At 37.5% G+C, this 128879-nt stretch overlaps 4 protein-coding genes, 2 long non-coding RNA genes and 1 other non-coding gene across 15 annotated transcripts; 3 read left to right on the top strand and 4 right to left on the bottom strand.

Annotated features, from left to right (window-relative positions):
- Positions 1-8593: 8593 nt before the first annotated feature.
- Positions 8594-10093, top strand: LOC113718844 (uncharacterized). Its single transcript, XM_027243764.2, has one exon. The coding sequence runs from the start codon at positions 8747-8749 to the stop codon at positions 9956-9958; it is 1212 nt and encodes a 403-aa protein (XP_027099565.1). The 5' UTR covers positions 8594-8746; the 3' UTR covers positions 9959-10093.
- A 14987-nt stretch (positions 10094-25080) lies between these two features.
- On the bottom strand, positions 25081-27967 carry LOC113717622 (uncharacterized). The gene is made up of 3 exons (XR_003454443.2): positions 27368-27967; positions 25974-26030; positions 25081-25318 (listed from the first exon to the last, which is right to left on the bottom strand). It is a non-coding gene; the product is annotated as an uncharacterized lncRNA (long non-coding RNA).
- A 4967-nt stretch (positions 27968-32934) lies between these two features.
- On the bottom strand, positions 32935-36969 carry LOC113722085 (uncharacterized). 3 transcript variants are annotated; one of them, XR_011824973.1, is made up of 3 exons: positions 36370-36969; positions 34976-35032; positions 34083-34320 (listed from the first exon to the last, which is right to left on the bottom strand). XR_011824973.1 is itself a non-coding variant. In XM_072071706.1 (2 exons), the coding sequence occupies exon 2, from the start codon at positions 33831-33833 to the stop codon at positions 33135-33137; it is 699 nt and encodes a 232-aa protein (XP_071927807.1). In that variant the 5' UTR covers positions 33834-33836; positions 36370-36969; the 3' UTR covers positions 32935-33134. The 3 variants fall into 3 exon arrangements, 1 of the variants encoding a protein (XP_071927807.1); XM_072071706.1 differs by lacking the exons at positions 34083-34320; positions 34976-35032 and adding an exon at positions 32935-33836; XR_011824974.1 differs by lacking the exon at positions 34976-35032.
- A 9784-nt stretch (positions 36970-46753) lies between these two features.
- Positions 46754-48012, bottom strand: LOC140021073 (uncharacterized). Its single transcript, XR_011825052.1, has 3 exons — positions 47912-48012; positions 47518-47574; positions 46754-47338 (listed from the first exon to the last, which is right to left on the bottom strand). It is a non-coding gene; the product is annotated as an uncharacterized lncRNA (long non-coding RNA).
- Positions 48013-73023: 25011 nt separating this feature from the next.
- Positions 73024-75731, top strand: LOC113718835 (uncharacterized). The gene is made up of 2 exons (XM_027243755.2): positions 73024-73712; positions 74648-75731. The coding sequence occupies exons 1-2, from the start codon at positions 73212-73214 to the stop codon at positions 75452-75454; spliced, it is 1308 nt and encodes a 435-aa protein (XP_027099556.1). The 5' UTR covers positions 73024-73211; the 3' UTR covers positions 75455-75731.
- A 3508-nt stretch (positions 75732-79239) lies between these two features.
- LOC113717966 (alpha/beta hydrolase domain-containing protein VTE7) lies at positions 79240-91314 on the bottom strand. 7 transcript variants are annotated; one of them, XM_027242832.2, is made up of 11 exons: positions 91124-91314; positions 90836-91037; positions 90390-90490; positions 90127-90224; positions 89959-90008; positions 89727-89822; positions 88792-88881; positions 87961-88053; positions 87726-87821; positions 80657-80722; positions 79240-79878 (listed from the first exon to the last, which is right to left on the bottom strand). In XM_027242832.2, the coding sequence occupies exons 1-11, from the start codon at positions 91231-91233 to the stop codon at positions 79504-79506; spliced, it is 1377 nt and encodes a 458-aa protein (XP_027098633.1). In that variant the 5' UTR covers positions 91234-91314; the 3' UTR covers positions 79240-79503. The 7 variants fall into 7 exon arrangements, with proteins under 7 accessions (XP_027098633.1, XP_027098635.1, XP_027098634.1 ...); XM_027242834.2 differs by having other exon boundaries at positions 79240-79791; positions 91124-91306; XM_027242833.2 differs by having other exon boundaries at positions 90390-90484; positions 91124-91303.
- A 12728-nt stretch (positions 91315-104042) lies between these two features.
- On the top strand, positions 104043-104149 carry LOC140026288 (small nucleolar RNA R71). Its single transcript, XR_011830234.1, has one exon. It is a non-coding gene; the product is annotated as a small nucleolar RNA R71 (small nucleolar RNA).
- Positions 104150-128879: the final 24730 nt, after the last annotated feature.

Genomic DNA, 128879 nt, shown 5'->3' with positions numbered 1-128879 from the left:
TCGGCCAACTAGATTAAGTTTTGGATATTGGGATTAATTTACCGGGGGTTAAGAGATAATTAGAGTTATCAAATGGATGAGAGTTGGAGAGACAAAAGGATAGCTATGCATTAATAAGAGTGACAAGTGTCACTTTGTGATTGGACTTGGAATTTGACCATAACACCATCTTACCACCTTTACCAAATAAATACCAAAAAAATTGACCAAAATTCCTTATTTTCTTCTCTCCTTGGCCGATTCACTTCAAGCAAAAAAAGGAAAAGAAAAGCTCTCCAATTTCTTTGCTCCAACCTTGCTCAATCTTCCACTTCAACCGGTTAAATTTGTAATTGCTCCATAAAACTCCTCCATTTAGTGATTTTGAGGTGATTGGTGAAGTTATTTGGAAAGCTAAGGTGACCAATTGCTCTCTCTCTCTTGTTTTCAAGGTAAGTTGTGAAGAACCACCCTCCTCCTTTAATTGATGCTTAAATCATGCTTAGTGGTAGTATAAGATGCAAGTTTATGGATTAATTCTTGATTTGTGGTTGAAATAATGAAGTTTTATTATTTTTGGGGAATTTTCTGTTTTAAAATAAGCATGATTGTGTGGTCATGTATGATGATTGGAAATGATGTTTAATGACTCTAGGAGGTGGGAAAAGTGATTAATTGCAACCAATTTCTGTTTTGGACCAAAAATTGAAAAGTGAGGGTTTTGTGATGAACATTCTGTCCGAATTTTTAGGTCATAGATAGAGGCTGAATTGGCCTTAACTCAAAACATGAAAGTTTTAGGGAATGACATTTTAGAGGTGCCTACAAAATTTCAGGTCAATCGGAGTAGTGTGGAATGAGAAAAGTCGAAATTACTATTGCTGTTCTGGTTTACCCGAAATTGGGATTTGCGACTGTAATTGGTTGTTTTGGCTGGAATTTCTTCCAAATTGGTTGTTGAGGCCTTTTGATGAAATTTAGCCCTGTTTCTTAGCTTTCAACTGGTTTTGGAATTTCTGGATTTGGACTTGTAGAGCCTGAGTTATGATGTTTCCGCTAGAATGCGTTTTGGTGAATCTGTTTTACATTGTTGATGAAGTATCTTGCATTTTTGACCTGTTTGCACTCAAAACTGGGTTGAGTGACCTTCTGTGACGTTGTAGCCTCTTATGTCCTGAATATGTCTGCAAAATTTTAGGTTAAACGGATCAGTGTAGCCCGAGTTATAGACAAAACACTAGCACCTGTTTTGGTACCCTGGATTGTGTTCCGTTTTGATTTTTGCTTCTGCCCATGTTTTATCCGTTTTGATAACATGCGATCTGGGTGTTGACTCCTTCATAAGAAATATAGATCTTGGTTTTAGTTTCGAAACGGTATAAAGTGCGTCGAAATCCAAGTTCCGTAGCTTCCGTTATGACCAAAACAAGATTGATCGTCAGAACTGCCTTTGATCTAGACAGTTCTGACGGGTACTTTGGCACTCAATTTTTGTTCTGTTCTGAGTGGATTCAGGTCTCGGCCAAAACATGAAAGTTTTAGCCTTATGTCTCAGATTTCTAATGCCTTTAGAATTTCCTGATTTGGATTTGTGAGCTGGGAGTTATGGTCCAGCAAACATACCCTGTTCGTCACTCTAAAGTGCGAATTTCTGGAACGATTTTCCATAATTTTAACCTATTTCTTTTCAGATCCGGACTTAGGTGTCTTCATGAGAATTGTAGCCCTTCCTCTTAGCTTCACAACGGTATCTCATGTACCTTGATCCGACATTCCTAGCCTAACTTTTGATCAAAACGGTTTGAGAAGGCAGATTTGGCCATTTCCGTTTGCCGTTCCGCGCGGGCGCGTGTGCCCATTTTGCCGTTTCCGCACTTACATGTGCCGATTTTGCCGTTTTGCTTGTTTTAAGTATGTTAGCAGCCGTTTGTGATATATTGTGACACAATTTTCAATTTCAGACGTTGGTGAGCTAGGTGGAGCCAGTGGGGTCTACTAGCTACTCCTCGCGGCACGAATTTCGTACTTTTGCTCTTTTGTTCGTTGAGTAAGTATTCAGGCCGCTCTTGTGTGTTAGTTGCTTATGTGTTTCGATATGTATGATGAGGGTACTAGGCGAGGGTGTACTTTATCGCACTCGACCTAAACCCTAACTTGCGCACATATTTGTACATGGCTTGTGTATATGAGCAATTTTGGAACTAAAACCCTTGAGCTCGTGGCTCGGGGTGACTTTTGAATAAATTTTGTGAAGTTTGTGAGTTTGGGGTTGATCTTCCGACCTAGATGGACTATTCGAGTCGGTCAGGGTTTGGTCGAAACCAGTCCAACTTAGTCTGAGGTCACCAAGTTTGTGAATCCGGTTCACCGAGAATGTGGACCAAGTTTGTGACCCGAGCTTGTGACTCAAGCTCAAGTTTGTGATTTCGTTCGCCCGGACAAGTTTGTGAGGTGACTGGCCAGAGAGGGTGATAAGGTGTACGGTGGGAGTACAAGTGAAGTTCTACGGACCATTATTTGAGGTCGACGGAGTGTCGGCAGGAGGTCACACATGGCAAACGATCTGGTTTTGGAGCCACCTGTATCCTTATTATGTGATGTTACTTTTCTGCTTTTGCTTTACTCTTATTGTGTAATTGTTAATATGTGAGATTTACGCTTTTGCCCCTGTTTACTTACTAAGCATATAGCTTACCCCTTTCCTTTTGTTTTCCTTAGCAGGGGCCAACGCGGGGACTTTTGGCACATACACTAGCATAGTTAGGTTTGATTGTAACAGTCGGACAGTTGGGATGTTTGTTTGTTTTTGTTTTGGTAGTTTGTATAAGAACCCTCCTTAGGGTCTATCTTCTGCTGGTTATGGTTATAGTATATTAGAGTGATTGACTTGATACTTTTGAAGATGTAATTAGAACTCTTTTGGCGTTAGATATATTGTGAATAGTACGGTTGTGGGTTTATCTAGTTTTATTGTTTTGAATTTTGAGTCCCGGCGAGAGCTGGGCAGGCGGTCCGCCGAACCCTCTGGTTCGCCTTAGGGGGAGGTGGGGCTGTCACAGGTGGTATCAGAGCCTGCTTCGCGTGGTTTCTGCGCGGAGTGAGCCTGGACTAAGTGGTGAATAGGTATGAAGGAATAAGTGCTCGTTTGAGCCTAAGCTCTGAATTGTGAACGTTATAGGCCTTAAATCTTTCCCGTGGTAATTGAGGACCATAGATAGGTATGTCTGGTAGGAATTTCGATTGTAGATGGTTTACTCTTGGGACTGGCCAGCTCGAGAAGTGAATTGTCTTATTTCGGATTCTTGTGCCCGAGTACTCCAGAGTTGAGGCGGTGTTAAGTATGTGAGATTTGCATTTTGGGAACATGAACAGGTTTTATTTGGTTGGACTGAGTACAAGAGGTTAATGGATAATTCGTTTGAATAGTAAGTGACGTGAGAGACCGGACGGGGTTATTTTAGCAAGGTTTGGGACGATATCGCCTTTATTCTTGATTTGCTTTGATATCGCTATGACATGACATTGGTTTGAGTAATTGTGCATATGATTATTTGTCTAATTTGACATGTATTGATGTATTGGATTGTCTACCATCTTGATACATGGTGTTATATATGTATATGTCTTTGGTGTAATTGGTGTGCTAGAATTCGATTACTTGTGTCGCTTTACTGCATTTATTCGCTGAATTATCCTGGGGGGAAAAAAAGAGAGGAAAAAAAAAATATATATGTAAGAAAGACGGAGACACGGATGTGGTCGTAGCCGTGGAACTAAGCGAGGCCAAGAATCAAGAGAAGAAAAGGGAAACAATAGCTGGACAAGGACCGAGAGTGCCACTCGTACTTAGGAATGTATTATGACCCATTGTTTTGCCGACAGGCTAGCCTTCGAGTTCCAGCAACTCCGTAAGATGACACACTGGGTTGATCCGTATCAAGAAATTGCGGTTCTCCGAGACGAAAGAGAGGTTCAAAGGAGGCTAACCAAGTACTGGGAAGGGCGATGGAAGCAAGAGTATTCGGAGAAACTTGAGCTCTTACACCAAAACATGGAGCTAAAGAGGAAATACGAAGAGATTTCCAAGGCGACCGTAGCAATGGCACAAAGTAATACTTCTATGGGGATTCCAGAGGAAGCTCAAAAGACAGGAATTGCAAGGTCACAACTGAAGATCTTCCATGCAAAGAAAAAGGGTAAAGCTGGTAGATCATTTGCTAAGAAGGGCCGTGGAGTGGGTGGTGTGACAATTTGTGGTTATTGCAGAAAATTCAATCATATTGAAGTGGATTGTTGGAGAAAGGGAAGGAGATGTCTACGCTGTGGGAGTAGCAATCATCAACTTAGCAACTGTCCGAGGAAACAGTCACGGGAAAGTAGTACACCGCAATCGGATGGAGCCAAATTGAAACAAGTAAACAAAAGAGTGAAACGAACAAGTGTATCGGCAAAGACTTATGCATTAGACAACCAACAAGCTCCTGAGCCATCTGAAGGTAAAATTTCGAGGACGAAATTTCCTTAAGGGGGAGAGAGTGTGAGAACCCGTAATTTCCTATTTTCTAGGTTTTCGTATTTTTCATGGCTTGTTTTCTGCATTTTCGTGATTAGAAAAATTTCTAGATATTTTTAAGGAGCAGATATAATTTTTAAATGATTTTTCTCGTATCGAATAGATTTTGAGAAATTAAGAGCGTATACCGGACGTGGGACCCACTAGTGCGAAAAGTTCGGAAAAATTCGGCCAACTAGATTAAGTTTTGGATACTGGGATTAATTTACCGGGGGTTAAGAGATAATTAGAGGTTATCAAATGGATGAGAGTTGGAGAGACAAAAGGATAACTATGCATTAATAAGAGTGACAAGTGTCACTTTGTGATTGGACTTGGAATTTGACCATAAGACCATCTTACCACATTTACCAAATAAATACCAAAAAAATTGACCAAAATTCCTTATTTTCTTCTCTCCTTGGCCGATTCACTTCAAGCAAAAAAAGGAAAAGAAAAGCTCTCCAATTTCTTTGCTCCAACCTTGCTCAATCTTCCACTTCAACCGGTTAAATTTGTAATTGCTCCATAAAACTCCTCCATTTAGTGATTTTGAGGTGATTGGTGAAGTTATTTGGAAAGCTAAGGTGACCAATTGCTCTCTCTCTCTTGTTTTCAAGGTAAGTTGTGAAGAACCACCCTCCTCCTTTAATTGATGCTTAAATCATGCTTAGTGGTAGTATAAGATGCAAGTTTATGGATTAATTCTTGATTTGTGGTTGAAATAATGAAGTTTTATTATTTTTGGGGAATTTTCTGTTTTAAAATAAGCATGATTGTGTGGTCATGTATGATGATTGGAAATGATGTTTAATGACTCTAGGAGGTGGGAAAAGTGATTAATTGCAACCAATTTCTGTTTTGGACCAAAAATTGAAAAGTGAGGGTTTTGTGATGAACATTCTGTCCGAATTTTTAGGTCATAGATAGAGGCTGAATTGGCCTTAACTCAAAACATGAAAGTTTTAGGGAATGACATTTTAGAGGTGCCTACAAAATTTCAGGTCAATCGGAGTAGTGTGGAATGAGAAAAGTCGAAATTACTATTGCTGTTCTGGTTTACCCGAAATTGGGATTTGCGACTGTAATTGGTTGTTTTGGCTGGAATTTCTTCCAAATTGGTTGTTGAGGCCTTTTGATGAAATTTAGCCCTGTTTCTTAGCTTTCAACTGGTTTTGGAATTTCTGGATTTGGACTTGTAGAGCCTGAGTTATGATGTTTCCGCTAGAATACGTTTTGGTGAATCTGTTTTACATTGTTGATGAAGTATCTTGCATTTTTGACCTGTTTGCACTCAAAACTGGGTTGAGTGACCTTCTGTGACGTTGTAGCCTCTTATGTACTGAATATGTCTGCAAAATTTTAGGTTAAACGGATCAGTGTAGCCCGAGTTATAGACAAAACACTAGCACCTGTTTTGGTACCCTGGATTGTGTTCCGTTTTGATTTTTGCTTCTGCCCATGTTTTATCCGTTTTGATAACATGCGATCTGGGTGTTGACTCCTTCATAAGAAATATAGATCTTGGTTTTAGTTTCGAAACGGTATAAAGTGCGTCGAAATCCAAGTTCCGTAGCTTCCGTTATGACCAAAACAAGATTGATCGTCAGAACTGCCTTTGATCTAGACAGTTCTGACGGGTACTTTGGCACTCAATTTTTGTTCTGTTCTGAGTGGATTCAGGTCTCGGCCAAAACATGAAAGTTTTAGCCTTATGTCTCAGATTTCTAATGCCTTTAGAATTTCCTGATTTGGATTTGTGAGCTGGGAGTTATGGTCCAGCAAACATACCCTGTTCGTCACTCTAAAGTGCGAATTTCTGGAACGATTTTCCATAATTTTAACCTATTTCTTTTCAGATCCGGACTTAGGTGTCTTCATGAGAATTGTAGCCCTTCCTCTTAGCTTCACAACGGTATCTCATGTACCTTGATCCGACATTCCTAGCCTAACTTTTGATCAAAACGGTTTGAGAAGGCAGATTTGGCCATTTCCGTTTGCCGTTCCGCGCGGGCGCGTGTGCCCATTTTGCCGTTTCCGCACTTACATGTGCCGATTTTGCCGTTTTGCTTGTTTTAAGTATGTTAGCAGCCGTTTGTGATATATTGTGACACAATTTTCAATTTCAGACGTTGGTGAGCTAGGTGGAGCCAGTGGGGTCTACTAGCTACTCCTCGCGGCACGAATTTCGTACTTTTGCTCTTTTGTTCGTTGAGTAAGTATTCAGGCCGCTCTTGTGTGTTAGTTGCTTATGTGTTTCGATATGTATGATGAGGGTACTAGGCGAGGGTGTACTTTATCGCACTCGACCTAAACCCTAACTTGCGCACATATTTGTACATGGCTTGTGTATATGAGCAATTTTGGAACTAAAACCCTTGAGCTCGTGGCTCGGGGTGACTTTTGAATAAATTTTGTGAAGTTTGTGAGTTTGGGGTTGATCTTCCGACCTAGATGGACTATTCGAGTCGGTCAGGGTTTGGTCGAAACCAGTCCAACTTAGTCTGAGGTCACCAAGTTTGTGAATCCGGTTCACCGAGAATGTGGACCAAGTTTGTGACCCGAGCTTGTGACTCAAGCTCAAGTTTGTGATTTCGTTCGCCCGGACAAGTTTGTGAGGTGACTGGCCAGAGAGGGTGATAAGGTGTACGGTGGGAGTACAAGTGAAGTTCTACGGACCATTATTTGAGGTCGACGGAGTGTCGGCAGGAGGTCACACATGGCAAACGATCTGGTTTTGGAGCCACCTGTATCCTTATTATGTGATGTTACTTTTCTGCTTTTGCTTTACTCTTATTGTGTAATTGTTAATATGTGAGATTTACGCTTTTGCCCCTGTTTACTTACTAAGCATATAACTTACCCCTTTCCTTTTGTTTTCCTTAGCAGGGGCCGACGCGGGGACTTTTGGCACATACACTAGCATAGTTAGGTTTGATTGTAACAGTCGGACAGTTGGGATGTTTGTTTGTTTTTGTTTTGGTAGTTTGTATAAGAACCCTCCTTAGGGTCTATCTTCTGCTGGTTGTGGTTATAGTATATTAGAGTGATTGACTTGATACTTTTGAAGATGTAATTAGAACTCTTTTGGCGTTAGATATATTGTGAATAGTACGCTTGTGGGTTTATCTAGTTTTATTGTTTTGAATTTTGAGTCCCGGCGAGAGTTGGGCAGGCGGTCCGCCGAACCCTCTGATTCGCCTTAGGGGGAGGTGCGGCTGTCACACATTAAAATATTTAGGGGTAGTATTTTTTGTCCGGTTGGTGGGATAAAACCCAAGTCCAACATTGTCATTTTAAATGACGAGGGAGATATATGTAATTTTTAAAATCTCAAGAGAGCTAAATGAAACTGTTAAAAACCTCAAGGGAGGTTTCTGAAATTATCCTTTATTATTTAAAACCTACCATGCAGTTGCGTTGACGTGGATGTTGCTTTTTGATAAATGTCATCCAGACCAGTTCTCAGGAAAGAAGATGTACATGATAGAGTACATATGAGAAGTTTAAAAATATTACCACTTCAGCCTAATACATATCTCTTGAAAAAGAAGAAGATGTACATGATAGAGTACATGAAAAGTTTAAAAATGTTTCCACATCTGCCTGAAAACATATCTCTTGAAAAAGAAGTAAATATGTAGTTAACTTTCCTATATAGGAGTCACAAAACATTACTGTTTCTTAAAAATAATTAACATGTAGCTAACTTTCCATTTAGGAGTCCTGCTATAGACTTTTTTTCCCCCTATCAGGTGAAGGATGAGGATTTGAATCTACCACATCTAATCTATACTTATCAGATAAGCAATTCATAGAATTCAACACAACGTAATTCATATATACAATTCAACGCAACATAATTCAACAGGATATAGTACTATTTCCTAGTGGAACCGTGAGAACGTAAACAATTCATACACGTTTTTCTGGCTCAGTCAATTTCTCCGTCCAGAAATCAAACTTCAACAACTCATATTATTCTTCCTGTGACGGAGATTCAGTATCTCAAACCTTGTCATCAAGTGCCATTGTGGATTTACATTGACAATAATGTAATGCTTTGTGATAAACTACCAATGAGAAGTACAGATAGAAATTGTTGACGTTGAAGGCTTCATTGCCTGTAGCTACTTGTTTCTTTCCCTGCTGTCAAGAAAACTTGGCTCATCTTCCTAGCTATGTTCAGTATCCTATCAGATTAGCGAGTGAATAATGACAAATGTTTCCAGAAAAATGTCGGATTACTGCAAATTAAGCCGCCTAGAACTGCATATCCTCTCAATTGTATTGTTTGCAGTGCTGGTCTTTGTGATTGTCTTAGCTGATAGTCTTGCCTGTGATCTTTTGTTCAATTCGGTTGCCTGTGAAACTAAAGGCGATCGTCTAGGGTTGCAAATACTGGAAGCCAAGCAAAGAGTAGATGGTGCAAACAATGGAAGTTCTATGCCCCCCTTCAATCTTACTTGGCTCAAGAACAAGTTGCCGGATCTTGACATGTTGAAGGCGAGAAGAATTACACAGAAGTTCGATGAAAGAGTTAGAGAAGTCCTATATGATGATCACCAGCAATGTCAAGTTCAGTTCTTCATGATTTGGATATTCCCTGCATCATTATTTGGTAGGCGGGAGTTTTCTGCATTAGAGAGTATCTTCAAAGCACATCCAAAAGCTTGCTTGATCATCTTATCAGAAACTCTGGATTCGATCCAAGGGTTTATGCTCTTAAAGCCTTTGCTGGATCGTGGCTATAGAGTTGCTCCTGTGACACCTGACCTGTTGTATCTATTCAAGAACACATCTGCAGAAGCCTGGTTCAATGATATTCTGAGTGGAAACAGGAATCCAGGTGAAGTTCCATTGGCCCAAAATCTATCTAATTTGATCAGGCTAGTAGTCCTCTACAAGTACGGAGGTGTTTATCTGGATACAGATTTTATAGTTTTGAGAGATTTTTCAAGGTTAAGGAATGTAATTGGAGCTCAAAGCGCGGATTTGAATGGAAATTGGACAAGACTTAACAATGCAGTGCTGGTTTTTGACAAGAATCATCCACTTCTGTACGAGTTCATGGAGGAATTCCAATTGACATTTGATGGAAACAGATGGGGACACAATGGACCATACCTGGTTTCAAGAGTGGTGGAGAGGCTGGCAACCAATATGATGCTGCATAAGTACAACTTTACTGTCTTGCCTCCTATGGCCTTCTACCCGGTGGACTGGAATCGGATAGATGGGCTATTCATGCGAACAAGTAATCCGAAATGGACAAAGGCCAAGCTCCGCCAGATTACTGGTGGTGACACTTATGGGATTCACCTGTGGAATAGGCAAAGTAGCAGAACTAAAATTGAAGAGGGAAGTATTGTAGCCACATTAATCGCTGATCATTGCATCATATGCCAGAATGTCTCTAGTTCTTGAAGAAATCTTTTCTTCAGCTTAATTCAAATGAAGGCAGTTGAGCCAGGTAGATATTTTCCAATGTGAATTTGTTGACAAGGTAAATAGGCAGTTGGCCACAACGTTACTAAATTCAAGCTTTACTTTCACCATCTACTCTAGTCTGGTGCTTGCTTTCCCAGTACTTAATTTCTATACAAGGAATATAATTGTTAAGTGTATATAACTGGATTGGAAAAGTGTTTCATCGAGTCTTTGAGTAGTTCAATCAATGAAGAAGAAAAAGGTAAAAAAATTTCGTTATCAAAACTTTCTACCACAGATGATGACTCTCAATCTTCTCAACCTCAGCCTGAATTTCCAACCTGCAAATTTCCATACCTTGAGTCTAGGTAATCTCCTAAATGACCTTTTTCTGGTCAGCCTCCTTTTGCCAGTTTTTGGCAGCTCATTTTTGACCATGGGGTTCCTTTTCATGTAAATTTCCTCTGAAGCTAACCAACTCTGACCATCACTTTGGCAATGAATCATAGCCGATGTAGCCTCCTTTATTGACATCCAGGGATCATCATGACTTACATCATCTGCATCGCTACCCCACAAGAGAATAGGCTTCATCATGGGGGAGCCACTGTAATCCGTCAAATATGTTTTCAAGCTCGTATGCTCCATGTCAATCAATCTCCTAAGCGATGTGCTTCCTTCCTTCATCAAGTCTAACAAACTACTGCTCTTCCGCGGAGAGGAAAACGAGGAGCAAGAAGCCCCTGTTGAGGAAAATGAAGATGAAGAAGACGAGGAATAATAGAGGGATTTCTGGTACTTTATAATCTGCCTAATGTTTTGTTTTTGAGCTTCTGTGTCAATAACACAAGGGGGCTCCTCATCTTCCTCTTCAGTAATCTCAGATGCCATCAATTCAGTCTAAATTATTCTAACATGTAGAAACATAAATCTATGAAAAGATGAGTGTGATGATGGTAATACATTACTGCATATATAATAAGATAGGACAAGCTTAGGCATGAACTCGGACCAGATGATGCAAAATCCCACATAAAAATCTACACAATGCCGGCTACAAGTAAATATGTACAGACAGTAGCAAAAAACAAAACAAGAATTTAAAGAGTTAAATCTAGACTGCCTAACCAGTATATATATATATAATTGTCACTTATTTATTTATATTTTATTCTATTTTAATTTATCTAAGGAAAGGCTCAATTAGACTTACGAGAGACCGATTGGCACTGAATTATTAGTGGATCAGACGAGTGCACTATACATCCATATAAATTTTTTTAGAAAAATCACTTATTGTGATAATCGATGAGAGGCAAGAATTGAAACCTTAACCTTTTATCCCACCAAGCCAGCAGCCGGTTAGTGGTTCCTAACCAGTATATGGTAACATGAGTCTTCACTAACTTTGATAAGCACGAGGATGGTCTACATTGGCCCAGTCAAGCTCTTGACTTGAAAAAGTGAAGTACTTTCCTAACAATGGATAGGGAACCAGACATTCCATCGACTATGCTTTAATCATATCCCAAGAAGTCATAATTCATTTGTCATGTCTTTACTAATAAGCAAAGGAATGAACAGTTACATTATTATACGCGTAATCAGTCGACTTTTTCATTCTGTCCTCATTCTAATGCCGTTCCTAAGTGCCCAGAACAGAGAAGTACAAAGAGCATCGAGTGTTTATATGTTTGTTCCATTTTCTTTAGCAGTTTGTCTTAAAGTACCCGTTTTTGGTGCCATAAAGCACTAGGACGAAAATGGAAGAGTTGAAGAAGGCCACAGTACATAACTTAGTTTCTTTTCATCCACATTCCATAATGAAGAGTTGAAGACACATATCAGCGGTAACCAAATCCAAACCAACAAAATAGTGTCTTCCAATTCGATCAACTGTTCTTTATTACTACATGACCCTCTAAAGTTTCAAAATGTCGACGTAGCCTCCCTAAAGTTTGTATGTGAAGCGAAAAATCGATGGAAAACACCAATGGTTATGATAGTTAAACTGACCAATCTTCAAAACTGCTTGTGATGAAATCATATATTTCACATAATTCCCTATGGTTTATATGCAAATCCACCTTATCCACAGTATTTTTTTTATTTAGCCACATAATCTCCTTCCGCATGCTTTTGGGTAAGGTGCTCAAGCCGTTGTTCCATTTAGTATTTAAGTAAGGGTAATATTAAAATAGTATTTTAACTAATTACATTATGAAATCTATTTTCTGTCAAGTTACAACTTATATAAAACTACAGGGTGGTGATATGAATATTTTGAAACATTAGGAAGTTATGTATAATTACCCTATTGCAAACAAATTGTGCAGATTAACCACCAGCCTTTGGGCTGGTGGCCACTACCAAGCCTTGGTGGTGGGAGGTAAACCTTGACCTCCCACCAATTGCCATAATAGGTGGTTCCTCTAAAAAATCTATATGGGTGCGTAATGCATCCATCTGATCCGATGGCGATTCAATCCCCATCAAATAGTCATAATTCATTTGTCATATCTTTACTAATAAGCAAAGGAATGAACAGTTACATTATTATACGCGTAATCAGTCGACTTTTTCATTCTGTCCTCATTCTAATGCCGTTCCTAAGTGTCCACAACAGAGATATACAAAGAGTATCGAGTGTTGTTTATATGTTTGTTCCATTTTCTTTAGCAGTTTGTCTTAAAGTACCCGTACTCTGATTCAATTTTTTTGGTGCCATAAAGCGCTAGGACGAAAATGGAAGAGTTGAAGAAGGCCACAGTACATAACTTAGTTTCTTTTCATCCACATTCCATAATGAAGAGTTGAAGACATATATCAGCGGTAACCAAATCCAAACCAACAAAATATGGTCTCCCAATTCGACCAACTGTTCTTTATCACTACATGACCCTTCTAAGGCTTCAAAATATCGATGTAACCTCCCTAAAGTTTGTATGTGAAGCGAAAAATCGATAGAAAACACCAATGGTTATGACAGTTGAGCTGACCAATTTTCAAAAGTATGTGTGATGAAATCATATATCACTTAATCCTCTATCGTTTATATGAACATTCACTTAATCCTCTATAGTAAAGTATATGAAAATTCACTTTACCCGCTGTGTTTTTTTTTTATTTAGGTACATAATCTCCTTCCGCATGCTTTTGGGTAAGGTGCTCAAGCCTTTGTTCTATTCAATATTTAAGTAAGGTTAATATTAATATTTTAACTAATTACGTTACAAAATCTATTTTCTGTCAAGTTAATAACTTACATAAAACTGTAGGGTGGTGATACAAATATTTTGAAACATTAGGGAGTTATGTATAATTACCCCATTGCAAACAAATTGTGCAGATTCCCAAACAGCATGCAATACAAAATGTACAAATCAGCAGGAGGGAATTAATGCAGTCACGCTTTCTAAATTCTCCTCTTCTCTCTAATTTCTCCACTCCTTTCAAACAAAACAACACCCTATCTCCATTGGAGGGGGAAGGCTATTTGGTCTCCTTCCATCCACGCAATGATTTGTTTTTTCGTAGGTAATAAAATCTCTTCCTAAATTTTTAATGAGAGAATTGTTCACTCCTAGGATTTTCTATTGAGAGAATTCTTCTCTTCTAGAATTTTTTTATGAGAGTTTATTCTCTCCTAAGATTTCTTAGTGAGAGTTTTTTTATTAGTTATATGTTTTTCTTTCTCAAATCTCAATTTCTTCAATTCGGATTTGAAAATTCTAAATTTATTTTGTCATATATCAAATTGATATATATATGGATTTGAAAGTAATTAAATAATAGATTTGGTGAGAGAAGACGTGTATATATCATATATGTTTGTTGGACTCAGAGAGATTGATAGTATCATTTAATAGGTTGGAGATTTACTATGTAATATTTGTAATTTGTTCAAATCTGATAGATTTGTAAATCTTCAAATCTATTATTTCTGTCACATGTTTGATAATGTATTTTCTGCTATTATATTATTGCAGAGCTTGTGAACGACGTGTTAATTTCTATAAGAAGAAAAAAGGATGAACTTCTTTCACATATTCCCTATGAACTTCTTTGACCAAAGTCAATATTGTAGTCTTAATTTGACTATTCGATGGACACACTCGTGCGAAATATGTCGAAGTTTTAGATATCTACGAAGCTTGATATCCTTTTCTGTTCCGCTGTGGGTCACAAGTAACATGGACCTAACAACAAAAGTATACGATCCAAACATTAGGAACAAAAACTTTAATCCTACCAATATCTTTAGTTTATATGTACTAGGAGGACAACACCGCGCAATGCGCGGTGTAAATTTTAGACTCGACAAAAATGCCCATTTATTCAAATTTAGATATTAAGTATGAAAGTTACGTAAAGGTATACTAATATCTTTGTGATTTTGTAATTTAATTAAACAGCAAAAATAAGTAATTTGTTGAAAAAACACAAGACAATATAATAAGAAGATTATTGAGATCATTATGGTGTTCCTTGTTTCTACATATAACGTAAGATGTTCCTTGTTTCTGCGTAAAATGTGAGATGCAGCTTGTTTTTGCAAACAATGAAAATAGAACAAACAAAAAAGACAGATATAATCGAGGTGGAGCAAAATTTTCTGAACAAAGATCTAAAATTGATATAGAGTTGAGACCAAACATAGTTCAACCTCTGCCACAAAAGTTGTCTAAGGGATAACAACACACAAATGTACACAGTTCGTAGATATAGCAATAATCCTTTCAAAAAGTTCCAAGCAATCTGTCAAATCTAGAATGGCAAAACAAGAAGGCAAAAACTATCAAGTTCGAGTGGTACAAAAGTTGAATATTATGAATTCAGCTTAATCTTGTTTTCTTGGTGGAGTAGCTGTACGTATTTTAAGAGTTATCTCCTTCCACATTATCTGTATCATCAAACTTTCCAGCAAGTCGAAGGCAAACTTTTGAAGAACCATTGGCTTCTCCTGCAGTCATGAGTTTCCCTACAATTTGCTTTTAGGAAAAGACAAATATGTATTACAAGTTAAATTGAGTGTTCATTTACTTGGAGTCAAGAGCTCCACAATCTCAGCTTGATGGCTAAGTGATAAAGAGTCATTTTTTGCGCTACCTGCTAACTGGACAGAAGTGGCAATGTCATTAGTTTCGGAATACTTTATCACTGTGTAGTGCTGCCTTGCATCTGCTAATTGTGTTTGCACTGATTTGATATGCACCAGAAATGTCTTTGTTTTGAGTCGCTCATGAACAAATTCAAGAGGAATCTCAAAATTCTGTGAGCAATACTAAAATATGTCAGGTAAAAAGTCCTCCAGAGAGAACTTGGACCTTTTTGCAAAACCCCTACAGAGCCTTATCAAGGACAAAAATGCTTCATACCATCCCATCTTTCATTTCAGTTTGTTATCTATTTCTTACTGTTGCTTCTCTAAACACTCATTACATGATTTCTAAATACTATTAGGATGTGGCAGTGCCATGGCTCCTGAAACCTTCTAGCAGAATGTTATGTTAACAGCAAAAAAGGTTGAAACAACATGTATGATACTAACAAAAAGTTACCCATTTCATGTCAAAGTAAATCATATCCACTCTCTAAGTGTATAATACTAATTCAAAATTGCAAACTGACATTCACATGTTCTACTTTGTTGTGTACTTGGGGAGTAATGGAGTGATTTTATCTTAGAAACCTCATTAACTATGACCACAATCCAATCTATAGCTAATATTCCCCCAACTGCTAGTTGGTAACATTTGGTCTAAAAGCAGAAATTATTGTCTATGGAACAAAAATAAAGGGAATGCTACCACTCATATTGCTCAAAGGGGTTACTTTTATTTAACAGCTTAGTATTGCTCAAACCAGTAGTTATTGCAGATACAAGCCTCTCTCACATGGGAATGTCCAATCGGCAGGCATTTAATGGAGTACAAAAGCAACAAAATATTTGTTAATATGCTAATGCTTTGTAACTTTAAACTTAATTGTTTACCTTAAAAGATAAGCAGCTGAACATTACATTTATTATATGGTCAGTTAGAATACATCAGCGATTGTAGTTGATTACACATCCATTTAGGCTGGACTTTTTGCATGATATCTGGCAAAAAAAAAATACTGATTTAGCAACAACCCCTTTACCTAGTCTTTGAGGCTCAAACTAAACAGCAACTAATAGTCAAACAACATAATTAATTGCATGAAACTTTGATTTTTACCTAGCTATATTTCAGTTTAATGAACTTATTTTGGTCTACAAGTTTTCTGATGATTTCATATTGGAACAAACATAGCAAAAACCTAAAATGAAAATTCCTAAGAAGTTCAACTCCCAAAATTTACATCTAAGCATCAAGTAACAAAATATATGCAAAACAACTAAAAAAAAGGGTAGCAGGATAAGAAAAGAATGCTAGAAAAACTAACCTCTACGTATAGAGGAGCAACTAACGGCAGAACTGAAGCACAGCTAAAATTCCCAAAACAAAATGATGCTGCAAAAGTTATTGGCGTTTAAGATATGAGTTCAAAGTTTTACAAAAAGGTAATAAAATTTTAAAGTTGTTTTAAAAGAAAATGTTGACATTGGTACTCTTGAGAACATATAATGTTAGTTTAGACCTCACTGTAAGTTGTTAGTGTTATAGAATCAATACCACTTTATTCCACTTCAAAATTAATTCCTCACAACCATTATTTCATCTGCAATTTTATTCTTTGTACACCAGTGAAAAATATAAAAGCAGAGACATGAACGAAAACCAAGAAATTGATGATTTTCAGTTATTTTGGAAAACTCAAGCAACAACTAAACAGGCGTTAAGAAATTTGAGCATTCATTGTCAAGAAACCGTAAAAATTCTTTGCCTCCCAGTAAGGACCATTCTCAACAAATCTATGATATGTGACAGACTTAACTGAATTCTACAAATTTTTTGAAATTGCTAGCTTTATAAGTATTGAAACATCCTAACAGCATAGAGCTCTAATCAAAGATACCCACAAAAGATACTAAAGTGCATTCAATATCACTAACCTTCTTCCATTTCTACATCCTCAGCCTTATGAAAGCAACATATAACCAAAATCATCACTTTACACAATCAATTTACATGGGTTTTGCAGTAAGACCAGGAGCATAGAGAAACTTAGCAAAACAAATCATCATAGAGAAACTTAGCAGAACAACTAATAGGCACTGACAGAGAGAGAGAAACAATAAGTCTATGATTGGGTAAAACTTATTCAGTTCTTTGCACAATACAATAGCACAAAAATTTGAAGTGTTTTTCAGAACATGATCATAGTGTGTATAAAGAAAAAAAGGGGAAAAAATGTCAGAGCTATTTCAAAAATAAATATCATACATAACTGAGACAATTTAGAGGTAGACAATTCAAAAGGTATCCACCATTCGAAAATAGTGAATGAATGCAAATAATGAAGGACCTAAGGCTGAAATTAAAGAACCACCCTATCCAATAGTGACCATCCTTCAATGTAAAAGGCAAAAGAAAAAGGAAAAATATAACATTTTTAACTTAAAAATTTTACTATTCCATGAACTGGTTTTAGAATGATTGAATCTTGATTTGTTCACGCCTTTAATATAGTAATATATGAAAATAACATAACCAAAAGTACGGAAAACAACATATAATTTAAGAAAATAGGATCTGAATGCAAGTGAATCCTAACATCTTCTTGTTATTTGAGCTGCAAAAAATTAACTATACCTTTTTAACAAATGAAAAAATTGGAAAGACCAACATATCATACCAGATTTTTTATTGCCTACAAAGATTGAAACCATTCTAGGGACCAGTAAATCTGCTATAATTAAGGCAACATTCTCAAAATGTTATCCCCATTACATGATTAGAAGCCAATCATAGCTTCTTAGAACCAAATCAACACGAATTTTATTTAAAAAAAAAATTGACATTTTTGTAAACTAAAATAAAATAAATAAATGATGTTCTCGTAAAAGAAAAAGGAAAGGCAACATCTCTGCAAATACGCAAGGAAGAGGTATTTAAAACAAGTATCTAAATTAATAGGGCTCTATGATCACTTACAGTGCTATTGGACGTTTGTCAAAGAAATCCCAGAAACTTAGAACACACAAAATATTTTCTTGTTAAGGATTCAAATACAGAAAACCTAGAAAATTACAACCAGAACTTAATTTACCAAAATAAAACATTAAATTTATCAACTTTTCCCACCTGCAATCACAAAAAAGGGGTCAAGTTCAAATCAGATAAGTAAAAAGAGAAAACAACATGAACAAAATATTTAATGAAAAAAATCTCAAAATGTTCAGATTCAAAACCTAAAAGGATTTCAAATTTGTCTGTAACACTTGCTCATCACATACATAGATAGGAAAAGGGGGAAAGAAAGAAGAGGATTTTGACCAAAAATAAAAATAAAAAATAAGAGAGAAGAAGAGGAGAGGAAGACAACCAAGCAGAGGCAGAAACATCTAGAGCCCTATTATCCTACAATATAAAAAAAAAATAAACAACATTAGTTTGGTCAAAAAGCTACAACTAAACCCCTCATTTCACTAACCAAAAAAGGGAAAAAATTAAAGGGCTAATTATTTTTGGCAGAGGAAGAAAGAACCTTAGAGCAAATTATTTTTTCTTCTTACCATTCGTTCTCATCAAGATAGATAGAAGATAAGAAGACGAAGATGATGCTGATGATGAAGATGAAAGGATGAGGGGCGTTTCGGTTGAATCAAGTTCGCTCTTTATCTACTTATGTTGAAAACAAGATTTCTTAATTATTTTTAAACATCAGTTGTAAGTACTCATGTTATTCACACATAATTCAAGTTAACCAGAGACATACATGTATATTGAGAAATTTTATGCGCAAATCCTCATGGCTCTCTTATTATTCATATAACCAAAGAAAATAATCATACCAGTCTACTTTCAAGGGCATATATCTAATGTTTTACTCTAGCAGCAGCTGAAAAACCCAAAATTCTCCTCATTTTAAGCAACGGTCCACATGGATACTATTGATGCAGCTAATGCAGATCTGCAAAAAGTCATAATAAAAATTTCTTTGTACTGTCAATCAGAGAGTCATAGAGAATACAATTTATCTGCAATTCTTCAAATTTCAGTCCCAATTAAAGGGCAACATCACTATATTTTGCATGGTAACACTTAGTTATAGATAGCCTTAATTTCTATTGTAAGATCACCATAAATTGGATGAAATTTTCACTTAGACATTTTCTCAAACAACTCAAATGCACTACACAAAATCACTGGATTCTAAGGCCACAACTGAGGGACTACTCTAAGGCCATAACTAAGGTAAATAACAATCTATCAAAAGCTATACAGCACCACTCAATACTACATACATCTACCATCATCAATGTCCTCAAAGAAAAATCTCCAAACACTTTGCAGCCCGAGGCATATCTACTATCACTATCTCAAGCTTTATCACAATTGACGTGCGCGGAGTATACATATACAATTAAGCTCATCCTAATCAAGTTTTACATTTATAAACTCCTAAATACCCCACACGCGATTTATCGCAAGTATACGAATCGTGAGCGAGTATAGGGTATTAAGGGTCGATCCCACAAGGAAGATTGCAATTACCGGTACTACTAAAGCTTCTCTATTATTTAGACTATCAATGAATTATAACAAATTAAAGCCTACTGAAATTATACAAGAAAATAACAAATGAAAGCTCCTTAGGTTGTGGTATCCCTAACTACTCATGCAAGTGTTATATTTGGATCATTGAGTACTACATCTAGGCTAGTTATAGTGTGATTTCCTTATGCATTTGAATCCTACTTTCGTAGTGAATCAATTATACTTATAACTAATCCATACCTATTCTCATGGTTATGAAATTAGCTACAAGTTCATTTTTTCAATGAAATTACATGAAATGAATCACTAAAAACCACATAAGTGCACCTCTACTTTCGTGAGTGTACTCCCTATGTTTAGCACTTCTTGAACTAGTGTTAAATCTCAATTTTCATTGCAGAAACAACACCTTAAATAATCACAATCAATGGTACCAGATTAATCATGATTTAAAGAGCCAAAGTGCTAAATAACTTGCTCAAATCATAGCAGTCAAATAACCAAATAATAAACACTAACAATTATAGAAAGTTCAACCAAACCCAAGGCTTAAACTTTAGAAACACATAATGAACACAAAATCCAGAACTTGTATATTAACTAAAATTGGAATCAAATACAAAAGATAAAGAATTTAGAAGGAATACAACCCTTGTCACATGAGCTTTCTTCCTTGCCTTCTTCATCCTCCATCTTCATCCTAATCTAGATAATAAACAAGAATGGAAAAGCTACACTACTCTATACTAAGCTAAACTAACACTAGGGAGATGAAAGAGCTACATTTCTGCAACTTCAAGCTTCTCCCGTATGTCTCTCTATTTTTCTGCTATGAACTCCCCATCTCCTTTTTTGCAATGAATTTGGCTATTTAATGATGAAAGGTGGTCAAGAAATGAGGATTACATCTCCCTTTTACAGCTGGGAATGTTTCTCACATGTCTAGCATCCAATGTGAGTTGGTGGAGGTGAAATTGAGTTTTACGCGTACAGAGCAGCCTTTTCTGACCAGTGATCCGAGCTGCTACAGTACCTCGGATCCGTATGGATCCGAGCTCGGATCCACTAACCCAGAAACAACCGAGGGTTCGGATGAATAGTGGATCCGAGTGTGGATCACTTGCTCTGTTTTTGGCCCAACTTCAACCAATCTTTTCTTGATGTTAGAGGCTGAACCAGCTCATGTCTAAAACACGAAAGTTGTAGCCTTTTGAGTTATCTTTCTAATGCATCAAGAATCACCTCATTTGGATCTGTGTAGGCTGAGATATGACTGAAATACCCTTGCCTGCTCATTGCCCTGTTCCAGCTTCGACCAGTAGAAATTTGCTATTGTAATTCGGCATTTTGACCTGGAAAACCTTCAAACTGGATTTAGATGTCTTCACCAAAGTTGTAGATCTATCTCTTATCTTCAAATGGGTTCAAGAATCATCCCAATCCGATCATTGTAACTCAAGTTATAGCCGAAATACGAAAAATGTGTCAAAACTGTCAAAATACACAAAATCCAAGTAAAAAGTGATAAAAACCTCATTTAATCACTTAAAAACATTTATTCACCAATTATAGCCAAAATGATTCATATTCTTCCAATAATATAACCAAAGTGACTAAAAATAATATAAAATGTCACACAATTATTACGTAAATTAGTCACTTATCAAACTCCCCCACACTTAAATCATTGCTTGTCCTCAAGCAATTCACACATAATCAAATGCAATGATTCAAGAGGTGAAACAATATATGCACTTTGTCCAATTTAATTCCTCAAGACTTGGAAAATAATTATTATATAATTATTCAATTTACACTAAATACTCATAATATCAAGTAAAGGAAAGATAATTATACCCTAAATTCAACAAGTTAAACTTAATCTCTTACCCTAACCTAATTTCACAAATAAGCAACCCACATAGTCGATTTATAGCCTTCCTCCTCCTATAATCATCCTTTTCTCAAAATTTTACATCTAAGAGGGATTTATTCATACTAATTTTACTTAATTAGTGAGAATGCCTTTTTACGCGAAAATCGACACTTTTAGGTGAAGATTCCCGGTTACTCAACATTTCACTTATTCAAGTTGCAATGCATACTCTTAATTCAAGTACCTTTTTACGCGAAAATCGACATTTGTAGATGCCAACCCCCGGTTACTCGGTACAAAAATCATTGGAGTAGAATAATTTTTTCTTTCTTTTCTTCTCTTTTTTTTTTTTTTTTTTTTTTTTTTTTTTTACTAAAGGACAATAAATAGATATTCCCTCTTAGAAAATATATAAGACTAATCAAAGGAGGAGTATAACCTTTTATCAACTATGTCAATCACTTACTTGCAAAATTAAGTAAAGAGAAGAAATCTCATTAAACATGTAAAATTATAGGCATAATTTTCCTCACTTTACCAAATATACTTTCTAAAATGTAAAAATTCTAATTGCATAATAACTATTTCCAAGTTAAATGAGGACTAAACCTTTCAAAATACACATAAAGTTTCAACAATTGGAAGAATAAAAACATTTAAAGTTGGAACAAATTAGCCCTTTTTGAATGAAAATGCAAAAATTTGAAGAACTTTTGGGCCATAGTGACATATTGGACAAGATGTTAGACAAATTTTGACGGAGTTTCCCCATATAAATGGAAGAAAACTCCCTGCCAACAAACCCAATTTCAGGCAAATTATCCACATGGCAAATAATTCAAACACAATTCCAATATTTCTAAGCATTTAAATCCACAAAATATCATCACATAGCATTAGAATGCAAGTTCACATATTTCCTCCCCCACACTTAAACTTCACATTGTCCTCAATGTGAGAAAAGGAAAATAAAGAAAGAGTAAAAGAAAATACTCCCCTTATGACTTGCGCAATCCGAATCCATGTCCAAGTGATGAATTTCCAACTTTACTTGAAAGAATGGAGACTTCAATTAATGCACCTTGAAAAAAAAACAAAAATACAATTCTTAAGAATAAAAGCTTGCAACCAACAAGAAGAAAAGTGGAGTTGAAGGAGGAAAAAGAGGGAAGAATGAAGAAAAGTGGTCCGAGGCTTCGTTTGGAAAGGATCCGAGGTCGTTTTTTAAAGGATCCGAGGTCGGATCATGATAAGTGAGCTCGGATCAAGAAGCTCAAATTTTTTCTGATTGCAGAAGTGGATCCGAGCTCGGATCAAGAAGCTCGAAGTTTTTCTCTGATTGCAGAAGTGGATCCGAGGCCTTGGATCCATATGGATCCGAGGCCTTGGATCCATTGAATCTGCACTTATTGCAGAATTTTTGCAATATTCAGTTTGACCTCAATTCTTCAAAATACACCCTAGATCATTTCTATGTCAAAATAAATCATTCACGCACATGTAAAATGATCTAAACATGCATTCTAAACCTCTTTAATGCATCAAAATTCACAATTACTGAATTTGAGGTATTGAGATCTTTGATCAAACTTCGCCTTTTTCACCTCATTTGGTCACTTTTGCATCTTTTTCCAAAACCTACAAATGAAAAATAACAAAATAACTCAAACTTATACTTTAAACATAAAATCACTCCAAAGTAACACCAACTTAAACAAGCATTGGGTTGCCTCCCAATAAGCGCTTCTTTAAAGTCAATAGCTTGACTATATCACCTCATTTTTCAAGGAGGCTTAGTTAACGAATAATCCACCATTTTAGGCCTTGGTGGATCATTGTAAGGTGACTTAATAGAAAAAGCCACATGAACTAATGATCTGAGAGATGGAAGTGACTTACATATTCCAAGTGTTCCATAGATATTACCTTGAATATGCACCACTTGAGAACTTACCAAAGGAAATGTCATGAGAGTATCTTGGGCAGGAATACCTTTAGAACCTATACTTTCAATGCACTCCTCAAGAGGGGTGAAAAATGAGTCATTAAAACTCACCTCTTGAGGCTCAAAGTTAGTTCCAAAGATATTATCATGTGAAATGGACATTTGCTCATTGAAACACAATTGAGATTCATCATTTTCATCAAAATGCAACCCATTTTCACATACAACATTCCCATCATTCATGCTAGGATCATTTTGCACATTATTAGAGGAAATAACTTCACACAATGCATTCAATTGCTCATGTATTCGACCAAAGTGAGAAGCTAATTCATCTATTCTTTCCTCAATCCTATCAAAACGATCGGAAGTTGCATTTGCTAGCTTTTCTATTGCTAAATCAAATTGATTAGAAAAATTTTCTACAGCTAGCTCCCAAGATGCATTAGAATCATTAGCTAATGGTTCACTTTCTAACTCCCAAGGTAGAGGTGTATTAGCTAACTTCTCTATTGCCAACTCCCAAGATGGTTTTGATTCATATTGGACACTTTCAGGTTGGTGATCATAAAAATATGAATTATCACTATAAGTACATTGATTATTCCAACCATAAGCAGGAGAATTGCTCCAATTAGCACTATATTGATCAAAACAAGGATTGTAATGCTCTAATTCATCATAATAATCCACATTTTGTGCTTGCATACATGTATTAGTAGCATGATAACCTCCACACAAGTCACAAATCACATGATAAGAATTAAAAGCATTAACATTCCTTCTCTGCTCAATTTCATGCATCATGGTGTCCATTTGAACTTGTAACTTAATTACATCAAATTTTGCCTTTAAGCACCTTAAACTGTAACAGCCCCACTTTCCCCTAAGGCGAACCAAAGGGGTTAGCGGACTGCCTGCCCAGCTCTCGCCAGGACTACGGATCAGATTAGAGCTATCTATTGCGATCCGGAACTTACAAACGAGCGTAAACAGGTCAAAATGGTAAAATAACCCAAAATTAAAAAATGAAATCCGGAGTCGGTCATGAATAGTGACCGACCCGTCAGAACCCAACCGAAATAGCCAACAAACATTCACATCTGAACTTTAGCGTTTTCAAATCAAAATGACATACAAAAGTTTTCAAAAGTTAATATATACACACGGTTTGCCAAATCAAAAGAGAAAACGCCCCAAAAGTACACTTAGGCAGGCACTTCTTACTCACCAATACCTACAACTTTCATGTTTTGAGCAAAGTCCAATTCGGCCTCTAGCTATGACCTAAAATTTCGGACAGAATAGGGGATTTAAGAACCCTAACTTTTCAATTTTCACACCAAATCCAAAATTGATTGCATTTAACCACAATTCACACTCACTAGAGTCATTTCCAACCATTACAATCCATCATACAAGCACCCAACATCAAGATCATATTAAACCAGAAAAATCATCAATAAAATGAAAAACTTCACCAAATCACTTCAAACCAAGATAAAACCAGAAATTTCAGCACTTCAAGCACTACTAAGCATAATTTAAGCTTCATAGGGTGTAAGAGTGTGACGACCCCACCTCTCCCTAAGGCGTACCAAAGGGTTCGGCGGACCGCCTGCCCAGCTCTCGCCAGGACTCACTCACTATCTCAATCGAATCATATATACACAACCATGCACCATAAATAATATTCACGATTCAAACTTATAGTTTACATCGATAGGAATCAGGTACAAAGTCTTAATACACCAACTAGTACCAAAACGTATACAATCCAAGTACAACATGTTTCGTTCGGGGAATAGCGCGAGTACAAAACCAAAATTCAAAAGTCAAAACAAAAGGCTACACTAGTCTTTATCAAGTCTCTCGCGTTACTCGTACCCCTGTAAGGAAAACAAACTAACGGGGTGAGCCAAAGCTCAGTGAAGTTCCCAAATATCAAATTGGGCAACAACCAAGTTATAGCAAAATAAAAGTGAAATGACGAGCAAACAAGTCAAATCAAGGAAATAGTACTTCAGCTAGTCAAGTAGTATTAGATGCACATTCACATATAAGGATACGGTATTCATGTTACGGCTCCATTCCAGCTTGGTCAAGTGGTAGTTGACACTCCGTCAACTTTCAAGTAATTTCAAGTCCAAATAAACTCCACTACACGCCAATTTCCGTCCACCGATTCACCCCCTATTCCGAGCCCGCACGCCATATAAACATGGGTGGTAATACTCGAGTATACCGTTAGTCGAGGAGATAACACTCCACTCGACATTACAAGTGACCCAGGGTTTGTTATCTAATCGACCAGGCCCTTGCCGGCTCGACTCGATTAACTAGCCACAGGGTTTCTGGAATTCCAGGCAAGATACAATTCAAGTACATGTACAACAAGTCAAGTATGATCAATAGCAAGAACAGGTCATATTAGGGCAAGTGCGATAAAGTACACCCTTGCCTTTTCATTCATTGTCATGTAATCACACAAGTCAAGTAGGGAGTACACATATCAAGTACAATCGGATATTTGGAAGCACTCACCACAATAGTGCTTCTAGTTTTCGCGTCGAGGTGGTACTCCGGGTTGGGAGTCCAAATCTGCGATAAAATTTTACTTGAGAACTTTGAAATCAACCAAGGTTCAAAACTTAAGCGTTTCGTTCGATAAGAATCAAGAAATTGAAATTCACTTGAGAAGAGTCGTGAAATAGTTGCTCGCTCTTTAAACTGGAAAATTTGATAACATTTTTGCTTGAATATGACTCTTGAGTCAAAAGTGCAAGTAAAACGGTTTCGTAGTGATTCATATCATTTTCCTAAGGGTACAAGTTCGGCCAAGTCCTAAACAAGTGGCAAAGGTCCTCAATAGTTCAAGTGATAATCACTTAACCTTCACTCAAGTCGCAAAGATAGTTTTCTAGACCTCGAGTAAAAATTTGGGCAGCATGCCCTTTGTGTTTACCTAATTTCCAGCCATTTAGGCTTCATTATTTTTCTTCAACAACATCCCAACATCATACAAACAAGCAATTTATGTCAAGAGCCGTTCCATAGGCTCACAATATCATAACAACAAGAATCGCATCAAGTACAAGTGCAGAAACGCAATTTAGTTCAAGACAGATTTGACGTACAAATGCGGTAATACCATACCCTAGGCTACGCTTATCAGATTAAAACGAAACCTACGCCGTTTCGAAGCTAAGACACAGAGCTACAACATTCATGAAGGTCACGTAGTCCAGTTCCTAATGTAACTTAGTCAAAATCTCAGATTACTAAACCAGAAACCAGTTCGTCGGTTGTTTAAACGCAGAACACTGTAATGAACCTAACTCAGTGTACACAAGTCCGAATCAGGTTTTCTTTGAGGCGTTTTAAAGCTACTTCAGAGCACTACAACTTTTATGTTTTGGCCCAGAGCTAAATCAGAAGGGATCCTAGTCAAAAATCGTGATAAACTGGACTGAACTGAAGAAACGGACTGCTGGGGAATTCTTAAAACAGTAGGGGTATTTTGGACTTTTCACGTTCTGCGTTGCTCCGATTGAGCTGAAATTTTATAGGCACCTATAAAACACCATTCTCTACAACTTTCCTTCTTTGACCAAAGGCCAATTCGGCCTCTAACATATAGGTACAATTTCGGACAGAATGCTTGGGCAATTTTCCAGAAATCTGGAATTTTTAGCTCTAAGTGTAAATTCCTCAAATTTCTGGTTCTATTCACCACTAAACAACCTTATATAACCTTAATTACAACATTCATGCATCATACATCACATTGAGCAGAAAATCAGAAACCCTAGTTCATCAAATAAATTGGGGAAAACCTCTAAATCATGCTAATCATCCATAATCTCACCACTATAATCACCTACTAAACTTAATTTAACAAGATTAGATGTAAAACTTGGAGAGATAAACTCTCTTACCTTGAATAAAAGTCACCAAGAGTAGCACAAGCTCTCCCCTTCAAGAATCACACCACCACTCACTAGCTAGTCACTAGAAAGCAAGTTTAATCGGTTTACTTCGCTCGATTCCTCACTTATTTGTTGGATTTGGAGATGAAATGAAAGATTTCCCTTGGAGTTTTTCCTCCTTGATGCTCTCGGCCAGCTCCAGCAGAAATGAGGAAGAATTGGCTAAGTGTTAAGGTTATATGGTTGGTAATGGTCTTGGGTAAGAAGCCATGAGGTGGTGACACTTGTCACCACCACCACCCTTTCTTTTTCTCTTTCTTTCTTGCCTTTCTTAGCCACCAATTTTCGGTCAACATGCTGCCAAGAGAGAAGATATTATGTGCAAAAGTCAACAAACTTGTTGGGTAAGAAAAATGGTGGTCAAGTGGTGCGTTCAATCGGTAATGCGCGGGACCCGCCGGTTCGCGCCGTTTCTTAAAAACTCACGTACTAGGGTTTTTACTTCCCATTCACTAACCTTATATCATTGCTACTACTCACATATTATTTCTCACTTAAGAGTCACTTTTAATCATCAAATTGATCCTTGGCCAGTACCGAAAATTCATCCGGCGGAAAAAAAATCGCAAAAACCCTAATTTTGCTCAAAACTTGAAACCAAAGCGTAAAACCTTATTTTCTAGGTTTATTTACACTTAGTGTGATATAATGAGGTAGGGGGCCTTAATAAATAATAATTTTCAAATAAAAGGCATTTTTGAGGAAAAATGTAGGAAATTTGCGGGTCCTCACATCCTCTCCCCCTTAAAAGAATTTCGACCTCGAAATTCATACCTTTTGTCGCGAACAGGCCAGGATACTTTTCTTGCATATCCGTTTCTAGCTCCCAAGTTGCTTCTTCCACTTCATGATGCTTCCATAGTACCTTTACTAAAGGAATTTGCTTGTTTCTCAAGTCCTTCACCTTTCGATCCAGTATTTGAATAGGTCGTTCTTCATAGGTTAAAGACTCGTCAAGTTCAACATCTTCGGGTGGCAAAATGTGAGTCGGATCCGGATGGTATTTCTTAAGCAAAGAGACGTGAAAGACATCGTGGATCCTAGACAAGCTAGCTGGTAACTCAAGTCGATAAGCCACCTTTCCTATTCGTTGTAGCACCTTGAAAGGTCCTATATATCGTGGTTGCAACTTTTTCCCTTTTCCGGATCTAATCTTTCCCTTCAATGGTGTGATCCGAAGAAACACCTTATCTCCTATTTCAAACTCCAAGTCTTTCCTCCTATGATCGGCATAGCTTTTCTGACGGCTTTGGGCTGTCTGAAGTCTCTGGCGGATCACTTTCACCTTTTCATAGGCTTCCTCAACCCATGGTATAGTAGCTGGATCTATTACTTTTCTCTCTCCTACTTCATCCCAATGGATTGGGGATCGACACCGTCGTCCATACAAGGCTTCATATGGAGCCATTTGAATAGAGGAATGGTAACTATTGTTATACGCGAATTCAACCAAAGTCAAGTATTGGCTCCAACTTCCTTTAAAATCCACAATACAGGCTCTCAACATATCCTCAAGAGTTTGGATAGTTCTCTCAGATTGTCCATCAGTTTGTGGATGATATGCTGTACTATAACTCAACTTAGTTCCTAGAGCCTCTTGTAACCTCTGCCAAAATCGAGATACAAACCTGGGGTCTCTATCCGATACAATACTCACTGGTACCCCATGTAATCTTACTACCTCATCCATATAAATTTTAGCAAGTTTCTCCAAAGGATATTTCATGTTCACTGGCAGAAAATGTGCAGTCTTAGTCAATCGATCCACTATCACCCAAATTGCATCATGCCCCTTTTGTGTGCGTGGCAACCCTGACACAAAATCCATCGTTATGTGCTCCCACTTCCACTCAGGGATCTCTAAAGGCTGTAACAAACCTGACGGCTTTTGATGCTCAGCTTTTACCTGTTGGCACGTAAGACATTTTTGCACAAACTGGGCAATCTCCGCCTTCATTTTCTCCCACCAATACAGATTCCTAAGATCTTGGTACATTTTATTATTCCCTGGGTGCACCGTATACCTAGAGCAATGTGATTCCTCTAAAATCTCCCTTTTCAATTCCTCATCCCTAGGTACCACGACACGATTTCGAAACTTTAAAATTCCATCAGGGCTTAGATTGAAATTAGGTAACTCCCCTCTCTTCACTCTCTCTACCCACTTCTGCACTATTGGATCCTTCACTTGGCCCTCTTTGATTCGTTCCATCAATGCCGATTTCGCCTCAATATTTCCAAAAATCACCTTTTCCGGTTCCAAACGAGGTTTCCACTCACATACATCTTCCAATAGGCTCCACTCTCTCACTATAGAACTTGCCAATTGAGCCTTCCGGCTTAAAGCATCTGCTACAACGTTGGCCTTTCCAGGATGATAGTTAATTGTACAATCATAATCCTCTAAGAACTCTACCCACCGACGTTGTCTTAGATTTAACTCCTTCTGAGAAAACAGATACTTAAGGCTCTTATGATCCGTATAAACCTCGAAAGTTACACCATAGAGATAATGTCGCCATTTCTTCAAAGCGAACACTACAGCTGCAAGTTCCAAGTCATGGGTCGGGTAATTTTGCTCATGAGTTTTTAACTTTCGGGATGCGTAGGCAATCACATTCCTATTCTGCATCAACACACATCCTAGCCCTTCTTTCGAAGCATCAGTATAAACCGTATAACTATCCTTTCCACTGGGCAAAGCTAAAATTGGAGCCATAGTCAATTGTTTCTTAAGCTCTTGAAAGCTACTTTCACACTTAACATCCCAAATATATTTTCCTTGTTTCTTGGTCAGGTTAGTCAAGGGTCCTGCAATCCTCGAGAAATTCTTTATAAATCTGCGGTAGTATCCTGCTAAGCCTAGAAAACTTCGAACCTCTGTGGGATTTTCTGGCCGTTTCCATTTAGCCACAGCTTCCACTTTCGCCGGGTCTACAGCAAGGCCATCTTTCGAAATTATATGACCTAAAAACGCCACCTCTTCCAACCAAAATTCACACTTACTGAACTTAGCAAACAGTTGGTGCTCTCTCAGGGTTTGCAATACTATCCGCAAATGTTGTTCATGCTCCTCCCTTGACCTCGAATACACCAAGATGTCATCAATGAACACCACTACAAACCTATCCAAGTAAGGTTTGAACACTCGATGCATCAGATCCATGAATGCTGCTGGGGCATTGGTTAAACCAAAAGGCATCACTGCGAACTCAAAATGCCCATATCGAGTATTAAACGCCGTTTTTGGCACATCCTCCTTCTTAACTCTCAATTGATAATACCCTTGTCGCAGATCCAACTTGGAAAACACTACAGCCCCTTGTAACTGATCAAATAACTCATCTATGTGGGGCAAAGGATATTTATTCTTAATGGTTACTGCATTCAATCCTCGATAGTCAATGCACAACCTTAAACTCCCGTCCTTTTTCTTAACAAATAGAACTGGAGCTCCCCACGGCGACTCGCTCTCATGTATGAACCCCCGTTCTAGCAAGTCCTGTAATTGCACCTTTAATTCCTTAAGCTCAGCAGGTGCCATACGATAAGGAGTTTTAGAAATGGGAGTGGTTCCGGGTACTAAATCAACCTTAAATTCAATCTCCCTTTCGGGTGGCAAAGACCCCAATTCTTCCGGAAATACGTCCGGGTATTCACTGATTACTGGCATGTCTTCCAACTTAGTCTTTTCACCCGGAGTGTTAATTAGGAAAGCTAAGTAACCACGAGCCCCACGACTAAGCAACTTCCTAGCCCTCATACCCGAAATAAGTGCAGAAGAGGCTATCATACCCCTCACATCAAGCTTTAGGGTTGCCTCTCCTGGTATACCAAATTCGACCACTTTCATCTTACAATCTACCCGAGCATGATAGTGAGCTAGCCAATCCATACCTAGGATAACATCATACCCCTTAATGGCTAGACTAATAAGGTCCACTACCAATTTCCGTTCGCCAATCCAAATATCACAATTCCTATACACCTCATTCGCAAGCAAGATTTGATTACCTGTAGGTGTTCTTACCTCTAAGTCATAAGGTAACCTTTCAACTTTCGAGTCAATGCCAAGCATAAATGCAGGATTAACAAAAGAGTGAGTAGCACCGGGATCTATCAAAATTCTAGCTAACCGGTGAAAAACAGGGATTGTACCTTCTATCACCCTGGTTGGTTCAGGCACAGTTGTTTGATCTAGCGAGTACACTCTGGCCGGTACCCTCGACCTAGCCCCTCCAGCAGTAGTCGGCTTCGGGTTTGACCTGGCAGTCGACTGAGTGTCATTGATTAGCGGACAATTGACCATCTGATGATCCGCACTTCCGCACCTCAAGCACTTCCGAGCCTTTCTCCAGCACTCGTCCTCAGTGTGGTTCAATTTTCCACAATACCCACATGTCACTCGGGGAGTGGAGGTTTGACCTCCCTGAGTAAAACCTCTACCTTGACTTCTACCGCCCTGGCCTCCCCTCTGGGCATTCCCTCTCGGAGCACTGCCCCTAAACGTGTTCGAAAATCGTCCACTTCCAGCTCCACGACCGGATTTAGCGGGTGGCATGCTTCGCTCGCCTCGTACCGACCCTTGGGCTCCACTAGGTGCCCCTTTCCGCTTAGCGTGGAAATTCCTTACTTGCGTCCTAGCAGTTTCTATCCTCGTGGCCTTCTCCAGAACCTCCGTAAAAGTATTGATTTGGACCGCTGCTAAGGCTTCTTGTAATTCCACATTTAATCCTTGTATAAACCTCCGTACTTTTCTCGGCTCCGTAGCTATCAGTTCGGGAGCAAATTTGGACAACTTGGTAAACTGAGTCTCATACTCAGTTACACTCATCAACCCCTGACGGAGTTTAATGAATTCGTCCTCTCTCTTCTCCTGGACGATGGGTGGAAGGTATTTTTCGTTGAAGTCCCGTACAAAGTTTAGCCAAGTCCAGGCAGTTTCCTCTCTCTCCCACTTGGCCCTCACTACATTCCACCAAGCCCTAGCTGGCCCTTCAAATTGGAATACGGCAAATTGGACTTGTCTCTCCTCAGTGTAGTTTAGGGCAGCAAAGATATTTACCATGGCCTCCAGCCATTTCTCAGCTTCATACGGGTCTGGTCCTCCTAAAAATTTGGGTGGAGAGAACTTCTGGAATCTCTCCAAGGCTCTATCTTGCCCCGAATCAGGGTCTCTAGGTTGATTTACAGACCCTTGACCCTGTTGCTCCACTAACCGAGTCAAAATATTAGTCATCTGTTGGATGGCAGTGGCCACCTGATCTCCCCCGGCAGTCTGGGGTTCAGGTTGCTGTTCAACCGCTGCCTCCCTCTCCTCTATCGGTTCAGGCACCGGTTCCTGTACTTTCTCACCCTCACGGCCTCGCCTGGAACCGCGTTCTCGATTAGTTTTCTTGGTCCGACTCCTTTTATCTTCCATGTTTGAGAGTCAACCAACTAGAACATATAAACGGGGTAAGGTACGACTCATATATCGCGTTGCAACAACATAACTAGAGGCAAATAAACACGTAAGAAACAAGCACTTTATTTACATATCAAACAAGTCGTATATACAGGCCAACAAGTCACGTAGTCAAAGGCTATAACAGCCGAGGAACATAGAACAAAAGATATTTACATCCACCAGGACACGTCTAAAACAAAAACAAAAGAAGACATGTCGTCCCACTATGTTCCTAACTAGCCCACAAAACCTCCTAAAACCCCGATCCTAACAAGTGGTCTGGCTAGACGCCGACCCAACTGACTCCGAGGACGCGCTCGGCTCCTCCTCCATGTCCTCCTCAGGATCCTCCTCTGGATCCTCCTCAGGGCCACCGGGAGCGGCAGGAGCTACAGGGGCTTGGCCCTCCTCGGCCAAGTCCTGCATCACATCCTCTACAAGTGCCTCGCACTCAGTCAGGATGTGGTCGGTCCGGTCTCGTATGTGTCCAACTATGTGCATCAAACGTCCAGTCACCGCATGAGCCTGATCACGGTAAGCATCAGACTGCTGCTGCTCCGCCAGAACTGCGGCCTCCAACTCGCGTATCCGAGCTCCCTGATCTCGGAGAGTAGCCTGGAGACGCTCTATCTCCGCAAAGCACCTACGATTGGTGCTACCCAATCGTCTCCGATCGTCATCTATAGCAAGCACTACTCGGTCAGGGTAAGAGTAGGTCTTCCAGCAATCGCAGCGCCGGATCTTGCGCGCTGGGGACCACCGCTGCACTGGCCCGCCGGGAACCTCCTGGTATGTGATCACGCGACATACAGGGCCCACTAGATATGGCTCGACCACGGAAGCGTCAGTAGGTGCGTCAGTAGGCACCTCAGGCACCTCAGGCACCTCAGTAGGTATCTCGGTCGGTATGTCAATAGGTGCAGGCTGGGACGGTCCAGCACCCCCAGAAGAGTCAGTGTCTGCCATCACCTAAGTTTGCAAATAACATTGCAAAGGTAAGTACACATCAAGCGCAAAACAAGGCTAAGGCTAAACGCAATAATAAAACCCTAGCCGATAATAAAACCCTAGCCTATCAAGTCAAGCACTCAAACTATCCCGATCAATTCAAACCTAGGCTCTGATACCACCTGTGACGACCCCACCTCTCCCTAAGGCGTACCAAAGGGTTCGGCGGACCGCCTGCCCAGCTCTCGCCAGGACTCACTCACTATCTCAATCGAATCATATATACACAACCATGCACCATAAATAATATTCACGATTCAAACTTATAGTTTACATCGATAGGAATCAGGTACAAAGTCTTAATACACCAACTAGTACCAAAACGTATACAATCCAAGTACAACATGTTTCGTTCGGGGAATAGCGCGAGTACAAAACCAAAATTCAAAAGTCAAAACAAAAGGCTACACTAGTCTTTATCAAGTCTCTCGCGTTACTCGTACCCCTGTAAGGAAAACAAACTAACGGGGTGAGCCAAAGCTCAGTGAAGTTCCCAAATATCAAATTGGGCAACAACCAAGTTATAGCAAAATAAAAGTGAAATGACGAGCAAACAAGTCAAATCAAGGAAATAGTACTTCAGCTAGTCAAGTAGTATTAGATGCACATTCACATATAAGGATACGGTATTCATGTTACGGCTCCATTCCAGCTTGGTCAAGTGGTAGTTGACACTCCGTCAACTTTCAAGTAATTTCAAGTCCAAATAAACTCCACTACACGCCAATTTCCGTCCACCGATTCACCCCCTATTCCGGGCCCGCACGCCATATAAACATGGGTGGTAATACTCGAGTATACCGTTAGTCGAGGAGATAACACTCCACTCGACATTACAAGTGACCCAGGGTTTGTTATCTAATCGACCAGGCCCTTGCCGGCTCGACTCGATTAACTAGCCACAGGGTTTCTGGAATTCCAGGCAAGATACAATTCAAGTACATGTACAACAAGTCAAGTATGATCAATAGCAAGAACAGGTCATATTAGGGCAAGTGCGATAAAGTACACCCTTGCCTTTTCATTCATTGTCATGTAATCACACAAGTCAAGTAGGGAGTACACATATCAAGTACAATCGGATATTTGGAAGCACTCACCACAATAGTGCTTCTAGTTTTCGCGTCGAGGTGGTACTCCGGGTTGGGAGTCCAAATCTGCGATAAAACTTTACTTGAGAACTTTGAAATCAACCAAGGTTCAAAACTTAAGCGTTTCGTTCGATAAGAATCAAGAAATTGAAATTCACTTGAGAAGAGTCGTGAAATAGTTGCTCGCTCTTTAAACTGGAAAATTTGATAACATTTTTGCTTGAATATGACTCTTGAGTCAAAAGTGCAAGTAAAACGGTTTCGTAGTGATTCATATCATTTTCCTAAGGGTACAAGTTCGGCCAAGTCCTAAACAAGTGGCAAAGGTCCTCGATAGTTCAAGTGATAATCACTTAACCTTCACTCAAGTCGCAAAGATAGTTTTCTAGACCTCGAGTAAAAATTTGGGCAGCATGCCCTTTGTGTTTACCTAATTTCCAGCCATTTAGGCTTCATTATTTTTCTTCAACAACATCCCAACATCATACAAACAAGCAATTTATGTCAAGAGCCGTTCCATAGGCTCACAATATCATAACAACAAGAATCGCATCAAGTACAAGTGCAGAAACGCAATTTAGTTCAAGACAGATTTGACGTACAAATGCGGTAATACCATACCCTAGGCTACGCTTATCAGATTAAAACGAAACCTACGCCGTTTCGAAGCTAAGACACAGAGCTACAACATTCATGAAGGTCACGTAGTCCAGTTCCTAATGTAACTTAGTCAAAATCTCAGATTACTAAACCAGAAACCAGTTCGTCGGTTGTTTAAACGCAGAACACTGTAATGAACCTAACTCAGTGTACACAAGTCCGAATCAGGTTTTCTTTGAGGCGTTTTAAAGCTACTTCAGAGCACTACAACTTTTATGTTTTGGCCCAGAGCTAAATCAGAAGGGATCCTAGTCAAAAATCGTGATAAACTGGACTGAACTGAAGAAACGGACTGCTGGGGAATTCTTAAAACAGTAGGGGTATTTTGGACTTTTCACGTTCTGCGTTGCTCCGATTGAGCTGAAATTTTATAGGCACCTATAAAACACCATTCTCTACAACTTTCCTTCTTTGACCAAAGGCCAATTCGGCCTCTAACATATAGGTACAATTTCGGACAGAATGCTTGGGCAATTTTCCAGAAATCTGGAATTTTTAGCTCTAAGTGTAAATTCCTCAAATTTCTGGTTCTATTCACCACTAAACAACCTTATATAACCTTAATTACAACATTCATGCATCATACATCACATTGAGCAGAAAATCAGAAACCCTAGTTCATCAAATAAATTGGGGAAAACCTCTAAATCATGCTAATCATCCATAATCTCACCACTATAATCACCTACTAAACTTAATTTAACAAGATTAGATGTAAAACTTGGAGAGATAAACTCTCTTACCTTGAATAAAAGTCACCAAGAGTAGCACAAGCTCTCCCCTTCAAGAATCACACCACCACTCACTAGCTAGTCACTAGAAAGCAAGTTTAATCGGTTTACTTCGCTCGATTCCTCACTTATTTGTTGGATTTGGAGATGAAATGAAAGATTTCCCTTGGAGTTTTTCCTCCTTGATGCTCTCGGCCAGCTCCAGCAGAAATGAGGAAGAATTGGCTAAGTGTTAAGGTTATATGGTTGGTAATGGTCTTGGGTAAGAAGCCATGAGGTGGTGACACTTGTCACCACCACCACCCTTTCTTTTTCTCTTTCTTTCTTGCCTTTCTTAGCCACCAATTTTCGGTCAACATGCTGCCAAGAGAGAAGATATTATGTGCAAAAGTCAACAAACTTGTTGGGTAAGAAAAATGGTGGTCAAGTGGTGCGTTCAATCGGTAATGCGCGGGACCCGCCGGTTCGCGCCGTTTCTTAAAAACTCACGTACTAGGGTTTTTACTTCCCATTCACTAACCTTATATCATTGCTACTACTCACATATTATTTCTCACTTAAGAGTCACTTTTAATCATCAAATTGATCCTTGGCCAGTACCGAAAATTCATCCGGCGGAAAAAAAATCGCAAAAACCCTAATTTTGCTCAAAACTTGAAACCAAAGCGTAAAACCTTATTTTCTAGGTTTATTTACACTTAGTGTGATATAATGAGGTAGGGGGCCTTAATAAATAATAATTTTCAAATAAAAGGCATTTTTGAGGAAAATTGTAGGAAATTTGCGGGTCCTCACAAATTATTAACGGAATCTATCAAATCTAGAGTACCCAACGGACCATACCTTCTCCATCCTCAGACGAGTCAGGGACCTGATGCTGCTCTAGAGAATATACTCGAGCTGGTGCCTTCGATCCCGTCCCTTCTTCTTTCGTCTGTCCAGGGTTGTTCTTGGCGGGTTGCTGAGAATTGGGCTTGGTCGGTGGCAGAATCCCTCTCCGCTCGCGCAGGCGAGCTGGACAGTTAGCAATCCGATGTTCAGCGCTTCCACAGCGCAAGCATTTTCCTTCTTTCTTCCAGCAATTTGTTTCCGTATGACTTGGCCCTCCGCAATATCCACAGGGACCACGAGTAGCAGAGACCAGTCCTCCCTGAGGGACATCACGCGACACCCCTGGTTGCCGTACTTCCCCGTTTCCCTTGCGAACTTTAGAGATTGTACTATTATCTGCTTGTTCTGAGCTGCTTCCCGGAAAACCCCTTTTTCTTGCTTGGAAGTTTCTAACTTGTAACCCTGCAGTTTCAACGCGCTGGGCTTTTTCCACCGCATCACTAAAGGCATTAAGTTGGGCTACCGCCAGATCTTTTTGAATTTCCACGTTCAAGCCCTGGATAAAACGCCTTATTCGCCGTTGCTCGGTCATGATGAGTTCGGGCGCAAATTTGGATAGGCGGGTGAATTGACTCTCATATTCCGCCACAGTCTGAGCCCCTTGCCGGAGCCGGATAAACTCGTCCTCCTTCCTCTCCTGGACTAGAGGAGGGAAAAACTTTGCATTAAATTCTCGGATGAAGTTCACCCAAGTCCTAGGCGTCTGCTCCCGCTCCCATTTCTGTCTAATTACGTTCCACCAGGAACGGGCAGCTCCCTCCAGTTGGAACACGGCAAAAGTGACCTGCCTTTCGTCAGGGTAGTGTAGGGCCGCGAATATATCAACCATTTTCTCAAGCCACTTCTCAGCAACGTCGGGGTCGGGTCCCCCAATAAACGTTGGCGGGGAAAACTTTTGAAAACGTTCGAGAGCTCTATCCTCGCTCTCGACGTGGTTACCAGGGTTCCCGGGATTAGGGTTTGGGTTTTGGCCCTGTTGTTGTACTACTTGTGCTAGTAGGTTTGTCATTTGCTGCATAGCGGCAGCTATCTGCACATTGGGGTCTATTTGGGATTCAGGATTGGGTCCAGTAGAGGTTTCCCCCGTTTCCCTAACCGGCGTGGGTTGTCTAGTTCCGCGCCCACGTCCCCGACCACTTCGTGTTCCTTCCATAAGTTTCACTCGGTCTAGGCAAGAATGCTAAACCAAAATAAGCACGATACATGTAAGTAACACTCAAAACTTTTATGATAACACACATTTATACATTCCAAACAAGATCAACGCATATATACAAGTCGGTCAAAATTAGGCCGCACACATACATACAGCCAGTTAAGTCAAGTACAAACATAGACGATCCACCGAGGAATGGCCTTTCTAGTTCACCAAATCCTTTCTAACCTAGGCCCTCATATCTTTCGTATCCGGGCGCAAGAATCCCATCTAAGATAATTCACAACTCGAGCCGGCCGGTCCCAAGAGTAAACCATCCTTATTAAAGATTCCTACCCGACATACATACCTAGCTTCCTCGAGTCCTATGATAATGATTCGTACACTTATCACATGCCCGGTTCATAACTTACGCTCAAACGAGCACTTAGACATATTCATGAAATTAGGACCACAACACCACTTGGCCCAGTCTCACTCCGCGCAGAGACCACGCGAAGTGGCTCTGATACCAATTGTAACAGCCCCACTTTCCCCTAAGGCGAACCAAAGGGGTTAGCGGACTGCCTGCCCAGCTCTCGCCAGGACTACGGATCAGATTAGAGCTATCTATTGCGATCCGGAACTTACAAACGAGCGTAAACAGGTCAAAATGGTAAAATAACCCAAAATTAAAAAATGAAATCCGGAGTCGGTCATGAATAGTGACCGACCCGTCAGAACCCAACCGAAATAGCCAACAAACATTCACATCTGAACTTTAGCGTTTTCAAATCAAAATGACATACAAAAGTTTTCAAAAGTTAATATATACACACGGTTTGCCAAATCAAAAGAGAAAACGCCCCAAAAGTACACTTAGGGTTTTAATACATGAGCTATACAAAAGATATGTTCAACTAACTCAATTTGGCAGCCATTTGTCAAATCCAGACCAAAAGGGTTTATTTTCCTGTAAGGAAAACAAAAGGAACGGAAAGGGGTGAGCTTGCGCTCAATGAGGTACCAAACAGATAGCATTAAAATCATGGCATTTCACATTTAACAAATCAGATACACATGTCAGATGTAAAGCAAAGGAACCAATGATTCAAATCAGAAGGATACGGGTGGCTCTCAGGAGCCAAATTTCCAGCACAATACTTGATCCAAACCGGTTGACTCTCCGTCAACGTAAATAGAACCAATGCGTCCGTAGACCCCTCTTATCACCGAATTCCGTCCACCAAACACCCCTTTACCGGGCCCGCTCACCTCAAACGAACAAAATGGTAATACTCGAGTATACCCGGAATCAAGGGTCTCAATACCCAAAATCCCCGAACAGACTACCGTGGTTCGTTATCTAATCGTCCAGGCCCTTGCCGGCCCGACTCGAATAACTTAGCCACAGGATTGAGCTCATAGGTCATAGAAATCCGAACAGAAATCCGAACAGATGCAGACACAGATAACAGATTCAAATTTTTGCATAGTAAATTGGCATATGAGCAGACTAGAGAACGAGTGTGATAAAGTACACCCTCGTCTCGAACAAATAAACAGATTGCAGAGCAGAAATCAAGTTAAATAGCAATGGAGGGGAGTGGTACACTCACCGGCTCAACTTCAAAAGTTTTCACTTCAGATTGGCCTTAATCGCCAAGAAACCCTAAAATAACCAAAATAAACCAATTGAAGGTTTTACTTCCAGAATCGAGTAAACAGAATGCACATGTGAGGCTCGACTACACGTCGTACGCCTTGCCAAATAAATACTAGTGCAAGAATGCAAAAAAAAACACGATTCCCTTGGAAACGAAACGGTAGCATGAAGACCTAGGCGCAAACAACCCAAAAGCCCTTTCATTTCTACCAAAAGGCAAATCCAACTTAAAAGAACCAAACGGCCTAGAAAATCGGGCAGCACTTCCCCTAAATTTCTTACTTTTCCAGCCATTAAGGCTTCATTATTTCCTCAAATTAGCCCCAACATTTCACACCAAAGGTCATCTCATTTCCCAAAAGCCGTACAGGGCTCAAAGTGGTACAAGTACAAAAGTTAGCTAGGAAACAACCAAAATGAAAGCAAGCCCTAAGAGAGACTCGACGACGAGTCATAAAACAATGCTGAACACAACCCCAATAGGGTCTCATATGCATAAATAAACATGGTAGCAAACCAGCAATTAATATATGACCTTAACTTAAGCCTTAATAGAAAAACCGTGTTTGATCTTATAATGCGGTAATGGCGTCAATTTCACTACGGTTATCGGTTGGGGGTGTAAGACCCACCGATTCGAAGCTATGAAACAGGGCTACAACAATGTAGAAGGGCACTCAATCCAGTTCCTAGCTTAACTAGGTCGAAAGTGCCAAATACTATACCAGAATTACCAAAACAGGTTTGCAAAACACAGAAAACTGTAATTACTATAACTCAGTCTATACAAGTCCAAATGCCGAAATTCCAAAGGCATATGATAGCTAAGACATCCAGTAACATTTCATCAGAAGACACCAACTTCAAAATCCAAACCAAATCCAGTCAAAATAGGCAATTACTATCGCAGTTCCGCACATTCTGTTCACCAAAAACAGCAACAGTAAAAACGGCATAACTCTCTCTATACTACTCCAAATTCCCTGAAATTTTGCAGGCACTTCTTACTCACCAATACCTACAACTTTCATGTTTTGAGCAAAGTCCAATTCGACCTCTAGCTATGACCTAAAATTTCGGACAGAATAGGGGATTTAAGAACCCTAACTTTTCAATTTTCACACCAAATCCAAAATTGATTGCATTTAACCACAATTCACACTCACTAGAGTCATTTCCAACCATTACAATCCATCATACAAGCACCCAACATCAAGATCATATTAAACCAGAAAAATCATCAATAAAATGAAAAACTTCACCAAATCACTTCAAACCAAGATAAAACCAGAAATTTCAGCACTTCAAGCACTACTAAGCATAATTTAAGCTTCATAGGGTGTAAGAGGGTGTTCAAGCTTCACTTACCAAGAAACAAGAGAGAAGAGGCTGTTGAACACCTTAAACCTTCAACCAAGCTTCAATAAACAACTTACTAGCACTAGAAGGTAAGATTGTATGGAATGGAATTGGATGTAACCAATGTTTTTGGTTGATTTGCAACAAGTAGAAGCTTGAATGGTGAAGAAAGTTTCTTCCTTCCTTGCTCAAGGTGGCCGGCCAACAAGAGAAGAAAAATGGTGATTTTTTGTGCATTTTTTTGATATATAATCCTTTGGTCAAAAAAGTCAAAATTGGGAATAGTAATTCTTAAAAAAACTTCCAATGAGGAGGTGACACTTGTCACCTCCATAAATGCATTCTTATCTTTCTTTCCTCTCTCACATCAATCACTTCACACATTCTACTTATCACTTAACACCCGATAAATTTTAAACAGTATCCGAAACTTAACCTTATTGGCCGAATTTTTCCGAACTTTTCGCACTAGTGGGTCCCACGTCCACTATTTACTCTTAATTTTCTAAAAATTCTCCAATGCTAGAAAAATCATCTTAAAACTATAATTGCTCATAAAATCCACTAAGAAAATATTTCTAAACCAGAAAATGCAGAAAACATGCAATTAAAGGGAACTAAACCCTAAGAAAATAATTAGGGTTTTACGGGTTCTCACACTCTCCCCCCCTTAAAAGAATTTCGTCCTCGAAATTTCTTATTAACGGAATCTATCAAATCTAGAGTACCCAACGGACCATACCTTCTCCATCCTCAGACGAGTCAGGGACCTGATGCTGCTCTAGAGAATATACTCGAGCTGGTGCCTTCGATCCCGTCCCTTCTTCTTTCGTCTGTCCAGGGTTGTTCTTGGCGGGTTGCTGAGAATTGGGCTTGGTCGGTGGCAGAATCCCTCTCCGCTCGCGCAGGCGAGCTGGACAGTTAGCAATCCGATGTTCAGCGCTTCCACAGCGCAAGCATTTTCCTTCTTTCTTCCAGCAATTTGTTTCCGTATGACTTGGCCCTCCGCAATATCCACAGGGACCACGAGTAGCAGAGACCAGTCCTCCCTGAGGGACATCACGCGACACCCCTGGTTGCCGTACTTCCCCGTTTCCCTTGCGAACTTTAGAGATTGTACTATTATCTGCTTGTTCTGAGCTGCTTCCCGGAAAACCCCTTTTTCTTGCTTGGAAGTTTCTAACTTGTAACCCTGCAGTTTCAACGCGCTGGGCTTTTTCCACCGCATCACTAAAGGCATTAAGTTGGGCTACCGCCAGATCTTTTTGAATTTCCACGTTCAAGCCCTGGATAAAACGCCCTGAAAACAACATATAATTTAAGAAAATAGGATCTGAATGCAAGTGAATCCTAACATCTTCTTGTTATTTGAGCTGCAAAAAATTAACTATACCTTTTTAACAAATGAAAAAATTGGAAAGACCAACATATCATACCAGATTTTTTATTGCCTACAAAGATTGAAACCATTCTAGGGACCAGTAAATCTGCTATAATTAAGGCAACATTCTCAAAATGTTATCCCCATTACATGATTAGAAGCCAATCATAGCTTCTTAGAACCAAATCAACACGAATTTTATTTAAAAAAAAAATTGACATTTTTGTAAACTAAAATAAAATAAATAAATGATGTTCTCGTAAAAGAAAAAGGAAAGGCAACATCTCTGCAAATACGCAAGGAAGAGGTATTTAAAACAAGTATCTAAATTAATAGGGCTCTATGATCACTTACAGTGCTATTGGACGTTTGTCAAAGAAATCCCAGAAACTTAGAACACACAAAATATTTTCTTGTTAAGGATTCAAATACAGAAAACCTAGAAAATTACAACCAGAACTTAATTTACCAAAATAAAACATTAAATTTATCAACTTTTCCCACCTGCAATCACAAAAAAGGGGTCAAGTTCAAATCAGATAAGTAAAAAGAGAAAACAACATGAACAAAATATTTAATGAAAAAAATCTCAAAATGTTCAGATTCAAAACCTAAAAGGATTTCAAATTTGTCTGTAACACTTGCTCATCACATACATAGATAGGAAAAGGGGGAAAGAAAGAAGAGGATTTTGACCAAAAATAAAAATAAAAAATAAGAGAGAAGAAGAGGAGAGGAAGACAACCAAGCAGAGGCAGAAACATCTAGAGCCCTATTATCCTACAATATAAAAAAAAAATAAACAACATTAGTTTGGTCAAAAAGCTACAACTAAACCCCTCATTTCACTAACCAAAAAAGGGAAAAAATTAAAGGGCTAATTATTTTTGGCAGAGGAAGAAAGAACCTTAGAGCAAATTATTTTTTCTTCTTACCATTCGTTCTCATCAAGATAGATAGAAGATAAGAAGACGAAGATGATGCTGATGATGAAGATGAAAGGATGAGGGGCGTTTCGGTTGAATCAAGTTCGCTCTTTATCTACTTATGTTGAAAACAAGATTTCTTAATTATTTTTAAACATCAGTTGTAAGTACTCATGTTATTCACACATAATTCAAGTTAACCAGAGACATACATGTATATTGAGAAATTTTATGCGCAAATCCTCATGGCTCTCTTATTATTCATATAACCAAAGAAAATAATCATACCAGTCTACTTTCAAGGGCATATATCTAATGTTTTACTCTAGCAGCAGCTGAAAAACCCAAAATTCTCCTCATTTTAAGCAACGGTCCACATGGATACTATTGATGCAGCTAATGCAGATCTGCAAAAAGTCATAATAAAAATTTCTTTGTACTGTCAATCAGAGAGTCATAGAGAATACAATTTATCTGCAATTCTTCAAATTTCAGTCCCAATTAAAGGGCAACATCACTATATTTTGCATGGTAACACTTAGTTATAGATAGCCTTAATTTCTATTGTAAGATCACCATAAATTGGATGAAATTTTCACTTAGACATTTTCTCAAACAACTCAAATGCACTACACAAAATCACTGGATTCTAAGGCCACAACTGAGGGACTACTCTAAGGCCATAACTAAGGTAAATAACAATCTATCAAAAGCTATACAGCACCACTCAATACTACATACATCTACCATCATCAATGTCCTCAAAGAAAAATCTCCAAACACTTTGCAGCCCGAGGCATATCTACTATCACTATCTCAAGCTTTATCACAATTGACGTGCGCGGAGTATACATATACAATTAAGCTCATCCTAATCAAGTTTTACATTTATAAACTCCTAAATACCCCACACGCGATTTATCGCAAGTATACGAATCGTGAGCGAGTATAGGGTATTAAGGGTCGATCCCACAAGGAAGATTGCAATTACCGGTACTACTAAAGCTTCTCTATTATTTAGACTATCAATGAATTATAACAAATTAAAGCCTACTGAAATTATACAAGAAAATAACAAATGAAAGCTCCTTAGGTTGTGGTATCCCTAACTACTCATGCAAGTGTTATATTTGTATCATTGAGTACTACATCTAGGCTAGTTATAGTGTGATTTCCTTATGCATTTGAATCCTACTTTCGTAGTGAATCAATTATACTTATAACTAATCCATACCTATTCTCATGGTTATGAAATTAGCTACAAGTTCATTTTTTCAATGAAATTACATGAAATGAATCACTAAAAACCACATAAGTGCACCTCTACTTTCGTGAGTGTACTCCCTATGTTTAGCACTTCTTGAACTAGTGTTAAATCTCAATTTTCATTGCAGAAACAACACCTTAAATAATCACAATCAATGGTACCAGATTAATCATGATTTAAAGAGCCAAAGTGCTAAATAACTTGCTCAAATCATAGCAGTCAAATAACCAAATAATAAACACTAACAATTATAGAAAGTTCAACCAAACCCAAGGCTTAAACTTTAGAAACACATAATGAACACAAAATCCAGAACTTGTATATTAACTAAAATTGGAATCAAATACAAAAGATAAAGAATTTAGAAGGAATACAACCCTTGTCACATGAGCTTTCTTCCTTGCCTTCTTCATCCTCCATCTTCATCCTAATCTAGATAATAAACAAGAATGGAAAAGCTACACTACTCTATACTAAGCTAAACTAACACTAGGGAGATGAAAGAGCTACATTTCTGCAACTTCAAGCTTCTCCCGTATGTCTCTCTATTTTTCTGCTATGAACTCCCCATCTCCTTTTTTGCAATGAATTTGGCTATTTAATGATGAAAGGTGGTCAAGAAATGAGGATTACATCTCTCTTTTACAGCTGGGAATGTTTCTCACATGTCTAGCATCCAATGTGAGTTGGTGGAGGTGAAATTGAGTTTTACGCGTACAGAGCAGCCTTTTCTGACCAGTGATCCGAGCTGCTACAGTACCTCGGATCCGTATGGATCCGAGCTCAAATCCACTAACCCAGAAACAACCGAGGGTTCGGATGAATAGTGGATCCGAGTGTGGATCACTTGCTCTGTTTTTGGCCCAACTTCAACCAATCTTTTCTTGATGTTAGAGGCTGAACCAGCTCATGTCTAAAACACGAAAGTTGTAGCCTTTTGAGTTATCTTTCTAATGCATCAAGAATCACCTCATTTGGATCTGTGTAGGCTGAGATATGACTGAAATACCCTTGCCTGCTCATTGCCCTGTTCCAGCTTCGACCAGTAGAAATTTGCTATTGTAATTCGGCATTTTGACCTGGAAAACCTTCAAACTGGATTTAGATGTCTTCACCAAAGTTGTAGATCTATCTCTTATCTTCAAATGGGTTCAAGAATCATCCCAATCCGATCATTGTAACTCAAGTTATAGCCGAAATACGAAAATGTGTCAAAACTGTCAAAATACACAAAATCCAAGTAAAAAGTGATAAAAACCTCATTTAATCACTTAAAAACATTTATTCACCAATTATAGCCAAAATGATTCATATTCTTCCAATAATATAACCAAAGTGACTAAAAATAATATAAAATGTCACACAATTATTACGTAAATTAGTCACTTATCAACAATTCCATGAAAATCTTCATAATACATATACCATAGCTTTAATAAGAGACAATCCATTTTGAAAAAATGCAGTTCAAGGGATTTTGAGAAATTTCAAAGAAATTATTTTTCATGAGAACAGGGAAATTGACCAAAACTATCATGGGCATGCGATTAGTAGTTTTCAAGTACTCTTGGATCACTTGGCGTATTTGTGAATGTTTCAACTGGATAGACAAAGACAACACAAACAGCAAGCTTTCATACACTTTTCACTATAAAACACAATGCAAAAGACAAATAAACCATGTATTGAAATTCAATAGTGAAAGATGAAGAAGTAATAATACATAAATACATATATATATATATACACACACACACACACAAGCAGAAGATAAAGAGCTTGATTATATTGGATTCCACAACCAGATGCTTCAGTTAACATTAGTCTATATGTAACTTTTGTTTGGTTGACTTATCTTTTTCCGTTAAAAATAGATAATTAATTCAAAAAAAGCATCGCATTGGAAAACCCTGTAAGAGGAAAATATAAAGGGCAAACCAACTATGAATGAAATTAGCATTAGAAAGTTTTGGATGATGCAAAATGAAACCAAACGTGGAAACTTTCGACCGGCAAAAAAAAAAACTATCCACAATAACAAAACTCAGAGATCACAAACACTTACAAATACTCAAAGGAAAGCAATGCCAAAGTAAGACTACGAGCAGCAGCAAAACCAATAACTAAACAAGACATTAAAACCTTTACCCTTCAATAAAATGGAAAAAACGAAGAGAAAATAGAAACTTGGAGGTCTAGTTTAGCATAAAATTAGAAAAATGATTGAAAAATAAACTAAAGAAAAACTCAAACCTTGAAAAGTTTAATCTTTTTTCCTCCTTCCCGTCAATTTTCCTTCCAAAAATAAAAGAACCAGGTTTATCTTCCTTTCATTCGTTGACACTGTCTGCTCTCTCTACAATAGAGAGAAAATTTGTGAAATGAATGGAATAAAAGATAAAATATTCCTTTCACAATAAAAAAAAAAGTTCTCAATCAAATCTCTAAAACCAAAAAATGAAAATATAAAAATATGAAAAGCAAGTATGTCAAACATGGAGGTCTAAATTCTTTGCTAAAAAAAAGCTTCATTACCTTAGACCCTTTCCTTCTTCTGTATTATCACCCATCGAAAGAACACTTTCTTCAAACCTAAAAAACAGCAGGGAGTAAAATACATAGTTAGATTGAAGACTAAAAAATGAAAGAACTGAAAAAAAAGAACTCCAAGTCTTTCTTTGATACAAATAACGATTTACCAAAGCAAATGGAAGCGTGAGTATTTTTTTTTTGAGAAAAAAAAAAAGAGAGGAAGAACTGGAAAAGAGAGAAGCTACTGAGAGGAAGAGAAGAAAGAGAGGGACGGCAGAAGTATTGAGAGAGAGAGAGAGAGGATAGTTAATTTTGTAACCCTAGACATTTTGTGACAAAAAATCGAAGAGGAGTGGGTGTGATTTGACATGGGCCACTGTTTGCAAGAGCAGCTCACCTGCTCTCTAGCAACAGAGGAAGAGGAAGAAGCAAGAAACGAAGAGATGGAACTCTGTCCTCCGCTTGTGCTATTGTTAGTCACTTTGTCTTATACAATGCTCTCTTTCTTGTTAGAATAGAATTACAATGATGATGAAGAAAAAGGACAGCTATTAATTATTGCTCTCTTTAGTGGGTTCCATACAGCAAAACACTCAGGCTTAGAAACGCACGGCCCAATTTGCAACCTCTGCATTAAAAACAAAACACACACACACACAGATGGACGAACACACTCTAGCCAATAACCATTGGCCACGTCAGCAAAACAAGCAGCCCTTTTGAGCCATGGCATTCGCCCTTTTATACATATGTTAATAAATTAAAACTTTTGGCTCAACATTAATAAAATATTGCTTACTTGCCCTCACTGCTTGAATTGAATCAAAATCTTTAATTTATATGTGTAAATTAATAACTATGCACCCACATTTAGTGAATATTGCCCATCAATCTTCAACAAAATATTTATTTGATATTCTAAGTCAACAATTTATAAATAAATAAATAACTACACATTTCACCTCTTACACTTAATTAAAACCACAAACAAAGACTAAATTTTACTTTTACTCATTTTCTACTTCATTCTCAATACACTTTAAAAACACAAATACATTTGAAAAATTTTGTTAAATTTTTAACTGTGATTGAAACTCAAAAAAATTGCTTTTTCTTCATTTCACTTATTATACTTGCAGTTGATATTAATTTTGTAACATTAATTGTCAATTAGAGCGAAACATTTTTCTCAATTTACTGGCTACTTTTCATAAATATGTGGTGATCGAGGACTGACTCCCCATTAACCAATCAAATTTGTTGAATAACTAAGTATTTAATAGTATAAATTCTAATAACGTGTAATTGGAAATAGTAGTAGGTGTAGTTTATTTGGAATCAAGCAAGTTCAAGCATCTAACTCCAAGGATTGGAACACCTGCATCAATCACTTTTTTTCTATCTTATATTACACCAACCAAAGAAGGAATCATTGAAAAAGGGCACGAAATTAAAGAGAAGCTAAACTAGTTTGATAGCTTAATTAAAGAACGAGTTACAAATAAGAACCTCAAACTAAACAAAATCTAACGATTTGTATTTTGTGCACTCAATAAGTATAAATTTTATTACATGGACATGTCTGCCATACATATCTAAGGCTCTGTTTGATAACCTATCTCAACACTTAAACTTAATAGATTCAGATTTTAATATATTCGGATTGTTTTATAATAAAAAAATTGAATATATGAATTAATTAAATGGTACTTATTTTCTAGGCAAAACTTGTTCCCAAAATTAAGTGATAAACTATTTACTTATCACTGAATGTGATATGTACTCAAATGTATTAAATTTAGTATTTAACAATTCAATAATTTAATGGATTCAAATTCTAGATTTCAGATTTCAGATTTCAGACATCTGTTTTCAAACTTTTATTTTATCAAACACATCCTAAGCTAATAGGAGACTTTCAATTGGTCATCTTCTGCAACAGCAACATATGTTAATATATAGATGATTTTTGATGGTTAATCTTGATAGATAAGGGTATTAGTGTAAACCAAGAAACAAAAAAATAATTGCTAATTTAACTCCTTGCTAAGGGTATTAGTGTAAACCAAGAAACAAAATATTAATTGCTAATTTAACTCCTTGCACAACGATAGTGTACTGAAATCCTTATACTAAATAGCCAATTGAAACTGCTAATTTAATTCATAAGAAATTAAAGCTAATAAATGAATCAAAGAAATTCTGTAACAGGTCTTGTTAACCTCATGTTCATCTGACTGGTAATGGTCTGAGGAATTCCTTCAAGGATTACATCAACTTGGCTCAACTGTGAGGCTTTAAACAGGTTGTCAAAGTAGCTTGTTACTTCCTTCTCCACTTCAGATTTAGTATTACACCAATTTCCATTCTACATCTGAAGTGTAGCTATTTTATTTCTCCTTCTTCTGGCCTCAATCACAGCATGAAAATAACTTGTATTCTTGTCTTCCTCCTGAAGCCACTTTACTCTAGCTTTTTGTCCCCAGAAGACTTCCTCTTTTCTATAGGCATCAGCAAGCTTTTTCAGCAGATAATTGATTTCCTCTTTTGCATTAGGCCCCCTTGCATGCCTGGTATCTGTGATTTTCTGCTTTATACCTCAATGTCCTTCTTGGCATTACCCTTTAACTTTTTGTTCAATCTCATCAGCTCAAATCTACAATCTTAGATTTTATTCTGAAGTCTAAAAAATCTGGACCCCTCGTGCCTGTTTCCCCATGCTTTTGCAACTACCTCTCCTACTTCTTGATATTCAAGCCATTTCCTATCAAAATAGAATCTCCTTTTCCAATTTCTTCTTATTGGTTCAGTTTCCATCAACATCATACAATGATCCAATGCTTCAACATGAATGTGAGTGCACTTTGCCCTGCATAGGTCTCCTTCTATTCACTATCCATTAGAACTCTGTCCAGTCTTTCCTTTACCTCTCTTGTATTATATTTATTACTCCAAGTCCAAAGCTTCCCCTCAAACCCCACTGAATTTCTTCAATTTGGATTTGAAAATTCTAAATTTATTTTGTCAGATATCAACTTGATATATGGATTTGAAATATGTCTAAGTTTCAGATACATACGAAGCTTGTTGTCCTTTTCTTTTCCGCTGTGTGGGTCACAAGTAACATGGACCTGACGACAAAAGTATACGATCCAAACATTAGAAACAAAAACTTTTAAGTACGAATAAACAAAGTATAAGTGGACTATCCCTTGGATTAAACAATAGAGAAACTTGTATTAGATATACGATCCATTGGACTATCCATTGATTAGAGAAACTTGTATTTTTTTTGTCAAAAATTAGAGAAACTTGTATGCAGAGACGGATTTAGAGTAAACTACAGTATGTGTAAACTAACAATTTTGCCTCCACTAATCCTGCCAATATCTTTAGTTTATATGTATAAATTAAAACTTTTGGCTCAACATTAATAAAATATTGCTTACTTGCCCTAACTGCTTGAATCGAATCAAAATCTTTAATTTATATGTGTGAATTAATAACTATGCGCCAACATTTAGTGAATATTGGCCATCAATCTTCAACAAAATATTTATTTGATATTCTAAGTCAACAATTTATAAATAATAAATAACTACACATTTCACCTCTTACGCTTAATTAAAACCACAAACAAAGACTAAATGTTACTTTTACTCATTTTCTACTTCATTCTCAATACACTTTAAAAACACAAATACATTTGAAAAATTTTGTTAAATTTTTAACTATGATTGAAACTCAAAAAAATTGCTTTTTCTTCATTCCACTTTGCAAAAAAAAAAAAAAAAAAAATCTACATAGTGATTGTCTACATAATTGTTCAAGTATATTGTTTATATTATGAGGTAAACATATATACCTCAATACTTGCACGGTTATATTTACACATCATATTCGCCCCTCACTGAATTGCATTTTTTTGGCTTCGCGACTACTTGTGTGTTTTCGAAGCTCTTTTGTTATCTTGAACTTATTATACTTGCAGTTGATATTAATTTTGTAACATTAATTGTCAATTAGAGCGAAACATTTTTCTCAATTTACTGGCTACTTTTCATAAATTTATTGTGATCGAGGACTGACTCCCATTAACCAATCAAATTTGTTGAATAACTAAGTATTTAAAGTGATAGGGTGCAAATTGTTATTAAATTTATGATTAATTTCTCCTTTTGTTTTGCCAAATATTCTTTTAATTGTCAGATCCTACTTATATTTAGTGTTTTGTGTTAATTATAGGGCGTTTGAACGAAATGTGCTAAAGATGGGGTAATTTCCCAACAATTGCAATCAAGCCCAAATGATTCGGGATTTACATGCGGAAGTTTCCTAATTTGAGCCAAATACCGAAGAGTCTTTGGTGGAAAATTTAGAAATCATTTATTTAGTTGTAGGAATTGATTAGGAAACATGAGACATTATATTTTGCAGTTTCATTCTTTTATTGAAAAAGGCGTTTTATTTGTAGTAGGATACACGAAGTAGGAAACTGGGGAGAAAAAGAAGGCCGAATTTCCATTGGATTAATACTTAGATTAGGTTTTTATCTTTGTTTTGATTGGCCGCATGTCTTGGGCTTTCTTTCATAGCATCGCGTTGGCAATTTTCTCAATAATGAAGAACTAATTTCCTTTTTTTGGTCGAGGAGTAACACGAATTTGGTTCATCTACATCTGTAAGATTTAATTGTTTTTATCACTTTCTTTTATTCCTTAGTATTCGTATATCTTTTGGCTTAATTTCTTATGATTATTTTGTTGTTCGAATATCAGAGCTCGATATTTTATTCAACTTGATAATCTATTATCAATTAGGATAGTTGAATCCGTAATTGTTTAATTGTCCTAAATAAGTGATGACTAACGTGATTGGGATCATGTTAGGGAGATATATGATCTAATTTAAATAAACTTTGGTAATGCGTTTATTGATTAGAACAAAACTTTTCTAATTTTTAATGCAAACGAGAAATTAAATTCTACAGGCGTACTTAGGGTTGTTTCTTGGTTAGGGAAGTAGTTAACGGGCGTACCTTAACTATCGAGACATAAAGGAAAAGTTGGTTGTTCATCACGTATATAACAACTATAACCTGTTTATTAGTGAATAATTGAGATAATTCTTGCATCGATGATCAGTTGTATGAATCACTTCTGGAGTTAATTTCTTGGCTAGAGCTTGTTAATCCTTGGTTTAATTTAATTTACTCTTGTTTAATTAGTTTTGTTTTCATTAAGTGCTTTATTTTAATTTTAGATCTCCCAAACCCCCCCCCCCTTAATTGAATTTACTTGAAAAGAAACAAACTTTCCACCTAATCCCTGCGAAGATGAACCTACTTGCCATTGTACTCATTTACATCTTTTAGAATAGGAATTTATTATTGCATAGGCACGACACCTATTAATTTTTTGACGCCGTTGCTGGGGATTGGTGTTAGAATATTTGTTTCTCATTTTATTTTATTTTCTGGCATTTTTGCTAGTTTATGCTTCATTCTTTTCGTACAGGTGATTTAATTTTTGATCCTGAAATTGAGAAGACTGCACATAGACTAAGTAAGGAAACCAGAGCAAGAAAGAGAGAGCAGTCATCTACTGCGTTTCCAGGGTTGAATTTGGTTGTGGATTTGTTGAAATCTTCAAGTGATTATTCAAGTGATTTTGAGCAAGAGGAAGATATCATGTCAAATAACAACCGAACCTTAAGGGAGTTGGCTGCTCCGGATTTAAACCAGCAGCATTTATGCATTACTTTTCCTGACTTTGCTGAAAGTGTAACGTTTGAATTGAAATCTGGACTAATTCACCTTTTCCCTAATTTTCATTATTTGCCTGGTGAAGAGCCTCATAAGCATCTCCAGGAGTTCACTGTCGTCTGTTTGAGTATGAAGCCACTTGCTGTGACTGAGGAACAAATTAGAATGCGAGCCTTCCTTTTTTCACTAAAGGGTGGTTATACTACTTACCAGCAGGGAGTGTCACAACATGGATGGACATAAAATAAAGTTTTTGTAAAAATACTTCCCTGCATCCCGGTTTGCCAGTCTATGAAAAGAGATCTGTGGAATTAAGTAGAGTTCCGGGGAGTCTCTCTACGAATACTGGGAGAGATTCAAGAAGTTGTGCACCAATTGTCCCCAACATCAAATTAGTGAGCAGCTCCTCATCCAATACTTCTATGAAGGCCTGCTCTGTAGAGAATGGAGTATCATCGACACTACAAGTGGAGACGCTTTAGTGAACAAGACTCCTCAGGAAGTTTGGGAATTAATCTAGGGGATGGCTGAAAATTAACGGGTATTTTACATATACGTACAAGTTAAAAAACTGAATTACACCCGTTCACTGCAAGTATACAGATCAACTAGTAGTTTAGGGTATATATCGGGTCGATCTCACAGGGAAGAGTGAAAAATTACCGGTATTACTAAAGCTTCTCTATTATTTAGACTATCAATGAATTATAACAAATTTAACCTACTGAAATTATACAAAATAACAAATAAAAGCTCCTTAGGTTATGGTATCCCTAACTACTCATGCAAGTGCTATATTTGGATCATTGAGTACTACATCTAGGCTAGTTATGGTGTAATTTCCTTAAACATGTGAAACCTACTTTCTTAGTAAATCAACTATACTCATAACTAATCCATACCTATTTTCATGGTTATGAAATTAGCTACAAGTTCATTTTTTCAATGAAATTACGTGAAATGAATCACTAAAAATCACAAAGGTGCACCTCTACTTTCGTGAGTGTATTCCCTATGTTTAGCACTTCTTGAACTAGTGTTAAATCTCAATTTTTATTGCAGAAACAACACCTTAGATAATCACAATCAATGGTACCAGATTAATCATGATTTAAAGAGCCAAAATGCTAAATAACTTGCTTAAATCATAGCAATCAAATAACCAAATAATAAACACTAACAATTATAGAAAGTTCAACCAAACCCAAGGCATAAACTTTAGAGACACATATTGAACACAAAATCCAGAACTTGCATATTAACTATACTTAAGAATCTGATACAAAAGATAAAGAGTTGGAGAAGAGATAATCCATATCACTTGAGCTTCAACTCCTTCTTCTTCATCTCTATCTTCAGCCTAATCTAGCCAATATACAAAAAATGGATGAACTATACTAGTCTACACTAAAACTAATCTAATACTCAGAAGATGTAGGAACTACATTTCTACACTCCAAGTTTCTCCCGTATGTTTCTTCATTCCCTTTTCAATATTTGCTAGCTAGAGAGAATTTGCTATCAGAAAATCTGGCTACGTATGGATGTCCCAGCTCCTCCCTTGTGTCTCTGCATAAAAGGTGGTAGAAAGTCTACTCCTCTCACTTCATAATTTCCTCCACTCAAATTTTGTAAAAAGAAGTCAAAGATATGATGTTTCCTTTTGTCTACAACTCATTTGGCCTTCTCTTTTGTTGCAGAAGCATGTGCCACCGATTTTTGTCCCTCAAAATAGCTGTAAAATTTGTGAGAAAGGTAAAGAAAAATGGTTGTGCCACTTGCTGAAGAGAGAGACAGATCCGAGCCTCGAATCCGAGGGGTGAAGATAGATCCGAGCTCGGATCAATGATGATCCGAGGGCCTTCTCTGATGGATCCGAGCTCGGATCGTTTGTACTCGGATGCACTACACCAGAAGTACAGACGAGGGCTCGGATCGCCCCTTATTCTCACGGATCCGGGCTCGGATCCGTGCTAGTATTTTCCAGTTTTTCACTTCTTTTCCTTTTTTTTCATTTTTGCTCCTAATTTCTTGTGTACTTTATCCTCTGGACAATCCTTACACTTCTTTCAGCTCGTGCATGAATTTCATACATCGATATCATTCACAATTTCACAAAATTAACGCATTAATCCACTCATTTATCAAGTTTTGAACACTTAAACAATATTTAAGCAATTATCATCAATAGAGTTCAAAAATGGCTTTAATCTTGTCAAAACATGCCAAAAGTTCATGCCAAAATTGTACAAAATACATGTTAAATATTCACTTATCAAATTCCCCCACACTTGAATCATTGCTTGTCCTCAAACAATATGCACAAAACTTACTCTAATGATTCAATAGATAAAACAATATACGTACTTTTGTCAAATTTAATTCCTCAAAAACCTAGAAACCAATCATTATGTCATTTCTCAGATTACACTAAATATTCATAATATCAAGTTAAAGAAAGATAAGTATGCCTTAATTTTAACAACTTCAAATCAATCTCTCATTCTATCCTAATTTCACAAATAAGTAAATCTCATAGTCAATTCTATGACCTTCCTCATCCCATAACCATCAAAATTTTCATAACTAAGAGGGATTTATTCATACTTCATTTTACTTAAATAGTAGAAATGTCTTTTTACGCGAAAATTGACACTTTTAGGTGAAAATTCCCGGTTACTCAACATTTTAGTTATTCAAATTACTAAGCATACTTTTAATTCCAATACCTTTTTACGCGAATGTCGACATTTATAAATGCCAACCCTTGGTTACTCAGTATGTGAATAATTGGAGTAGAAAATAATATCAATATATATATATTTTCTCTTTTTTTTAAACAATAATAATTTTTTTTCTTTTCCCTCTAAACATAATTAAAGGAAGAATCTGGCCTTGTCTTGACTATATCAATCACTTACTTATAAAATTAAGTAAGAATGAGAAATATCATTAAACGTGCAAAATTCTAAGCATAATTTTCCTTATTTAACCAAATATACTTTCTAAAATATAAAAATGCTAATTGCACAATGACTAATTCCAAGTCAAATAAGGACTAAATTTTTCCAAAATACATATAACATTTTATCCAATGAAAGAATTAGACACTTAAAATTGAACATTTTGGCCATTAACTTGAAATATTGGAAAATATTTTAGAAAAATTTTGACAGAGTTTCCCCATAAAAATGGACAAAACTCCCTGTTAACAACCTCAGTTTCAAGAAAATTAACCTCATGACAATATTTCCAAATATAAATCCAACATGTTTAAGCCATAGACAACTAAAATCATGCATTTCAAGACACAATCATCCATAAGATAAGGTAATCCCTCCCCCACACTTAAAATTCTCAATGTCCTCATTGTAGAGGAAGGTAAAAGAAACTGAAACTTCCCTCAAATAGGTGGTGATGCAATTTGAAGCTCTTAATCCTCACGATCATCCCAATTCTGGCCAAAGTGAAACAAAAGGTACGAAGAAACATAAGTAGCACAAGATGAGCCAAAAATAAAATAAAATCTACAAAGTATATCTTAACAGAAGAAAAGACAAATAAAGAAATAAAAGATCCAATCCGCTAAGGAGCTTCATGGCTACTCGGAACGAGGGTCTACTGCCTCCTCGGCTCCATGAGGACCATGTGAGGTACCAATATGTCCCTCCTCCTGCTGAGGCATCGGAGTAGGTGACCGGCGGATATGAAAATGATTCTCAATCGCACGAAGACGGCGATCATGTCTGTCGAGTCGCTCTGTCATCGTCCGCTCGGTCTGGTCAATGCGTTCGACGACTCGTGTCTCCATACAGCAAATGGCATTGAGGAGCTCTTGCCACTTGGATCGCGGCGGAGGTGGTGGTCGTGGAACAGGAGGAGGAAGAGTCTGCTGTGCCTCCATCTCTTGAGTTTCTGCTTGTGGTTCAATGTGAGGTGGAGGCTGAGCGGAAGTCGATGCTTCTCTAGTGTCCCGAACTAGAGCAGCTCCAAAATCCGTAGGGAAACTCAAAGATTTGAGTATCGAGGCACTGACCTCCTCGGTAGCCCTAGTGATAGTGGCTTGCTCAGTTCCGAGAGGAACCTTGAGCTTCTCAAACAGAAGGGAGAGAAAGCGAGGGAACCCAAAGCAGGTTTCGCCGGCCCTCATTCGAGCGGTAGGCGCATGTAGCTGATGATAATACTGGGCAGAGGTATTCCAGTCAGCTGGCGACCTACTCCGTTCATCATCTTGTCCAGGAAGTAGAGGTCACTGTTGCGGAGCTCTCGTTTTTCACTTCTTTTTGGTACCACATTGTAAGCAAAAAGATAGAATATCAAGTGGTACCGAAGCTCGAAGGAATCCGCGTACACTATGAGCTTCTTAGAACTTCCTCGCTCACGGTATTGACGCTTAAGACGTGACACAGTTTCTCCTACTTGCCATGGATCACTTGCCTTGAATTCCTTGGTCAATTTCACGTCTTCTCCATCGTCCTTGAGTTTGACGAATTTGGCGATTGTATCCCGATTGAGAGCCACTCTTTTGCCTCGAACCCACGAGACGATGAGGTTGCCACTGTGGCTCTGTTTGTTTTCTACATTGGCGTAGAATTCCTGGACCAGATTGGGATAGTAATGCTTGGGCAATTGAAGGATGTTCTCCCATCCGAGTCTCTTGAATGCCGTAGAGATGTGGTAGTGCGCATCCACCTCCGGTGCTAGGTGCTTTTCAATGATAATTTCCTTATCTAAGCCTACTTCGTATCACTGTTGATTCTCGAGTGACGTGAATCTAGTGGTATCATAATCCGGAAGTAGCTCGTCTCGGCTAGTGGACGCTGTCTTACGCCGTGAGCGTGGAGGTGACTCAGGTGAAGGGGAGTTCTCCACTGGTGTCTCCTCAGGTGAGGGAGTACGTTCCTCGCTTGAACAGGGGGAAGGAGTGCGAATAATAGCCCTTCTTGTGCGAACCATTGTGCCTATATCAAGAACAAGATCAATGCACATTAAAAGTAATTTGAAAAAATTTCAACAGAGTTTCCCCTTGTAAAAGGACGAAACTCCCTGCCAACAATCAACAAATTGAAGCAAATACTCTGCTTAACACATTCTCAAATCCACTTTTAATATTTAGAAGATATATTTTCAATAAGGAAATCAACCCTCACATGATAAATCCAAATGTGTGAGATTTAAAACCATTTGCAAGCATAGAATATTATCTCAAAGTAAAACGGACTATCAAAGACAATGTGCTATTAAGTTAAGCCTTAATCATCAATTGAACACAACATCTCATTTCAAACAATTTTCAGCTTTTGTCTATTTCCCTCAAAGCAATACATAACAATCCACTATACTTGCTACAATGAACTTCATTTCAAATAATCAAATGCCAATTATACAAAGAAACAAGAAATTGCAAACAAGTATAATGTGTTTTCATGAGAAAAATTATACAAAATTTATCACCATATTAACAAATTTCTCGATTCTAAGCAAACAAGCATTTCTAATGACATATACTAGCACAATGTAGCAAAATTATAGCATTAAAATCCAACATATATGCATTTCCCAAATTTGTAGAAAAATACAAAAAAATTGAGAATTGAGAATTGTAAAATTTCAAAGAAAGTTGAAAATTGTTACCTCAAATGTGTAGAGTGATGATAAAGGAAGATGATGACGCAAAAATGAACAAGAAACAAGCTCAAATCCGCCTCAAAATGGAAGAAATCAGTTCGGCCCTTTTGTTTCCTAATGACGATCAAAATCCACTTTTGATGATGTTTTGCGGTGAAATAGCTTGGGGTTTTTGATCAATTTAGGGTTGGGAAGATGTTTATGGTGAGAAATTGATGATTGATGGATAAAATGGAAGATTAGAGAGAGAGGGCTAGGGTTTCGGGGAGAGAGAGAGGAGAAAGCTGTAAAATGGGGAACTGAGGCCTCGTTTCCCTTGTTATCGCGAACCGATTCGAGGTCGGATCCTTTCTTAACGCCCTCGGATCCGACAGGGGCTCGGATCCGCACCGACAGAAGCACAGACGATCTCTCGGATCTTTCTGGAAATTTTTTGGATCCGAGCTCGGATCAAAGGATCCATGGTCGGATCCGTCTGGGTTTTTTGGATCCGAGCTCGGATCTGTGTTTCTCTGCACTAATTGCAGAAACTGTAATTTTTCAAACTTTTTCTCCCTTTTCCGGTCAATTCCAAAACACGCTTTGAACAAACTTTTTATCAATTCTAACCTTCCACGCACGTGTAATATACCATAAATACATTATCCATCTTCTCAAAACACATCAAACACATCTACATTGCAAATCGAGGGGTGAGGTACTTTGATCATTTTTGCACTTTTACACCAAAATGGCTCTTTTGGGCATTAAATGCATATCAAATGAGTCCATGAGCATTTATAACCATGTTATCACCAAAACTCACTTGAACATACTTGAAATGCACAATGTATATATGAATGGTATTGCTAAACACTTAAAGCACAATTTGATAAGAAAACCTCCCTTTTTACAGTTGTTCTTCAATTGTACTTCCAAAATGGATGATGAAACTCCAGTACCTCCTACAAACAAGTGAAATACATCTAATTAGTCAATTAAATCATACCAAAATGTAAGAAACACATAAAAACACACAACTACAATATTATTATTGGATTGCCTCCCACAAACGCTTTTGTTTATAGTCGTTGGCTTGACTATTGAACCTCATTTTTTCAATGAGGCTTGGTTAAAGAATAATCCACCATTTTTGGACGTGGTGGATCATTAAAAGGTGTGACAGTCCCACCTCCCCCTAAGATGAACCAAAGGGCTCGGCGAACCGCCTGCCCAACTCTCGCCGGGACTCACTACAGTTCTCAATTAAAATACATCACTCACATCAAAACATGCTTCTTTACATGTATCAAAAGTTATAGCACGAGTTAGAAGTCACAAAACAAGCCCAATATGTCAAATACTGCATATAGGCAATTAAGTGCCACAAAATATAGAAGTATATGCAAGCAGGATACAAAAAGCCTCACGGCGCGCACCACCCTTCCTAAGTCCATAGTTAAACCAAAGGGTCCAAATATCACTAATTTCAATCAGATCACATGCCTTTACGAAATTAGATCCAATCAAACCATAACACAAGCTAAAACCAAAGGTTATCCATTCGAAATTCAAAATCTTTAATAAGCAAGCCACCAGCCAGAGCACCATCATCTCCAAGAATAACCAGTCTTAGGGTTTTATAGTTAAAACCTCAAGCTCCAAGTTCAAACCCAAGAAATAGGTACAACTTGCTAACTTAGGTGTCAAATGGAAACCAAGTCAATTCACACTAACTTTGTGCTCTTGAATGCGGTTACTCTATATCTCAAAGTTCCCTCAGTCCGTACACCTAAAGATAGGCTCACTCTTCTTGAAAACCAAGAATTTTAAAACATAAGAAGAGTATTTAAAGTAACCAAAAATCTTATCAAGTTTAAGATTTACATTATAAAAACATAAGTTCACCATTCTTCCGAAAACTCAAGATATATTTTTTTTTTTTTTGTAAAGCATAGACAAATTCAAGTGTGAGAATACACCAGTATACAATCAAGGGGGAAAAACTTAGTTTAGAAAATTTTAACCTTGTATCAGCCCATCATATACGAAATTCAACAAACTCATCAGTTATTCACAAATTTTCAGATTGAAATTCAAGTAAAATTCACATATTTACCAAAATCGGAAAATTATACATACTTAAGCATATACATATCATTTCCAATCATCGTTTGAAAATAAAACTAGTACATCCTCGTTTTTCTTTAGAATTTCAAAGCAGAAATTCTCTAGGAGGTAAATGGGCGGGAAAATACATTTTATTCCTTTGAAACTCTTTTATCTTGGTTCAAAATCACCATATATGGAGTTTGACCATCAAATCCCGGTCTCTTATCCTCTATAGCCAGTACTAATAATTGCCTCAATTCTTTCCACACTTACAAGTATAATAATAATTCAAATTCATCCAATCTTTCACTACTAATCCTCATCCCAATTTTTCCTTCAATATAACATCACCTAATTCCTCAATTTTTTTTTTCTACAAGTCCCAAGTAAGAAACTCTCAAATAATCAATTTCTTTAACCCCTAGGATACAATAGGTCCTCATTCACATAATATTCAAATTAATCCCACAGTTAGGCATCCTAAACTTTAAGCCGAGGATACACTACAAGATCTAGAGCCTAAGCTCTGATACCAACTGTGACAGCCCCACCTCCCCATAAAGCGAACCAAAGGGCTCGGCGAACCGCCTGTCCAACTCTCGCCGGGACTCACTACAGTTCTCAATTAAAATACATCACTCACATCCAATAACATAGGGTACAACCTCAAGAATAAACGAAATAACATTTTCAAACTTAGAACGAGATAAGTTACATTACAAATCTCAAGTAAGGGTATCATTCCCCGAATAAGATAAAAGTTCTCAGTTCTCAAATAATTACATCAAATACTTATCAAGTGAATCGAATTCAAATTATATATGAGATATCCCTTCAGGCACTAATAACTCAATACAAGCGCTTTCTTTGGCCTCGAGCCCTGTGGGAAAAAATTATTTTTGGGGGTCACTAATTAAGCCTTAGAACTTCCACTTCCAAACCTGTTAAGGAAAACAAATTGGGGTGAGCTAACGCTCAGTGAGGCCAAGGGAAAAACATGCAAGCATGCTAGCAAAGACACAATATAAAGCAATAACTCGAGTAACAAGTAACTGCAAAACGTTAAGCAACTAGGGAATTTAATCACAATAAAAAGATACGGGAGCTCTCAGGAGCTAATCCAGGCGCGATCCAAGCTCAGGTAGTTGACCCTCCGTCAACTTTCACAGTTATCCATGTAGAACTCCACTTATTACCTCCAACCACCATGACACCCTCTTGGATCCGTAACCAAACAAGCATGTAGGTGGTATCACTTAACAAGTATACCTAGCAAGACCCCTTATTTGGATCAAGCTATAACACTTCCCAAGGTTCACCAAGTTTCTCGATCAAGCCCTTACCGGCTCGAGTTACAAGGCTAGCCAATGGGTTGGGGCGTCCCCCCCATTCACTTTTAGGTCAATGAGACGAAACTCCAATCGACAAGATTTGGTCATAGCATTGAGACGGGATGAGCGGTACCTCCTACCCTAAAAGGGCATGATACATTCTGCCGCTCAATGCTCACGAAAAACACTTTCATTTGCATTCACATGTAACACGTATCACTTATCAAGCAAGCGATTTCATGAAAGAGAGGACAATGGCGATAAAGTACGCCCTAGCCTCATTAACTAGCAAGTACAAGAATCATTTTATTTAAACATTTTACATGCACTTGATACTCACCAAGTATCAAAAGTCAAAGTTTGAGAAATTAGCTCTAAGACGCTTCGTTGGGAGTTCCCTCGAAGTCCTCTTGAGATCCTGAAAGTATGCAATAATGCATTGTATCTCAAATTCCAGGCCATACAGTATTCGTGTAAAGAAAAGAAATAGTCAATTTTGACTCCACAATTCAAGTTTCCAAAGTATTTCAGTTCATAAGGAACCGACTTTCAAATGAGGTCTCAAGTGATAGGTGAACTCATGAAAATAGGTTTGAAATGCTCTAAGAGTTGTAAAAATGTAACCTAGGCCCTTAAAAGAACATTTAGGTCCAAATTGGAAATTTTCACTTTTCGAGTCATTCGTGGAAAAATCAGTCCGGAAGTTCGGAAAGTCTAAAATAGAAAATTTTACACCGTCAAAAACTTCATTCGAAGCATAACAACTTTGTAGAAGGTCACTTTCCAAGAGTCAAATCAGAAACAAGTCAATTTCTCCAAGAAAATTTACTATTCATTGAAGATAGGTCAAAACAGTCCAAGTTTTTCCAATAATTTTGGAATTTCGCTAAAAATCATAGAATCAAAACCAGCCTTTGAAATTTGATATGCATTTAAAGCTCCAATCCAGGTTTCAAATGAAAAAAACGGAACTCGATTCCGATGTTCCTAGCTCAAGAAATAAAAAGTTGAAGTTCGCTAAAATTCCTGGACTGTTGGCCTATTTTCCAGATTTAATGCACTTCGCTAATTAGGCCGTATCTCACTCGATTCTCAGTGAAATTGAAAACGGTTGGTGGTGTTAGAAACTAGGTTCACAAGGATATATTTATGCAGAAGAAATCATTTCCAAAATCCAGACATAAGCGGTTCAAAATCAAGCAACAAAATGGATTTTCTGGACAGTCTCGGATGAACAGTAATAAACAGGCAGCCAACTTTCAAAACTCGCCACGAATCGCTCGGGACGAACTAGAAAATGAGCTTGGTACCATTTTAAAGCTCTAAGAGTCTACTTTCAAATGCCACAAATGGTACTCAATTTCGATCAACGAGCAAAACGTTATAGCTACACAAATGTTGCTGGTCAGAAAATTCTGGAGCTTGTTCCAGTTTTGCTTCTTTACTTGTAACTCAAAATTTAACCAACCATTTGGGTTGATTTTTGGTAGACAACCACAATACACATAGCACAACATATCTACACCAATTTGGAAGCTCAATTAGCACCAGAAAATTTTCGAAATTACAGGGCAGCAGCAAACAAGAAAGTCGGCAGCAAGTCAGAAATTTCAGACAGTACCTTCTCCAAATTTCTAACTTTCTTCCAACTTCATTCCATCAATCATTCTATATACATGTAACATAGCACAATATCAGCAACCACAACATGCTAATTCATCACATCAGTCACCAATAAACATCCTCAAACCCTCGAGCATGTCATGGAATTGCAAGAACATAATTACTCAACCAATCAACCCAAATTCTACCATAGGTTGCAAACCCATGCTACCTTTGCTCCATTTGAGCTATAATTTTGCAAGATTGAAGTGTGGGTGAGTGAGTTACCTCAAGAACTTAGTTGGACAGCTTTAGGGCAGAAATCTTGACCGAAATTCCTCCAAGAAAACCGATGAACAGCCCCCTCTTCCAAGCTAGGATCAAAGCCCTCTAATGGATGATGAAATTTGGAAGTGGATTGAAGCAAGTTTGTGAGGATTTTGGCTAGATTTTTTTCTTCCCATCTTCGGCCAACTAGAGAGTGACGAGAGGAGAGAGAGTGAAATCAGGTATTGTAATGAAAGTGGAGAGAATTGGTGACTTAATGGTTAAGTCTAAGTGTCAACTCATGCTAGGTCCGTTTAGGGTTTTTGCGTGTCCAATTTTCGCGCTCGTTTGCAACTTTTGTGCACTAAACCTCTGAGGTAATTTCCCTAGTATATTAATAGTACATTACTAGTAGTCTAATATCATGTTCTTAAAATCTCCAATTAATCAAATTAATGTGCTTGTCGGAGCCTTTTCGGCACGCGCGCGTATAAAGGTCAAACTTAAGGGTTTTCTCGTTTGAACTTGAAAATTCAACTTATTCGATTCTAAAACTCTAAAATATGATAATCCAAGTATATATATATAACAATAAAAATCACGATAAGCAATTCATCTTGAATAAATTTGGGCATTAAAATAATATGCGCGTAAAGAACAAATCGGAAAAATTTATTTTCGAGAAATTCATGTACTTTAGTATATTTTTTTTTTATTTTTTTTTTTTGGGTAACTCGAGTACGAAATATTTTTAAAATGACTAATTTAACAATATTTTGAAATAATAAAATTATGGGTCATCACATCCTCTCCCCCTTAAGAGAAAGTTCAACCAAACCCAACCCAAGGCATAAACTTTAGAGACACATATTGAACACAAAATCTAGAACTTGCATATTAACTATACTTAAGAATCTGATACAAAAGATAAAGAGTTGGAGAAGAGATAACCCATGTCACTTGAGTTTCAACTCCTCCTTCTTCATCTCCATCTTCATCCTAATCTAGCCAATATACAAAAATGGATGAACTATACTAGTCTACACTAAAACTAATCTAATACTCAGAAGATGTAGGAACTACATTTCTGCACTCCAAGTTTCTCCCGTATGTTTCTTCATTCCCTTTTCAATATTTGCTAGCTAGAGAGAATTTGCTATCGAAAAATCTGGCTACGTATGGATGTCCCAGCTTCTCCCTTGTGTCTCTGCATAAAAGGTGGTAGAAAGTCTACTCCTCTCACTTCATAATTTCCTCCACTCAGATTTTGTAAAAAGATGTCAAAGATATGATGTTTCCTTTTGTCTACAACTCATTTGGTCTTCTCTTTTGTTGCAGAAGCATGTGCCACCGATTTCTATCCCTCAAAATAGCTGTAAAAGTTGTGAGAAAGGTAAAGGAAAACGGTTGTGCCACTTGCTGAAGAGAGAGACAGATCCGAGGGGTGAAGATAGATCCGAGCTCGGATCAATGATGATCCGAGACCTTCTCTGATGGATCCAAGCTCGGATCGTTTGTACTCGGATGCACTACTCCAGAAGTACATACGAGGACTCGGATCGCCCCTTATTCTCACGGATCCGGGCTCGGATCCGTGCTAGTATTTTCCAGTTTTTTACTTCTTTTCCTTTTTCTTCATTTTTGCTCCTAATTTCTTGTGTACTGTATCCTCTGGACAATCCTTACACTTCTTTCAGCTCGTGCATGAATTTTATACATTGATATCCTTCACAATTTCACAAAATTAACGCATTAATCCACTCATTTATCAAGTTTTGAACACTTAAACAATATTTAAGCAATTATCATCAATAGAGTTCAAAACATGCCAAAAGTTCATGCCAAAATTGTACAAAATACACGTTAAATATTCACTTATCAAAAACTTCCAGCAGTTTGGCACAAGAGAGGATATTCCTACTCGCCGTGTGAATGAAGTGAGCGTCTCATCAATGCAAGAGCAGTTGACAGAGTTAGCTTTTGTGGTTCGCCAGATGGCAATGGGGAATGTGCAGCAGGTGAAAGCATGTGGAATTTGCAAGGATGTTAGCCATCCCATTGATGGGTGCCTGATACTACAAGATGATAGCACGACACAAGTTAACATGGCTGGATACACACCCGTGCCCCGTAGACAGTGCGACCCTCATTCCAACACGTACAATCCAGGTTGGAGGAATCATTCGAATTTTAGTTATTGAGGGGGGGGGGTAAGCAAAATTCAACAGCCAGTAAGGGTTCCTAGTGCAGCACCCATCAAGATCTCAATCCTCTTCATCCAATGCAGACACATCTTTGGAGGATATGGTCAAGACATTGGTTGCTAACACTGCACAACTTCAAAAAAACACCGTGCAACTTCAACAGAGGACCTAGCAATTTAAGCAGAGGACAGATACAAGCATACAGGATTTAAGAAATCAGGTGAATCAGCTGACCTCTGCAATAAACCATCCGGAGTTCCAAGGACCAGGAAGGCTACCTTCCCAATCGAAGGTGAATCTAAAGAATGTGAGCACCATGACCCTCAGAAGTGAAAAGAAAATTGAAGGGGCAAAACCTGTAGTTTCGAAGGACAAAAATGAAGGTCAAATTGAAAAGGAGATGGAGGAAGAGGGATTCATTAAAACAACTCCTAAGATAACTTCCAATCTTGTAATTCAAGTTAAATCTAATCCGACTCCCTTTCCTAGTAGGTTAGAGAAATTCAAAAAACAAGATGAAGAAAGGGAGATTTTGAAAGTTTTTTGAAAGGTGGTAATCAATATTTTTTTGTTGAATATGAATAAACAAGTACCAAAGTATAGTAAATTTTTGAAGAGCTTGTGCATCAAGAAGAAGAAATTGAGAGGCGATAAGAGAGTTATGATGGGGGAGAATGTATCAGTAGTGCTACAAAAGAAATTTCCACCAAAATGTGGAGATCCAGTTATGTTCTCTATCCTCTGTCGAATAGGAGCACTAAGATTAGAAAAACCATGATAGATTTAGAAGTCTCAATTAAAATGATGCCCAAGAGTATTTATGACTCCTTAAATCTAGGACCGTTAAAGGAAACTGGCATCATAATTCAATTATATGATCGTACAAATGCATATCCTGATGGATTAGTTGAAGATGTTCTGGTCCAAATTAATGAATTAGTGTTTCTTGCGGACTTTTATGTTCTTGACATGAATGATGAACGCTCTCTTAATCCATCACCTATTATATTAGGGAGACATTTTTTAGTACAACTCACACAAAAATTGATGTTAATGAGGGTATTTTGACGATGGAATTTGATGGAGAAGTGGCTCATTTTAATATTTTTGATAAAATAAAACATCCCATTAACTCTCAATCTGTATTTGTCATTCATGCTATTAATCTCTTTGTGCAAGAATTTTTTGAGTTTAATTGTAGGGATAAATTCAAAGTTGTTGTGAACAAGTATCATGAGATGAAAGCAATTTATGAGGTGAAAATAGGTAGAAAATTAAAGAAGATGATTACATTCAATGACTATTTGGATCCTGGAGGAATGTCACCGATTGCAAGAAAATTTGAATTGCATCCAGATTGAGAAGTGATGCTTCACATCTAGCCAAAGACGTTAAAGAAAGACGCTTATTGGGAGACAACCGAATTCAATTTTTAGTTTATTTTTATTATTAGTATCATTATATTTATCTTAGATTTTTCATATTTGGTGTGTTTAATTTTCATTTTTACTGTTTAAATGGTCAGAAGACTTCCTCCCGGTAGGACGTGCCCAGGCCTTGAGGGCACGTGATAATGCGCTAATAATCCACTCCACTATCAGAAGCATTTACACTAACATGCCGTGTCCATGCCTACTTACCTGGAGAGGTCATGTTTTGAGTTTGAAGGCTGACAAGGCAACATGATGCATCCGCACCTAGAGGGCAAGTTATAACTCGTAATTAGTCAACTTCATCATTAGAAGAGTTTCAACCAACAAGACGTGCCCACATCTTGTTCCAACGAGGGGGAAGTTAAAAAAAAAAGAGACAAAAGATTTTTTTTTCTTTTTCTTTCTTTCTTTCTTCCCCTTTCTTTTTCCTTTTCTCTTTCCTTTCTATCTCTCTTATTTCTTTCTATCTTTCTTCCCTTTCCATTTTCTTTGCCACAACCGTCCGTCTTTCTTCACCATCGACTGTTGCACCCCAAGGAAGGTCACTGTTGCTATTGGAACAATTCATTCCTCTCCAATTTGCTTCACTATCGGCAATCGTAGCCCCTAAAATTTGTCGGCCGGATTGGTGCACCACTAAAGGATATTTCTCACCTGTATGGACAAGTCCATCAAATGGATGGTCGGTTGGCCAACGTCGAGCTTCACATGTCTTTTGCCTTTCACCTATGGCTGTGCCACAGTCCCCCCTTGATGATCAGGGAAGTTTCGTTGCTCACTTTCTCTACTATTAATTTTTTTTATTTCTTACAGTGGGGACAATGTAAGATTTAGTGTTGCCGGGGGGGAGGGAGTAGTATATTGGTAGTATATTGAAAAAGTGCAAGTGTACGCATTTTTTGTTGAAATTTTATATTCGATTTGGTCGAATTTTATCCAATTTTTGCCAATTTTTGTATATTTCTATGGTTATTCTTGATTAGTGATGGCTAAATTCTCAAATTTGACTATTGCTAAGGTTTTATATGCTAATGGGTCAAGTATGACATAGTTAAGTCTAAGGGTGTTTCTCTGATAAATATTTGAGATTTTGTGACTTTTGCAATTTTTGGTCAACATTTCTAGGCATTGTAAATATTTGTCTGACACTTTTTCATGTAAATTGGTTCAACCATTAATCTTAGTTTTCATGTTTGGGAAATGAAGCAGGCTTGTTGGTGCTTGTTTGAATTACGTTTGGCTATACTTTGCTAGTATCGTTGCCTAGTAACCGAGAGTTTTCATCACAAGTATCGATTTTTGCGTCAAAAAGGGACGATAACTATGAGTATATGGTCCTTTAGCGATGAAAGTTGAGTAACCGGGTTCTTTCATTTAGCAGAAGTTGGAGTTCGCATCAAAAGGTTTGGATGGCTAAGAACTAAGCTTTTTTCCCTAAAAAAAAAAAAGAAAAAAAAATGAGAGTTCAATTATGGGGATATTTAAAAAAAAAGGAAAAAAAGATGAGCTAATAGTGAAAAATGTGCAAGTGTGTGAATAATTGTGTTAGCCTATTGATGAGTTTAATGTTGAGATTTTACTTAATAGTTGAACCGTTTGCTGACGAATGTTGGTTAAATATTTTATATTCTTAGATTGGTTAGCCTGAAATTGGAAGAGTTTTGGGTTTTAAAAGCTAACCGAAGAGATATCCCTTGAAAATTAGCCACTAATGTTTGACATGTGTTTTAAATGTATCTTGGCAATAGATGATTTGAGTGATAGCCATTAGTTGAACATGATTGTTTCATTTGTTATTTCTCATGCTTGAGGACAAGCATGATTTAGCTGTGGGGGGAATTGATAGGGTGCAAATTGTTATTAAATTTATGATTAATTTCCCCTTTTATTCTTACCAAATATTTTTTAATTGTCAGATTCTACTTATATTTGTTGTTTTGTGTTAATTATAGGGCATTGGAATGAAAGGTGCTAAAAAGGGGTAATTTCCCAACAATTGCAATCAAACCCAGACGATTCGGGAATTACGTGCGGAAGTTTCCTAATTCGAGCCAAATACCAAAGAGCCTTTGGTGGAAAATTTAGAAATCATTTTTTTAGTTGTAGGAATTAATTAGGAAACGTGAGACATTATATTTTGCAGTTTCTTTCTTTTATTAAAAAAGATGTTTCATTAGTGGTAGGATACACGAAGTAGGAAACTGGGGAAAAAAAGAAGGCCGAATTCCCGTTGGATTGATACTTCAGCAATCAGTAGAATTGCGAGTGACTAGCCATGAGACTAGTCACTTAGATTAGGTTTTTATCTTCGTTTTGGTTGGCCGCTTGTCTTGAGCTTTCTTTCATAGCATCGCGTTGGCAATTTTCTCAACAATGAAGAACTAATTTCCTTTTTCTAGTCGAGGAGCAACACGGATTGTCAATTAGGATAGTTGAATTCGTAAATGTTTAATTATCCCAAATAAGTGACGACCAACGTGATTGAGGCCACGTTAGGGAGATATACAATTTAATTTAAATAACCCTGATAGGGCGTTTATTGATTAGAACAGAGCTTTTCTAATTTTAATGTAAGCAAGAAATTAAATTCTACGGGCGTACCTAGGATTGTTTCTTGGTTAGGGAAGTAGTTAACGGGTGTATCTTAACTATCGAGACATTAAGGAAAAATTGGTTATTTATTGCGTGTATGAAAACTATAACCTGTTTATTAGCGAATAATTGAGATTATTCTTGTGTCGATGATTAGTTGTATGAACCACTTCTGGAGTTAGTTCCTTGACTAGAGCTTGTTAATCCTTGGTTTAATTTAATTTACTCTTGTTTAATTAGTTTTATTTTCATTAAGTGCTTTATTTTAATTTTAGATCTCCCAAAACCCCTCTTAATTGAATTTGCTTGAAAAGAAACAAACTTTCCTTCTAATCCCTGTAGAAACGACCCTACTTACCATTGTACTCGTTTACATCTTTTAGAGTAGGAATTTATTATTTCACGGTGCGACACCTGTCATAAAATATAAATTCTAATAACATGTACTTGGAAATAGTAGTAGGAGTAGTTTATTTGGAATCAAGCAAGTTCAAGCATCCAGCTCTAAGATTGGAACACCTGCATCAATCACTTTTTTTCTATCTTATATTACACCAACTAAAGAAGGAATCATTGAAAAGGGCACGAAATTAAAGAGAAGCTAAACTAGTGTGATAGCTTAATTAAAGAACGAGTTACAATTAAGAACCTCAAACTAAACAAAATCTAAAGATTTGTTTTTTTTGCACTCAATAAGTATAAATTTTATTACATGGACATGTCTACCACACATATCTAAGGCCCTGTTTGATAACGTACCTCAACACTTATATTTAATGGATTTAGATTTTAATATATTCAGACAGTTTGATAATCAAAAATTAAATATCTGAATTAATTAAGTAGTACTGAATTTTCTAGGCAAAACTTGCTCCCAAAATTAAGTGATAAACTATTCACTTATCACTGAATGTGATATGTACTCAAATGTATTAAATTTAATACTTAATAATTTAATAATTTAATGGATTCAGATTTCAAATTTCAAATTTCAGACATCTGTTTTCAAACTTCAGTTTTACCAAGCGCATCCTAAGCTAATAGGAGACTTTCAATTGGTCATCTTTTGCAACAGCAACATATGTTAATATATAGATGAATTTTGATGGTTAATCTTGATAGCTAAGCGTATTAGTGTAAATCAAGAAACAAAATAATAATTGCTAATTTAACTCCTTGCACAACGATAGTGTATTGAAATCCATATACTAAATAGCCAATAGAAACTGCTAATTTAATTCATAAGAAATTAAAGCTACTAAATGAATCAAAGGACTTCTAAGTAATAATAGCAAAACTAAAGCTGCCATGAGTTGTATCCACTGGTCCAACCACACTCCAATTCCTATTGTATTCTCAAAGTACCCATAACCTTAGACACATTAGCAATGCATTTAAATGAATACAAGGTATTTTAGTAAACACAAGGAAACACATACTGCCATAAGTTGTACCTAAAGCTCAACCACACTCCAAGCACTCACATTCCCAAAATACTCCTATTCTTATGGTTGAAATTTAAATTCATGCTTTCACCAAATTTATACTTCTTCTTACATAGTATAAGGAAAAGCTATCAAATTTTATTGGAGGTGAAGTCCTCATAATTATATTGTATTTACCTTCAAAAACTTCATTAGTGATAAATATCAGGATTGATCACTATAAATTATACAGCGTGTTATTTGCGCAGCAGCAAATACTTTTGGTAGAGGATCAGAATTGCTCAAACGAAAGTACAACAATCCTTTGCAATCGGAAGGCAACGAATTGAAACTACGCTTTGCGGTAACATGAATTACTTAAATTGGAATAGTGGGTAATGGTTCTCCATTAATAACAGAAAGTATTTACAACTCTAATCCTTGCAAGTGTGACAACAAAATTTAGTGCTAGTCCAAATGATTCGCTCACCATGCAACTTTCAGCCAATTAATCATGTGAAAACGTATCCTCCGCACAAAATATAACCGTTTGGTTCAAATGAATGTTGAAGCCCGCTTCTTTATTTTATATACTTTGTCTAATTAAATTTATTTTTTCAAAAATTTAATACCTGAGTTATATTTTAATGAGTGACTAATGAGTGCGCACTCATTAGATAAACCCTATATTTAGAGGCAATCGAGTCGCTTGGAATATGGTCTTTTGGATGACCAAAAGTTAACCATTTCTTGGAGGTTCAGTAATTGGCTACTAGCAACGTAATTACCCGAACTGTTGAAATACAAGGAACTGGCATATTGTTGGAAGTTGCATTCTTTGAGTGTCCTTAACAGCCATTTTGGACTATAGGTTAGAGGGGATTCAGAAAAGGTTTGGGAATTAGACATTGATAGCAGGCTTAAGGGAGAATTGACCAACAGCAGTGCCTTTCCATCAAAAAGAGTCATTCTAATTAGCAAAGCCACCTACGGGTAGCTTTAACAAGGACAGCTAGCTATTGAGGAACAAGAATTTTATTTTATTAAGTTCCCAAGTAAAGTTAAATTCAAAGATGTCCTTGAGAGTCAGGATGAATATAGGAATATCATCAAAAGTTGTCTAAGGGACATTTTCCTAACCAGTCTTAGTTATCCTTGTTCCTGAATCCTGATTGTCCAAGTAATCCCTTTCTTGAACAGCTGAAGGCCCTTCTGAAGACATTTCTTCTCAAATTGATGTCATTAACCAAGTGCATTTTCCTCTTTTCCTCCGTGGATCCCCACCAAAAACTCTTCCAAAGCCTATCGGTTTTCCTCAAACAAGCCTTTAGGTAAGGGGGCACACTAACTACAACAGCTGGATGGATCTAATGGAGAAAACTCTGTATGATGCTGCTACACAAGGCGACGTTCATAAACTTTCTGAGTTACTTGAAAAAGACCCTCTCATTCTTGATCGAGCAATTTTAAATTCTCCACATAAGACTCCTCTACATGCAGCTGCTTTTCTAGGGCATGTAGAGTTCGTAAAAGAAGTTATGAAGGTGAACTCTTACATGTGTTTACTGCGTGATAAGGCTGGAAGGAACTCTTTACACCTCGCTGCCATGAGCGGCAAACTAGAGGTCTTGAAAGCAATTATTGATTCCACCCCCCAAGCAGTTAGAGAAAAGACAGACGACGGAGGGACCATTCTACATTTGTGTGCCAAGTATGGTCGGCTGGAAGCATTGAAGATGGTTGTCAATGCTATAGATGATCCCGATCCTTTGAATGCTATAGATCATCCCGATCTTTTGAATGCTAAGAATGATGATGGCATGACAATTTTACATATGGCAATAGTCTACAGGCAGACTGAGGTACTTTTTTCATGTTCTTGTTTTTTTTTTTTTTTTTTTGGCTCTGACTTTGTCTTTCTTAAGGGGGAAACCACGAAAAATTCACAAATGTCAATAGCATTACACTAAGAATGACTTAGGAATTACAAATGGAGTCCATGTTCACGGTGATCCCTACCTGGGATCTGGCGTCAAATTCATCGGAGTTGAGCCCAACTATCACCCAAGCTCTAAGTGACTCTAAATAGGTTTTCTCAGTCAGTACTTGCAATGAGTTTGGATTGAAGTAAAATGGTCAGAAGAAAAGAGAAAAGATAGGATTTGGTCATTTTCTTATGTTAGGAGTCTAAACTGGATAGGGAAGAAGAGAAATGGATGATGAAATATAAAAGGAAACAAAAACTTGGCCCTTGATTTGTCACGTTTGTCCATCAAAACAAACACCAAAAATAATTCAATTTTTTGAAGATATGCATGATAAATATGTTAATTAATCTCTTCCTCTCCTTGGTTTTTCCGGTACTCCCAAACAACATGAAAAATGTTGTCATTCTTCCTCAACCTTATTTCCTTTCTTAACTGAAACCCTCTTCTTGTATCTCATGCACCCCCAAACTAGGCATAACGTTAAGATTCCAACTGGACTCGAGCTTCACTTACAATCCTACAAGGGAGCAAAGCCAATAAACAAGTTCAAAATCTTTTGCCATAAAAAATGCAACAATGCATTTACTCAAAAACCAACCAAACTTAATTTCTTAGTAAAGCTTAAACCCCAAACCACAATTGCACGAGCTCAAAGCTAATTGGATAAATAATTATTTTTTAAATTTCTTATTTGGTTTGATAATTTCAAATACATCGTACTGATTCTTAGTCTAACAAACAACCGAAAGGATCCACCCTTGATCGATCTAGAATTTAGAACTACATAAACTGATGATTGGGAAATGCAGACGATCAAATACTTGCTTGATGAGGCCAGAGTTGGGGTGAACATCAAGAATGCAAATGGGAAAACAGCTTTAGACCTTTTGTCGGCTCAGGGTAAAATCAGATCCGAAATTCGAAGCTCTCTTCAAAAGTCCGAAGCCTTAAGAGGCGTGGACGTTCTTAATGGAGAACAGACGTTCCGGACGCTGATGGCAAAGAACAGAAAAACTATTATGGTAGTGGCTTCGCTCATAGCAACTATGGCTTTTCAAGTTGTGGTGAACCCTCCAGGAGGGGTATGGCAAGATGACTTATCGGAAGGACCTAATCCACATAAAATAGGAGAAGCCGTCATAGCCAAGACTCATCCCGCGCTCTGCCGGCGTCTGATTCGGGCAGCTAGCACAGCATTTGTTTCGTCCTTGACCACAGTTGTATTGCTCATGGACGAGTCGAGGTTTACTAGAAGTAGCATGGTCTCGCTCGTGGTTTTACTTCGTATTATGTCGGTGGCAATTATGAGCCTACTTTTAACGTATGCTATATCACTTGTTACGGTTGTACCAAAAGACATTAGAGGTAACTTGAGTGAGACAGGTGTGATTGTGCTTATTGTGGTCATGGCGTGGAGCACTACAATTTCCTATGACTCCTATTATATCTGGCATCTGATCAAAAACTGGCGGACTATAGTCATGCCACCCGTTATGTCTGCTATTCGGGAGGGAAGAACTCTAAATATTGCAGATCTCCAGAGGGAAATTTACCTGAGGGCTCTAGTAATCCAACAGCCGGGGGGCCATGGAGAGGATGCTCGACCAGCCGCGTAGCTTCCTTGGGTTTTAATGCCAAAAAAAAAAGCCTTGAAGATCTCATAGCCTGTTTAAATTGCAAGTTTTTATATTTTTTGTGAAAAAATTATGCTAAAGTATATGTGAAATAAAAAGATAACTCGAAAATCTGTCAAGAGAATATTTTTAAAAAATTTTTGTGATATTTGTTAGAGAAGTTGAAGTTTGGGAAATTGTAATGCATTTCTCATAATAATATAAAAGGAATTGTGCACATATGCCCTTATTTATAATAATTGTAATGTATTTCTCACAATATATATTACCTTGAATCTAGACTCGTCTATATAAAGAAATTCCTAACTGATGCTAATAGACTAGTTGATAAACTAATATCCATATTAACATGTTTACATTAACATCCCATCAAACTTAAGGTGGTTGTAAAGAAACTAGCTTGAGTTTATACTTGAGATCATGAAAACAATCAGGAGAAAATTTTTGATGTAGAGATCAGCCATTTGATCCAATGAAGGAATAGAAGAGGGGCATAATATACCACGAAAAAGATATTGCTGCATAAAATCACAGTCAATCTGAATATATTTGGTGCGCCCATGAGAACCAGCATTGCTTGGATAGCACCATGATTATCAAAATGGACAGTAATAGGAGATGAGTGAGTAACACCCATGTCTTCAAGCAATCAATGAAGCCAAACTAGCCCTTCTAATGTCAGTTAAAATTCGATATTCAGCTTTAAAACTAAATCAGGCTGTGACTCTCTATTTCTTTCTATGATAAGAAAACAAAGAATCACCTAACAAGTAAAAGACTGTAGCACAATGATGATTAGTAGGATCGCCAGCCTAATCAGCATCAGAGTAAACATGAAGTTGAAGAGATGGATAGGCTGAAAAATGGAGACCATGAAAAAGTGTACCTTGAAATAGCGAAGGATTCATATAACAATAGCATAAAGAATAGAACGAGGAGCACTCATGAACTAATTGATGATATGAACAGTATAAATAATGTCAGGCTATGTAATAGTCAGGAAGACAAGACTACCAACTATTTGAGAGCATCGCATACGGCCGTCCAAGAAAGTGCCATCTAGAGGAGTACGATGAGTATTTGCCTCAATTGGAGTTGAAATAGCCTTACTATCTGTTAAGCCAGTAAAAAGCCAAAAGATCAGAAGTATATTTAACCTGAGACAAGTAGTAACTAATAGTATCTAAAGATACATCAAGACCTAGAAAATAATTAAGAAAGTCAAGATCCTTCATTTCAAATTGTTCAATGAGAGATTACCTAAGCTATTAAACACCATCCAAATCATCACCTGTAATAATCATTTCTTGTAAGTGGAGTAACACCAAAAACATTTATTAATAGGCTTGGCTTAATGCAGAATTTACCAACGCATAAATCCAAATGGAATTAGAATCTTTTTCTCCTATCTTCAACAATGATCATCAAAGTAATCACATTACGGCTATGGCCCGGCAAAAGGATCATGCCTCGTTTTTGGGGCTTGCTCTCCTAATACGCTCCTCGATCAACACGTTTCGAGACACGTAGCACGTTTGCCCAAGGATCTAGCGAGGTTGTCCAACGCTTGGATTGCGGAACCTAAAACCAAGACGGACGACACAATTTGATTGAAGGTGGTAGAACCATGACTCCAATCGAGGTGAATACTCAAGTGGATAGGTCGGATGAACAATCAATGACAAGCACGAGATTGCTCAAGAAGCCTTGCCAAAAGCAAGTAGAGGATCGAGTTTCTCACACTAGAGAGAATCGAAAACAATGAATTTTATTGATAAAACGTCTAACCCTCAACTCGTACAAAGTAACCCTTTATATAGACTCACGACTAAGAAACCCTAATGCTAGGGGGGAAAGGGAAAGGGAGGTTCGGCCATCGTTTGAACTAGGTGGGCTGAATCCATGACTCAACTAGTAATTAATCTAAACAATGACTTGACAACTCAAGATTATGAAGGCCCAACAGTTGGCCGATTCTACTCAGGGGACCCGTGGACTCTACTTGACTCTTCATGGGTTTGGATCAATGTGTAGACAACTCGCTTAGCAACTTCCAAGCCTTCAATGTCTCTATGAAAGCCTTGAGTCAAGGCCGCCATCCGTGCACACATCATCTCCTCCTAGTCTTCAATGGCATATTTGCCACGGATGGATTAATCATGGATTCGGGATCTCACAAGTTATGTCTAGCACAATTTCATACAAGTTTGTCCCTAATGTAAATAAGTAGAATTTTTGTATAAATAATTTTATATATCCAAAAGTTGGAGTTTGCTATAGATAAATTGGATTGGTCGGATCATGTTTTGACCATCAAACTATTTTTCGTAAGTAATTGGCCACTAAACAATTTAATCAGTAAATCTGTGACCATTTAGTCGATAATTGCTCTTAATTTGTGAATTAGCAGTATACGTGACAAAGTGCGGGGGCAATTTTATGCAATGATTACGTAACCCTATTTCATAGATTAACTGCTAATTTCACATATTAAGAGCAATTATCGATTAAATGGTCATGAATTTACTGATCATATTGTTTAGTGGTCAATTATTGACGAGAAATAGTTTGACGGCCAAAATATGATCCGACCAATAGTTTAGTGGCCGCTGAGATTATTTACCCAATTGAATTTGAATGTAAACAAGTTGGATTCAAGTGTAAATCAAGTACAGTTGATTTCTCATCACTTGGTGTAAATATTTTTTAACATAGTGTAAAAATTAAATACCCCAAATTGCACAAAACGGAACTTGTTATATTCACCTAAAGTGGGTCATAGAATTGCACCATGAGAAAGAACCCTTCAACTTCGCTTCGAGGAAATATGATTGATCTATTTACTACTCTGTTTGCTTGAATTATTAATGCATCAATACACATGCCAGTTATATAAACACAACATAGATGAGATAGAATGTAATGTCGGGATAGAGGATTTGATGCGCTATACGGAGTGATAATGTGTAACAAGGTTTCATTTTCTATTTTTAAGGAGTAATGGCCTGGCAATAATTATGTGGATATATCAAATTAATAAAAATTTATAATGCTCAATTATTCTTTTCAAGCTTACCATAAATAATTCCTATACAAAATCAATTAAGGCTTGATATTTGTAAGTTTCCAAACTAATAACTGGTTATCATTTTGGAATGTTTCTTTCTTGGCTAATTACGGGAATGTACTAAAACCAATTTGGTTTGAAATTGATTGATTTGCTATTTAATGCATAATGTATGACTACTTCGAACAACATTAATTGAACAATAAACGTATAAAAGCATGTAAATTCAATCATTATATGTGAAAAAGGATCACTGATTTAAGTTATCCTAATTCGCTACTGAAAAAAAAACTTTTTGCAAATCCTATGGTTACAAAATCACCATGATCAAACTATCCACTTCAATCAATCAATTATTGAACAAATACGAAAAATGCACAAAAAGAAAGAGAACTATAAAGCATACCTCAATCATTGGAGTTCTGAATACATCAGGAGTATTCTTGCTACGAAAATTTGATACGTATGGATTACCCTCATTGATTTTCATATTTTGTGTAAAACTACCCTAAAGCTTGCAAAATTTATAATTAAAGATGCTTATGGAGTCTACTTGAATTCATGGAAGAAGAAGGTGGGGTGGTAGAGAGGATTAACTGAATAAACGTAAATATAATTAGAGTATATATTTTCCTCAGGAAAGCTTTCCATATGTGTATTAGGAACTTGATAAAAAAATTGAAAATTACTCAAATATAAATGTTTCTAAATCGAAAAATATATAAATTTAATCGTTGACATGGGGCATATCCTACATAGACATGCATGCAGGAGGTGATACACCGGTGATATATATCATTACTCTGGTACTTTTATCTGTTTTTTACTTCATAGAGACGGCTAAATGAATCCAGCAATCCATAATTAGACAAGCCATTACAGGTTGTACTAGTACTATCATTCTACTTGCATAAAGCCTGCGCTAGACTGTTAGTCTAAAATGCTCCCTAAGCTTTTGCGGCTTTTAGCATATGAACGACGATGTGTTTTTCTCCCCAGCCGAGTTCAAGACAATTGGATTCTGCTCCTCTTTACGTGTGCCGGACAGAGCAAAATCCGCGATTAACCTCGCAACCATCTCAGGCTTCTCAACATGCGGGAGATGACCACAATCAGGTATCTGGCGGATAGTCGCATCTGGCAATTCACTATGCAGCCTCTGCAATTTATGCAACATGCAGGAAGAGTTGAAAACGAGTGTTTTACTTCTTGAACGATCAATCCCACCTTTTCTCGCCCACCTCCCCGGAGGCTGGAGGCCGGGATGGCGACAGAGACAAAGTGGAGTCAGTGGCGGCAACTGTAGCTTTGTGCCCAAACTTATATGAAATTGCCTCCACTATCATTCAGCAAAAATTTAAGTACTAGAGAATTGTCCCTACTAAAATCTCCATATATGCATATCAAATTATAGGTTCACCTCTACACTTGATGAAATTAGCTTCACTACTGTTTAACAAAATCTGAAGTAGCACACTTTGTTTATATGTCTCTATATTCAAATAATTTAACAACACCTATAATAAATGACACCAACAAAGAAAGAGACTCAATTTGCATTTATTCTTTCATCTACTCTAATGCGCTTTTAGAACAAAAAATGCTCTTTTTTCTTTTTTCTTTTTTTGACTGCAGATTCGAACTCACAAACATTGCTCATTTTTTATTTCATTTTAATAAAAATCTAGAGAAAATTTATCAGGGTTGTGGAAGGAGAAGTGGAAGAATTCTTTATAATTTGAGATTTGGAAGATGTTTTTTTATTCTAAGCCGTTGATTAATTACACACATAACTTTCAAATATATTGTTATTTAAACATATTTTTTTCGTATTATAGTTAGTAAAATTTTATATGTACTAACTTTGCTCCCACTGAATTTCCTTTCTAGCTCCATCCTGACAACAACCTCTATGATTTTCTATTTTATTTTTTTCTGCAGGTGGGAGAAGTTTTCTCTGAGATTTTTTGCTGTCAATTTGTTCCACAAATCTTTTGGAGCATATTTACCACTATTCAAACTGGCTAGTTGCTTCCACACAATTTTCATTTGAATAGCGTTTATCCACAAAAATAACTTTTCCTTTAAAACTAAAGCTCAAATAGATGGAAGCTGACCACTGCAAGCTTATTGCTGACAATGTTATCACACTCTCCCCAGATGATAAGAACTCTCTTGTTCACCTGCAAAAAGTGAGCACTTTTTTAAGCATTTTAAGTCATTTAGTCAATAATGATGAATTGCGAAAGTAGATTTTAAGATTTTGGCCTTTGATATGGTACTTGGCATATTGTATCAAGGCTCAAATGCATAAATTTTCATATGATTATTTAGCATGTTTTAGTCAAGTTAATATTTTAGTAATTCTATTGGTGCCTAGTTATGATAGTTTTATTATCTCGAATTTAGTATTTTATTAGAAAATTTCTTGTGGTTGTAAGACTTGTTTACCAAATCATTTCATCTATAAATAGAGGGTTTTATTATTATCATCAATTTCTTGTGGTTTTATTATTCAAATCGGTGAGTAGAGGAGACAAGCTTCATCAACCATTACTCTTCAGCTTCTCAATCTATCTGTTGTGCCTCTTGCCAAGGTAACTTTTGAAGGTAGATTTGAGAGCAGAGTTATAGTTCGGTCCAAGCTTCTGGACTGGACATCTTGGGGCTACGGACATTAAAGGATCGCTTGGATTGATTATGGGCAATTTCATCCCATAATTTTCTGGAGTTATTACTCTCACAAAGATTGTTGGAAAAATTGGATTTTACAATCAGCTTAGCTTCAAAGAACCAGAGGAACTTAAGTCATGTAGACCACATGTTTGTCATAATGCCTATACAGAAAACTAGCTTTGGATTTGGTAACCTGGATTTGGTTTTCTAGCCAAAGGTGAAGTCCACTCCGGTTCTATAAACTTCTACATTCTTACCATTTTTGTGCTAAGGTTTACAAGAAGTAGTTTGGGCAGTGGTGCGGCAGTCCATGGCTGCCGTACGGCCACCTGATGGAGGGCAGCCTGCCCCCCCTACATTTCAACGCAAATCATTTTCTGATTTGTTCACGAAAAACTCACAGCAGCCGACACTATCCTTTGCGGCACAGGAGGCTACACACAAAGGAGAACCTGCATTGATTTTCCCACAGGCAGCGGTTGAAGCTTTGGCCAGTCCATTTCGTTTTGCATTGATTGGGAAATTCTCTAGAGGTAGACCGAAGTTGGAGGAGGTGAGGAAATTCATTGCATCGCTGGATTTACGTGAGAACCCGACGATTGGCCTATTGGACGCAAGACATGTGTTAATTCAGTTGAACAATGAAGCTGATTTCCATCGTGTATGGTTCAGAAGGATCTGGTATGTGGCTTCATTCCCCATGAGAGTATTCAAATGGACCACAGACTTCCATGTTGATAGGGAGTCGTCGGTGGTTCCGCTGTGGCTTCAATTACCAAAGCTCCCGCTGCATTTTTTCAATAAGGAGGTGATTTTTCAGATTGCTTCTATGGTGGGTAACCCTTTGTTGGTTGATGCGGCTACCCTTGCGGTGTCACGACCAAGTGTGGCACGGGTGTGTGTTGAGATGGATTTGTTGCGGTCGACTCCGTCGCGGGTTTGGATTGGCAATGGAAGTCATACTGGTTTTTGGCAAGAGCTGGTGGTTGAGAACCTTCCAAGGTACTGCTCACATTGTTTCCGCCAAGGTCACGATGTGGAGATTTGTCATGTTTTAAAGCCCGAATTGAGAGGAACCTCTGGTCAACATGCCAAGACTACTGGGCCTGATGGGCCTTCGGAGGATAATACAAAAAACCCAGCAAGGTTGATACAAGATGATGCAGTGATTGATGGGGCAAAGGGAGAAGTTAATAGAGTTATGGCTAGCAAAGAGTTAGTTGCTCATGATCAGTCACCAGGTGGTACATCTCACGAGCCTGAGCAAGAGGACCAGATGCAGCAGTCCTCTGATACTATAGCAGCACAGCATGAGAGGAAAACGGAGGAGGAATGTGGGGCGGTGGCTGTCGAAGGTATCGAGGTGGTACTGGGACATGAGAAAGGAGAGGAAGGTTCTGAGATTGCAGGGAGTGCGCTGCCCGCGAGGGTGGTCGTGTGTTCTGCTGAGGGACATATTGATGACATACAGGATTCTCAAAGGAGGGTAGGTACCCTCTCCCCTAGGGGCAAGGACCTTGTCCGACAGGAGAAGTCATCACTACAGACCGGGCATTTGGAGACGGTGTCACGTGGTCTCCGAGCTGGTCTCCCGTCAGATAGAACACTACGCTCCATGGTTAGTTCTTCATCAAATTCTTTTTCTGTCCTTTCTGATGATTAAGTTTCTTTTTTGGAATATAAGAGGGGTAGCTCGTGCTCCTAATTTAAGACGATTAAGGAAACTTATTAAAATGTATGATCTTCAATTGGTGGTTGTTGTTGAACCTAAAGTGAGGGTGGAGTCAATCACTAATATTAGAATTAAATTGGGGATGGATTGTTGCTTGTTCAATCTTTGGGGTTCTGTTTGGATTTTCTACCGGTCGTTGTTTACGTGTCAGATTACAGGGGAGTCTCCCCAACATCTAACTATTAGAGTTAAATCTCATTTTTTTCAAGACTTCATTACTTTATCTTGTATACATGCGAAGTGTACGGAGCAGGAAAGAGAAAACTTGTGGAATGCACTTTTGGGGGATAAACCCGACTTCAACCCTTGGTTTTTGATAGGAGATTTCAATGTGGTCATAAATACCGAGGAGAAGAGGGGTGGATTGCCATTTAGACCGTCGGAGGGATCAGAATTTTTGAATTTCATGACGATGGCCGGTGTCTGTGATGCGGGATTCTCTGGTTCAAGATATACCTGGTGTAATAACCGTTCGGGAACGGCGCGGATATGGAAACGTCTGGACCGCTTACTTCTATGCGGGCGTGCTTTAGAGCTTCCATACCAAATCATGGTGCAACATTTAGGACGTGACCCGTCGGATCATGCTCCATTATTGTTGTCGGTGGATACGAAACTAGATAACAAACCCAAGCCGTTCCGTTTCTTAAACATCTGGACTACTCATCCTGGTTTACTGGGGGTTATCAAGGATTGTTGGGCTCAACCAGTCAATGGTTCTCCTTTGCAAGTATTGGCCTTGAAGTTGAGGAATGTTAAAAATGCCCTCAAGCAATGGTCTAGAACGACATTTGGGGATATTTTTCAGGGAGCACGTGATGCCGAACGTATGGTAACAGAGGCTGAAACAGCATACGACCTGGATCCTACTGAGCAACGGCGGAGCGAGTTACATCATGCTCGGGCTCGGTTACGCAGAGCGCTTATAGTTGAGGAGGGTTTTTGGAAACAAAAGGCGCGGGTAAGGTGGCTCTCGGACGGAGATAGGAACACCAAATATTTTCATTCCTTGGTCACGGAAAGGAGGCATAGGGCAGTAATTCATCGGATCAAAGATACCGCTGGAGAGTGGATCGATGAGGAATGCCAGATTGGGGAAGCAGCAGTGGGTTTCTTTAAGGAGCTTTTCACAGCAGAGGGGGGCCTTCCTTGCCTTACTGGTCTGCAGATCATACCGAAATTGATAACGGACCAAGAAAACTCACGGTTAACGGACATTCCATCTCTTACAGAAGTTAAAGACATAGTCTTTGCTATGGACGGAGAGAGCACAGCAGGGCCGGACGGGTTTACAGGGAAATTCTTTACCTTTGCTTGGGAGGTAGTGGCTTTGGATATATACCGTGCGGTTATCAGCTTTTTCTGCGGCGCTGAACTACCTAGGAGTATCACGGCTACTTCAATTGTGTTGTTACCCAAAGTGGAGAACCCCCAAGATTTCAAGCAATTTCGGCCAATCAGTCTATGTAACTTCACTAACAAAATCATTTCCAAACTATTATCGACAAGATTGGCGATAATATTACCCCGGATTATATCTCCACAGCAAAGTGGGTTTGTCCAAGGGAGGCAGATTACAGATAATTTCTTGTTAGCCCAAGAGTTAGTAGCGGATATTAAAAAATCAAATCGGGGTGGCAACGTGGTCATCAAGTTAGATATGATGAAAGCTTATGATAGAGTCTCATGGCCCTTTCTACTACAGGTGTTACGGTATTTCGGGTTCAGTGAAACTTGGATAGACATGATATGGCGCTTAATATCGAATATTTGGTTTTCGGTGCTTGTAAATGGCGGTTCACACGGCTTTTTCAAATCTTCACGGGGTTTACGGCAAGGAGATCCCATTTCACCAGCCTTATTCGTTATTGGAGCTGAGTTGTTGTCTCGAGCCCTCAACAAGCTACCCACACAGAGAGGATTTACTCCGTTTAAAGTGCCTCCTCATTGTCCTATAATTACGCATTTGGCATTCGCCGATGACGTGATTATCTTTTCTAGTGGCAGCAGGTCATCCCTACATTTGATTAAACGAGTTCTGGAAGATTATAGTGAGGTATCGGGTCAGCGGCTCAACCCTCAGAAGAGTTGTTTCCTTACTCATCCACGCTCACCAGCTCAGAGGACAACGGTTGTTAACCAGGTATTGGGATATAATAGAAGAGTATTTCCGATACGGTACCTTGGTTGTCCCTTATATGACGGAAGGAGTAAGACGATTTACTATACGGATACATATAATGCGGTGGCGAATCGCATTTTGTCTTGGAAGAACCAGATTTTATCGTCAGGGGGCAAGGTGGTATTGATTCAGAGCGTGTTAGCCTCTATGCCAATTCATTTGCTGGCAGCCGCGTCCCCTCCAAAAGGGATGTTGATGGCCCTAGAGAAATTGTTTGCCAAGTTCTTGTGGGGATCCTTGAATTTGGGGAACAAGTACCATTGGATCAGTTGGGCAGATCTGTGTCGGCCGAAGGATGAAGGGGGTGTAGGCCTGCGGGGGTTGATGCAGGTCTACGACTCATTTTCCATTAAACTCTGGTGGAAATTCCGGCAACAGCAATCATTATGGGCAAAGTTTATGCTCCAAAAGTATTGTGCAGGGCAGCACCCTTGTCTTGCTGATATTGGTCATCGGGGATCCCAGGCTTGGAGGAGGATGGTCACAATGCAGCGTTTTGGGGAGGAGAATATTACTTGGATAGTTCGTGAGGGTGCTTTGGATTTTTGGCATGACAATTGGATGGGGTCAGGAGCGCTTTGCAACAAGGTGGATGTCTTCCATGATCATTCCGTGGTTGATTTTGTAGATCGACGGGTCTGGAATGTGGGCATGCTCCATCAATTCTTAGATGGAGAACTGGTTAGGCAGGTTCTGGAGCTTGATCCTCCTTCAGGTAGGGGCAATGACAGAATGGTGTGGACATTAACGAACTCGGGTGTTTTTTCCACTGCATCGGCTTACTCATTGATCAGTCATTCCAATGACACCTCTTGGCTTTTTGCCCGTATATGGCAGCAAGGCCTTCCAGTCAAGATCTCTTTTTTTATGTTACGACTACTACAGGGGAGGCTCCCTCTTATGGATCGACTAAAGAGGTTTGGGGTCTATGGCCCATCTAAATGCTTCTGTTGTCAGAACCCTCAGGAAGAGGCCTTGAATCATGTATTTTGCTCAGGAGAAGGGGCACGATCGGTCTGGCGTCACTTCGAGAGTACTGTTGGTGAATTTAGTGGGGTGCATACAACACGTCACATGGTGTGGTCTTGTTGGGTAAGGAGGGGAACTAATGACCGTGTAAAATTTTTACAAAATATACTTCCTTCGGTAGTATGCTGGGTTTTGTGGAAAATAAGGAATGAAGGGGTGTTTGAAGATCGGAAGATGAGGATAAGGGATACGGTGACTCGGATTGTTCAGCTTCTTCATGATTTTCTTCAATCACGGTTCCCGGGGGTGCAGTGTTCTGCTCCTACATGGGAAGGGTTACTTCTCGAGTTGGGTAGTCATCAAAGGCGGATGATTATTAAGCCAGTTTATTGGGTAACTCCGTGTGGAGGTTATAAGTTGAACTCAGATGGATGCTCTCGGGGAAACCCAGGAAGGAGTGGGGGGGGTGGACTTGTGCGAGACAGTCGAGGAAATTTTGTATTTGGATACGCGGAGCCCTTCGGAGTGATAACTAGCATGCAAGCAGAACTTCGAGCGTTGTTATGGGGAGTTAGACATTGTGTGATTCGAGGGTACTTGGAGTTACACTTAGAGGCAGATTCTTTCACCCTGGTTCAGATTGTTCAAGGGACTAGTGCGTGTCCTTGGCGTCTACAGAGAGATCTGGATGAGTTGATGATATTCAAGCAGTCTTTCCAATCCATCACACACTGCTACAGAGAAGCAAACACACCGGCAGATCATCTGGCAAATTTTGGTGCTGATGCTTGCGCAGGTCATGTGTTTAATACATTTTCAGATTTACCACTATTGGTCAGGGGGGCTATTAGATTAGATCGATTGGGACTTCCTACGTTTCGTACACGGTGTCTGGCATGAATGGGAATAAGAAGCAAAAAAGACCAATGCAGGTGAAAGTGACAAGATTAACCGCTGAGCTTCAAGGATCAACATTCAGATTCACTGGAAGACATCCTAATATGGACAACGGAAGATTTAATCTTAGTATCAGATTTTCAGTGCTTAATCCTTCGCTATATTGTATATTTATTGTCAAATTGTGGTTTGATGGCAGGGAGTTTCGTCCTTTTATAAGGGGAAATTCTGCCGAAATTTTTATAAAATAATAAAATTTTATGAAAAAAAAAAAAATATATTATCATCAATTGAGAAGAACATGTTACTATTATGTGTGATTAATATATTATTGTTGAATTATTATTATTCTTCTTCTACACAAACTTGTATGTCTATCAATTGCTCCCACAATGAAATTTGTCTCCCACAATTTTTTGGTATGTTCACTGGCAATTTTGGATCAATTTCTTTAACCTATGGTTCTAATACAAGATATAGAACTCAAATGTATGAGAGAAAAGGAATAAATTAACAATAATATATTAATCATGCACCATAACAAGGAGACTATCAATTAATGGTTGTCAAAGGATGACAAGATGGCTGTACTAATCAGCCACAAACGTTAACGTACCCAAAACAGCATGGGGTTTCCATGCACAAAGGTATGAGCATAGAATGTACGTAAGGTGAATCAATAACGAAATTTCTGTTTGATAATGCAGATACAGCATGGAAGATTTTATACCTGCTTTATTTGATTAACAACATTGTAGCCACCACTAAGCATGTAATTCACTGTAGCATCTTCCCACCAAGGCAAAAGACAGTGTAGGCGGCCAACCTGCTTGGAAATCAAGCAGAATGCATCTGTTAGATAGATATCACTCAAGACTTGCATCTGCTGAGAGCAAGGAACCTGCAGAAAATCAGTGTAATAAAATTCCATGCTTGATACGAGCTAGATCAATAGGGACACTCACATTGGTCCAATCAAAGCATGTTGACAAGGATATATCATCAAAAGCTAGTAAATTTGCAAACAGCCGCAGTGGGAGGCTTTTCAACAAAGAGACCTGAAAAATGTCTACGTGAGATGCAAACATGATAAATAAGATGATACAAGCAGTACCTAGTTTGTCTAAGAACATCAAGTCTGCTCAAATGATTATCTTTGTGGCTACAAATTCAGGCTTCTCTATAAAAGACTCTTTATCATGTTCTAAGAGCTTCTTCAGTACTTAGAGCCAAGATAGAACTGCACCAAGTCCCTGAGTTTCATCCTCTTAGACAATACTAATTACTGATTGTGTTTATCTGGTAGGACCAAATTTTGTTCATCAAAATGTCCTAAGAAGTAAAATGAGAAAATGGATTCATTGATCCAATTAATGAACGAATTCAAAGATACGATGTTCATCAGTTCGTAGACATTCCTTGTCGTTTCTGTCGAACCAGAATATGTGCCAAAGCAGTCCTCTTTAAATTGTTATCCTACAAAAGACTGGGTAAAAAAAAGAGTGTACAACACATTTTTAGGAAATATAGCTCTCTTTGCACAGATAAAAGATAACAAATCCCAAAGGTCTCAGGCCACATGAAAATGCAAAAGTTGTTATTGGAGCTCTTCAGAAAACCCTTTTGTCCTCTTGACATAATTTTATTACAAAATTCAGAATGATATTCCTTTTCTGTTATGATGGGCACTGCTGATGCTTAACTCCTTGGATATGTGGATCCTTGATTAGCTTTCCAGAAGAGGCGAAAAAAGAAGAAGAAGAAGAAGACGATGATGAGGATGAAGAAGAGTTTACCCCAGCATATGCTAAAAATTTGGGTAGCTTTGTCAGAAGCCCTGTGCCTTCAACATGAACACTTGCACCAATCAAAATCAGCTTATCAACCTGCAAACAACAGAATAGATAGCATAAGAATGATGAATAGCACAATCGATGATACTGAGAGAAGAAGCAGACTGCAGAATTATCCTGTAAACCTCGAAGAACAAGATTTTGCAGATCTGTTGTGATTGTATATCTATACACTTTCCCTCATCTCACGATCTACTATCTTTGTGAATGGACACGTCAACAGTAAGTTTTAACTTTATCAATCTCACGAATTCTGCTGAACAAAGAGCAAATCAATTCACTTCACACAATAAAATAATCTCTTGTACTATATTCTAGTGGATGCATCTAGTTTTTTTACTACATCTAGCAGGATAAGGCTTCAAGCACTTCCATCTTTCTAGTTTTTTTTTTTTTTTGGAGGTTATTGAAGTTCATGGTAGAAGAAAGTCTACACAAAATGCAAATCCCCAGGTCACTGGCGCATTTTTCAGTAGCTTACCGTAATTCTAACAGAGAGCCTATCAACGGGAGACTGCTCGCGACGGAACTCTAACTTTGAACTTCCCTTACACAAGATGTATAAACCTTACTATCTGTGTTAACCCCTATTGATTTTCTTTGTAGATCTGGTAATGTATCAACGTATGTGTTGGCCTTATTGCCATTGATCTTAGACATACATATATATTTTCTAACTTATTGTCGCTCTCACCATCTCTCACTAACAGACACCAGAAACACCACAGATAAATGTTTCAAATTGATCCAGGCGATCTGTTCATCTCTTTTTTTAGGCACGTTAGTAATTTATTCCATGGGAAGATTGAATACTTCAGAAACTTGAGTGGTTATACGTCAAATTCAAGGAAAATCTCAGTTGAAAGAAAACTGCTTACAGCTTCTGGAAAGTTGACAGCAAAGTCAATCGCGACTGCAGCACCAAGGCTTGGTCCGACTAATATCATTGGTCGTTGGATGTGAGTCCTCCAAAGCTATAATAGAAGCCCACAAAGTTAGATCAATGTCTAAGAACTAACAATAACCGCCAATTAGGTTATTCCTAACATTTGCGTGACGGATGGTAACAATCAATCAGCATATGTCCAGGATGTTATCTTTCCAAAGTACCTGGTAAAGGTGATATCTTTTGGATGCCGCGTCACAGGGAGGAAGTCTTTCTACACCAATTGAGGATTAGCTAAGATGATTAATTAACAAGAACCATAACACAAATCAAAAGCACCTGAACTAAGAGAAAAATATGATTGCATCTCTGTGATGAAATTGAAGACGAACCTAGGTCGGAGAAACCCCATCCAAGAATGTCAATTGCCCAAGTCTCCACTGCAGCGTCCTCAAGTAATGGGTATGTGCGTCTCCATTCTAAACAAGAGCTACTCATTCGAATGCACACCAGGCAAGAAAAAGGGCAAAAGGGAAAAGAGACAAAAGTAGTAAATATCAGTGACCAGTAAGGATAACAAAAGTAGTAATAATTACAAAAGAAATAAAAACAAAAAGGTATCCAGTAACTAGTGAAAATTACAAGAGTAGAAGACCTGTCGAAACAATGGAGGAGGACAGCTGGATTGGTATCACGTTGAAACCTTGGCTTCACACAGCTGCTCATTATACAACTCTCAGAAAATCCAACCTGCAGCTTTAGGACAGGCAGAATATGAGGAATCAAAAACAGGTCAATGATAAGTTGCAGTCAGACATGAGAAATTCTGCAGACTTGTCTGGGACCACCACTACTGAATTTACTTGTCAGAGCATATAATCATCAGAATAGAAGTGAAATGTTTTTTTAAGTCAGAAGGACACGCACACGCACACACACAAATTAAGATTCTTTCCTTTTATCGATCCAATTGGCTGCGTGATGCATATTACGATTCTGGGCCTCGCCTCTTGAGCAATATTCTAAACAGAAACTTGCTGGATGATCAAAGACAAATTATGCTACAACATGCTGTGCAGAGGAATAAAAAAGCATATATACCTTTACAGGAAGTCTTTGAATCCTCTGAGCCAAAGCTCGAGCAAACGGATCCTTGATTTCTTTAACTTCCTCAGGTATAAACGAAGGAAACCCACCATCAACAGAAACAGCATTTGTACCCAGTCTTCCTCCAGAATTAAACCACAGATGCATCGAATACATTGAAGTGAAGCGTTCTCTAGCTCCTGGAATCAGAGCCGGCCTGCAATTCAACCAACTCAGCATATTACTATATCGAAAGAATAGGCCACTGTTAAATCATGTGGAATAGTACTAATATATCAGTACTCAAAATGGTTACTGATGTGTCGGTGGATGTGGTAAAACTGTAGAAGTTGTGGACGCGAAGTGGTGAATTTTGAATATGCCACTGTTAAATCATGTGGATTAGTACTCATATATCAGTACTCAAAATGGTTTGAATTGTAGCGGTGGATGTGGTAGAAGTTGTGGACACGAAGTGGAAAATCGGCCACATAAGCAAGGCCGCTACCTTGAGTAAACTCAGCTCCGTCCGCCAATCACATGCAGGAGTAAGACGCACTAGGTAAACTCTGTGCGATAATTGATAGGTGCTGAACCTGTGCAATAATAATAAATAAAACCTAACTACCACCTAAGGCAGTCAATAATCAATTCGAGTACTGGAGCAGGGACTCTAGGTGTGCAATGGGTTACTTGATTCACCCTGTTCCCGAAGAGTTTGCTTAATCCGATATACCTGAATTAATTATTTAACTGAATTCACTACTAGTAGACAGTGGTAAGCAGGGTCGTCTCCTCAGGGACTGGAGAGAAATTTATTTCTTTTCAAGTCAAGATTAATGGGGGGTTTTAGAATTAAATGCTAACTAAACAATTTAACTGCAGAAAAGTAATTAATTAAAAGAAATAATTAGGAGAGTTCTAGCCAAGGGTATACTTCAGAAATGGTTCATGCACTGATCATTGATGCAGAAATAATTCCAACATTTATTAATAGATCAGTTATAGTTGTTATACATGCGATAAACAACCAACCCTTCCTTAATTTATCGATAGTCAAGGTACGACCGTTAACTATTTCCCTAACCCAAAAACAACCCTAGGTACGACCGTAGGATTTAATTTCTGGTTTGCATTAATAATTAGAAAGACCCAATCCTAATTAACAAACACGCTACGAGGGTTTGTTTAAATTAGATCGTATGTTTCCCTGACATAAACCCAATTACGCCAGTTGCTACTGGGATAGAGGTAACGAACAATTACGGATTCAGTTACCTCTAATTAGCAAAATAGCCTATATGAATAATCAATTATTGCGCACTAATCAATCATCCACACGAGCTATAACGGTTAAAAGCAGGAAACATATGAATACCAATAAATGGAGGAAGCAATTAAAATAAATTAGATCTCACAGAAATTGTTGAACCAAATCTTCAGTTGTCCCTTGACTAGAAGTAGGATGTTAGTCCTCCATTAACGGAGAACAACCATGCGAAATTGTAGAAGTCATTTTCTAAAACAAAGCTATGTTTCCGTCGTCCTCCTAGAAGAGACGGCAAAGAAGAAAAAAGGACAAACTAGACTATGCTAAAAAGCTAACTCCCTAAAATTAGTGATAAGAGCTTCTGTGTACGTTTGTTGCTCTTTTAAAGCCAAATGACTAATGCCTTCCCTATTCTCCGCGGTCCCCGCCGCATAAGTCAACAAAGGGTACCAAAGGGCCAGGCCCTACTCAATGTTTCCTCTCTTCCCGTTTGCTATTGCTAGTAGAGCCCTTAGTACTAATTAATTCTTCATCAGCCATTCCGTTTCTTCCTCTCCTTGTGGGCCAAGTCCATGGAGCCTTTTTGAAGTCTCCCACTTATGGAGCAAGTCCCTCCTTTTTTGTAGTTTCTTGCTTCAATCCCTGAAATTAAGTCCAAATACCAAATATAAGTAAATATTACTAATTAAAACAATATTTGACAAGGACAAAGGGGAAATTAACAATAAAATTACTAACAATTAACACTCTATCAATTCCCCCCACACCTAAATCATGCTTGCCCTCAAGCATAATTAACTCAGAAATGCAATAAAGATACTAAGCAAATCACAGCAGTTCATACCAAAAATGGCATCCCAAATTCCCCAATAACCTCATCGAAATCAGAATATACCAAATCAACAACGCTCACAGTTCAAAGTGCACTCATTCACTCCAAAGTGTATATGAAATGTATATAAGATGGCTCTCAAATCAACACAATAGAATGACACTACCATAAGTTTGCTCATATATCATATCTTCACCACTTACTTATGAATTTAAATGCAACAATCAAGGGACTTCGCAAGGTTGTAATGGGGTTAGGGTGAGAAGGTAGGATAAAAGGAATCAAAAGGGTGTAAAAGTATAAAGAAAGTGCTCAGAGATTCAATACACAGATGCTTTGCACATTTGAAACTTCAAGGCACCTCAACCATCACACAAGTGAAGTAAATTAGCACTTCTCACAACCTTCGACTTTTCTTTCTCCTCTTTTCATTCATCTACCTCCCTTAAACAAACCCTCGTAGCGTGTTTGTTAGTTAGGATTGGGTCTTTCTAATTATTAATACAAACCAGAAATTAAATCCTACGGTCGTACCTAGGGTTGTTTTTGGGTTAGGGAAGTAGTTAACGGTCGTACCTTGACTATCGATAAATTAAGGAAGGGTTGGTTATTTATCGCGTGTATGACAACTATAACTGATCTATTAATAAATGTTGGAACTATTTTTGCATCAATGATCAATGCATGAACCATTTCTGAAGTGTACCCTTGGCTAGAACTCTCCTAGTTATTTCTTTTAATTAATTACTTTTCTGCAGTTAAATTGTTTAGTTAGCATTTAATCCTAAAACCCCCTATACTTTGAACTCTAAAAGAAACGAATTATCCCCAATCCCTGTGGATTCGACCGTACTCACCGCTATATACAAAATCTGTATTTTTCTTGAGTAGGTAATTATTATTGCACAGGTTCGGCACCTGTCAATTTTTGGCGCCGTTGCCGAGGACTGGTGCCAGATTAATTTGTTTCTTTTTGGGTTCATCTTTTTCTTATTTTTTTAATTTATTTTTCTCTTATTTTTTTATATAGTTTATGGCTTCTAACACTCCGTATTTTGGTGATAGACTGGATTTTGTTTCCAGGGAAGGCAATGAGACTTATTTTTTTGCTAAGTTTGCATATTCAGAGGCACTAAACTCTATTAGAGAAAGAATGGCTGCTGCAACCTGTAAAATTTGTTATGTCAGGGATCATTCAACCGGTATGTGCCCCGAATATCAAGATAATTTGAGTGTTTCTGCATAAAAGGTGGTAGAAATTCCATTCCTCTCACTTCATAATTTCCTCCACTTAGATTTTGTAAAAAGAAGTCAAAGATATGATGTTCCTTTTGTCCACACTCATTTGGTCTTCTCTTTTATTGCAGAAGCATGTGCCACCGATTTCTGTCCCTCAAAATAGCTGTAAAAGTTGTGAGAAAGGTAAAGAAAAACGGCTGTGCCACTTGCTGAGGAGAGAGACAGATCCGAGCCTCGGATCCGAGGAGTGATAATGGATCCGAGCTCGGATTATAGGATCCGAGGCCTTCCCATGATGGATCCGAGGTCGGATCGTCCTGACCTCGGATATACTCCGCCAGAAGTACAGACGAGGGGTCGGATCCCTCTTGTACACACGGATCCGAGCTCGGATCCGTGTTGAACATTTTTCCAGTTTTTCACTTCTTCCCTTTTTCTACATTTTTGCTCCCACTTTCTTGTGTACTTTGTCCTCTGGATGACCCTGACATTTCTTTCAACTTGTGCATGAATTTCATACATCAATTACCTTCACAATTTCACAAAATTACGCATTAATCACTCATTTATCAATTTCTTAACTCTTAAACAATATTTAAGCAATTATCACCAAAAGAGTTTAAATATGGCTTTAATCTTCTCAAAACATACCAAAAATTCATGCCAAATTCATACAAAATGTACGTTAAATATTCACTTATCAAATTCCCCCATACTTGAATCATTGCTTGTCCTCAAGCAATTTTACACAAAACTTACTTCAAATATTCAATAGAGAAAACAGTATGCGTACTCTTGTCAAATTTAATTCCTCAAAAACCTAGAAACCAATTATTATGCCATTTCTCAGATTACACTAAATACTCATAATATTCAATTAAATAAAAATAATTATGCCTAAATTTTGACAAATTCAAATCAATTCTCTCATTCTATCCTAATTCCACAAATAAGTAAATCACATAGTCAATTTTATGGCCTTCCTCATCCCAAAACTTAACAATTTAGAGGGATTTATTCACAATTCATTTTATTTAAATAGTGAAAACGTCTTTTTACGCGAAAATCAACACTTTTAGGTGAAAATTCCCGGTTACTCAACATTTCACTCATTTAAATTGCCAATCATACTCTTAATTCCAATACTTTTTTACGCGAATGTCGACATTTGTAAATGCCAACCCCCGGTTACTCAGTATGTGAATCATTGGAGTAGAAAATTACTAATAATATTTTTCTCTTTTTTTTTTTTTTTTTTTTTTTAACAATCAAATTCAATTTCTTTTTTCCTCTAAGTATAATTAAAGGAAGAATTTGGCCTTTCTTTGACTATATCAATCACTTACTTATAAAATTAAGTAAAAATGATAAATATCATTAATCTTGCAAAACTCTAAGCATAACCTTTCTTATTTAAGCAAATATATACTTTCTAAAATGTAAAAATATTACTTGCATAATAATTCATTTCAAGCCAAATAAGAATTAAACTTTTCCAAAATACACATAGCTTGTTATCCAAATGGAAGATATTTTAGAAAAATTTTGACAGAATTTCCCCATAAAAATGGATGAAACTCCCTGCCAACAACCTCATTTTCACAAAAAATTATCCTCATGACAATATCTCCAAATATAATTCCAACATTTTTAAGCTCTAAACAACTAAAGTCATGCATTTCAAGACACAATCACCCATACGATAAAGTGATCCCTCCCCCACACTTAAAATCTACAATGTCCTCATTGTAGAGGAAGGTAAAAGAACTGAAACTTCCCTCAAATAGGTGGTGATGCAATTTGAAACCCTTAATCATCACGATCATCCAAATTCTGCCCAAATTGAGACAACAAGGGTACCAAACACCATAAGTAGCACAAGATGATTCAAATAAAAGAAAACTGAAATCACAAAGTTTGTTTTAACAAAAGAAAAGAAAAATAAAGAAATAAAAGATCTAATCCGCTAAAAAGTATCATGGTTGCTCGGAACGAGGGTCTACTGCCTCCTCGGCTCCATGATAACCCTGTGAAGTACCAATATGGCCCTCCTCCTGATGAGGTGTCGGAGTAGGAGACCGTCGGATATGAAAATGATCCTCGATCGCACGAAGGCGGCGATCATGTCGGTCGAGGCGCTCAGTCATCATCCGCTCCGTCTGGTCAATGCGCTCGACGACTCGCGTCTCCATACAACAAATAGCATTGAGAAGCTCTTGCCACTTGGAGCGCGGTTGAGGAGGTGGTCTTGGAATCGGAGGAGGAAGAGTCTGCTGTGCCTCCGTCTCTTGGGTTGCCGCTTGTGGTTCAGTGTGAGGCGGAGGCTGAGTGGAAGTCGATGCTTCTCCTGTGTCCCGGACCAAAGCAGCTCCAAAATCAGTAGAAATACCCAAAGCGTTGAGTATAGAAGCATTTACCTCCTCGACAGACCTAGTTACCACCGCTCTCTCGGTTCCACGAGGAACCTTGAGCTTCTCAAACACGAGGGATAGCAGTCGAGGGAATCCGAAGCAAGTCTCGCCGGCCCTCATGCGAGCTGTGGTCCGCATATAGCTGATGATAATGCTGGGTAGAGGAATGCCAGTCAACTGCCTACCCAATCCATGTATCATCTTATCCAGAAAATAGAGATCGCTATTTCGGATCTCCCGTTTACCACTCTTTTTCGGCACCACATTAAATGCAAAAAGATAGAAGATCAGGTGGTATCGATGCTCAAAGGAGTCGGCATATACCGTGAGTTTTTTCGAAGTTCCTCGCTCACGGTACTGACCCTTTAGACGCTCCACGGCTTCTCCCACTTGCCAAGGGTCTCGAGCCTTGAATTCCTTAGTCAGTTTGACATCTTCGCCTTCGTCTATGAGTTGAACGAAACGTCGCAGTGCCTCTCGATTGAGAACCACTTTCCTGCCTCGAACCCACGAGACGATGAGGTTGCCACTGTGGCTCTGCTTGTTCTCCACATTGGCGTAGAACTCCCGGACCAAGTTGGGGTAGTAGTACTTGGGCAATTGAAGGATGTTCTCCCATCCAAGTCGCTTGAATGCTGTCGAAATATGGTAGTGCGCATCCACCTCTGGAGCCAAGTGTTTCTCAATGATGATCTCCTTGGCTAGGCCGGCTTCATACCACTCTTGGTTTTCGAGCGATGTGAATCGTGTGGTATCGTAATCTGGCGGTGGCTCATCACGGCTAGTGGATGCAGTCTTCCGGCGAGATCGAGGTGGTGACTCAGGCGAAGGAGATTCTTCCTCAGGCGACTCCTCATGCACAGAAGGTGTATGTTCTTCACTTGACGATGGTGTAGGAGTACGAATACGAGCCCTCCTTGTACGAGCCATAGCACCTATAAACAAGATGAGTATGTATTAGAAAAGATAGAAACTCGCTCATTCATATTAAAATAGGAATTTAAGAAAATTTCGGCAGAGTTTCCCTTTGAAAAAGGGCTAAACTCCCTGCCAAAATGTCCCCAAATTTAAACAAATAAGCTTCCTAACACTTCTCAAATCCAATTCCTACACTTAGAAAGGATATTAGCAGTAAAGAAATTATTTCATGCATATTAAGTGCAAACAATTTTAAATTATATCTATTTGCAAAAATAAACATTCAAACACTTGAGAATATCATCAATCCAATTCATAACACTCGTTAACACTCAAGTTAACTACACATGACTCCCAAGTTATCCTAATATTAATTATTTCAAGTAAAAGTGGTTCAATGTGCTTAACTTGATCGGGAACACACACTTTTACCCAATGGGCTATTGCTCTAATGATAGCATATCATTTTCAATTATAACATTGATTTATACTTCTCGGAACAGTTCATATATTCACTGAAAGCAAAATTCACAAATTTAAACCACTAAAATGCTCAAGCCCAAAAATTGAGAAGGAAATCTCAAAACTATCACCAAATTCATAATTTTTACACAAATAAGCATGAAAATAATTATTACAGCTGATTTGAGCACAATGTAGCACAATTATATCACGAATTTGCAACAATTAAGCAAAATGTATTGAAAAACTAAAAATATACAAAAATGAGAGATATAAAATGTCACAGAAATTCGAAATTTGTTACCTCAAATAGATGGAGTGATGATGGAGGATGATAATGATGCAAAAATGGAATAGAAACAAGCCCAAATTCGACCTCAAATTGCTAGATTTCAGTTTGGCCCTATTTCGCGTCTTGAAGATCAAAACCCCTCAATTTGATGTTTTTGATTCTAAATTGTTGAGGGTTAATGCTCTCAAGAGGTTAGGGAAGGTTTTATTGTGAAAAATTGGGAATTTTATGGATGAAATGGAAGATTGGAGGAAAGGGGATAGGGTTTCGAAGAGAGAGAGAAGAGAAATCTGGAAAAAATGAGGAACCGAGGCCTCGTTTCCTTTCTTATCGCGAAGAGATCCGAGGTCGGATCCTTTCTGGAAGGCCTCGGATCCTACATGGCTCGGATCAGCCTCAACAGAAACACAGACGAGCCCTCGGATCTATCTGGGTTGGAAAAGATCCGAGCTCGGATCTATGGATCCGCGGTCGGATCTGTCTGGGATTTTAGGATCCGAGCTCGGATCCTGACTTCTCTGCACTAATTGCAGAAACTGCAATTTTTCAAACTTTTTCTCCCTTTTCCGGCCAATTCCAAAACACACATTGGACAAACTTTTATCAATTCTAACCTCCCACGCACATGCAATATACCTTAAACACAATATCCATCCTCTCAAAACACAACAAACACATTTACATTGAAAATCGAGGGGTGAGGTTCTTTGATCATTTTTGCATTTTTACATCAAAATGGCATTTCTGAGCATTAAATACACATCAAATGAATCCATGAACCTTTATAACCATGATATCACCAAAACTCACTTGAAATGCACAATGTATGTATAGGCATAGAAATTTTAAACACTTAAAACACAATTTGGTAAGAAAACTCCCTGCCAACATGATCTTCAAGTGCACCTCCAAGATGGATGATAAAACTCCCGTATCTCCTATAAACAAGTGAAATACATCTAATTAGTCAATTAACTTACACCAAAATGTAAGAAACACATAAAAACACACAAATACATTATTATTATTAGGTTGCCTCCCAACAAGCGCTTTTGTTTATAGTCGTTGGCTCGACTTTCCTATAACTTCTTTAATTCTCCATTGCATTTCCTAAGGAGTAATTTACTCCTTTAGGAACCTTTTCTCCGGCCAAATAGGGCTTCAATCTTTGCCCATTTACTTTAAATGGAGAACCATTTTCTCCTTTTATTTCCACTGCTCCATAAGGAAATACTTGAGTTACTTCAAATGGTCCCGACCACCTTGACTTCAATTTTCCTGGAAATAACCTCAGGCGTGAATTGAACAAGAGTACCTTTTGCCCTACCAGAAATTTTTTAGGAATAATATGCTTGTCATGCCAATATTTGATCTTTTCTTTATAAATTTTGGCATTTTCATATGCATGTAGTCGGTGTTCCTCCAATTCACTTAGCTCAAGTAATCGCTTTTCTCCTGCAAAATTACAATCCATGTTAATAGATTTAATTGCCCAATAAGCTTTGTGCTCAATCTCCACAGGTAGGTGACAAGCTTTCCCATAGACTAAACGATACGGTGACATCCCTAGGGGTGTCTTAAATGCCGTTCGGTAAGCCCATAGTGTATCATCTAGCTTTGTAGCCCAATTCTTGCGTGATTTATTCACAGTTTTCTCCAAAATGAGCTTTATCTCTCTATTAGCTAGCTCTGCTTGTCCATTGGCTTGAGGATGATATGGAAGTGATGTCTTGTGCCTACAACCATATTTAAACAATAAGGAATCCAATTGTCTGTTACAAAAATGTTTCCCTTCATCACTTACTATGGCCTTGGGTATACCAAATCTACTGAAAATATTCTTTTTAAGGAATCTAAGTACAATTTTAGAGTCATTAGTAGGTGAAGCGATTGCTTCAACCCATTTAGAAACATAATCCACTGCTACTAAGATGTACTTATTATTAAAAGAACTAGGAAATGGTCCCATAAAATCAATACCCCATACATCAAATAACTCAACTTCCAAGAACGTAGTCAGGGGCATTTCATTCTTTCGAGATATATTTCCAGTTCTTTGGCATGCATCACAATTTTTAACATATTCCCTAGCATCTTGGTACATAGTTGGCCAATAAAATCCTGATTGCCATACCTTTGCCACAGTCTTTGAAGTACTGAAATGACCACCTGTTTCAAGGTTATGACAATGATATAAAACATTATGTACCTCATCTTCAGGAATACATCTACGTATCATACCATCGGCACAATGTCTGTATAGCAATGGTTCCTCCCAAAAGTAACTTTTTACGTCATGTAAGAATTTCTTCTTTTGATGATAATTAAATCCCTTTTGAATCTCTCCACTGACCAAGTAGTTAGCAAAATCTGCATACCATGGAGAATTTCTAAGTGCTAGGACAAACTCATCCGGAAAATTCTCTTGAATTGGAACCTGATCTTTGATTGGGATATATTCCAAACGTGATAAATGATCTGCAACTAGATTCTCCGATCCCTTTTTGTCTTTTATCTCCACATCAAATTCCTGCAATAAAAGAATCCACCGAATTAGTCTAGGTTTTGCATCCTTCTTATGCAGCAAATATTTAAGAGCTGAATGGTCCGTATATATAATGACTTTAGATCCTACTAAATAGGATCTAAATTTGTCCAAAGCAAATATCACTGCCAATAGCTCTTTTTCTGTCGTTGCATAATTGAGTTGAGCCTCATTTAGCAACTTGCTAGCATAGTAAATGACGTGCAATCGTCCTTCTTTCTTTTGTCCCAAAACTGCTCCAACTGCATAATCACTTGCATCACACATCAATTCAAATGGTATTGACCAATCGGGTGAAGTTATAATTGGGGCCGAAATCAATTCCTTCTTCAACCTTTCAAATGCAACCAAACAATTGTCATCAAATTGAAAAGGAGAATCTTTACATAATAAATCACATAATGGCTTTACTATTTTAGAAAAATCTTTAATAAAACGTCTATAAAAGCCAGCATGTCCTAAAAAACTCCTTATCCCCTTGACATTGCTTGGGGGTGGCAATTTTTCGATGACTTCTATTTTGGCTTGATCCACCTCAATTCCCTTGGAGGAAATCTTGTGTCCTAAGACAATTCCTTCTTTTATCATAAAATGACATTTCTCCCAATTCAGTACAAGATTTGTTTCCTCGCATCTCTGCAAAATTAATTCCAAATTATGAAGACACTGATCAAAAGATGAACCATACACAGAAAAATCATCCATAAATATCTCCATAATTTTCTCAATATAATCAGAAAAAATAGCCATCATGCATCGTTGAAAAGTTGCAGGAGCATTGCATAAACCAAATGGCATTCTTCTAAAGGCAAAAGTGCCATAAGGACATGTAAATGTGGTCTTTTCTTGATCCTCTGGAGCTATAGCTATTTGATTATATCCTGAAAAACCATCAAGAAAACAGTAAAATTCATATCCAGCTATTCGCTCCAATAATTGATCAAGAAATGGTAGGGGAAAATGATCTTTTCTTGTTACCGTATTTAACTTACGATAATCAATACACACTCTCCACCCTACCACAAGTCTAGATGGAATTAATTCATCATTTTTACCCACGATTGTAGTCATTCCACCCTTCTTTGGTACCACATGAATTGGACTAATCCAAACACTATCGGAGATAGGAAAAACTATACCTGCGTCAAGCCATTTAAGAATTTCATTTCTTACCACCTCTTTCATGTTTGGATTGAGTCTTCTTTGTGTTTCCACCACTGGTTTGCAATTGTCCTCCAATAAAATTCGATGCATGCATATAGAAGGACTTATACCTTTAATGTCTGAAATTGTCCATCCAATTGCCTTCTTACACCTTCTTAGAACTCTTAGCAACTTTGCACACTGTTCATCATCAAGGTCAGCACTAACAATTACAGGTAAAGTTTTATTTTCTCCAAGAAATTCATACCTTAGATGAGTCGGAAGTGGCTTGAGCTCTAACCTTGGAGGTTCAATTTCTGAAGGTTGTGAAAACCCTTTTCCTTGGCCAAGACTTTCATACAAATTACCCCTTTTATAAGGTGTTTGAAAATCCAAGTACTTGGCCAATTCTTCAATTTCTTCACAAACATCTTCTTGCTTACCTAAACTCATTAAACAATGCTCAAGAGGATCTAAGTCAAGGTTGACTTGACTCATCTCTTGGGTTAGTTTATCAATTGTGCCAATAGAATAAGCATGATCGGTAAAAGAAGGGTATTTTTCCATTTCATTCAAATTAAATTCTACTTCTTCTTCACCTACTTGAAACTTAAGCTTGCCATTTTTTACATCAATAATAGTACCTGCAGTAGCTAGAAATGGTCTACCTAGAATAATTGGCATAGATATATCTTCTTCCATATCTAATACCACAAAATCCACTGGAATGATAAATTTTTGAACTTTTATCAATACATTCTCCAACACTCCCACTGGATATCTAATAGACCGATCCGCTAGTTGCAAAGTAATATTTGTGCGTTTAAGCTCATGCAAACCCAATTGTCTAGCCACCGTTAAAGGTATTAATGATACACTAGCACCAAGATCACATAATGCTTTAGAAAAATCAACGTTACCTATGGTGCAAGGTATAGAAAAACTCCCTGGATCCTTCAACTTCGGTGGTAGCTTATTTTGAATAATTGCACTACATTCCTCCGTTAATGCTATTGTTTCGCAGTCTTCCAACTTTCTTTTTCTAGTCATGATTTCCTTGAGAAATTTCGCATAAGACGGAATCTGCAAAATAGCATCGGCAAAAGGAATGTTAATGTGCAATTGTTTGAAAAGTTTAACAAATTTTTCAAAATCTTTATCAAACTTATTTTGCTTTAATCTTTGTGGAAATGGAACCGCATGGGGTATTGGAATGGTAGTGGAAGATGATGGTTGCTTTTCTCTTGGATTCTCCCGACTATTTTCCTCCACAATCGCCTCTTGGTTCCTCTGCTTTTCTTCTTGTTTTTCATTCTCATCCTTCTCAACTTCCTTCACTGGAGGATCTTCTAATTGCTTACCACTACGAAGAGTAATGGCTTTGACATGCTCCTTAGGATTTACCTCCGTTTTACTAGGTAATTCTCCTTGATTACGATTATTCAAAGAACTAGCAATTTGACCAATTTGGACCTCTACATTCCTGTACATTGTAGTGAGTTGGTCCAATCTTCCTTCTACTCGCTCAAATCTGTCTGAAGTAACTTTGGCGAGCTTTTCCACTGCCATTTCCCAACCAGGTTTAGTTTCAGCTTGGGGTTGCCTTGGTTGAAATCCCGGCGGATTGGTTGGCCTTTGTTGATTGCCTTGATCTTTCCATCCAAAGTTTGGATGATTTCTCCACCCCGGATTGTAAGTATTCGAGTAGGGATTATTTGGAGCATTTCGGTTGTAATTATTGACAAATTGTACCTGCTCAGAATCAACACATTCATTAGTATCATGTTCACCTCCACATATAGAACAACATGCTACATGTGCATTAGATGAACTTGGACCAGCTCCACCTTGTTTACTTAGCAACTTCATCACATTATTCATTTGAGCACTTAGCATATTGAGAGTGTCCATTTCTATCATACCTGCGTGACGTCTTGTATTACCTCTCTCATTGGCCCATTGGTAGTTATTTGCTGCCATTTCTTCTATCAAATTATGAGCTTCTTGGGGTGATTTACCCATTAAAGCTCCACCTGCAGCTGCATCGATTATAGTTTTAGTAGAAAAAACTAAACCATTATAGAAGGTTTGTATGATTAACCACTCCGGCAGTCCATGATGTGGACATTTCCGAAGCAAATCTCTAAACCTTTCCCATGCCTCATATAATGATTCACCTTCCATTTGGCTAAAACTAGTGATATCCATTCTTAGCTTAGCAGTCTTACCTGGTGGAAAATACTTATTCAAAAATGCTCTTGATAAATCATCCCATCCGGTGAAAGTATTAGGAGCATGAGAGTGTAACCAAAGTTTTGCCTTATCTCTCAATGAAAATGGGAACAATCTTAGCCTTATAGCATCATCACTAACTCCATTCATTTTAATTGTATCACAAATTTCCAAGAATGTAGCTAAGTGTGTATTAGGATCTTCTACTGCATTACCTGCAAATTGAGATTGTTGAACCATCTGGATAAGTGATGGTTTAATCTCGAAATTGTTAGCATTTACCGTAGGCCTTACTATACTTGTTTGAGATCCTTGTGTTCCCGGTAGAGCAAAATCTCGTAGAACTCGCCTATTTGCTTCGTTTTCGGCCATTTCTTCTTCAAATGGTAGTTCTATCAAAATTTCCTCTATTGGTTGCCAAATCTCTTGTTCCTCTTGCTGTTGTGTGTGCCTCCTTTGTCTACGTAGTGTCCTCTCAATTTCTGGATCGAAAGGTGCGACTTCTCGAGACTCCCGGTGCATACACTACAAACAGAAATAAGGGATATTATGCAACTTCAATGGTAAAAAAAAAAAAAAAAAAAAAAACTGATTACAATATAAGATTAAAAATAATCTAAAAAATAAAGCTGTCTAAATTAATAAAGATGATTAGGCTCTAATATTGCCGCTCCCCGGCAACGGCGCCAAAAACTTGACGGGTTCTTTTTGTATCAATGCAAGTTTAATTCCGATTTTACACCCGTTGGACTGCAAGTATACAGGTCGCAATTGTAGTACAAGATGTATATCGGGTCGATCCCACGAGGAGCAATTCAAACAATTACTAAGCCCTTATTTTCTCTATTATTTAGACTAACAATTAATTTGAGCAGAGAAAATCTAATGCTGTAATCTACAAATCTGATATACAAATCTAGTTTAACAAATGCTGAATGCAAATAGAGAAATTTCACTTAAGGAAGATTCTAGGGATGTAGATTCCACTTATGGCATAAACAATACAAATGAATGGATTTACTTCTTGCTATTATTCTTGCTTAACCACAGATTCATTTCCAAAGTTTCCAAGACTCATTTTCATGATGAAATGGCCTAAAGCAATATAGATTTCCCTATTTTCATGGTGAAATACTACTACTACTCTGTTTTATTTCATGAAATGCTAAGTAATCCACCTACGTGTATCTCTATTTTCATGAACATACAACTCAAGCTCTACTCATGTGTTTCCATTGTTATTACCAATTCTCATTGAACAATAACAACTATAACCAAACTATTGGTGATCAATCAATAGCAAGTAATCACAGCTACACAAGTAGACAAGTTAATACAAGATATAACAAGTGTAAATCACATTCAATTTATACTATTTAGCCATAAGTTTCATCTACTCCCTAGATGAAGAAAGTTAGCTACTCATGTATGATTCAACAATCAGAATCACAAGTTTATTGCTGCAAAACATCATACAGTACAAGTATAAGAAAGATGAAAGAAAGCTTAGCCAACTGAAGGTGAAGCTCTCTAATTCCTGCTATGCTCTTGCACAATCTGATTACAAGTGAAAAACTCCAAAGACAAAATGCTTCTCCAAGACTCCTAACTAGAGAGAAACTTGTTACAAAATGAAAAACTAGCTACGTATGGTTATCCTTGCTTCTCCCTTGTGTTTCTGCATAAAAGGTGGTAGAAATTCCATTCCTCTCACTTCATAATTTCCTCCACTTAGATTTTGTAAAAAGAAGTCAAAGATATGATGTTCCTTTTGTCCACACTCATTTGGTCTTCTCTTTTATTGCAGAAGCATGTGCCACCGATTTCTGTCCCTCAAAATAGCTGTAAAAGTTGTGAGAAAGGTAAAGAAAAACGGCTGTGCCACTTGCTGAGGAGAGAGACAGATCCGAGTCTCGGATCCGAGGAGTGATAATGGATCCGAGCTCGGATTATAGGATCCGAGGCCTTCCCATGATGGATCCGAGGTCGGATCGTCCTGACCTCGGATATACTCCGCCAGAAGTACAGACGAGGGGTCGGATCCCTCTTGTACACACGGATCCGAGCTCGGATCCGTGTTGAACATTTTTCCAGTTTTTCACTTCTTCCCTTTTTCTACATTTTTGCTCCCACTTTCTTGTGTACTTTGTCCTCTGGATGACCCTGACATTTCTTTCAACTTGTGCATGAATTTCATACATCAATTACCTTCACAATTTCACAAAATTACGCATTAATCACTCATTTATCAATTTCTTAACTCTTAAACAATATTTAAGCAATTATCACCAAAAGAGTTTAAATATGGCTTTAATCTTCTCAAAACATACCAAAAATTCATGCCAAATTCATACAAAATGTACGTTAAATATTCACTTATCAGAGATTTTTCACCCTGGTCTCAAACGTGGTATAACCCTAATCCAAACGGGTATGATCAAGGATGGTGGGATAACTCCAGTTATAATTATACAACAGGGCCAATGAATTTTGAGCAGTATGAGTCTCAAGAATCATCATCTATGTCAGGTATGTCTCTTGAAGAAATAGTTGAATCAATAGCTACTAATACATATCAATTCCAACAGGAGACACAAATGAGAAATGGGATGATGAAGGATGCAATGAGTAATCTGGCAGATCAAATATGTCTATTGACATCCAGAATAAATCAATTGGCTTCTCAAATTGAAGAATTGCCCTCGAAAACCATTGTTGATTTTGAAGAAAATGAGAGTGCAATTTGCTTGACTAGTGATGAGGAGATGCAAGAGTGTCAAAATGAGAGATCTACAGATGCAGTTGAAAAAGAAGCCGAAAAGGAAGAAATGGAACCCCAACCGCAACCCATTCAAGTGAAAGAATCCAGTGAAGAATCATCAAATGCGTTGACATCTCCTCCATTCCTTGATCAATATTTTCCTGACTCTTATTCTTTAATTCATGTTAGTGAGATTGATTTTATTATACCAGAAAATTTTGAGTTTCATGACAGGAACAAGTTAAGAGCCACGATGGCAAAATATCTCAAACCAGTAAGTACTTGTGATGGAGGAGTGGATGAAGAATTGAGATCACTGCTTGATTATTTGGCGCCATCTACTAGTCCAAGGAAAACCGTAGCTCGTGTGTTCAAGGATTACTCTATTTACGAGGGTTATCAGGACTATATAGGGGATGAAGCATTAAGACGAGCTACAAGATTTTATCCTCCATGAATAAACAGGACAATGTCTAGCCAAAGACATTAAAGAAAGGCGCTGCTTGGGAGGCAACCCTAGGCTTTTGTTTTAATTTTCTTATGTTTTTGGAGTTTTTGTTAAGTGTTAGTTGCATTTAGTGATTTGTTGCTTGGTGGCAGGAAAGTGGCAGTTAGACGTGCCCACGCCAGGTGGTCACGTTTGAGGGAAGAAAATTTTCGTCTGCAGTCAGAAGACTCTGTAGCAGTCAGACGTGCCCACGCTAGGTGGTCACGCAAAAGGATAAAAAATTTTCGACGGATGGTCAAAAGACTAGGGGCAGTTAGGCGTGCCCGCGCCTAGGCCAAAGGTTCCTTGAGAAAAAAAGGTGCGAAAAGACGAAATAGCCCTTGTCAAAAAAAAAACAAAGGCCCGTAGCCCTATTTGCTCTCTTCTCCTTTCTTTTCTTTTTCTTTTTTCTTCTTTCTTCTTCCTTTTCTTTCTTTTTCTCCTTCTTCTTCTTGCGTTTTCCTCGGCCGCCGTCCGCACGTCCGCCGCCACCTCCGTTCGCCGTCGAGTGCAGATCCAGCTCCTCGGCAGACCGCACGCGAGCTCAACCACAGGCGCGACCTCCGCACGCAGCTCGCCTCTTCTGCGCGCAGCTGCCTCTGCAGCCCGTGCTCCAATCCACCAGCAGCTTTCTTCGCGCGCAAAGCAGCAGGCAGCCAGTCGCGCGCGAGTCAGCCTTTCGCTCAGCAACCAGGCGCACCAGCGCGCGGCAGTAGCCAAGCGTGCGACGCTCGCGCGCTTCAGACCAGCGTGCCCCGCCTGGGTGAGATCAGCAGACCGCGCGGGCGGGCTTCAGCCGCGGGAGCAAGCTTCGCGCGTAGCTCCGTCCTTATGCGCGATCCCCAAGCCAGCTTTCGCGCTGCCCTCTGCGCATCAGCAGCCATCACCAGCCTTCTGCGAGCGACTCCAGCTCCTCTCCAGGCACAACCCAGGCGCGCAGCAGAGCGCCTTCCTTTTCTGCTCAGTCCAGCCAAAGCGCGTGCCCTTCACTCGCGGCGTTGCCTTCCTCCACCTCTCTGCCGCCCCTACTCTCTACTTCACCCACTGCCTCTTCCACACTCCGGTGATTTCGTTCTTTAATTTTCTGTCACTAAGTAGCTGAGGCCAGATTACTAGCTTTCATTAGCTGATGCCAGATTTTAATTTCTTAGCTGAGGCCAGATTGTTGACTTGCTAGCTGAGGACAGAAATTTTGTGCTTGTTTGGGTGCTGTGGTATATATCTGTGGTTGATTGCTGACTAATCGTCAAATTTTGTGCGCAATCAGTGATATTTGGGAAAAGTTTTTACTCTAGTTGCCTGTTTAATTAGTTTGGGGGAATTTTGCTGTGTTTGTCTAATTAATTAGTTTTTGGGTTCAATTGGTAGTATTTTGGGAAAATTTTGCTGTTCACAGGATTAATTAGCTTTTGGGGTAAGTTTATTGTCTGTTTTTGCACTTGTCTGTGGTTGGGAGCGGTGACTGGGAATCATTCGCTTTGTTGGCTGTTTGTTGACATATTTTTGGACACCATTCCCTAGCCTTTGACCTGCCCCCTCGTATGGACACTCGTATGGAGCGGATGGAACGCCAAATGGGCGGGATGGCCCAGAATTTGGCACAATATCTCCACCACGTGGGTTTCCCCCCGCCTTTCCCTTCACAACCGTGATTCATTTCTGCCCTCCTCCGTTTTGAGGGGAGTATCGTTGCCCAATACCTCTGTTTTGATCTTTCTTTGCTTACATTGGGGGCAATGTAAGGTTTAGGTGTGGGGGAGGGTTAATTATGCTTTAGCTGTGTTTTTAGTTGTCTGATTAAATTTTTCCTTGCCTTAGTAGTCCATTTCTTTAAACTGTGATGAATGTAATTGAGATATGAGTATACGTAGCAAGTTCATGCCATGGGGTGTTCTATTTTCCTCGATGACGAATTGATTGAAGAATATGCTGAACTTGACATAAATTTGACCACTTGTGCGATTTTTGGGCCTATTTTTTTTCGTTTGTTGAGTGATTAGTGCACATGGTTTGTCATTCTAGAACTTGCTCGGTTATGCATGTCAAGACCACATTTAAATGAGTTTAATGCGTTGAAATGATAGGGCACCTAGGAATGAGCCATTTTTGGACTTTCTTAAAACCAACCCTTGGATTATTTACCACTAGGGAGCCAAGTTGAGCCTTAACCCTTATTCTTCGTTTGAGACCCTAGTTTTTAGCCGTAAAACCTCTTTTTAGACTTTCTTTTTGAACCGCGTATAAAGAAGTGCTTTGATTTCATTATACAGAATTTTGGAGTATTATTTGAGAGGTACTACACCCATCTATGAAAAAAAAGAGAAAAAGAAAAAAAAGAGAAAAACACAAAAAAAAAAGTGAAAAGAAGACAAAGTGCAGGAAATCAGCAAGTAAAGTCGATTTTATGGTGCTGGTTGGGAGTTATTGTACAAAATTGACTTGAAAAAAAAAGAGAAAAAAAAAGAAGAAAAGAAAAAAAAAAGGGAGGTAGATGAATGAAAAGAGGAGAAAGAAAAGTCGAAGGTTGTGGCAAGTGCTAATTTACTTCACTTGTGTGATGGTTGAGGTGCCTTGAAGTTTCAAATGTGCAAAGCATCTGTGTATTGAATCTCTGAGCACTTTCATTATACTTTTACACCCTTTTGATTCCTTTTATCCTACCTTCTCACCCTAACCCCATTACAATCTTGCGAAGTCCTTTGATTGTTGCATTTAAATTCATAAGTAAGTGGTGGAGATATGATATACGAGCAAGCTTATGGTAGTGTCATTCTATTGTGTTGATTTGAGAGCCATCTTATATACATTTCATATACACTTTGGAGTGAATGAGTGCACTTTGAACTGTGAGCGTTGTTGATTTGGTATATTCTGATTTCGATGAGGTTATTGGGGAATTTGGGATGCCATTTTTGGTATGAACTGCTGTGATTTGCTTAGTATCTTTATTGCATTTCTGAGTTAATTATGCTTGAGGGCAAGCATGATTTAGGTGTGGGGGGAATTGATAGGGTGTTAATTGTTAGTAATTTTATTGTTAATTTCCCCTTTGTCCTTGTCAAATATTGTTTTAATTAGTAATATTTACTTATATTTGGTATTTGGACTTAATTTCAGGGATTGAAGCAAGAAACTATAAAAAAGGAGGGACTTGCTCCATAAGTGGGAGACTTCAAAAAGGCTCCATGGACTTGGCCCACAAGGAGAGGAAGAAACGGAATGGCTGATAAAGAATTAATTGGTACTAAGGGCTCTACTAGCAATAGCAAACGGGAAGAGAGGAAACATTGAGTAGGGCCTGGCCCTTTGGTACCCTTTGTTGACTTATGCGGCGGGGACCGCGGAGAATAGGGAAGGCATTAGTCATTTGGCTTTAAAAGAGCAACAAACGTACACAGAAGCTCTTATCACTAATTTTAGGGAGTTAGCTTTTTAGCATAGTCTAGTTTGTCCTTTTTTCTTCTTTGCCGTCTCTTCTAGGAGGACAACGGAAACATAGCTTTGTTTTAGAAAATGACTTCTGCAATTTCGCATGGTTGTTCTCCGTTAATGGAGGACTAACCTCCTACTTCTAGTCAAGGGGACAACTGAAGATTTGGTTCAACAATTTCTGTGAGATCTAATTTATTTTAATTGCTTCCTCCAAAAAAAAAAAAAAAAAAACCCATGGTTCTTCTTTCTTTCTCTCTTTTCTTTTTCTCTCCCTTTCCTTTTTATTCCTTTCTTTTCTTTTCCAGTTGCAAGACCGCAACCAAAGGACCTCAAATTCCATCGCCACCGTCGCGCTGCTCATCGTGGGTCGTCGATTCCTGATTATCGCTGCTTATCGTGCGTAATTCTTCCTCATCCATCGTGAGCCACCCGACATCCTTAGCTGCCGATCATAGCCTTCATTTTCCTCGATTTTTCCATCAAACTCTACATGTCTTTTGCCTCTCGCCTACAGTTGTGCCACAACCCCCCTTTGACGATTAGGGAAGTTTCGTTGTCACTTTTTGCTTTGAATTTTATTCTTTAGTGCTTACATTGCGGACAATGTAAGATTTAGGTGTGGGGGGAGTAATATATTGGTAATATATTGAAAAAGTGCGAGTGTAGGCATTTTTGTTTGACTTTGTCGAATTTTGTCCAATTTTTTGCCTATCTTTGTGCATATTTGTGATTATTCCTGATAAACGATGGTTAGATGTCACAAATCTTTTTATTGCCAAGATTTTACACTCTAAGGTGTTAAATATGACATGGTTAAGTTTAAGAGTATCTCTTTGGTGAATATTTGAGGTTTTGTGACTTTTACACTTTTTGGTTAACTTCTCTAAGTATTGTAAATATTTGTCTAGCATTTTTTTTATGCAAACTGGTTCAACTATTAATCTTAGTTCTCCATATTTAAGAAATACAGCGGGTTTGTGTGATTTTTAATTTTAATTTGATGCTTATTCATGAATAGTATTCAGCTATACTCCGCTAGTATCGTAACCTAGTAACCGGAGGTCTTCATCACAAGTGTCGACTTTCGCGTCAAAAAGCAACGATAACTATGAGTATGTGGTCCTTTAGCGATAAAAGTTGAGTAACCGGACTCCTTCATTTGGTCAATGTCGGAATTCGCGTCAAAATGCTTAAATGGCTAAAGACTAAGTATTCCCCCTGAAGAAAAAAAAAATCAATCAAGTGGGGATATTCTAGAAAAAAAGTGCTAATAGTGAAAAATGTGAATGAATTGTTAGCCCGCTGATCCATGAATTTTAAATGTTGAGATTTTGTTTAATTGTTGAACCATTTGTTTATAGCTGCTGGTTGAATATTTTATATTCGTAGATTAGTTAGTCATAAATTGAAAGAGTCCTTGATCTTGAAAGCTAATTGGAGAGATAGTTCTTGCAAATTGCCACTAATACTTGACATATGTTTGGCAATAGAATATTTGAGCAATAACCATTGTTTGAATTTGATTATTTGATTTGTTGTTCTCTTGAGGACAAGCATGATCTAGGTGTGGGGGTAATTGATAGAGTGCAGTTTAGTCGGTCTTCTCACGTGCTTTTCCTATTTATTTGGACTAAATACTGCACTAATCGGTGGATTTTACTGAGATTTTGTGTTCTATGCAAATTGCAGCATTTAGGGGCAAAAGGAGCTGGAAAATTAACTTTTGAAGCCTTCCTGTCAGTTAGACGTGGGCACGCCTAAGTATGATGTCCAAAGCCGGATTTGCGGGATTGTTGGCCACGTGCAAACTTCCAAATATTTGGAGATTCCTTCGCGGGTGACAATTCTGGAACAATGCTGACTTAGCCAATTTGCACGTGAAGAGTCATTTGGCAACAAGACTTCAATTGGATTTCAATTGATTGGGCTCCTTCTTTGACTAAACGTGCTGACCCACAAAAGCAAGAAGACTATTGGGTCTCTTTTGGAGACAGCCGCACGAGGACTCTATAAATACAATCCCTTCGCTGGCTTCAGAGGATCTCTCTCTCTCGGCAGAAACAAGTTCTAGCTTAGGAAATTTTTCTCTTTTTCGCTTCTTTTTCTCTTTCGCACCACGGAATACACGAATGTCGCAGGAGAGATTCGAAATTCGAATTGATAGAAAAGTATAACACCAGTTCTATCATCTCAACCAACTCAAGGGACAACTGTTTTAGATTTTACAAAATCTTATTATAAAAAAATGAAATTAACAAAATTACTTTTTTGGGTGATTTTAGATTATAGTATTTTTATTATTAAAAATTTATAATTAGAATACAAAAGTAACCAAAAATATCACAAAAACTAATTATATAAAAATAGACTCTATAATCAGTAGTTAAAATAATCAACAAGAACATGCTCGATGTATATATCAGAAGTTCGAAACTGCCCACTTCCCTCTCTCAAGACGGTGCACTTCTGGCCCGGTCCCATTTTTAGATCCTAATTAAGTAATGCTCGTTACATGAAAGACTCGAGAATGAGGCATGGGATTGCACTGTGAGAAACAAATCTTTACCTTCAGTTTGAGGAAATATGATCAACCTATTTACCCCTCTAGATTAGCCTATTGGGATAACGATGCCCTTTAAATATTCATTAATTCATTAAGTAATCTCTTTAAAAATCATCTATTTCATTTGATTAACCACTTTAGCTGAACCTATTGATTAAATATCTAATAACGTCAAACTTTTATGATATCATGAGGGGATAGTAACTACGCCAATTGTTCTTCAGCTTTTAGCGTTCCTTTTGAGTCTTTCATGTAAAACCCAAAAAATCGTAAGAGTTGGGAGACTAAATTTTTTAACACACATAAATAAACCAATAAAGGGGAAGGCAATTTGCATGCATACAAATATGTGTGAGAAAAGAGAAATAATATCTAATATGTAATATCAATGATACTATAATAACGATATTTTCAAATTTTCACTTTTCTCAATCAATCATAATAATATGACTCCTTATTTATAAACTAGATAACTTAGTAAAAAAGTAATCATACTATAAGAATTACCTAATACAACACCAATTCCTAAACAGTAAAACCACAATAATTTGACTCCAATAACACTACTAAAATCTCGACTAAAATACTGTTACTAAATAACAACATAGAAACTTCTATTTTTAGGTTTGATTTAATATGCCACCATTGTCTCCTTTAAATGAAGCTCTCCATTGAATTAGGTTCACTATAATCACGAACACTAATCTCCATTACAAATTCACCCAATATCACTTTGTATTGGTTTTTCACCTTCAAACACTTATCTAGTCGGAATAATCTATGTTCTGTATACATTATTTTTGCTGCACAATTTGATATCAATACATTAACAAATCATCATTTCTCAGCACTTTGTGGTTTTCATCATTTTGTGATTTTCATAATCACAACTCAATTTATAGGTTTTTTCCCCAATCCTGATTAAAACCGGCTCATATATGAGTATAATTATATAAGTAAAATATATTTCATAACATCTATAATTTATAATTACTAGTAGTTAAGGTACACTCAATGTGTGTACTAATAAAGGATATTAAAATTGATTCGTATCATTTTTTTTTTGCTGAAAAATAGTAAGTTAAAATACTTAAATTGTTGCAATTTAAAAAATGGTAGTTTTAATTAGGGAAGTAATGGTTAATTCAACAGATATGGAGTGATTGTAAGAAGATGTGTAGTTAAAATAACGTAATTCTCTTTAGAAGTAAGGTTAGATTAGGCAATACATTAAATAACACAATTTATTTACACCAAACCCCTCCCTCCCACCTTATTTATAGTAAAATATGCATATTATGACATAAAATGTTAATAATGTATATGTAAATTTGTATTAGTTCATAATTACAAAATATATATTATATATAATTATGTATTAATTATGAGTTTGGGCCAAGATCGATTTGATCCCAAAACTCATACAATAGTGTGAGTTGAATTTGATCCTTTTAATATAAGCTCGAATCCCAAAAACCCATATAATTTGTAAGTCAAGCTTGGCTCACTAAAGTTTGGCTCAAAAAACCCGATTAATATCCCTAATCAAAAGTTTATTCTCATTGGACTTTTCTAATGCACTCATTATTACACATATATCACAACTAATTTACTATATGAATACACAAAGTCACATTTATTGCACCCCTTAAATTTAGACATTTTCCCAAAATAGTAATGCTTTTATTAAAAAAAAAAAATTAACACCTGAGACTCCTTCTTGCGAGTGCCACCAGGGAACTCGTTAGCCAAACCCATTCTCAATTTATATCTCCTTCATATAGTTAATCACTTTAAAAAGAATATACCATTTGAATTTCCACTATCTCTAATTTTTTCAATCTAAACTTGACAAGTCATTTAACTTAATTAATTTATAACTGACATTTTAGAGTAATACTTAAGTTGGAGGATTGTGTATGCTTATAGAATATGAATGAAATGTTGTAGACTAGACGCGATGTACCATAAAAATACCAAAAAGGTGGTACCAACCACTCTAGCTGGAACTATTAATTGAATATTTAACAACGTTAAACTTTTATCATATCAAGAGAATTTATTAAGTGAACTTAACATGTTGAACATTCAGCTGAACCTATTGATTGGATATTTAATCGGTGAGCCTAGTTACTAGATAGCTTCATTACTTTGATACTTATATTACTTTCATGGGCGAACTCTGATTTAATTTGTTTAATTTCATATCTACTGAAAGCAATTTGATGCGGGGTTAATTTTGGTTATTTGGGACTATTTTTACTTGTAGTAAGATTTTGCTTAATTTTCATCAAGTTTGAAAAACCCTCAAATTTGCAACTTAGAGCATATCAACCCATTAACTTACAATTAATATATATATATATATATGTGTGTGTGTATTAACTTCTATCTAAATTGGCTAAATGGGGCAACAAGATCCTTCAAGATTCATTTATTCTCATATTGTATCTCCTTCATGTAAACAATCACTTTAGAAGGCATATACCGATTGCACATTTTAAATTCCACTTTCTCTAATTTTCAATCTAAACATGATAAGTCAATTAACTTAAATAATTTATGATTGGCATTTTACAGCAATACCCTTTTAAAAAAAAAAAGTTTTACAGCAATAGTCGGAGGATTATGTAAGCCTGCAGAATATCTATGAAATGTAGTATACTAGACGCAATGTACGATGAAAATGACAGAAGGGTGGTGCCAACCACTTTCGCTGAAGCTATTAATTGAATGTGTAAATGTTACAAATTCAATTAATTAAACATTTTTTATTTCAAGAGAATTTATTAATTGAATTTAACAATGTTGTACATGTAGCTGAACCTATTGATTGAACACTTAGTAAGTGAATGTAGTTGCTAACCTCGTTACTTTGAGTATATAATTTGATACTTATATTGCCTTCGTGCGCAAGCTCTAACTTAATTTGTTTAAATTATTATCTACTAAAAGTAATTTGATGTAAGGTTAATTTTTTATTATTTTGCTTAATTTCCATCAAGTTTGAAAAACCCTCAAACTACTAACCTAGGGCATATAGGTATCAATTCCCCTCTAGATTGACCAACCGGGAAAACAAGATCCTTGAAATATTCATTTATCCTCATACTGTATCTCCTTCAAATAATTAACCACTTTAAAAAGGTTATACCGATTGCACTTTTTAACTTCCACTTTCTCTAATTTTTCAATCTAAACTTGATAAGTTATTTAACTTAATTAATTTTGCTAGCTAGTACTGAAGTTGGAGCATAATCTATGCCTACAGCATATTTATGAAATAGAGTATAATAGACTCAATGTACAATAGAGGAGGCTAGCTAATAGGTGGTATCAACCACTTTAGATGAACCTATTAATTTATATTTTGGGTAAAAAAACTTGGGGAGTCGTTAAACTATTACCGTTGTCAACTTTTGGCCCCTCATCTAATTTTTGTTTCCGATTGACCCTTGAACAATTAAAAATGCATACTTTAAGGATTTCCGATGACTTTATGCATAAATTTGGCCAAATTTAAAGGGCATTTTTGTCCATTCATGTTTGAAGCATCGGGACCAGCAACTAAAACCCTAAGAACAGGTAAAAAGACCATCTCTTCAATTTTCTAAAACAAACCATTAGAGTTTCTTCACAAATTTTCCGAATTCAAGTTTTACCCATAGGAAAAATCCATTTCTTGGTGAAATTTCATCTAGAGTATAAGTATGGCTGGATAATCGTTCAATTACAACTATTGAGGGTTGCGTGGGAAAAAATCTCTGGTGAAAGCTATGAATCAATAAAGAAATGGATTGGGTAATCAGGAGAAGGGATGCATATTTTGATCCATATCTTGTATATTGTAATGTGCCTCTCAATTTGTAACCTTATATCGTTGAGGTTTATGTGTGTAATTGTTGTGTTATTACTAAAAGATTTAGGGGCTGTTAAAGAAATGGATGCTGGTTGATAGGGGTTTAGATAAAGTGGAGCTTAATTAAATTAATTGGGTGGAAACACTCTCTGAGAGTTTTGTCTTGTTGGTAGGTTGCATGGGGTCCTACTACATTTGTGGTCCATTTTTAGTGTACTAAAAATAGTAAATTAATGAAATTTCTGGTATAGAGTTAACAAAAAATATTTGATGTTGCATGGGTAGTTGTTTATTTAGCAATTTTGCTGCTTATTTTGACTAATTAATTAATATAGTGAATTTTTCTTTAATTTGATACATGATTGTGCAGAACATGGGAGTGAATGTTTTACTATTAGATTGCACCGTAAGGGCAAGTTTAATGGTTTGGATTTCACATTTTATATTGGTGGTGAAATTGATCATGTAGATTTATGTGATGCTGATAGGATATCAGTACTTGAGATTAATGAAATGTTAAAAAAACCTGGGGTATGAGGAAGAGAACCCTGTGTTGTACTATTACCTTGAGCCTACAAGTGTTCTACCTGATGGACTGAGACAATTGCAAACTAGTCATCATGTGAACTAGTTCTGTAATTGGGTACAAGAATATAAGGTGATGGAAGATTATTGTGACCATAAGACCATTGAAGAGGTATTGGAAATGCAACTGAATGAGCTTATAGGGACATATGCGATACCACACAAATCTGGTGTTCTGATAGAAGAAATAGATGATGAGGGCAGAGATATAGAAGAACCTTGTACTAGTATGGCGTTAACAAAAAAAACTTTCGAATGTTGAAACTCAAAACCAAAAAAAAAAAAAAAGTGATGCAAGTGTAAGTGAAAATTTAACAGAAAAACTGGGACAGAATGACATGCTTAAACAAAAACAGGTTAAAATTGAAGGTGAGAAACAAAAGACAACAACTGAAACAATGGGAAGGGTAGGTACTAGTAGGGTTATAGACAATGATGATACTGATGAAATGAGCAGCATCTCAAATGATGAGCAGTTCAGTGCCGACCATAATTTTTGCAGAGATGACCAAATGTTTGAGGATGTAGGCAGTATAGATGAAGCCGAAAATGGCCAGCAATCTATGGGAAGACAGCAGCAAGATATTACAGTGGAAAATGCAGTTGGAACTTCTGACATTCCTACCCAACAATCACAGAAGAAAGGTAGAAGAAATAGAGCAAGACAACCTGCAAATTTTGGTTCAGAAACTACAGAAGTTGGAGTTACATTTGCTGGGGACAAACTAGATGATCAACTGGATAGTGGTGAAGAATCATCTGCAGAAAGGAAGGACATATCCCTAAATTCATTGACTTTATCCCTGAGAGAGACATGAAGAATCAAAAGTTCTTCAATGGGCAAAGGTTTTTTAATAGCAAGGAGTTCAAAGAAGTTCTTAAAAACTATGCCATTGTTAATGGTAATCCTGTGAAGCCCTGCAAAAATGAGAGAAAAAGAGTTAGAGCAAAATATAACCCCCCATGTAGGTGGTTTGTTTTCGCCTCAATAGTAAATTGTTTAGGCACAAAACAACTTGGTGGTGAAGTCAATCTATGATAAGCATGAAAATTATGGCCATGTTTGGAAGAATAGAGCTATTACCTCAAAGTGGTTGGCAAATAAGTATGAAGAGAGGTATAGATCTAACCTACAATTGCCTGTGACAGAGCTAATACAAATTGTTGATAAATAATATAGGTCAAAAATCACTAGAGCAGTGGCATACAAAGTAAGAGCACTAGCTGTTGACACTGTGAAGTGTTCAGCTGAATCTTAGTACAAACTCCTGGGTAGGTACTCTAAGGAGCTTAAGAAGACTCATCCAGGTACAACAATCGAAATTGTATTCACTCCATTCAAAAAACCTGGTGGTAATCAAACATTCATGCGATTTTATTGCTATTTAGTAAAAGGGGGTTTTTCAGTGGTTGTAGGCCACTAATAGGTCTTGATGGTTGTCACATTAAAGGAACTTATTGTGGTCAATTACTAACAGTCATGAGTGTTGACCCTAACAATGGATAGTGGCCCATTGCATGGGCTGTTGTTGAAAAAGAAGCTGGAGAGCAATGGAAGTGGTTCCTTCAACTCCTTGCTGATGACTTGAATATTGAGAATCAACATCATTACACATTCATTTCCGATTAGCAAAAGGCAAGAACCTAGATTTGGTTTGAGTGTTAACAATTGTTATCGTATTATGATATTTTTTCAATTTTATATGTTTGGTGTTTACTCCTAATTTTTTTTTACCTTTGTAAAGGGGCTAGACAGAACTATGTCTGAGATAGTTCCTAGGAGTAAGCATAGATATTGTGTACAACATATGTATAGAAGTTTCAAAAAAAAAACATCCGAGCAAAGCTTTGAAGACCAAGTTGTGGAGTATAGCTAATAGCACAACTATGGAAGAGTTCAACAAGGCCATGGAAGACATGAAAGATTCTGACAGTGAGGCCTTTAAATGGCTGGAAAAAGCACTTGACGCCGGGCACTGGTGTAAGGCATTTTTTCCAATGCACACAAAATATGATATACTCATAAACAACTTATGTGAATCATTCAATGCCTTCATTCTTGAAGCCAGAGCCAAACCAATAATATCAATGCTTGAACAAATAAGAGAGAAGCTGATGGAGAGGATCCAACAAAGAAGAGAATGAGTTTCAAAATGGAATGAACCAATAGGACCTCTAATCAAGAAATTGATTGATGATAGAATTAAGCAGGCCAACCTTTGAGAGTCAATCTGGAATGGTTTGTATGGCTACCAAGTCAAAGGTCCTAGGGCAACATAATATGCAATAAATTTCAGAAGAAACACATGCACATGCCAACTTTGAGAGATAAGTGGTATTCCTTGTATTCATGCCATTTCTGGAATGCTAGTCTCTGGTAGAAATCCAATGCAGTTCACAGCCCCATGCTACTAAAGAGAGTTGTTTGCTAAAATTTATGAGAATGTCTTGGAGCCAATAAGTGGGGTATCATTCTGGCTTGATTCGAAGCATTTGGAAAATGGATCCCCCAATTGCTTGTGTTCAACCTAAAAGGCCAAAAAAGCGAGAAGAAGGGATATAATAGAGGAAAGGGGAAATGGGACCAAGTTGCGCAAGATAGTTGGGATGCACTATAGACAATGTGGAGAGGCTGACCACAATGTTGCAACTTGTTTAAAAGATAGAGGGACTTATCAGCAACAGTAGAGCCAAAATCTAGAAAAGCAACATTCAAACGAGTATTAAATTTCAATTTTCACTAACATTTTTTGCACAGTTATCCACATATTGATTTGGCTAGATTTACACTTTCAGCAAAGGAGAGGAAATTCCAATGGAAATCAGGGTGCACCTGAATCTTCTCATGCAAATAGAGAGCAAGGACAGCAATCTAGATAGTCCACGCAATAGCAAAATTCACCACAGAACAAGCAGCAATAGCAGCCATCGCAGATGAGACAGCAACACCAGCAACCACCCTTTAGTCAGTAAACAGAACAGCAGAACAGTGGCAACCATCCCAAAATCAAGCCTCCAAGACAAGGAAAAAAAACATTGACTGATGCTAAAAAGGTTTGGATAAACTCCTACTATCCTTATCTTGGAAAACAGCCACTTTTTACTGTAGGGAGATAGAAAAGAAGATGCAGCAGAGGTAGAGCCACAAGTAATAGTACTCAAACTCAAAGTGAAAGTGCTAGCGGAAGAGGAAGAGAAAGTGGCAATCAAAATCCAGGTGAAGTTGCTAGTACAAAAGGAAGAAGAAATGCCAATCAAACTCAAAGTAAAGGTGCCGGTGTAAGAGGAAGAGGAAGAGGCAGGGAGTGAGGACTCGTACTTTTATTCTTAATTTCACCTATTTTAAAATTATTTGTATTGGTATGTTATTTAATTTTATCACTTTAGCATGAATTTTACTTAAATCAAATTTTATTGCTTACGCGTCAAAAATTTTTCAAAAATTTTACCGGCGCGATCAATTAGGGATTTGGAGATTTAACCTCGGACTAGTAAGAATGAGTATTAGTGGTGTAAGAGAAACTACGTTAGACGATTAGTATTTGAGAGTAAGAAACAAGAAGAAAACTAGCTAGTGCATGGCACTATTTGGTCACTATTCCTAGTTGACTTTTAACTACCAAAAAGGCAAACTTTTTCTTCAATTTCACATCACAACCAAAGCTTCATTTCTTATCCTTTTCCTCTCACTTGGCCGGCCATTGGCGCTCAAAAATAAGGGTAGAAAACTCCTCCTTGAAACAACAAATTTTGCTCCAAGAATTTTTTCAAAAACCTTCAAACCTTTGGAAGTTGATCAAGTTAGAAGAAAGCTCTAGTCTTGTGGTAATTTCTTGGTGGATTGGTGGTGCAAAGCTTGAATTTACCTAGGGTTCAAGAAGCTTTAGAGAGGTAACAAGTTTCACTTCCCTTGATCTTTAGTTTCATTCAAGATTTAGTAGTAGTTTTGGGGTTGTTATGAAAGGGTATTTGAAACCCTAAAGAAAGCTAGGCTATATGACTTGAGGATATCCTTGTTTTCTTGATTTACTCTTAGGTAGATGTCTTGAGGAGGATTATTAGGTAGTGAACTTGAGGATTTCTTGTTTGTTTGGTTGTTATTTTTGTGATGTATGGCTTAAAAATTGGAGAGAAGAACTTGAAAAGAAAGAGAGCCATACTGTCCGAAATTTTTGCTGGTTCATTTCCCTTATTTTAATTTTGAATTTGTGGTTATTTTGATGCCAAAATGCTTTTTATATGTTGGTGTATATGTGTATAAATTATCTCCCAAAAAGCATTTCATTTGGTTGAGTTAAAGTTAGGTTAAAGTGAGAAAACAAACCTGGAAAATTTCTGATCAGTTTGGCTGACCAGTGTGCATTCAATAGCATATAATTTTTCGTACAGGAGTCGAAATCAAGTTCCGTTTGTGGCATATGAAACTAGACTCCGAGGGATTTCTAACGGTGTAAAATCTACCTGCTAGTTCGTTTTCTATGAGCCGTAGTGAACCGGCAAAATTGACTAATTTTCTCCTACTGTTTTACAGGTGAGACCTGCACAGCTGCAGTTTGTAGCTCGTTTTCGCTCATCTTACAAAATGAATTTGAAGACAGTTTCTTCTAGTGATTTCTAGAATTTTGAATCTAGTTTCCAACGTCATAGACCATGCTAATTTTGATTTTTTTAGCCTTAGTTATGACCTGATTTACAAACTGTGTCAAGTGTTCCAAAGCTGGAAATTCGTGAACCAAGTTTCAAAAATCAGCTTTCATAAAACTGTTGTATCTTGGTGTAGAAAGATCCAAATTGAGTTCTGCTTGTTTTTTTTTAAACTAGACTTAGAGTTCTTTCAGTGGTATAAATTTCAAGAGCAGGTTCGATTCCTATGAATTTTACCAAATTTTCAAAGTTCACTGAAATTCAAGGCTGTTTTGCTCTGTTCTTGAGGAAACAGTGATTTTGAGCTAAGATTTGACTGAGTTTAGATGTGAATCTGGAAAAAGTGTCTACTAGGAGTTTTAATTCATTGAGTCTATTGTGCAACGGTATAAGATTGGCAAATTTTGGACTTATGGAACTCAAGTTATGATTTTTCAAAAAAGGTTGCCAAAACTGAATTTTTCCTTGTAAAGTGACAAAATTCCAAAGTGACTTGGAAACATTTTCTAAGTTTCAAGCCTAACTTTCTTGATTGTTTGCACCTTATTTCATACTTTGGAAAATGGATTTCAACCCCTAGTCTAATACCCTTGGTTTCCATGAAATTAAACCATAAAATGGAGCGTTTTAGCTAAAATAATTCTTGAGGGATTTCACTAGTTTTATATTCAAAACTTGAAACTTTCAACTTCCATATTTACAATGAAAATAAGCAGTGTTTTGATAGATTTTGACTCCATAAGATTGGAAAACATGAACGCTCCTTTATATTCTAAAACTTGGGCATAGGATTAGAGGTTTTGAGATATGAAAACCATCTTTCCTTTTCTCGATTTTCGTGCCAAAAATTAAGTAGGGTACTTTCTTCTTGGAATCAAGATTTCTTGTCACAACTTGAATCGAAAATGACTTTTGAGTTCTCCATGAGTGTTATTTCAATGCTTAAACGAAAAAAGTCTCTTTTAACTCGACTTGAACTTGTGGCTTTGAGTGTGGGTAGCAAGAGAATATTTTTCTTATTAGCCTTGGTCGAATACCTAGGTAATCGTGATTGTGCATGTCTCAGATGATCACGTGGACACCGAGGAGCTCGTTTGACCTCTTGCTTCTGCTCTCATTTATGCTCTTGACTTTTGGTGAGTGTGATAAGAGTTTATTTTACGTATTTTTTAGTGTGTTTTATTAGTTAATTTTGGTTTGATTATTTAGTTTTATAACTAGAATAACTAAGGTTTTGGTAAAAAACTACATTTTATGTTAAAGTGGCTAAACATTGCATTTTATGGATTTTTATGGTAAAAACTTCATATTTTGTAGGTTTAATGATTCAATCATCAAATGAAGTGCATTGAGAATATATTTGGATTATTGATGATGGATTAAAGTTGTGAAAATAAAATATGAAGTGTAAAAGGAAGAAATGCAATTTGAGGACAAAAATCAAGAAAAGTCAGCTTTCACAACTCAGACACATTTTCGTATTTTGACTATATCAGGAGCTACAATGATCGGATCAAGGTGATCTTGGTACCATTTTGAAGCTAAGAGATATATCTACATTTGGTATGAGACATCAAAGTCCAATTCAGCCGTTTTCTTGGTCAAAAGGTCGAAACACAGAAACTTATCTGGATGGTCGAAAGCTGAAGCCCAGAATTGACCAGTCTATGGTATTTTGACCATATCTCAGTCCACCGATCTCCAAATTAGATGATTCTTGAAGCATTGGAACTCTAATTCAAAGGGCTACAACTTTTGTGTTTTACACAAAAGCCAGTTCGGCCTTCATCATGGAGAAAAATGCAGTTGAAGTGAGGTCAAAAGTAAAAACGTGTATGGCAGCCGAATTTCTGTAATTTGCTCAGCCATTTTTCTCATCTTCACACTACTTTCCAGCTAGAGTTGGAGAGAAAACGTAGGCTGCACATGCTTCAGAAGACATAAGGAAGAGATATAGCCAAGGTTCCAAGTCAAAAGCCATTATTTTTGACTCCCTTAACAAATCCAGATTTGGAGAATCAAAGTGGAGAGTCATAGCAGAAATTTATGACTGGTAAGGGAAGGACTTTTCATCAGCTTATATGTAGAGACATTTGAGGTCTATGAAGAGAGAGGAATCATACGGGGAGAAGCTTGAAGAGTGCAGAAATGTAGTTCTTCCATTTCCTTTGTGTAGGATAGTTTAGCTAGTGTAGTTCATCCATTCTTGTATATTGCTAGACTAGGATTAAGATGGAGATGAAGAAGGCAAGGTGATGAGCTCAAGTGACATGGGTTACATTCCTTTCCAACTCTTTATCTTTTGTACTTGATTCCAAATTTAGTTAATATGCAAGTTCTGGAATTTATGTCTATTATGTGTTTCTAAAGTTTATGCCTTGGGTTTGGTTGAACTTTCTATGATTGTTAGTGTTTATCATTTGGCTATTTAACTGCTATGATTTGAGCAAGTTATTTAGCACTTTAGCTCTTTAAATCATGATTAATCTGGTACCATTAATTATGATTATCTAAGGTGTTATTTCTACAATGAAAATTGAGATTTAACATTAGTTCAAGAAGTGCTAAACATAGGGAGTACACTCACGAAAGTAGAGGTGCACCTATGTGGTTTTTAGTGATTCATTTCATGTAATTTCATTGAAGAAATGAACTTATAACTAATTTCATAACCATGAGAATAGGTATGGATTAGTTATAAGTATAATTGATTCACTACGAAAGTAGGATTCAAATGCATAAGGAAATTACACCATAATTAGCCTAGATGTAGTATTCAATGATCCAAATATAGCACTTGCATGAGTAGTTAGGGATACCACAACCTAAGGAGCTTTCATTTGTCATTTTGTATAATTTCAGTAGGTTAAATTTGTTATAATTTATTGATAGTCTAAATAATAGAGAAGCTTTAGTAATACCGGTAATTGTTCACTCTTCCTTGTGGGATCGACCCGATATATACCCTAAACTACTAGTTGATCTGTATACTTGCAGTGAACGGGTGTAATTCGGTATTTTTTAGCTTGCACGTATGTAAAATACCCGTCAAGTTTTTGGCGCCGTTGCCGGGGAAGATTTGGCAATATCGGTGTGAAGAGCAACTTTATTAATTTAGACAATTTTTCTTATTTTTGTTGTTTTTGTTGTATCTTGTGTGTTTTATGTCATTTTTTTGAGTCAATTTTTAGTATTATTATTTTTTTTTTCTGTTTTAGTTTGTGTCTTGGAATCTATCCTTCTTAACTAATCTTGCTCTTAAATTGTTTAAAAGCAATTTTAGGTGATGAGAATGATAGGTCAATTTGGAGGACAATGCTTGAGAAATGGAAGATTGGCAATGGATGGTTACCAAGTACAAAGCTCCTTCAACAGAGGTAACCAAGAAATTACTGAAGGTATGTCTTTTGAAGATGGTTTAAGGTGCTTAAAGGCAAAATTTGATGTTATGATGGACACAATTATGCATGAAATTGAGCAAGGGAGGAATGTTAATGATTTTAGTTCTTATCATGTGATTTGTGACTTGTGTGGAGGTTATCATGCTACTAATACATGTATGCAAGCACAAAATGTGGATTATTATGATGAATTAGAGCATTACAATCCTTGTTTTGATCAATATAGTGCTAATTGGAACAATTCTCCTGTGTATGGTTGGGATAATCAATGTACTTATAATAATTCCTCATATTTTTACGATTACCAACCTGAATGTGTCCAATATGAATCAAAACCATCTTGGGAGTTGGCAATTGAAATGGTAGCTAATGATTCTAAGCCATCTTGGGAGTTAGCTTTAGAAAAATTAGCTAATGCAACTTCCAACCGTTTTGATAGGATTGAGGAAAGAATAGATGAATTAACTTCTCACTTTGTCAGAATAAATGAGCAATTGAATGCATTGTGTGAGGTTATTTCTTCTAATAAATTACAAAATGATCCTAGCATGAATGGTAGGAATGTTGTATGTGAAAATGGATTGCATGTTGATGAAAATGATGAATCTCAATTGTGTTTCAATGAGCAAATATCCATTTCACATGATAATATCTTTGGAACTAACTTTGAGCCTCAAGAGGTGAGCTTTAATGACTCATTTTTCACCCCTCTTGAGGAGTGCATTGAAAGTATAGGTTCTAAGGGTATTGCTGCCCAAGATACTCTCATGGCATCCCAGTTGGTAAGTTCTCAAGTGGTGTATTTTCAAGATAATATTTATGAAACACTTGGAATAGGTAAGCCACTTCCATCTCTCACATCATTAGAATATGTGGCTTTCGCGATAAAGCCACCTTTTAATGATCCACCACGACCTAAAATGGTGGATTATTCGTTAACTAAACCTCCTTGAAAAATGAGGTTCAATAGTCGAGCCAACGACTATAAATAAAAGCGCTTATTGGGAGGCAACCCAATGTTTTGGCTATTTATGTTATTTTGGTGTGATTTTATGTTTAAAGTATGTGTTTGAGTTATTGTGTTATTTTTCATTTGTAGGTATTGGAAATGGAAGCAAAAGTGACCAAATGAGGTTAAAAAGGCGAAATTTGATCAAGGAACTCAACCCCTCGATTTGAGTAATTGTTGTTTTTGATCCGTTAAAAGGGGCTAAAATGCATGTTTTTAATGTTTTACATGTGTGCACATTGATAAATTTTACAAACAAATGATTTATGATGCATTTTGAGAAATTGGGGTATTATTTGTAATTATTCAAAAGTTGAATTTCTGCTAAATTTTGCAGCAGAAAACGCGTTTTTCAAAGAAACGCGCCACTAAATCGCGTTTTCATAGAATCGCGTTTTCAAATCTGCGCCTATAATGAATAAAACGCGCCTCAAAACGCGACAGCAAGTCGCGTTTTCTACAAATTCGCGTTTTCCAGCCTGATCAAAAATTGAAAACGCGACTTTAAATACGCGACTCCAAGTCGCGTTTTTAAGCATAGTCGCGTTTTCGATCCTGCAAGATATGTGAAGAAACGCGACTTCACAAAACGCGGCTTGGTGGCGCGTTTTGATGAGTCACGTTTTCTGAGCGAAAAAAAAAAAATGCAGTTTCCTTGATTCTCTTTTTTCTTCTTTTCCTCATATATTTTCTTGTACCTTGAGTTGCTTATTGTGTATTTTATATAGGTACATCACCAAAACAAAGGTTGAAATTACGGATCGCCGTTTTGTTTTATTAAGTCTTTGTTATCACTTTTGTTTCTCATTTTTCATTTTTAGGTTATATCACTAATGGTTACCAAATGGAACTCATGAAGCGATGAAGACAAGCGAACAACATACCTTGAAGTTTCATATTCAATCACAACAATAGGGGAGTATTATTTTTTTTATCTTGATTTTCCTTCTTACACATTGAGGACAATGTGTATGTTAAGTGTGGGGGGAAGAATTGAGATTATATACATTGTATGTGATTGACTTATTAGTTGCAAATATTAGACTTGTGTTAAAATTCAAAATTTTTCTAAAATCTTGTCCAAAATTGCAAACTTGCCCCAAAAATATTTAAATTTTATCCAAGGGGTAACAAAGTTCCATACCATTAGTAGTTCAAATTCCTTCTACATTTGAGATAAATATATATGATTTGGAAACTTCTTTTCTCATTTAACTTGGAAATGACTATTATGTGATTATAATTTTTGCATTTGTAGGAAAGTATATCTTTTAAAGTGGAGAAAATTGTGTTAAAATTCAAAATTTTTCTAAAATCTTGTCCAAAATTGCAAACTTGCCCCAAAAATATTTAAATTTTATCCAAGGGGTAACAAAGTTCCATACCATTAGTAGTTCAAATTCCTTCTACATTTGAGATAAATATATATGATTTGGAAACTTCTTTTCTCATTTAACTTGGAAATGACTATTATGTGATTATAATTTTTGCATTTGTAGGAAAGTATATCTTTTAAAGTGGAGAAAATTATGCCTATATTTTTTTGCATATTTGATGAAATTTCTTCTCTTTCTTGGATTTTATAAGTTAAGTGATAAATATGGTCAAGAGGTGCAATACTCTTCTCATGATTATTCTTTTGAGGAATTTATGTTAAAAAAAAAAAGAAAAAAAAGAAAAAAAAAAGAAAAAAAAAAGAAAAAAAGAGATTTATTCTACTCCAATGATTCTTGTACTTAGTAACCGGGAGTCTTCATCTACAAATGTCGACTTTCGCGTAAAACGGTACTTGAATTAAGAGTATGGAAAGCAACTTGAGTATGTGAAGTGTTGAGTAACCGGTGATCTTCATCTAAAAATGTCGATTCTCGCGTCAAAAGACACTTTCACAACTTAAGTAATATTTAGCTACGTTATATGAATAAATATCTGTTTAAGTAGAATAAAAAGATGATCATGAGTTTAGAAAGCATT

The sequence above is a fragment of the Coffea arabica genome, chromosome 11e, assembly GCF_036785885.1.
Source record: "Coffea arabica cultivar ET-39 chromosome 11e, Coffea Arabica ET-39 HiFi, whole genome shotgun sequence".
Classification (NCBI taxonomy): domain Eukaryota; kingdom Viridiplantae; phylum Streptophyta; class Magnoliopsida; order Gentianales; family Rubiaceae; genus Coffea; species Coffea arabica.
This window is presented reverse-complemented; position numbering and strand designations above follow the sequence as displayed.

What these genes read in the sequence shown, in the direction of transcription:
- LOC113718835 (XM_027243755.2), top strand. Translation starts at nt 73,212, where the DNA reads ATGGATCTAATGGAGAAAACTCTGTATGATGCTGCTACACAAGGCGAC. An exon ending in TAGTCTACAGGCAGACTGAG is followed by an intron (nt 73,713 to 74,647) that starts GTACTTTTTTCA and finishes TGGGAAATGCAG; the next exon opens with ACGATCAAATACTTGCTTGA.
- LOC113717966 (XM_027242832.2), bottom strand. Translation starts at nt 91,233, where the DNA reads ATGAGTACTAATCCACATGATTTAACAGTGGCATATTCAAAATTCACC. An exon ending in CACATCAGTAACCATTTTGA is followed by an intron (nt 91,038 to 91,123) that starts GTACTGATATAT and finishes GTTGAATTGCAG; the next exon opens with GCCGGCTCTGATTCCAGGAG. An exon ending in ATGGGGTTTCTCCGACCTAG is followed by an intron (nt 90,009 to 90,126) that starts GTTCGTCTTCAA and finishes CAATTGGTGTAG; the next exon opens with AAAGACTTCCTCCCTGTGAC.
- LOC113722085 (XM_072071706.1), bottom strand. Translation starts at nt 33,833, where the DNA reads ATGGCAGACACTGACTCTTCTGGGGGTGCTGGACCGTCCCAGCCTGCA.
- LOC113718844 (XM_027243764.2), top strand. Translation starts at nt 8,747, where the DNA reads ATGACAAATGTTTCCAGAAAAATGTCGGATTACTGCAAATTAAGCCGC.